This window comes from Phacochoerus africanus, chromosome 5 (assembly GCF_016906955.1).
Source record: "Phacochoerus africanus isolate WHEZ1 chromosome 5, ROS_Pafr_v1, whole genome shotgun sequence".
NCBI classification, from domain to species: domain Eukaryota; kingdom Metazoa; phylum Chordata; class Mammalia; order Artiodactyla; family Suidae; genus Phacochoerus; species Phacochoerus africanus.
In genome coordinates this window covers 130,395,331-130,539,509 of record NC_062548.1, presented here as the reverse complement: position 1 = coordinate 130,539,509, position 144,179 = coordinate 130,395,331, and the positions used below count along the sequence as shown (strand labels likewise).

Genomic DNA, 144,179 nt, shown 5'->3' with positions numbered 1-144,179 from the left:
AGAAAGAATTTGCTTTATCTCGTACAATTGAGAGTTTGCAAAATATGTTTAAAAACATTCCCTTTGCTATGTGTGTGTGTGGTTTGTTTTTGTTTTTGTTTTTGTCTTTTTGCCTTTTCTAGGGCCGCTTCTGCAGCATATGGAGGTTCCCAGGCTAGGGGTTGAATCGGAGCTGTAGCCACCGGCCTACGCCAGAGCCACAGCAACACGGGATCCGAGCCACGTCTGCAACCTACACCACAGCTCACCGACACGGTGGATCCTTAACCCACTGAGCAAGACCAGGGATCGAACCTGCAACCTCATGGTTCCTAGTCAGATTCATTAACCACTGCGCCACAACGGGAACTCCGTGTGTTTTTTTCATACCTAATGTATATGGAAGTTCCCAGGCCAGGGACTGAATTCGAGCCGCTGCTGTGACCTATGCCAAAGCTGTGGCAGCGCCGGGTCCTTTAACCCCCTGCACTGGGCCATGGAGGCAAATCTTGGCCTCTGCAGCAACCCAGCTGCCACAGCAGGATTCCTAATCCACTACACCACAGCAGAGTTTCAGTTTTTTAGGGGAACAACTGACAATCATGGCGTCGATAAAAAAAAAAAAAAAAACCTTCCAGGAGTTCCCGTTGTGGCTCTGCAGGTTAAGAACCTGACTAGTATACGTGAGGTTTCAGGTTCGATCCCTGGCCTCGCTCAATGGGTTAAGGATCTGGCGTGGCTGTGGGCTGTGGTGTTGGTCGCAGACGTGGCTTGGATCCTGCATGGCTGTGGCTGTGGTGTAGGCCAGCAGCTGCAGCTCTGATTCGACCCCTAGCCTGAGAATATCCATATGCCACCTAAAAAGCAAAAAGAAAAAAGAAAAAAGAAAAAGAAAAAAAGGCAGGCAGGCACTGTGGCTTTCTGGAGGCCATGGACAAGTATCTCACTCTTAAAGGTGTGATGCCCACAGTTGGGGAGGGACCCAGGCACCATCCTTGGCGAGGGCAGCCTCTCCTGAGCAAACTACCTGGGCTTCTTGCCAGACAGCTCACCCCACAGCTCTGACAGGTACCCCACTTAGTGGCCGCAGGACTAAACTGAGGGTGGAAAGAAAGAAAGAGATTCTGTGGAGCCCTTTCGCTAGGGACAGCCTCATAGCTCTTCCAGAGCTTTCCATGTGACCGTCAGAGACCCCACCACGGCCACATGGTTATTTCACAGGAAGCAAAGAATGGGAAACAAAACTGCGGGTGGGGCTGGGCTCCTGTTCAAGGCAGGGCAGGGGACCCGCCTGGCACCCAGAGGTCACGGCTCTTCCAGTCAGAGCCCGGGTTCCATTCTGACCTCCCCCCACAGCCAGCTTCTCGTAGCCACTGGAATTCCCAAAGATTTTCTCTCCCGTGACCCCGTCTGCTTGCCCCCAGGCTGGGAAACAAGTCCCATGGGCAGAGGAAGCTGTGGAGAGACAGTCCTGGGCTTTTGTCTTGAATTTTTCACGATTTCTAAGAATCCATTTTTTGTCCTTGGTTTTTAGGGCCGCGTCCGCAGCATATGGAGGTGCCCGGGCTAGGGGTCCAATCAGAGCTGCAGCTGCCCGCCTACACCACAGCCTCAGCCATGCGGGATCCGAGCCGCATCGGTGACCCACACCCCAGCTCACGGCAAGACTGGATCCTTAGCCCCTGAGCAAGGCCAGGAATCGAACTCAGCTCCTCACGGGTCCTAGTCAGATTCGTTTCCACTGAGCCATGATAGAAACGCCTAAGAATTGATTTTAAACATTTCCTTTTCAAGGACAGAAGAAGGCAAATAGGGTTTGAAGAACTAGACACAATACAAATGTGTGCAGAGGAAAATACAAGCCCCCCCGCCCCAAACCAAGAGGACACTGAGTGAGTGAGAAAAAGAGGCGCCACTTTTCCACCCAAAAGAAGCCAGCCTCTCGGCCCTGATGCTCCGGCCTCCTACACGATGCATGTTCTCCCCAGGCTGCTTTTGGGCAGGCAGCCTGGCCCTGCTCTCGCTTCTGCTGGGGGCCTGCTGGACCTGCCAGGGGCTGCCCGGCCTCGGCCAGCTGAGCGCAGCCCTTCCTTCCCGGAGGCCCTTCCTCTCCAGGACGCTGGCCACACGTGGCCTGGGCCCCTGGCAGGTCCCCAGGATGCTGGCCCACACGTGGCCAGGGCCCCTGCTGGAGGGAACTTCCCATCTGGAAAGACGGGAGCTGAGAAGTGATAGGATCCAGACCTGACATCTGAACGAGCTGGGTCAAGGGCGAGCTTGACACCTCTCAAAAAAAGGCCTGTCTGGAGCTTAAAATAGGTAGTTTTGCGAATGAAAAAAGAGAACTATTATTGCACACAGCAGGAAGTCCCTGTAGAGCTTTTGTTGCTCCCTGGGTAATAAGATTTTTAAAAGTTGGGTACTGTTTTTCTGGTTTTTTTTTTTTTTTTTTTTAGGTCTGCACATGCAGCATACGGAGGTTCCCAGGCTAGGGATCGAATCAGAGCTGCAGCTGCTGGCCTACACCACAGCCACAGCAACAAAGGATCCAAGCTGCATCTGCAACCTACACCACAGCTCATGGCAATGCTAGATCCTTAACCCACTGAGCGAGGCCAAGGATTGAACCCGAGTTCTCATGGATGCTAATGGGGTTCTTTCCCACTGAGCCACAATGGGAACTCCCCAAAAGTTGGATCAAATCAAGTGAAAACACTCAGCTGTGCTAGACGCTAAAAAGAATACAAAGAAACACAAACCCTCGTCTTTCCCTTCAGGGAAATTTCAAGTCACAGATACTGCTGGGTTTGGATAATTAGTCATTTGATTTGGCATCGTGAGGCCAGGATTCAAAGCCCAATACTCTCATGTCCCAGAAATTTAGCCTATAGCCTTCCTGGGGTTGTCACAGGAGCTCCACAAAATCACCAATATCTAGGCTTCTCTCAGCGGTTAGTGTCTCATGCTGGGGTGTGTGCCTGTTCTCATGGCCCAAAAAGGCTGCTGGAATGTGGTCGTTGTGCTGAAATCCAGCCATCCATGAGAGGCAGGGGATTTTAAGAGACATTCCTTCCTTAAGAAACATTGGCTCCCAGGGGTGGCCCTTATCCCTTCTGCCATATCCCTGTGTCTAGAACTTAGCGACATGGTCACGCCTAGCTCCAGGGAGGCTGGGAGTGGTCTTTATTCTAGAAGGGCGTGTGCTATCATTTGGGGTTTCTCCTGGCAGGCGGGAGGAGCGGTGTTGGGGAAGCTGTCACTCCTGCTCAATAAACAGGGAGGAACCGCTGGGGGTTGAGAGGCCAGAGGCCCTGTGTTCGCAGACCCTGGGGACTGTGTGCTCCTGTTAGCTACGCAGATGCTGAGAACCTCGGGCTGAAGGGCCTGGAGGACACCTGCTCCTCCTCCAAACCCCGCGGTGACATCCGTGGCCCTCTTCTCGCAGCTGCCCCTCGGCTATTAGAATAGACCCCTTGGCTCGCAGTCTTACCTCGGCTCCCAAGGCAGTTTTCGTTTCTTCAACTTAGATGGTCTTTCTGTAGCTTGAACTTACACCAGCTCATGCGAGTTTCCTGTTGTGGCTCAGTGGGTTAAGAATCCAGCTAGTGTCCATAAGGATGTGGGTTCGATCCCTGGCCTCCCTCAGGGGGTTAAGGATCTGGCGTTGCTGTGGGCTGTGGTGTAGGTCAGCAGCTGTAGCTCCCATTCGACGTGTAGCCTGAGGACTTCCGTATGCCACAGAGGTGGCCCTAAAAAACAAACAAACAAAAGAAAACAAAACCCCCAACCAGCTTTACCCAGGCTAAATTCAATGAAAACCCCAAGGAGTGTGGGTTCTGAGGCGGGTGGCAGGATGGGGGGACCACTGAGATGGGACTCTTCCCTGTGGGCACAGAGCCATGCTGGACCTCAGGATATCAGAGTGTACCCTGTGGGGGGCAAGGGGAGCCCCCCACCCTGGAAGTGAGAGCAGGGGAAGGTGGGGGCAGCCTCAGCCCTGAAGACAGAGACAGGTGCCTGGCTGGGCTGTATGCCCGGCCACTGGGTCTGCGGCACCTCTGGCAATAATAGCTTCCTATCCGCACCCCTGGGGGAGACTCGAGTGCAAACCCCAGGGGGCAGCTCCACTGAGGGGGGCTGGAAGGGCTGGGTGTCAGCCTCCCAGGCTCCCATCTTGCTGCAGGGAGTGGGGGGGGCCCCCCATCACCCCCTGAAATGAGGCTACAGGCCATCCTGGCAATATGGCCCTGGGGAGGGATGTCCCCAATATCACAGCCACCTTCCTGGGGGACCTGCCACCCCTCCAGGGTCAGGCACAGGCCGGCTTTTTCCATTTTTACCCCTGAGAGTTCCTTCAAACAATCGAGAGGAAATACTCTCAAGTGCAGCTGTCCAGGATACCCCTGTCTGCGGCCTTTTTCCAGGGAGGGGGCCGAGGCCCACAGGAAGGAAGCCCAGCGGGGGCGGGAAGCAGGCCCCAGGCAGCGCTGATTTCTCTCGGCCGCGGTCTCCAGGCTTGAAGGAGGCATCACACACATCCTTCCCCAAACGTCAGGTGGTCAGCGGTCCCCAAGGACTGCCACCGGGCTCCACCAGCAAACGATGCCACAGCCTTGCACGCCAGGCCACACCAGGCTCCCCTCGAGCACAGGCAGCCTTGCGCAAGCGCCACTTTAGAGGTTCGGGCTCCCTCTCGCCCGGGAACCCTACCTCCTGGCCTGATGTGGAAGGTAAGCCTCACTCGGCCACGCGTGACCTTGCCGTCCACTCTCCCCGAGGCCCACAGAAAAGATCGCCAATATGGTCCGTGCCTGCTGTGCCACCCTGCCCAGGCCCCGGGCCCAGGCTGCCAGAGGGAGACAGCCGAGGGCCTCCCAAGCCCTACTTTTGAAAACCAAGGGAGCTCTGCCGGCCGTTTGCTTTGCTAGGGCTGCCGACACAAAGCACCGCGGGCTGACTGCCTTCAACGGTAGGAAGCCACCGGCTCAGGGTTCCAGGCCTGGAAGCGAGATCGAGGTGTCAGAGGGTTGGCTCCTTCTGAAGCCAGCGAGGGAGAATCTGTCCACAGCTGCTGGGGGTTGGCTGGCAATTTCTGGGGCTCCTGGGCTGGTGGAAGCTGCACCCCCGTCTCCGCCTTCATCAGCGCCCAGCCTCCTTGTGTCTGAGTCTAGGTCCCAGTTTCTCTCCCTGTGAGAACAGTTAGATGAAGACCCCGTTTTAACTGGGTCATCAGATCAACCCTATTTCCAAATAAGGCCACACTCGTGGGTCCTGGAGGTTTGGATTACAACAGGAGACTTTGGGCGGGGGGGTACACAATGCAACGCGTAAAAACAGCAAAGAAACTCCAGGACCTGCGGTCATGTGTGAATATCAGTGTGACCCACACAGGAAGTAGGATACACTAAAACGTTACTGTTTATCTGAAAGCAGATTGATTGATTGATAGATTGATTGATTTAGGGCCACACCCACGGCCTACGGAGGTTCCCAGGCTAGGGGTCGAATTGGAGCTGCAGCTGTCGGCCTCCGCCACAGCAACGTGAGATCCAAGCCGCATCTGCAGCCTACACCACAGGTCACGGCAACGCCAGATGCTTAACCCACTGAGCGAGGCCAGGGATCGAACCTGCATCCTCATGGTTCCTAGTCGGATTCATCTCTGCTGAGCCACGACGCGAACTCCTAAAATTCAGATTTAACTAGGCCTTCAAGACTTCTTTTTGGCAACCCTACTTCAAGCAAACCCTATGCAGGAAAACTCATATTCTCAACAGAAAAATGGGATGATTCTTTGCTTTGTGAGAAGATTAATCAGAGGAGAAGATTAACCAGGGTAATTAATCTTACCCTGATGGAGGCAATCAGGGGAAGGAGCAACACCTGCGCAAAGACAGGACCCCGCCCCCGCCTGTCCTACGTCTAGGGCCGGGGGACAGAGGACGGAGGGTGGATCTGGGGAGGGGCCACATTGGAGCCCTTCTGGATCTGTGCCCCCAGATGTGTGAGGGCATCAGGGATAAGCTCGGTAGGGGACCCCCCTCCAGGCCTGGGGCCCAGGACTGTCGAGGGTCTGTGGTCCACGCTTAGAGTTCAGTCTCACCTGCACGCAGATCGCTTCTTCCCAGTCCCCCGACACCCACCCCCGCCCCACACACACACACACACGCCCACCTGGGCGCAGGGTGGCAGCCTCGGTCCTGGGCTTCAGACGGCCGGACGTCTGAGCTTCTCCAGGTGAGCAGGACGGGGCAACAAACCTGCCGAACCCTGCGGCCAGGTGATGATGGGGAGCCCAGGGGACACAGAGAGGCAGGTAAGTGAGGTTAGGGGGTTCAGAGCAGGGGCAGGTGCCCAGGTGCCCGAGTCGGGCTGGGGTCTGGGTTCTCTCGGGGAAGTGAGTTCCGTCCTTAAGGAGAGACGCTGGGAACCCGAGCCATCCACGCGAGGCCAGAGGCATCCTGGGCAGGAACACGCAAGGGGCCCTTGGCCTGCATGTGCCGGGCTGCTTGGGCCTCTGCATGCAGCCAGCTGCTCAGTCACAGGGACGCAGCCAGCCTGGCCGTGGGCCACCAGCACTCGGCGCTCCTGCCACTGAGAGACGGGCTAGGAAGCCAAAGCCGGTCACCCCACCCGTGTTCCCCAGATTTCCCACCGTGGCGAGCAGGCTCCGGGGAGAATGGCAGGAAAGCTACCCAAACAGACGGTGTCCGATGAGGTTAGAATTCCCCCCAAGGGAGTTCCCGTTGTGGTGCAGTGGTTAACAAATCTGACTAGGAACCATGAGGTTGCGGGATTGATCCCTGGCCTTGCTCAGTGGGTTAAGGATCTGGCATTGCTGTGAGCTGTGGTGTAGGTCGCAGATGTGGCTCGGATCCCACATTGCTGTGGCTGTGGTGTAGGCCGGCAGCTGCAGCTCCGATTGGACCCCTAGCCTGGGAACCTCCATATCTCGAGGGAGCAGCCCAAGAAATGGCAAAAAGACAAAAAAAAAAAAGAAAAGAAAAGAAAAAATAAAAGAATTCCCCCCAAGTTCTTTTGCGCCAAGGAGCCGAGGTCCACCGCAGACGAGCTGACAGTCAATCACGGTGTCGGCAGTGCGACTCAGCAGCAATTAGACAAGGGGCAATTAGCAGGGCCCAGCAGAAGCTTCGGGAGAACAGGGTTCTGGCATCGACGCCTAGTGGCTCAGGGCCGGCTCCACCCTGTCCAGCTAGCACAGCCCAGCTGAGCAGAGGGACAGAGTGGCATTTGCTCCTGGCAGCCACAGAGGCCCTATCATCCCCTCGAGCTGCCCTCAGCACCCCATTCCAGTCCAGGACCTGGATCCATCGCATTTGGCTTGCATCTTCCCTCTGACCTGCCGCTCACTACCTCTCCCCAGCTCCTGTGGTGTCTAAGGTGTTTATTCTTGGAAAAGCTCAAATCCAAGGCCCTAATCCTTGAAGCCTGACTGCGGGTGGCAAACCCACCCATTAGATGAGGAATTGGGCTGTTTGCACAATTTGAGGAATCTGACAAGTAGCTGGGGTGTGACTCAGATGGGTAAGTCTACCGTCTCCTTCGAAGGCACCACACCTGGTGTAATAATACCGGCGTGGCTTTGGTTCTCTTTTTCCATGACTATTTATTTAAGATCCACCCTCACTGCTTCCCTCAGTGATGAAACTGCATCCGCAGAGATCCATCAAGCACTGCAGACCAAATTCCTGCCCCCAGAGGGGATGGGTGCTGATGGGTGCAGGAAGGGGCTGAACAGGTGGGAGAGAGGGGGTGTGGGTGTGCAGGGTGGGGGCTGGGAGGGCTATGGGTGTGATGGGCGGAACCAGGCAGGAACAGAATGTCCTGGACAGGAGGGGCCAGGCTGCCCTCCCATCCCCACCCCGCCTCTGCAGTCACTCCACAGCTCCGGGATTGGGGCTCACGTGCATCCGTCAAGCCAAAGAGGAAAGACCAAGAACCCCAGTCCCCCGCCCCCCCAATGGGCTCCCAAGAGGTGGAGTGCTACTGCGACAAATAATTTAAAATGCCGAAGTGGCTTTGGAGGTGGCTGATGCGAGGAGGTTGCGGGAATTCCTAGGTGCTGGAAATGTGAAAGCTAAGGCTCTTTCTGGTGGGGACTCAGAAGGAAGAGGGGAGAGCTGGGAGGGAGTCCCCATCTTCTTAGGGAAGCCTTGAGCCGCTGTGAGCACAAGGCCAGCAGGCATATTGTCACGGCAAAGGCCTTTCTTTTTTCTTTTTTCTTTTCTAGGGCCACACCCGCGGCATATGGTGGTTCCCAGGCTAGGGGTCGAAGCAGAGCTGTAGCCGCCAGCCTACACCACAGCCACAGCCGTGCCAGATCCAAGCCGCATCTCCACCTTACACCACAGCTCACGGCAATGCCGGATCCTCAACCCACTGAATGAGGCCAGGGATTGAACCTGCATCCTCATGGATCCTAGTCGGGTTCGTTACCGCTGAGCCATGAAAGGAACTCCCGGGAAAGGCCTTTCTGATGAGGCTGTGGATGGGAATGAGCAACATGCTATCGGAACCTGGAGACGGGCAATCCTTGCGATGAAATGGCAAAGACCTTGGCTGAACGGTGTTCACGTTCTAACGGGAGGTGGAAAGCAGCGCTTGGGAGCCAGCAGACTCGCTCTTTAGCTCTGGCGATCTCAAAGCCAAGTGGAGGAGGAGCTGTCGTGCTCCTCCCGGCTGCTTCTGCTAAGATGCAAGAAGAGAGGAACGATTTGAACCCAGACTTGTCACGCAGAAAGGAACCAGAACAGAAAGATCTGGAAACTTCTCAGCCTACCCATATTGTGAAAAATGAAAAAAGGGCATTTGGAAGAGAATACTGAGGCTGTGGCCAACTGATGATGGGTGACCTAAGACAGAAATGGAGATAGATGAGGGAATTCTGGAATGTTCCTTGGGAATAGACGGAAGAGGGTCTTTTTTTTTTTTGGCCACACCCACGGCATGCGGAAGTTCCCAGGCCAGGGATCAAACCTGTCCCACAACAGTGACAGCACTTAGCCACTGGGCCACCAGGAAAATCCCAGAGAGGCTTCGTCAGAGTCTGCTTTTGCTATGTTTCATTTTCAAGCTTTTTTTTTTTTTGTCTTTTTGCCTTTTCTAGGGCCACGCCTGTGGCATATGGAGGTTCCCAGGCTAGGGGTCTAATCGGAGCTGTAGCCATCGGCCTACACCACAGCCACAGCAACTCGGAGATCTGAGCTTAGTCTGCAACCTACACCACAGCTCACAGCAACGTTGGATCCTTAGCCCACTGAGCAAAGCCAGGGATCGAACCCACAATCTCATGGTTCCTAGTCGGATTCGTTAACCACTGAGCCACGATGGGAATTCCTCATTTGCAAGCTTTTTTGTGGGGCTGCAAAGAAGGGCTTGCGTCGTTCCAATAGAGTGAGGTCAACTTCGAGTCAGCAGGGCCGAAGGACTCAGGACTTGCAGATACTCAGGATCTGGCTTCTGCTCTCCATTCTTGAGAGAAAATAGCCCAGAACAATGAGGAGAGCTCATGTTCAAAGGGCACCGTTCTGCCGTCAAAGCAGTGTCTCTGCAGGCTGGGCCCTGGAACCATCATTCTTCCTACCTACCCCGGGGCAGTGCCTCCTGCTGCCAGGCCTGGGGCTGGGCACCCCCTGGGGATTCCCTGCTGAGGAAGACCCAGGCTTGGCCCTCAGGACTGGGTTCCTGGAACAGAGGTTCCATGTAATCCCCCAGTGTGGCCCTCAGCCAACACGGGAGGGCAGTTCTGGGCACTGAGGGGGCCACGTCCTCAGTGTCCCCTGGAGTCCTCTCAGTGATGCCTGAGTTTCCGAACAAAGGACCAGCCATGCCCAGTCCGTTTCTGCACCAAGCAAAGGAATGCATAACTTTTCAGATTTTTTAATTTATTTAAAATTTTTTTTTTATTTTTTGTCTTTTGCCTTTTTCTAGGGCTGCATCCATGGCACATGGAGGTTCCCAGGCTAGGGGTCTAATCAGAGCTGAAGCCACCGGCCTCCACCATAGCCTCAGCAGCTCGGGATCTGAGACGCATCTGCAACCTACACCACAGCTCATGGTAACACCGGATCCTTAACCCACTGAGGGAGGCCAGGGACCGAACCTGGATTCATTAACCACTGCGCCACGAAGGGAATTCCCGGATTTTTTTTTTTTTTTTTTTTGGCCAAGCCCATGATACTTGGAATTTCCCGGTCAGGGGTCACACCTGAGCTGCAGCAGTGAAAATGCTGAATCCTTAACTGCTAGGCAGCCAGGGAACGCCAACTTTTCAGCTTTTGCTAGAAGGGGTAACTTTCCCCTTAGGGCTAGGGAACAGGTTGAACTGCCCAGGCGTGAGATTCTGCTGCCCTGACTCTTACGCTAACACGTCTAGAAGGAGCCCGGGGCTGGCAGGACATGGGCCTGGCGTGTCCTCTTTGGTGGTGCTACGGGGATGTCACCTGAGCCCTTCTACCCATTAGCGAGGCTTTGGGCCACACCCCGATGGTGGCCAGAAGTCTGGAGATGACAGTCGTTTGCGGAATGAGCCTTGTCTTTCCGTCATGAGATGGTCTGTAAGGAAGTGTCTGAGCTAAGATGGGGCCCCAGCTGCAAAGTCACCCAGGGCCCCAGATTCCCTCCGCCCTGTGGCTCGGCCACCTGCTTGTACGCATGGTCAGAAGTGCATTTGCGCTCCAGACCCCAGGAAGGGGACAAGGGAAGGCGAAGGCTGAAACATTGCCCTTCAATCTGGCTGCATGGAAGTGACACGTGTGGCTTCAGCACACTCACTCCCCTGGGGGTTCCAGGAAGCAGCCTTAGGGTGCATTGTGCGCCCAACTGAAACTAGGGGTGTCCCATGACTATAGGAGCCAGGGGGACAGTTAGCAGTCACCTCTACAGGCGGCAGTGACAGGCGGAGTAGAACAGGCCTGGAAGTCACTGCAGCCTGGGTGTCACCACAGCCTGGGTCGCTGCCCCAGCTCTGGCCCTGACAACGGGGACACAGGAGCAAGCAGCCTCTGAGTTTTCACTTCTGCAAAGCAGGGTGGACTCTGCCCCTCGGGAGTTCCACAAATGGAAAAGCACTGGCACGGTGTCTGGAATGTTCTAAGTGCCTACTAATGATAAGCCTGTTATCTATCAGTTACCCTGAATTAAGGTTTATTATTTTCACATTCGTGTGTGAAAACAGGTGCTCAGAATCTGAGGGCCATTTGCGGGCCTGAACCAGAGCTGGAAAGACAAGCTCTGTGGCAGCCGCCAGATAGCCTGGGCTTGCGTGCTTCCAGGCGCATGTACCCACGTTATCACTGGCCCCAGGTTATCCGCTCTGGGGAGGTGAGGAAACAGGCTCCCGGTGTGGTGTGACCTGCCCTGGGTCACAGAGCCGACATTTGACCCCCAGTCCAGGGCTCCTTCTCAAGCACGGCTGCCTCCTCCGCCCAAACTCAGATCCAGCCAAATGCTCCCCACCAACGGGACTCCCCAGCCTGAGGATCATGGGTCCCCTACTTAGTAGTCTTGGTCCTACGATGTGAAAACTGCCGTAGCCTCAGCCCTGCACACGGGCCTAAAGCCCCTCAGAGGCCACGGTGGGAGGGATGGGCTTCATGCTTCCGGGGTGACTTTCCTTCTTACAGTCAAGTCTTCCCAAATAAATCGGGTAACTTCCATATGAGCAGAGTTCCCACAGCTGCAGGGAAGGCTGTCAGATCAGATCGCCAAGGGTGTGTGGGTTTTACTGGACATGCGTTACCTTCAGCAGGACAGGGGGGCCCCGTGCTGAATGGGGTGCTCCAGGTAAGGCCCCATGAACTCACCTGAGACTGGATTTTTTTTTTTTTTTTTGCATTTTAGGGCTGCACCTGTGGCATAGGGAGGTTCCCAGGCTAGGGGTCCAATTGGAGCTGCAGCTGCTGGCCTACACCACAGTCACAGCAAAGCCAGATCCGAGCGGCGTCTGTGAGCTACACCACAGCTCACGGCAACACCAGATCCTTAACCCACTAAGCGTAGGCCAGGGGTTGAACCTGCAACCTCATGGTTCCGAGTCGGATTCGTTTCTGCTGTGCCACGACGGGAACTTCTGAACTCAGCTGAGTCTGAAGCATCCTCCAGCTATTGCTTTGCAGCGATCGGGGCTGGAGGGCAGGGCTGAAAGCCACCCTGGGTGAAGCTCTCCCCGCCGCTTATCTCTGATCTCCTCTCCTTCCCATCCACCCCCCATTGGGCCCCTTGAGACACCTGATTAACCCAGACAACCTTTCCTGGAGCATGAGCTGCCTAAGAATAGCTCTTCCTGGTCCACCCAGGTATGTGCACACCTTGAGTTTCTTCTCCCGGGTACATGTGCACGCACAGCTACAAGTCAAATACAACACAGGCTTGATGTCCAGTCAATATAAAGAACTCCTGCAACGCAACAACAAAACATCCCCAAACAACTCGATTTTTTAAAACAGGCAAAGTGCTTGGAGTTCCTGTCATGACAAAGTGGCAACAAATCCGAATAGGAACCGTGAGGTTGCAGGCTCGATCCCTGGCCTCGCTCAGGGGGCTAAGGATCCGGTGTTGCTGTGGCTGTAGCGTGTAGGTCAGCAGCTGTAGCTCCAATTCCACTCCTAGGAACCTCCATATGCTGCACCTGCAGCCCTAAAAAGCAAAAGAATAAAATCGAATAATAAAAAAATAAAATGGGCCAAGACTTAAACAGCTGTTTTTCCAAAGAAGGTATGCAAATAGCAAGAAGCACATGAAGAGATTGTCAGTCTCAGTAGTCAGCAGGGAAATGCAGATGGAAACCGCAACGAGAGACCACTTCTCATGCACTAGGATGGCTATGATAAAAAAATGCGGACGTTCCTGTCGTGGCACAGCAGTAACGAACCCAACCAGTGCCCAGGAGGATGCGGGTTCGATCCCTGGCCTTGCTCAGTGGGTTAAGGATCCAGCGTTGCCGTGAGCTGTGGTGTAGGTCGCAGACGCAGCTTGGATCCTGCGTTGCTGTGACTGTGACGTAGGCCAGCAGGTGTAACTCCCATTTGACCCCTGGCGATTTGACTTCTGGCCTGGGAACTTCCATATGTTTCAGGTGCTGCCCTAAAGCCCTAAAAAGATTAACACCAAAAAAAAAAAAAAAAAGAGGCATTTTTAAAAATAAGAAATAAAAACAGAAAATAAAGTGTTTGCAAGGATATGGAGAAATTGGAACCCTGGCACATTGCTGGTAAAAAGGTAAAATGGGGAGTTCCCTGGTGGCCTCGTGGGTTAAGGACCCAGCATTGTCCCTGATGTGGCTGGGGTCACTGTTGTGGCACAGGTTAGGTCCCTGGCCTGGGAGCTTCTGCAGGCACGTGCGCAGGCATAGCAAAAAATGTAAATAAAAAAGAATTCAACCTAGAATTATCATATGACTCAGCAATTTCACTCCAAGGTATATACCCAAAGGCACTGGAAGCAGACTCAAAAACTACTCGAACCCTGAAGTCCACAGCAACTTTATTCCCAGGGGCCAAACGGTAGAAGCAATCCTAGCATCCATCAAGCCATGGAGGATCAACCAGATGCGGTATATATGCCACAGTGGAGTATTATTCAGCCATGGAAAAGAGCCAACTGTGGATCCATGCTGCCGCCACACGGATGATTCTTAAAAACACGTGCTTCGTGACATAGGCCAGACACAAAAGGACCAGCTTTCGTGTGATTCCAAGGTAAGTTCATTAACTGCAAATTCACTGTGTAAATTATTCTATGACCTGTAAATTCTTTTTTTCTTTTTTACAACCATACCTATGGCATGTGGAAGTTCCTGGGCTAGGGGTTGAATCTAAGCTGCAGATGCCGGCCTACACCACAGCCACAGTCACTCCAGATCCAGGAGCCACATATGTGACCTACATGGCAGCTTGTGACAACACCAGATCCTTAACCGACTTGGCAAGCCCAGGGATCAAACCTGTGTCCTCATGGATACTATGTCAGGTTCTTAACCTGCTGAGCCACTGTAGGAACTCCTAAACTGTAAATTCTTAGAGATGAAAAGTAGAATTGAGGTGACCACATCAAAGGGTACAGAGTTTACTTTTTTTTTTTTTTTGGTCTTTTTGCCATTTCTTGGGCCGCTCCCATGGCATATGGAGGTTCCCAGGCTAGGGGTCGAATTGGAGCTGAAGCCACCGGCCTATGCGGGAGCCACAGCAACACAGGATCCGAGCCGCATCTGCGACCTACACCACAGCTCACGGCCACACCGGATCCTTAACCCACTGAGCGAGGCCAGAGAACCCGCAACTTCATGGTTCCTAGTCGGATTCGTTAACCACTGAGCCACGACAGGAACTCCAGTAAAGAGTTTCTGTTTGAATAAAAAAATTCTGGGAGTTCCCGTCGTGGCTTAGTGGTTAACGAATCCGACTAGGAACCATGAGGTTGCGGGTTCGATCCCTGGCCTCGTTCAGTCGGTTAAGGATCTGGCGTGGCCGTGAGCTGTGGTGTAGGTCACAGATGCGGCTTGGATCCTGCGTTGTTGTGGCTCTGGTGTAGGCCAGCAGCAACAGCTCCGATTAGACCCTTAGCCTGGGAACCTCCATATGCTGTGGGTGCAGCTGTAAAAAGACCCCCAAAAATTCTGGAGATAGATGGTGGTGATGAATACACAACAATATGCATATCCTTAATGCCACTGAACTGTTCTCTTAAAAATGGTTAAAATAGAAAAGTATTTCTCCCCCACGAAGAGAACAGGCCACTGCTACTTGTCTTAAGAAGGGCAGGTGCTTAGCAGAGGGAAGCTGGCTGGGCACGGGGGCCGGAGCCCGGCCCGGGGAAGAGCTGGCATTGTGACGGAGCCTGGGGCTGGCCCGGGCCCCTCTGCCGTGCCGCTGGCTCCTTCAGGTGCCGGCTCCCAGCGTGCACGCCGGGCCAGGGTGGCAGAACGGGGTCCGGGGCGGAGGTGGGGGGAGTTGCATTGTCTGCAGGATGCGCAGGGCCGGCAGGGCCTCCAAACTTGGCAACCTTGGAGGAAATGGTTTTACGTTTTTGAGACTCTCATGTAACCTAGACACTCAGCTGGGACTCTGTTTCCTCTTTCAAGACTTTTCCAAACAGTCTCGCTCGCAGAGACCTTCATAAACACACGTCCAAGGGAAGGAACCAGAAGGAAGCGGGCTTCTCAGGGCCTGCGGGTCAATTCCCTCGACCCCAATGAGCCTCAAGTGTTTGAACAGGAACGTGGCAACGGAGGCCAACAGCAGGGGACGGGAAGCTGAGGGATGCTCCAAGCCTCTTTCTGGACTGGATCTCCAGCAGAGAAACGACTGTAAACGGGAACGGGAGTCAGAAAGCTCGCTGAGCATGTATTTATCGGCAACCAGCGAGCCCCCCGCAAGGCTGGCAGGGGAGCCTGAACCAGAGCCGGAAGCCAGCCTCTGCCCTCCCCATACTGATACCGGGTCATTGTCCCCTTCTCGTGTGACATATCCAGGGCTCTGAGAGGGAGGGTGAGGACTGAGGTCCAGGTGGGGCCTCTGATGGCTTTTCTGGGAACATCCGACGGGCCTCCCTGACCCCCTGGGGCTGGGAGGTGGTCCCGGAGCGAGAGTCCCCGGTGCTTCCAGCCTGCAAGATAGTCTTGCGCTTCTTCCACCTCAATACACTGCGTGTTGTTTTCCCGATCTTACTCTCTTTTATTTATTTATTTTTCTTTTCCTTTTGAGGGCCGCACCTGCAGCATCTAGAGGTTCCCAGGCGAGGGGTTGAATCAGAGCTACAGCTACCAGTTTCTGCCACAGCCACAGCGACGCGGGAGCTGGGCAGCCTCTGCAACCTACCCCACAGCTCTTGGCAGCGCTGGATCCTTCACCCACTGAGCGAGGCCAGGGATCGAACCCATGTCCTCATGGACACCAGTCAGGTTCGTTACTGCTGAGCTGCAACGGGAACTCCCTATAAAGTTTAAGTCACTGTCAAACATCAGCATGTATTTCCGTTCTAATTAGGAAGAATAAGATAAAAGAAAGCCAAGAGTCGGGGCCTGATGGTTTAAGAACACGGCCCTGGCAGATCATCTCATTGTGAGGGGTGCCTGGACGTCACCCCCTCCATTCATGCTGCCCTGAGCTGCCTCCTGGGATGCCCAGGGGTTCAAGATGGGCCAGAGCCCGGTGTCCTGGCTCTTTTCAGGCCTTTTCCACCCAAGGTGCCGAGAGCTTCAAAGCCATTTGGAATAAATGAAATCAGATCCTCGCCCACGGCCCCCAGCTTCCCCTCAAGGCGTTTGGGGCACCCAGGCCCCGCCTCTGAATAAGACCCTTGTTGGAATGAGCAAGGCCGTGTGCTTATAGAGGAAGCAGGGGCTCCAGTCGGCCAAGTCACCCCTGGGCTCAAGAAGCCGCCTGGCCACCCAAGCTCCAGAATTGAGTGAGGCCCAGTCCCTCCAGCCCCCAGGGCTCCCAGCAAGCCTTCTGCACATCCTGGCACAATTGCTGGCGGTCACTCATTCCCCGGGTTGGCCCCGTGCCTGGGGTGTGTGACTCTAACCCCTCTCCCCGTTCCCTGCCTGGCATTGCTCTGCCCTGCCTGCTTTTCTTGGCTGAATTGTGTCCTCATGGAGGCAGGGACCGCATCTTATCTTCTCTTTTATGTCCCCTGCCTTCCATCCACTGTCTGAGACAATGGCAGGCACATCCTGGGGTTTCAGAACACATCTTGCTTGTAGAGTCCCAAGAGCAAACGATGCAACAGGTATTTTCAAGTAAAACGGACATAAACGCTGAAGCCTCAGGTCCTGTGCAGAGAGCATGTCCTGTAAGGGAAGCTGAGAATGGGGGCCTGGCTGCCCCCAGCTCTGGGGGTTTCTCCTCCAACCCATCACAACCACGCCTGCCTGGCCGCCGCCCGCCGTCAGCCCTGACCTTGCAGAGAAATGGATGCGCCATGAGGCTTTGCTGCCTGACATTCTGCAGCCTAGACATCATGAAAATATTTTCTAAACTACGGATCAGAGGCAGATTTCTGTACCGCGTGTTGTTATTTAAACCACAGGAGTTCCCACTGCGGTGCAACGGAATCTGCGGTGTGTCTGGAACACTGGGAACAGGTTCAATACCTGGCCCGGCCCCGTGGCTTAAGGAGCTGGCATTGCTGCAGCCGTGGCGTAGGTTACAACTGCAGCTTGGATATGACCCCTGGCCTGGGAACTCCTTATGCCATCAGGTAGCCAAAAAAGAAACAAAACCCAACACAGATTTGCTTTTGGAAAAAGCCACATATTTGACACCCAAGAGATCAAAAATTTGAAATCAGGAGTTTCCATTGTGGCTCAGTGGGGTCAGGACAGGACAGGACGTTGTCTCTGTGAGGATACAGGTTCAATCTCTGACCTCGCCCAGTGGGTTAAGGATCCAGCATTCCTGCAAGCTGTGGGCTATGTTTCCTATCTGGTGTTGCTGTGGCTGTGGTGTAGACCGGTAGCTGCACCTCCAGTTCCGCCCCCTGACCTGGGATCTTCTATGGGCTATAAAAAGGAAAACCATTCTGACATCAAAGGGAGAGGAAGCACGGGGTGCGTGGGTGCAGGGGAAGGCGAGAAGTTCACCAAAGCCTGGGGTTTATTCTCATTTCCCCCAGAAAACGGCAGAGAAAGACCAGGAGGGATTTTTCCACGAGGGGTCTTGGCGATATTGTGAGCAAGGGGAGGAGGCCAGCGACTGGCACGGGGAGGAGGGGGGAGAAGCAGGAGGTGGTCTCTCTCTGGTCTTTGTCCACCGCATCCTCGGGGAGGGCCCTTCAGAGATGGACGCTTCGGAGATCCCGTCGTGGCTCAGTGATTAACAAATCTGACCAGCATCCATGAGGACACAGGTTCGATCCCTGGCCTCACTCAGTGGGTTAAGGATCTAGTGTTGCCATGAGCTGTACTGTAGATTGCAGTTGCGACTTGGATCCTGCATGGCTGTGGCAGTGGTGTAGGCCGGAAGCTACTGCTCCGATTCAACCCCTAGCTTGGGAACCTCCCTGTGCTGTGGGTGCAGCCCTAAAAGCAAAAAAAAAAAAAAAAAGGAAGCCGCCGCCTGGTAGGTTGTATCAGGAAGAGGGAGTGACCATGTTGGAGGTTTGTCTCCCCTGGATGAAACTGGTGGTGCAAATGGGGCCAGGCAGTGGGGGCAGAGCCCGGGATGCCATCAGCTGTCTCCATGGCCACACAGCTTGTGACCCAAGTGTGGAGCCCGGTTTGCTGACACAGGGCCTGGGACCTCATTTGGGGCTGAGACTCCACCAAGGTGCCACCTGGTCACAGTCAGATGACGGTCCTATGGGCAGAACCCACCAGCAGGATATTCCTGCAGTGCTGCACCTGCACCCAAGCTGGGTCCACGCTGGGCCCAGTGTGTCAGCAAGACCAGGCAGCAGGGTTGGCGCGAGGGGGTGGGTATTGAACTTCCATGAGGAACCTACCGTGTTCTCGGCACTGCCTGGTTCTTTATACACCTTATCTCAATAAGTGCCCCCACAGCCTCGTGAGGTGGAAATCTGGCAGAGAGAGAAATCCAGAAAGTTTTGAAAGTTGCAACTTTCTAGCTAAAATAGGTGAATGGCAACCCCAGCTGTTTCCTCTGAGCCCGTGGTGCCTGGAGCCCTGCAGGTAGGAACCTGGGCAGTGGGTGTGGTCCACGGCGGAGGTGGTTGCTATGGTTACCGGTACAGGGAGGACTGCTCCATCCATACGCTTGATAACGTTCACAAAGGTGCAGGCCAGTCTCATGGCCTTTTTCTAAGGGCACTCTCGGCCCCACGTCCCTGGCCTTGCCCAAAGTCACTGCTGTCACCAGAGGGTGCGACAGGAGCCACAACATAGTAGAGCCGTGTAGCATATTCTATTCCAGCTCCCTCCCCGTTAACCAGCCTGGCTGAGCCGGGGCTGCATGCAGCCAGCCGCCTGTCTGCCTCCTGGGACCTGCCGGGGCTGGAAGCGTTAATTGATGGGTGAAGGGCAGAGAAGGAGGATGGCCCTGTGAACAGAATGTGAGATTTAGAAAGAAAGTCCCAGTAAGAGAGGAGGAAGAACACAAATTGAGGCGATGCGGTCCGAACCCTTAGATTCAGCCCCTGAGGGCTCCCCAGGCTGAGAGTGAGCTGGTGGGTCCCAGCCCCCAAATTGGAGTTTTTCATGCAGTGCCTGCTGCTCGGTTCTCCATGGAGAAAGCAGAACGGGCTGGTTCTCCTGCGTGTGAGGCCATATGCGACTGCATGAAAGACAAGGACCCTCCTTGCCAGGCCAAACCCGGAGGAAAAATAATTATTTTCCAGCAGACGTTTCTTAAATGCTTCTTCAAAGGTCCATGCACCATCTCCTTTCTGGCAGGAGGCACACCCTGGTGGGTGAGGAGAAGCCCACCGTTCTGGAAACATCTGCCATTAAGAGAGTTGCCATGTCTGCTGGTCCTGCCAACCAGAAGCTCTAATTAGGAGGAGGGGTCCTTCGGCTTGTCCGTCCCTTCCTCTCATAGCATCTTCTTGCTGCTTCTCATCTGCAAGAAGCTCTGCTGGGAAGCCATCAGCTGCCGTCAGTTCTGTCCCCCTGGCCCATCGGTTCGGCCCCACCAGCCCATCCCAGCCCCGGGGCTAAATCCCCAGTCCAGCCTTGGCAAGGTTAGCCTCCCGGCCATCAAGTCCTGGCTTTGCCTCTTAGCAGCCAGTCTTCCCACCACAGTCGCCCTCCAGGCTGGTGTCAGGACCCCATAAGGCCACCTGCCTGGATTTGAGCTCGGCACCCCCAGCTGTGTGATCCCGTGGGCTCCTCCGTCTGCTTCTGCCTTTTCTCCTTCAAAGTTTGATTCTCCTGAATCCACTCCTTTCTGACAATTTGTGGTGTGTCCCTAAGAGCTTGCGTTTTCCCAGGCAGCTTATTTGAAGTGTGGGTGGAAAGGCTTTGACCTCATTAGGATCTGTAGCTCCAAATTCTCTGCATTGTGTGTCTTTTTAGGGTCGAACCCGCGGCATATGGAGGTTCCCAGGATAGGGATCGAATCAGAGCTGCAGCTGCCGGCCTACACCACGGCCACGGCAACGCCAAATCTGAGCTGATTCTGTGACCTACACTATAGCTCATGACAACACTGGATCCCTAACCCACTGCGAGGCCAGGGATCAAACTCACATCCTCATGGTTCCTAGTCAGGTTCATTACCACTGAGCCACAGCAGGAACTCCTATGTATTAGAGTCTTAAACATACTTGGTCTCTTTCACCTTTCTCCATTTTCTGGATCCCCTCTCCGGGGAGATGGATGGGGTGGTGGGGGAGGTTAAGGGGCCATGCCTACCGACTCCTGCCAGCCCTGAGACCCAGCCAGCAGCCCCTCTCTGCCATTCAGAGAGGGTGGGTGCAAGGAATTCCCTCATGGCTCAGTGGGTTAAGGATCTGGCATTGTCCCTGCAGGGGCTCAGGCTGCTGCTGTAGTGCAGGTTCGATCCCTGGCCTAGGAACTACGGCATGTCACAGGCATGGCCAAAAAAAAAAAAAAAAAAGAGTTCCCTTGTGGTGCAGGGGGTTAAGGGCCTGGCATTAACCCTGCAGGGGCTCAGGTCTCTGGTCAGAGAAGCTGGGTGCAGGAGCAACAAACATGGCTTGGGTTGGGCTCTCTAAAGGGAATGGTTCTGTGTTGGCAGATCCAGAAACTCGAGACGTGCTGAATCTGGCCTTCTGGGTCTGGAGGGGATTTGCTGTTTCACGTGAAGTTCATGGACAGACAGCATATTTCCTGTTCAAAGAGAGAAGGAAAACCCAGCCAGCACCGATCGTGTTTCTTAGAGCTGGGATGCACGCGGGGCCTCTGTTCTCCTCAGACCCAAACTTCATTGTTTTGCTCATTATTCATGGATTAAGCACAATTCATCTTCCTTAGCCTTTTTAGTCTCATCTTCCAATCTGGATGTTTAGTATTTTATTATCATCTGCTCCCAAGACACGTGGCTGGTCCTGAACCTTTGCTGATGCCCTGAAATCAACCCAGCCTCTGTGCCGTGTTTGCCTGACCCCAGCGAGCTTCCCCGCGTCCGTCTGTTCCTTGATCCTTGATTCATTCAGCAAGGCTGGGCCAACGACTCAGTGAGTGTGGGCTTCCAAGCCTGGCGCATAAGGAGGGGGCAGTAAACATTGGTGTGACGGTTCATTTTATGCGGCAACTTGGCTGGGCGTTGGGGTGCCCTGCCGTGATCCCGGGTGTGCCTGTGAGGGTGCCTCTGGGCAGGATGGGCAAAGCAGAAGGCTTTTCTCAGGGTGGGTGGGCCTCACCTGATCAGGTGCAGACCCGACTAGAACAAGAAGGCACAGCTGGAGAGGACTCTGCCTGCCTGACCAGGAGCTGGGTCATCTGTCTTTTTCTGGGCTGTGGCCTCAGGCTCAGAAGTTGGTTCTTCTTGGTCTGCAGCCTGCTGGCTTCTGCCTGGAATGACACCATTGCTCTCTTGGTTCTCAGGCCTCCAGACTCAGAAGGGAGCTCCGCCTGATCCCCTAGGTCCCCAGCTCGATGGCTGCACATCTTGGGACCTTCAGCCTCCAAGGTCACGTGGGCCAATTTCTTATTGGAAATCTCTTGTGGGTATATATATTAACATAGATTATACTAAAATATAAATATATAAACTCTCTTTATCATATGAGGTCTCCTATTGGTTCTGTTCTCTGGGCAACCCTAACACAACCAGGGCTGTTAATAGCCTAACGATATGGCCATTCTAAGCAGCCAACAAGACACCCAGAGCCTCTGGAGTGCAAGGCACTGGGAGTTCATTCCTTCAATCCTTTATTAAATGCCTGCTATGTGCGCAGGATTATCATATGGTCCTTTTGCCACGGAAGGAGAGGCAGAAGCTAATAGTCCCAGCAACAGCTGGCTGTCCGTGGAAGGCCGTTGGTAGGGCGCTGTATGGTTCTTAATTACACTAGAAACTGGCAAAATAAAGTCTACTTATTATCGTGAGATTTACAGGCATGCCTTTTTTACATGTGTTTTTCAAACAAACCCGTTGTCATGGTAACCCTCTTAAAACAAGATGCGACCTGGTTTAAAGAACCTGAGAGCTAATTACAATCGGGCTTTTATATTTAGTTACACCTTTCTTCTGAGACGTTTAATGGACCTCATTCATTAAGCTCCTTCCTCTGAAGTCTTTAGGGGACAGAGACAATTAAACCCATTTTATAGATGTAGACACCGAGGCACGGATGGGTTAAGCGACTTGGCCACTGACGGGCGGCTTAACCACAAGCAAGTCAGGGCCGGACCTAGCTCTCCTCTTGTTTCCTTCGGTTTTCTCGACTCATCAGACTCCCTCCTGGGTTTTGAAAGCCCTTCATCATGAAAGGCTCAGAGGTTCCCACAGCGTGGTCGGGGGACCCCAGATTCCGCTGCCATCCCTGTGCAGAAAAAGCTGCCCACCAGGATGCTGGGGGGCGGCGGGGAGTGGAGGCGGGGCTGTTGGGGGTCTGGGGGCAGGAGGGGCTGCTTCACCCACCTGCACTACAGAGCCAACATCTACGGGGCCTAGGTGGCCCGCACACTTGGCCAGATGATCCCAGGGGTGGCGGGACCACAGGGGCACACAGCCGACACCAAGCCGCTCCCGCCTCCACCGTAAGAGTCTGACACTCCTTGACAGAAGCAGGATCTTCTCTCAATATCCAGGCAAAGCCTGCGCTGGGCACCTGCCCCAAGGCTCTCCAAGCGGGTCCAGCTCAGCTGCAGCTGTGAGGTCACAACCCCCCGTCCCTGGCCCCATTTCGGCCCCGCTGGATCCAAGGCTGTTTTATAAGCTCTCTGGGGCCTCTCCAGCCTCTGCCTAGAACGTTCCTCCCCCGGTATCCTGGGCAGCTTCCCTTCCCTTCTTCAAGCGTTTTCTCCAACCTCACCTTCTCAACCAGGCCTGTCCAGTCGGGTGAGCTCAGGAACAGGTCCATCCTGCCCTCCCGCCTCCCTCTGACCCGGGCCCCACTGCGCTGTCACCTATGTTTTCAAGACACTGTCTGTCCCCTAGGAAAATATAAGCTCCCTGAGGGCATGGCCTCCGCTTGTCACTTGCACAATGTGATTGATGGATACTGATATGAACCACTTTTTTTATTTTTGCTTTTTAGGGCTGTACTTGTGCCACATGGAGGTTCCCAGGCTAGGGGTCGAATTGGAGCTACAGCCTCCAGTCTACACCACAGCCACAACCACACCAGATCTGAGCCATGTCTGCGACCTACAGGACAGCTCACAGCAACACTGGATCCTTAACCCACTGAGCCAGGCCAGGGATGGAACCCGTGTCCTCCTGGTTCCCAATAGATTCATTTCTGCTGCGCCACAATGGGAACTCCTGGGTGGTTTCGTTTTGGGCGCACCTGTGGCATGGTTCCTGGACCAGGGCTCGAACCCACGTCACAGCAGAGACCCGAGCTGCTGCAGTGACGGACAACACTGGATTCTGAACATGTTGGGCATGTTGACTTGAGGCACCAGAGGGGCAGAGGTCTGCTGGTAGGAGAGGCGGTCCCGTGAGAGGAAGAGGAGATCCCTGCTGTGTCCGTCTGCGCCTGCGCAGGTGCATGAGGATAGGCCAAGGTCAGACAGCGCTCAACACACAAAGGAGTCAAGCCACAGAGAGACGTGGGTTTCAGATCCCGCAAAATCTGGAGGCAATCTTCCCTTGTGTACTGTGTGCAGGGTGCTGGGGCAGGGCCACTGGAAGACATTGAACTTGCCCTGCAGAAACCTGGGAGGCCAACTCAGCAGGGGAGGGAGGAAGAGGGGAGGAGCGGGGAGGGAGGTGTCCAGTCCCCCGATTTTAACTCCCAATCGGAGCATCTGAAAAAGGAGAAAGGCGGCTTGTCAGCCGGGGGCATCAGCAGAAACTGAGCAGTGCATTCAAAGGGACATGACGGGGAAATCCAGTTGAGCAGGGTTTGGGGACCAGCTCAACTTGAAGGTCCCGCCAAATCCGGAGAGTCTAGGATTCACGATGCTGCCCGGAATCTGCCCGAAACCCAGGGCCACTGGAAAAAATGCAGTGGGCCTCCCCCCACCCAACAGGAAAGGGCTTGGCGCTGCGACTTTGAAGTTCCAGCTGGCTTTACGCAAGAGTCGCAGAGTCTGGAACTCGGCACCATCAGAGAGTAACAACTTCCCCCTTCATTACAACGTGCGGCGTGGGGGGGCTCCGTGGGCAGGAAGACGGGGAGCGCAGGGCGGTTTCCAGCCCCTGCAGGAAGACTGGGCGGCAGGACGCTGCCCAAACACCTTGAGCTGTGTCCCTCCCGAAGCCGGGCTCTGGGCCATCACCTCTTCAAGGCCAAGGGCAGCATGTTTTCTAGTAAATCCGTTTGTCCGGGATGTGCTCATGATTTGAGTTGGAGGCAGCACCTAATTCGCAAAAGAATTCATGCAGCGGTAACCGCTGGACTTTGTTACTGCACAAATTTGGGGAAATCAACATGTGGATAAAAGCTAATTTCAAGAATAAAAATGATTAGGACTGGAATTTTCCCTCCATGTTCAAAAAGGCATGTAACATCCCAAATCAAGCTACCATGCAGCCTAAATATCAGGAAACCCCATGTATAAGGCAACTCCCTATCTTCCCAAGGAGAAGAAAAAAAAATTTATGGCAACTTGGATGGAAATGCTGACAAAATTGGACTTCCTGTCATGGCTCAGTGGTAATGAACCTGACTAGCATCCACGAGGATGCGGGTTCAGTCCCCGGCCTCACACAGTGGGTTAAGGATCCAGCGTTGCCGCGAGCTGTGGTGTAGGTCACAGAAGTGGCTCAGATCCTGTGTTTCTGTGGCTGGGGTGTAGGCCAGCGGCTACAGCTCCGATTCAACCCCTCGCCTGGGAACCTCCATATGCTGCGGGCGCGGCCCTAAAAAAAGCAAGAAAAAAAAAAGGTGCAGGCGCCAGCCTTCACCACAGCCACAGCAATGCGGGATCCAAGGCTCATCTCACAGCTCACGGTAACGCTGGATCCTTAACCCACTGAGCGAGGCCAGGGATCGAACCTGCTTCCTCATGGATACCAGTCGGGTTCATTACTGATGAGCCATGACAGGAACTCCCAACACTTTCGGCGTGTGTTCCAGTGTGCACCGCCAAAGGTACTTTGTACTGTGGGGCGAGGTTAAAAAAAAAAATTGAAAAAAATTGAAAAAATTGAAAAACACTGACGTAGAATTCTGGAAACTCAGAGAGGTCATAAAATCAGAGGAAAGGCCAAGGCGGCACCCAGGCTCCCCAGGGCCTTGTTTTATTGCTCTGAGGAGGCCAATCCCCATGCTCCAGAGATGCCTGTGGGGGGTGGAGAGGGAGGAAGGCGAGAAGGGACGGGGATGGACGGTGCCCGGGCATCATTATTAAGAGTTTCGACCAGAACAAGGCTGAGCTCGGTGTGCGAGGATGGGGCTTCCGTACAAGGGGGGGGTGTGGGGAGCAGCGCGCCTCGGCCCAAAAACCAGGCGGGGGGAAGCACCCCATCCTTGTGTGGGACAAACAATAAACAGCTAAAGTGCTATGGATATTTCCGGTAAAATGATGCGCTGTCTGGGGATTTCAACCAAAACAGGGCCAGTGGCTACAAGCAGAGAGAAGGAAGAGCTGCCTCTCCTCTTCATCACTGAAGCTGGAGGATCAGCGGGTACCTGGAAGCTCGCGAATCTGTCCTCGACTTTGGTTTGTGTCTGAGATTTTCCACGATAGGTTTTTCTCTGGGTTTTTTGTTTGGTTTAGTGTTGTTGCTTTTTTAGGGCTGCACGCACAGCACATGGAAGCTCCCAGGCTAGGGGTCGAAGTGGAGCCATAGTTGCCAGCCTACACCACAGCTCACGGCAACGCTGGATCCTTAACCCAAGGAGTGAGGCCAGGGATAGAACCTGCGTCCTCATGGACACTAGTCGGGTTCATTAACCGCTGAGCCATGAAGAAAACTCCATGACAGTTTTTTTATTTTTTATTTTTCTTTCTTTTTTTTTTTTTTTTTTTGTCTTTTTAGGGCCATACCTGCGGCAATACGGAAGTTCCCAGGCTAGGGGTTGAACTGGGGCTGCAGCTGCCGGCCTGCACCACAGCCACAGCAACACCAGCTCCAAGTGGCATCTGCCATCTACGCCACTGCTTGTGGCAACACCGGGTCCTGAAGCCACTGAGCGAGGCCAGGGATCGAAGCCACATCCTCATGGTTCCTAGTCAGATTCGTTAACCATTGAGCCACGATGGGAACTCCTTGACATGACGGGTTTTTAAAAAGCAGGTTGGGTTGGTTGGGTATCAGTTGCAATAAAGGCCTAGAAAGTCCTGGGGGGCGGATGTGTGGCAATTTTACGCAGGGTGGTCGGGACCTGAAGGGTGAGAGAGACCAGCTCTGAGCCAAGGAGGGAGTGTTGCAGGCAGAGGAAAGGCAGCTGCGAAGGCCCTGCTCAGGAGAACACCCGGAGTGTTCTAGAAACAGCAGTCAGCGAGGTGGTGAGGATTGAGGACCCAGACCCGCACATGCAGCGGAGGCTCTGCTGACTCTGGCTTTTGCTCTGGAAGTGGCCCCCGGAGTGTGTGCAGAGACGGGCCCTGCGCTGGGTTAGAGTTTAAACGCTCAGCGCTCAGCTCTGGTCGGAGTGGAGTCCCCCTCCTCGCCCACACCTGCCACCCCCCCCGATCAGCCAGTGACAGCCCCCTTAGCTGCGGCCAAACACTGCGGGGTTGCTGACCCCTCTCCCCGTCACACCTCACAGGCACTCCGGCCGCAAACGCTGTCCACACCCCTTCAGGTCAAATCAGGCCCTTCCACCACGGCCGCCCTGGCCAGGGCCCCGCTGGCCTGAGCTCCTTGGGGCTCGTGTCCTTGCCTCGTTCGGCCCGTGCTCCTCTTGGGAGCGACACGGGTCGTTCATGAGACGGAAAATCCGTACAATTGTCTTTTTTTTTGGCCACACCCACGGCACACAGAAGTTCCCAGGACAGGGATTGATCCTGTGCCGCAGTTGCAACCTGTGACACAGCAACGAGGCCAGATCCTTAATCCGCTGAGCTGCAAGTGAACTCCGCTGTCTTAGGACCTCGAGTGGTTTGGTTTCAGTTGCAGGCGTAATAAAACATCCATAACTGGTACCTGCACAGCACGTCACAGTACCGAGAACCTCACAAACCGTCCGACCCATCGCACCCTGGTGGACGTGGTGACAGCACAGCCACGCAAACAAAGGTGTAGTAGACACTTGTTCACAGAACAGAGAAGTATCTGGAGTTCCCGTCACGGCACAGAGGAAACGAATCTAAGGTCTCCGATCTCAGCCCTGAGGACAGCAGCGTGGGAACAGAAAAGCAAGCCACCAAAGCTAAAGGCCGCCGGTGAGCAGAGGAGGGGATGAGCTCAGAGAGAAGGGCCAGGGGCTCCAACAGGCGGAGGACCCTCTGGGACACGACACAGGCTGGGCCAAGTCTCTTTCTGGTGGCCATGTGTGTGCGCGCGCGCACGCACACACACACTTTTTCCTGGAAACACGTTCTCCCAGGCTTTCCCTGCCCGGGGAGCAGCCAGTCTGCCGGGGGAGGGGGACCGGCAGAGAAGGAACGATGCGGAAACAGGAGGGAGGACCTGCCTGGACGTGGGAGGCCTGCGCCGGGGCGGCCCAGGCAGTGAACGCACCTGCCCTTCCGCTCACTGCACTTCCAGTTAGGGCCTCGCATTCACCATCCAAGGTCACTCTCCCAGTTGTACATAAAGAAACGCACCTCCAAAATCTTATGCTTATCTTTAAAAACGAAGGAAACCAAAGTGTCTTTTGCTTTTCTTTTTTCTTTTTACAGCTGCACCCGCGGCACATGGAGGGTTTCCAGGCTAGGGGTTGAATCAGAGCTGCAGCTGCCGGCCTACACCACAGCCACAGCAACTCGGGATCTGAGCCACGTCTTCAAGCTACACCGCAGCTCACGGCAATGCCGGGTCCTTAACCCACTGAGCAAGGCCAGGGATTGAACCCGCATCCTCAGGGATACTAGTTGGGTTCCTAACCCACTGAGCCACAAGGGGAACTCCCTAAGGAAACCAAAGTTAATTTTCAAATTAACTAAAGGAATTGGTCTCTTTCCAAGAAGCTATTCGAATGAAAGCATTTATTTATATAAAACGTTTTCTTCAGCCAGAATATCTCTAATCGTACTTCAGGAACAGAAAAAAAAAAAAAAAATCTGTATTTAATCTTGTGCCAAGTTAAACGAATATCCAGGAGCTTCCACTTCTTATTATACCTTGTTATTACCATTCATTTATAATCTCTTGGTATAAAAATATGTTTTTAAAAATCCCAAACTAATACAGAAACAGGCATCAGGCCTCCAGCTTGTCCTTGTAAGCGCAGACACGGCTGATGCCCACAGGCAGGTGGGAGGGAGCGGCGTTTCCGGGCGGCGGCAGGCAGGGCAGAAAAGTCCGTTTCTGGGAGACCAGCGGCCCCGGTTTTCAGCCCAGGACGGTTCCTCACAGTGTGCAGCCGCCGCCTGGCTTCCTTGATTAAAACCAGGGAAGGCTGATGTGCTCCGGGGACCAAAGCACAGAAGCGCCCCCAGCCCCACAGTCAACCAGAGGCCGGGGACCTGCCGCCAGGCCCCCCCTCCGCATCACGGGAATCGGAAACGCACAGCCCCAGCCCCCACATACACCCGAGCGATGCCCACGTCGGGGAGACGCCCCCCCCTGCCTCGCGTGGGCCGGTTCCCAGACTCAGTGGAAGGGCCGCCCTCTCCTGGTCCGGGACTTGAGGTGCCCGGCTGAGCGACGGAGGCTCTTCCTCTCTTGCCGGTGCAGCTTCTCGGCCTCCTGCTGCTTCTTCTGCTGTTCAGACTGAAAGAGAAAATGACATAAGGACAGAGAAAGAGAACGGAAGGGCCATCCCAACGCCGGCAGCAGGAGCCCTGATCACAGCCCCGTTGTGGGGGATGCTCGGCCGCAGGCCCTGGCCAGGACCAGCAGGCCGAGGCCCAGCCTGCCCGGGAGCCGCGTTTCCTGTGCACCTGCAGACTCGCGTTGGTGCCGTATTGCTGTACAACTGAAGAGGCGTCTCCGTGTTCCCCTCTGGCTGCCATTTCCCCAGAGTTGAAAATGAAAGAGTTGGGCGGGGAGGGAGGCGTGAGAAAGGAAAGCAACGCGTGAGAAGGGACTCTTCAGTGAGAGTCCCCACGTGCAGCTCTCTTTCTCATCATCGCCATCTTCCCAAGGCCTTTCAAAAGCAATCCTGCCCCACGGGGGCCTCCTCACCTGCCCTGCGCTGCAGCCCGGCCCACGCCAGCCCGGGGCACCCACGGTCCTTCGCTGGCTGCCGCTCTACGGGCGGGGCTGCCTCCCCCATCCCTGGGCCAACACCGCCACGAGGAGGTTTTTTGGTTTTTTTGTTTTAAATAGTGTGTCAGGTGTTCCCGCTGTGGTGCACTGGGTTAAGAATCAGACTGCAGCTGCTCAGGTCGCTGTGGAGGCTCGGGTTCAAGCCTGGTGCAGTGGATCAAAGGAGCTGGTGTTGCCACAGCTGTGGTGTAGGTTGTAGCTGCAGCTCGGGTTCAATCCCTGGCCAGGGAAGTTCCATGTGCCATAGATGGGGGCATAAAAAAAAACCCCAGAAAACCCCGAGGGGACCGCAGAGCAAACAACGGGGTCATGGAGACCCTATAAAGTTAGTGAATGCTGCTTATTTAAGATTCTGTTTCATCACATTAGGAAGCGTCCCTAGAGTGTCCCCTGGGGGCCCAGGGGCTCGGATTCGGTGTTTTCTCCATTGTGGCCCAAGTTCTACCCCTGGTCAGGGAACAGAGATGCCACGTCAAGCTGCTGCGTGCTGTGGCCAAAAGAAAAAAGGTACCCTAATAAAGTGTTTCTTGCCCAAATAATTTTGGGACATGATGCACGAGATGAAGGTAAGCAGGGTGAGCTGCAGCGCCGCCGTCAGGTACGCCCGTGTCTCCAACTCGGGCATCGGCTGCAGAGCTCCCTTGTGTGTCTGGGGGCAGAGCAAGCTCGCAGGAGCCCCCACCTCCTGGAGCACATTCTGCGAGGCCCTGCGCGATGGTCCCCGGGAAGGCCAGAGCCCGCCCGGAGCTTGGAGGGAGCAGTGACGTTCCTGCAGACAAAACCCCTCCCTGCAAACACTCCCGGCCGCTCCGAAAAGCAGCTGCTCCTGGAAGATGCTGCCGTCGTGGGAGGGGCCCGTTATGATTTCAGGGCCAACCAGCTCATGTCTCGATTTTCCGTCCTTCCCCTCCTTGTGCCTGCGTCCACAGCAGCCCTGTCACAGACAGGGGAGGCCACCGCAAAGCCACACACTCATAGCAGCAGCGCCGGCCCAGGGCAGCGAAGGGACTGAGCTACGGGGCACTGGAAACAGGACTTGGGACCCGATCTCAGTTTTGCGGCTGCTCTACAATCGTGGTCGCTATCAAAGCCCAGGTTTTCTCCTTCGCTTTGACTCGCATTTTAGCAAGTACCTGTGAAAATACGGGGAGACCCTGAGGTTTTACCTGAATATATCGCACACCGAGTATAAAGAGATTTGCACGTAAAAAAAAAAAAAAAAGCCCTAAATCCTCTTAAATAAAACTGAGATTAATAGTTAAAATTTTCTCAGTCAAATGAGGAAAAAACAGGCGTAAGTCAAATATCAATTGATGCATTCCTCGAAAGTTTCAAAGCCTCTGCCAGACTTAACCATGAGGCTATTTTAAGTATTTTTTACTTGGTGCTTCTTTCGTTTTCAGCAAAAAAAAAAAAAAAAGAGAGAGAGAGAAGAAAAAGGCCAAAGCCATCTTTTGTCACCTGACCACAAACTGCAAACTGATACTCAGCTCAGTGCCTTCAGATGAAGGAAGAAGGTGGCCGGCGTGTGCTCACATCCCTACAGGCTCACTCCTCGAGGCGGAGGGGACGGTACGCTTGAAATATAAAACCACGCGGTTTCATTCATTAGTTAATTGCAAATATTTGAAGCGGCATATTCCGCCTTCACTGTGTGCCAAGCACTAGCAAAGCCAGCTAAGGAGAGGGCCCTTGTAAGTCAGTTCAGCTCAGGACCCGCTCCTGGCAGAGCGACTGCCCTCTGAGACCATCTGTCCCGGGAGGGCTGATGTCGCCATCTGACCGGATCAGACCTCGCCAGTTCCTGATCTTCCTGAACCGCATGGAAGCTCCGATGGGTCTTTTCTAGCTGTGGACAGGCAGGACTCCCGCTTTATAGGGCCACACCTCGGGGGGCCCAGAATCCGTGCCGGGGTTCCTCGCCAGCAGCACCAGCTCTGGGGTCGCTGGGGCCCGGCCTCCCCCAGGGACACCAGAGACACGGCTGGCTCAGCCCCGCCGCCCCCCCGGAGCGGCTCTGGCTGTCTGGGCAACGCTCTGCCGGAGCACAGCCTCCTCCAGGGAAAGCTCGGGAAGGCCGCTCTGCAGCCTCTCTCTCTCTCTCTCTCTCTCTCACATACACACACACACACACACACCTGGCTGCCTACTTTGGTGAACTAAAAAAGAACATTAAAAAGCAACCTACCTTCTTTAATGTAAACGTCAACTGTTTGCTGCCAACTGTGGTGTCGGACACACTCAAAGTCCCGTGTTTTGCTTCGAGTTTCAACCGATCTTCAAGGGTTTTACTGGAGGAAATGTGAGAGAAAGACACGCCAGTGAGCATTATGTTTCCATGTGCTCTTTGAAACAAGTGCTACTGAGAACTGATCACGTGAAGAAACACCTCTCACCCACGTGGCAAAGACAGCAAACGGCTTCTGCTTAAGACACTGGATGGGAAGAACCCTGGGCTCGGGCATCCCTCGGCTGAGCAGACGCGCGGCGGCAACAGCGGCTGCCCCCCGACACCCAGTCATTTAATACTTTAAGTGGTGGTTCCAGATATTTCAGTGGTTGCTACTTATCTTACTAAATCATAATTTCTGAAGCCTGTAATTTACCGTAATGGTCAGCGGCACTTAAGCTTCCAAAGCATTTTTATAGGTAAACCACGCACACGTTGGGTACGCGAGCATCTCGGCACCTCGTTCACCTTCACAGAGGCGGGGACGCGGCGGAGCCCTCCGGGCCGGGCCCAGAAAGTGCCGTGAGCATGCAGAGGTTTCCTCCGCTCGGCCGGCGCAGGCGGGTCACACGTGTCACCCACAGTGGTGAGCAACCTGGACCGTGAACCCGGCTGATGACACAGAGAGGAGAGAGGCAGTGACGCGGAGGGGAACTTCCGCCTGACTCAGCCCTGTTCGCTGCTGCTTCTCCGGCTGGCCGCCTTTTCCATTTCTTACTTGAATTACTCTTCCTGACACACTTTGGCCCGAATTTGAATTTCATTCCGTGTCTTGACCCTGTTTTCCAAACTTTTCTAAGGTCTCCTTCTGGAATCTGGGTCCCTGTCATAGTTTGCTCTGCCCTGCAATTCACTGCCGTCTGCAACAACCACGTGGTTAAATTTGAAATCTGCACGAGTTATGGAAACGTCACTGCATGTTCTTAGGATGTTTTATCATCAAATCGGATCACTGTTAACTTGGTTTAGAGGGGAGAAAACAGAATGGAGTCTAAAGACAGGTCCTTTTGGCAAGTTTTAAAGTTACCCCGAACCCTTTCAGAAAAGGCGAAAGCAACACCTCCTATCCCTGGGATGAAGCTGGGAGAGGAGAGGGAAGGAAAAAGGAACGTGGGTTTCTCTTCTACTGGGTTCCCTTCACCAAGGAAGTAAATGTACCTTCCTCCCCAACCTTCCTTGAAGCAACTTAAAACTGAATGTACCCTTTCAAAGTTAGTATCAAACACACTTGGCTGAATGTTTAAATGGGGGGCAGTGCATATATGAAAGGGCCTTTTTTCCCTCGGAATGTGGCCTTTGTAGCTAATTACTGAGTAGAACACAGCGCCCAAATGATCCATTAGACAGCGATGCTCCTTTGAAATGCGGAAGCCAATGTTTGATGTCCACACCTTGAGAGCCGTCTCCAGTTTACGACAACCAGTAAGTCCCAACCATACCTCCTTCATACAATTTGAGACATCAAGTGGCTGGCATCAAGGTGGCCCTCTTTTCTAGGCAATAATGTTATTAGGAAGCACTTTTAAAGTACTTTTCATCTTCAAAGCTCTTAACAGCCTAACTAATTAATCCCTTCAACATCCCTGAGACAGAAGTATTTATCCTTTATAGACGGCAAAAAGGGAGCTAAGATGGTCTATCACTTCCCCCAGGCTACACAAGGATTAAATCTAAAGCCAAAATTCCAATTTCAGAATTTTGGGTTTCCAGGCATGTGTCAGGCCATGCTTGATTTATAAAGGCTGGGTCAGGAAATATGTCCACTAAGTATTCTAAATGACAAGCTTCCACATGACAAACTGACTGAAATTAAGGTTTGGTTTCCGCCTTTTTTTACAAATTCAAAAGCGAAGTGTAAACGGACTCCGGCAGGCGTGTGACTCATGCACGCCTAAGCAAATTTCTGCAGCCATTCATTCCAATGTTGTTCTTTCCATTCAGAGCTATTACTCAGATTTGAAAGCTAAGAAGGATTCGGAATAACTATGGAGCCACCGAGACAAGGTGGCAGGCAGCAGACACTAATTTGGGGAGAAGAAGCCTCTCCAAGTCAATTGGGGGAAATTACTACCCTCTGCAGGATGACCTACTTCCTCCCTGAGCGGCACAGAAGCCCCGGGTCCCTGCAGCGCGCCTCGGTGCACTTGTGGGAACTTGCTCCGTCTGGGCTCCTTGGGGAGACAGCGGAGAGTGAGGAGGAGCCGTGGCAGAAGATCAGACACGGGGGCCACGTGCACTGGCTTCTACCTTAAAGCAAGTTCCACTTCCCTCCCTTGAGAGTCGGCTCCCGGAACACGGCTGCCACCTTGGGTGGAGTTCGGTCAGGTGATGGGAGTCGGGGTCAGACACCTGAAAAGGGGCTCTGGAGACCAAAGACCAAAACGCACCCTGCCTGTCCTTCCCGCCTTCCCCCGGGACAGCCCCCCAACCGCCACCCGCCCAGGCTGTGGGACAGCTGGCTTCTGGCGACTTTGTGATTGACAGTAATGTGAAGGCTTTTAGGAGTTCCTGTCAGGCCTCAGTGGTTAACGAACCCAACTAGTACCCATGAGGACGCAGGTTTGATCCCTGGTCCCACTCAGTTGGTAAAGGATCCGGCGTTGCTGTGAGCTGTGGTGTAGGTTGCAGACACGGCTCGGGTCTGGCGTGGCTGCGGCTGTGGTGCAGGCCGGTGGCTACAGCTCCGGTTAGCCCCCTAGCCTGGAAACCTCTATATGCTGCAGGTGCGGCCCTAAAAAGACAAAAGACAGAAAGAAAGAAAGAAAAAAAAAGACATTTAAGGAGAAAAACATCCCACTGTCACAAGATGAACAATTTTAAAAATCACTTTGGGAGGCAAAGGAGGGAGGGGAGTGGCAGACAAACACCGAGGCTGCGGTAGATGGGGCCCTGAGAGGAGTCACCTTGGGAAGCAGGGGTCGCCACGGTGGTCTGCAGCCGGCGGAGGGCGAGGAGGATGGAGACCCGGGATCCGGAGGTAAGCGGTGAACTTCAAGCATTTAAAACTTGCAAGAACTTTGTTTGAAATACCCGACGCCGACGCATACTCACAGGCATATTTGCACACCCCGTCACGGAAAACGACTGCGGTGCTTTCAGTTTGCACACGCTGCTTCCAAGCCTCTACCTCAGCGGGCGTAAACTCAAGCAACCATGAAATCTGTTCTCCCAACTTTCAGCTCAGTTAAAATCCTGAAGGATCCCTAATACCCACTGTTGTTGCGAGCGTGGGAGGCCAGGCACCCTGGCGAGAGGGCCACGGGGTCCTACACCCCTTTTGAGCTGGCAAATTCCATCACCAGGGAATAAATCTCAACAAGCTCCTGCACATGTGCACATATTTATAACTGCGAAAAGGGACGAAAGAACCTAAACACCCAAAATGAGACACTGGGTCCCATTCATCTTACGAGAACCGCATGCAGCGTAAAGAGGACCCTCACGCGCTTACAAAGAGAGGACGTTTCAAAACGTGTCCGGCGAAGAGCGTGAGAGTCCGCAGCGTGATGCGCGCCACCCATTCGCGTCGAAGGCGGAAAAGCTACAACTGCGTGTGAGTGTGCGCTCACGCGGGAGGGGCTGGCTTCCACGAGGCGCCCGGAGGTCCGCAGGGAGGAGCGGGCGGCCGGTGCTCCTCCGGGTCCCAGCGGCTGCCCGTGTCCCGGCGGCTGCGCGGCCGCTGTGCTCCTGGGGCACACGCTACTTGAGTAACCAAAGATTCGCGCGCGCACACGCTCTTTTTTAAGCCTAAGTTTTTGGATGAAATTGCTTTCAAAGTTAGACTTCGAAAATGCTCGTATTGAAGCAAGACTGCACCCCCTCGGTTCTTCAGTTCTTATCACCCACCATCAGTGCGAAACGGTAGCTCAGCAGTACAACTGGCCCTGAGCCAGTTAACTGCAGGTGGCTAAGGTTACAGATGTGACAAGCAGCTCGCCAAGGGCCACTAGAGTCGCTGGTGAGGAAGACGAGGCCCTCAGAGGCAGCAGCTGTCTCACAAATCTTGGCATCTCGGGGACCCCGCAGGGGAGGGGTTTCAGAGCAGGCTTCCATGACTCGGGCCGGACCCCCGTCCCCGCCAGGTCGTACTCATCGCCCCAGAAGAGGAGAGACCCTCGGCTACCGGAACTGAGAAAGTTACGCGGAGGACCCCTCCCCCGGGGTCGCCCACGGACGGACAGACGGCATCACACCCCGCAGACCGCGGCGGCCCAGATACAGAAGGGGCTGATGGGCCCAGACGCCCCGCCGAGGCCCCGCAGGCAGGCGAGCTTCCCGATCTTTCCCGCCACCCTGACAGCTTCCCGAGTCTCTGGAGTGGTAGTCTCTCTGTCCCTATCGCCCGGCCCATCCGCTCCCGGCCGCTCCCCCTCGGCTCCGTCCCTCCCTCTCCCCCGTCGGTGCTTATCCCCCTACGTACCAACAAGTCGGCTCTCAGGCCTGAAAAGACTTTCCTGTCAAGTTACGGGCCCGATCCCTTCCTTTCACGGCCACAGACCCACCTACGCTACCGGCCGACGGCATCTTCCCATCTCCTGCTCCTTCATCCATCCGCTGCCATCGGACATCGGGCTGGCTGCCTGAGAAACGGCCCCCAGCCAGCCAATCTCCCCGCAGCCTCTGTCCGGCCTCCACCCTGGGGCCTCCCTGCTCCATCCCACACCTGCCCCGTGTCCTGCTCCGGGACTTTTTCTCTGTGCTCGGCTCTTTGCAGGTTTCCGCCCACCTTTTGGGCGACCACTTGCTAGTATTTACTGCCCACCTCCTCCCCTACCTGTGCTCCGGATCAGAATTCTCAGCCCGAGGCTATCAGTGGATTTGTGATCCCTCTGTTTCCTGAATGTGTGCCTTTTTGGAGAGGTACATGGTTTTCCTCAGACGTTCTGCTGTCCCCAAGGGCTGCACGCTTAGCCTCGCCTCACTCTTCCGTCCCTCGGTTCACTCCCACAGCGAGGCTGCCCTCTCCTAATCCAGTACCGCTGGCCACCTCCGACGTCTCCACTGCCCCCTGAACGGTACCAGGAAGACACCTGCCTCCTACAGACCTATGGGCTGAATACCCAGCTCGGTGCGGTGAGCCTTGCACTTCTCCATTCTGTGTTCTTGATCTCAGCAGAGCATGGCTGGACACTTCCACACCACCCCTGACTCCTGTGATGTTAAATTAATACCCAAACACTGCTGCAGCCTATGTCTTATTCTTAGACAGTCTCAGGAATAATCCGGTTCTAAGTCTGTCTGCTCCTTCCCACCCTCGGTTCAGTGCCCCCACTTCCCGCGGGGCCACTGCACCGTCTGTTAGCTGGTCTCTAACTGGCTGTGCTGCTTCTCTCTGCATTTTCTCTTGCAAACTGCAGTATTTCACTAAGAGCTTCTGGGAAATAGGGACTTTTTTACGCCTATATATTTTAATTTTTCTACAACATGTACTGCTTTTATTGTGCAAGCATTTACACCACTGGGAGGAGGGACTGGACCAGACTTGATCACGTCAATCTCGGCTCAAAGCCCTTTGCTGGCTCGCGCCTGGGTCAGGGCTCGACACACCTTCCAGCCCACCGACCGCTGCTCCGGCTGCACGGAGGTCGTCCCCCTGGGTGTCCACACCGCGTGCCCTGCGCGCCCTGCTTCCTCGGCCCAGGTGCCCCCGTCCTGCCCTGCTTTCAGTGCTTGTCGTTTCTTTCGAGAGACAGAGTCAATGTCACCTCTGATGGAGACGTCCTTAAATCTCTGAGAATTCTCCTGCCTTCTTCCCTGTACGCCTTCCCCGGGCCTCTGGGCAGCTCAGAGAGCACCAGCCAGCACGGGGTGTGCAGGCACAGGAGCGTGCCTTTCCTTTCCGCGCCCCGGGCCTAGGACTTTGTTCACACAAGGTGGCCCACGAAAGTCTGACTGATGAATGGGTGGGTGGAGAGGCTGACAGGTGGATGAATGCTCTCACAGAGAGCGCAGCATCCTGCAGGGCTCGTAAACATGTGCGGACAGACACGCTATTTGTCTACGGCCGTGTCACGCTGCCAAGCGAAGACGAGGACTCACGCAGAGCACCGGCTTGGCAGCGTCACTCTTCTCTCTTCCCTTCAGAGAAAGGGCTTTAAAGCTGAGCAAGGCCAAGTGAAGTGGGAAACACAATACATTCGACTGTGATGTTGCGTGTCCCTGACTGCCTTGTGGTAACTTGCAGAATAAGCATAAGGAGTCACTCCGGCTCTCTGAAGGGTGATGGTAGGATGCTTCATTAAATAACGTTACAAATATTGCAAGTTCAGGATTTGCCAAAATGATCCAGTCAAGACTAGAATTCAATGAGCAGCTTGTGCCAAAATGCCAACCCCACTGCAGGCTATTCATACCAAAGGGTTATTTATCATTTTAAGCAACTGGATTTTTCTTTTAAGCTTGTGTAAGTATTATCACTTACACAGCTTCTCTTCTCAAAAAAATCGTTTAACTCAATGATGTTTAACTGAGTCAAATGTTTAATTGCAGGGTCTCCACTTATTTATCACTAAATGCTACACTTTCCTCCCTTTTGGTGTTTACATTAATATCCTACTACAGCCCACGGGCAAAACAAGAACGTCCGTGCGTTTAGACATGTCTCCCCCACCCCGACCCCAAATCACGGCTTCCTGTTACCATGGTTACACTAAAACCATCTGCTCCCAGGTTCTCCTGGCCAGTGGGTTTCAGGTAAGTGGGTTCTTTTTCAGCAGATCATTAAAGGGTAACTCCGAGTTGCCTGCCATGCGGCCAAGGCGTGGACGGTTCACCCTCACAAGGACTTAACCAGGGCCCAGCCGGGTCTAGCTCCCCATTCAGGAGTTGGCGCAAGACAGACACAGCAGGCGATCTAGCAGACACTGGCTCCACCGAGTCAGAGTCCCGCAAACAGGCGGTCCTCCCTCTGCGTGTGAGGGGGATGACAGGGGTACGAAGACGGAGGCGAGGCGGCGCACACCGCGGACCGGACTGTAAACGGAAGAAGCCTCTTTAGGAACACGGTCAGCAGGTTCTCAGGAGCTTAGACGTAACGCTGCCATGTCACCGGCAAGTCTGGTCCCACGTGGAAATGGAAACGCATGTCCACACAAACACATACACACATATTCATGGCAGCATTCTATGTAACAGCCGAGAAAACCGAAACAACACAATCACCCATCAACCGAGAAGTGGGTAAATAAAGCGGGGCATGGCCATACCCTGGAATAGGACTGGGCAGTAAAAACAAACGCAGCACCAACAGGCGCTTCCACATGGACGAACACTAACACTGTCACGCCGAGGAAGAGCAGTCGGAGGGAAGTGCCCGCTCTTGTACGACGGTCAGAAGAAAGCGACGAAACCCCCACAGGACAAGAGACAGCAGGGGCTCTTCTCCCCGCTCCCAGCAGCCCTGGGGGCTATCTGCTCCCCTGTAATAAAGACTTGGCTTGCTTCCCCCCCCACCCCCCCAAAGAGCAATGTCAGAAGAGGCAAAGCTAGAGATGGAGCCTGGATCAGCGGCTGCCGCCTGGGGGCGGGTTGGGGAGCTGGGCGTGAAGGCCGGCGGGGTGAGGCGTTCTGTGCGCGGCGGCGAAAACGCTCTAAAGCTCATCGCGGTGGGGGCTGGACCACTCGGAATCGACTGAAACCCAATGACCTCCATAATTTAAGAAGGTGAACTGTATGTTATACAAATTAAATTTCAAGAAAGTTGTTATTTTAAAAAGGGGGGTTGGTGAAGAAAATTTCTGCAAAAGAAATCAAGCCTCCTACTCGATTCTTTGCTTCCTTTGTTAGAGCCAGAATGTCTAGCCGCTCCTGGAGCTAAGCTGAAGGATTCACACAACATCTAGCTTCCCAGATAGGTGCCAGAAACCGCTGAGATAAAGATGAACAGGTGTATCTCTCGTCCAGAGACACTCCAGCCTGTCTCTCGGTGCCCTCCCCGCCTCTTCCCCCTCCCTCCCTCTGGAAAAACCACATTTTTCGAAGGGGAAGCTAGGAGCTAGAAAAGCGCCAGGTATGGACCAGCCTGACCGCGTCCTGGCCGCCTGGCCACTCCTCCTCCTCCCTCCCTTGGCTCCTCCCCAGCCCTCCCGGCTCTTCTTTCAAGATCACCTCCTCTGACATCCAATCCTCCGAATCAACCCTCGGCCCAGAAATGCTCAAAGCCGAGACTCACATGACTTAAAGCTTACACACATTTTGGGCTTAACTGCCTACCTAGTTCCTAACTTAGACACCTGAAAACTGAAACTGTTCAAATAATACTATCTTTAAGGTTTTTTTTTTTAATTTATAACAAAACTTTTTTTATTCAATTTATTCTTTTTTTTTTTTTGTCTTTTTAGGGCCGCACCTGCAGCATATGGAGGTTCCCAGGCTATGGGTTGAATCAGAGTTATAGCTGCCTGCCTACGCCACAGCCACAGCAATGCAGGATCCAGGCCGAGTCTGTGACCTGCACCACAGCTCATGGCAAAGCCAGATCCCTAACCTAGTGATCAAGGCCAGGGATCGAACCCATGTCGCCATGGATACTAGCTGGGTTTGATACTGAGCCACCACAGGAACTCCTGAAGCTTACTCTTTCAGAGTGAACAGTTCAGTGGTGGACATCCACGCTGTTGTGCAACCACTACCGCTGTCCATTTCCAGGACGTTCTCATCATTCCAAGTGAATCTCCGAACCTAATTCAGTGATGCCCATCCCCCACCCCTCGACCCCTGGCAGCCACCACCCCACTTTCTGTCTCTGTATTCAATTATTCTCGGACATCAGTCTGGCCTCTCCGTTCTCCTACAAGAGGCTTACCATTTCTGGCAACTTTTCCAAGGGACCATTTTATTTTTATTTCCTCTTTAGGGCTGCACCCGTGGCATATGGAAGTCCCCAGGCTAGAGGTGAGTCAGAGCCGCAGCTGCCGGCCTGCATCACAGCCACAGCGACGTGGGATCCGAGCTGCATCTGTGACCTACACCACAGCTTGTGGCAACGCCAGACCCTCAACCCACTGAGCGAGGCCAGGGATCGAACCTGAAGCCTCATGGATACTAGCTGGGTTCTTAACCTGCTGAGCCACAATGGGAACTCCTCCAAGTGACCGTTTTAATAATTAGGTAAACTAAGGTAAGAGTAAATGTAACTGAAATTCTCATTTTAAAATATAGCTTATTCAAGAAGTTGTTACCTTTTAACTGCCACTATAATTTAGGAGTGTGGCTTTTGCAGTAAAAAGCGAACTAATGCATATATTTACCAATACTCACGGGGCCACACCCTTAAGTACTGTATGTAAACTGTACCTCAAAAAGTTGTTAAAAATACTCCCAACAAAGACCAGTCGGTTTTTCCTCAGGCCTTGTGGCGCTTCCCTCACATTCACTCCAGAGATCAAAATGCCACCTCGAGGGCAAGGGCCCAGCCAGGAAGGGCAAGGCCGGCAGCTTGTCCAGCCACCACCGAGGGCAGCAGGGCGGCGCTACTCACTTCATCAGCTTCTGCTTTGTGGCGGAATCTTGGAAGCTTCTGAATTCTTCGCCTGCTTTGATCTCGTAGAACTGGGGTCTGAGGACCGTCTGCTGGTCCTCCCTGCGTCGCTCCTGCCGCTTCCGCTTTTCCTCCTGCTGCAGCAGCCGGCGCTGCTTCCTGACCTCTGCCACCCAGTCTTTTTCATCATCTGAGCTCTCAGAGCTTTCCGCATCGCTTGGCTTTCCTTCCGGCTCTTCCTCCTCTTCCTGCAAATGAAATGCGTAAGCGGCAGCTCCTTCCCCGGCCCCCCAGCACTGCCCCCCCCCCATTCTCTGTTAGCAGCACTCGCGCCTGGGGGCGTGGGACAGCGCGGGCATCAGAGGCGCCTGCAACTGAAGAATCGCCCAGGCTGAAGGTCAAGGACAGCTCGAGTTTGCTCGACGCCTCTTGCAACGGCCAGAAACCATTACGGCCCACAAACGGGAGCAGGTTCTATGTGACCAAGAGAGTGCATTACTTTTTCAGCAAGTTCCTGTTGCTCTAAGAGTCTGAGTTTCTTCTTCCTTTTTTCACTGATTTTGGAAACAAGTGGATTCAGAAGCCGAAATTCTTCGCTCTCTTCATCAACTTGGAAGTCAGGGTTCTCGAACATCACTTTAAATCGATCGTCAGTGAGAATGTTAGGAAGGCCCTGAAAGGAGAAGGATGCCAAAACTGAACACGAGTGCCACCATAAAATCTGACCAGAAAGGTGGCTTCAGAACAGTTCACCCAACACTAAATCAACAAGCTGCACAAGGCAAGACTTAGTAAATTCTTACGACACTGTTTTACGTTTCCAGAACTGCTAATTGCTTATCTCTTACCCACAGATTCTACTAATTTATTGCCCAGAAAACATGTATCACTTGGCTGTTACACAGAAAGAGCCAAGAGGGAGTCTTCTGAGCTGGCTTTATGCTTCAAACATTTGAAAGGACGTTCGCCAATGAACATTTTTCGATGCGAAACATTTTTCAAGGAAACAGATGTTTCTGAAATATGGCTTTTTAAGCAAAGCTACTACACCGAATGAAGATCAGTGAGTCTTTCGCGCCACATTTCGCCGCCTGGCGAGGAGGTACACACGGCTCACACGCCGAGCTTTGACGCGGTGGGGAGCTGGCGGGAGCTGACCCGACGGCCCCGAGGAGTCACTGGGAACGTCGGGGAGACGTCCTTCCCTTACAGGTCAGCCTCGGCGCTTCCCCCCACCCCCGGCCATTTCACTGTCCTCAAGGGATACCGATTTTGGCATCAAAAAACTTGACCTCAAAAAACTTGACACCTGAGCCCGACCTGAATAGCTCAGGACTGCACGCAGCTGCTTTTCATCTGTACCACTTCTGAACACGAAGTTTTCTAGAATGCACTATAAACTTTCCTCTTCACTAAAGAGAGGGTCATCTTACACCCTCGGGGCTCTCCTATTGCTCCTTATCTGCCATAGGCTTGGAACCCAGATAAGTCAACCTACCTCCCACGGACTGCAAAGGAAACAGCCCGAACACAGGCTGGAAAACCAAACCTGCTGGTGGTGGACTTGGCTACGTAACAGACTGGTTTCACTGCCTGTTCGGTACTATTTGCAGAGTAAATAAGGCTGCAAGTGGCTGAGGTCTGAATGCTGTACTTGGATACAGGGCTACCAACACCGAATCTGGTAAACCCTGGGACACCACGGAGCCCAGGCTGTTTATTACACACACGCCCTGAAAACCTGTCCAACCCCTACTAGAATTCTATGAGATACTGAACACATATTTGTGGGGTTTTTAGCTTCTTTTTTTTTTTTTTTACAAATGATTCTTCTTTTTTTCTTTTGGTCTGTTTTTTCCATTACAGTTGGTTGATAGTATTCTGAATGTTCAGAACATTTAGAGTGCGCTGTCAACTGAATATATCATTTGGAATCTACTGATGTCTTCCCTGATTAAATATCACTTCTAAGACAGATTCAGGTGCAAAGAAGAAACAGAGATATAATTTTTGATCCTAAGGCACTCACTCACCACCTAATGAGTAACAAACCAACCAACCTCTACGCACCTTATGAAGGAAGCTAAACAGAGCTACTAGAAACAGAGGGGCGAAACGTTAACTCCAGCAAGAGCCATCTCGGAACGGTTCACAGGGGTGTGCGTGGGGGAGGAGGCTGGCCACAGAGAAATTTGAGAGCATTTCCAGCCCACTGAGGAGTGGTGAGCAGCCCTATAGCAAGAAGAATGGCAACATGCGGAAAAGCAAGTTTGGGTGAGGCAAGACTCGAAAGGATTTTAAACACCCTGCTTCCGTTCTGCTCGAAGGGCAACTCTAGGGAAGAGGTGGATGCAGAGGAGGAGGATGAGAGGCAGGAGAGCGCGACAAGAACCTCGAGGACAGAAGAGAAGGCGGCTTTGGGAGTCGGCAGCGGTGTGGTGCATGACGGCTGTGGCGGGAGGAGCCAAGGTCATGAAGACGAAGCGGCCTCGGGAGGACCCCGGGGAAAGAGACAGGCCAATGGGGGCCGGAGGGGGTTTTAGGAGAGGATGGCTGTGAAATCCACCTCTACGTGAGAACTGGCAAGCCTCGCTCTGGAGGAGACAGCAGCCTGGAAAAGAGGGTAAGACATTTCTCTGAAGGGCCCAGCTCAAGGGACTAGAGAGCTGGCCGCACCCTGAGTCAGGATCCATCACTGGAGACCCTCAGCAAAAGAGGCGTAAGAAATACGGGCAAGACATCTCGCTCCGAGAAACGAAGACGCCCTCCGGTGGCTAAGGAGACGGAGCACTGTGTACACTCGACCCCGGATCCTACTGAGCTCCGAGAAGAGCCAGGGTATCGAGCCATGACCCACGGAGGAGCCCCGCACGCATGCGACTGAGCAGCAGGGGCTCATCTGAGAAGCTTGCACTCGACGAACCGCACGACACTGTCAAACAGGTCCAGAATGGAAACACCGGAAAGACCCGAGGTTCCCACGGGAGGGCTGACGTCCTGATAGGGGACACGCTCGCCCCAAACCACAGAAAGTGCGACACCCAGACGGAACCCTAATGTAACCTGCGGACCCTGCGTGATCACAGCATCTCAGTGTAACGATCGGCCCCTCTGGTGGGGACCCTGAGGGGAAGGTGATTAAGTGACAAATAAGTTGCACTGCTTAAAGACAACTGAGCCTTGGATGAAAAAACATAAAAGAAAAACTCCTCTCACCCAGCTATGAAACCATTTCCCCCAGAGACTTTTCCCAGTCTAACTGCTTATTTTCATATTTAAGAAAAAAAAAAAAAAAAAAGGCCGGCTGCGATGCCATCAGTCATGTTCCGCTGCAGGTGACAAGCGTCGGGCTAGCGCTTCACCCGCAAATACCCAGGTACCCACTAAACATGTGCCGCGGCCCCGCCTCCGAGAGGTAGAGGATGCGGAGGTCTGAGAAGGCTGCTTACATATTAGCAACACCGTGTCCCCATCTAGTGACCTACGTGAGATGCTTGTCATTTAAAACAGGCTACCTCCTGCAGTGCTGTGATATCTACGGAACCAGGGCGACGCAGCCTTCGGAGCACAGAAGCTCCTCCTTCCAATCGCTGCTAAAACCCCACTCAAACAACAGAGAGGGGCCTTTAAAAAGACACAAACCCTGAGAGACGAGGAGGCCAGGAAGGGAAAGACGAGCAGTGAGGTTCAGCAGCGAGAGAGGAAGGGCCAGCGCCTTCGTCCGCAGCGGGGGGGCCTCTGGGGGGCGAGGACATTCCTGGCACCAGGGCCGCAGCCCACCCCCCAGGCCCTCCTGACGCCAGCTCTCAGTCCTCGGAGGGCTGGCGGCCAGGCCGTCACCCTCGACGCAGGAGCATCCGACCAGCCAGGAGAAAGGCTGCAAGGCCACTGCCACCTGAGGCCCCCACAGGCGACAGCGGGGCCAGGTCAGCGCGCGGAGGAGGCTGGGGCCTGGGTCCACCTCAGAGCGTCCCCTCGGCTTCTTCAGTCTGAACAAATCGCCGTGGATCATAGCAGGAAAAACTACTTAAAGAAAGGTTTTTGTTGAGAAAATTCCCCAGCACTAAGAAGCCTCAGTCCCTGGACGGCCAGGGCCTCCCAGGTGGTCTCTGGAAGGAGGACGGTCCCCAGCGCCCCCCGCCCGGCGCCGAGCCGCGACGGACGCACCTCGGGCCCTTCCTCTTCCTCGCCTTCCTCTCTTATTTTGGAGGAGAAAGTCCTAGAGAACTTCCTGAGGAAAAGAGGCACGTGCGAACTTTGGTGTTTGAGACTCTCTTTCCTCGTCTGCACACGGACTGCCTGTCCGGGCTGGAAACAATTTTCCTTCAGAAAAGAGCAGGGGCCTGTGATTCTGTGTCCCACCCGCGGGAGGGGGAGACACGCGCCAGGGTGCTGGCGGAGAAGCAGGCGTCAGTGGCGGTCATTCCAGAAGCGACTGGGCCGAGGGAGGTCCAGAAAAGCAAGAGCCACGCGACACCTGATTTCCACATCGTTCTCTCGAGCTGAGGTTTAGACAACTGGCGAGGAACTGAGGGAAGACTCCATGGAGAACTCACAAAAAGTCAACGACTAGTCCAGAGAAGGCTAAAGCTGTGCAGGAGACTAACTGCCTGACAGAGACTCGGGCGTGAAGAGCGTTTGCAGGTCCTGACGCAGTAAACGCCGAACACCGACTCACCTGAGGTCATCAACAGACAACGCCTGACATGCAAAAGTCAAGAAGCAGTAGTGAGAGACGTAGAGTTTCACACCAACATTAGAGCTAAAAAGGCAAAAGTGTCAAGAAAGGTGAAAATGGGGATTTGGGGGGAAGAAGGACAGATGGATAGCCAACATTCCGAATCAACTTGGAGACATATTTAGTTTTTAAAACTCGAGGAGTTCCCTGGTGGCCCAGTGGCTAAGGATCTGGCTTTGTCTTTACCGGTGTGGTGGGGATTCGATGCCTGGCCCTAGAACTTCCACATGCCATGGGTGCAGCAAAAAACCAAACAAACCAAAGAATCCCTAAAACCTCTGTGTGTAGAAGTGTAATTAAAAAAAAAAAAAAGAAAGAAAGAACGAACTTCTAATTGGCACTAAAGGCTTTAAAAAATACCATGTTGGATGTTAAAAGTGATCTGCTCCACGCGAGTGTCTATTTTATCTTTTCCCCAGTGAGCTGAGTCTTTCCACACACATAAACCGTCACTGGCAGGGAGCAATCTCTGAGGCTGTGAGGACACCTGCCCCACGGTCTGCAGGCCACGGATGCCGTGGACCTGACCAAGGGGCTGCAGGATCTGCGAGAAGAACGTTCATACAAAGCCTTAAGGCAACAGTGAAAATGCGGCAGCAAAGGCCAACAGGTGAGATACGGCACCTGTAAGAAAGGCGGCTCTGGCCACAACTCGCATCCTTACAAATCAAATGGATCAGCGCCCACACGCCTCTTCAAGCTTCTTGTTCATGCTGGGAGCCTAATACATATTAGCTGAAAGAATAAATGGATTAATTCTTAGCCAGAATTAATACCACCACATGTCTAAGTTCGGGTGAGGTCCAGACAGCGCTTCTAGACGTGTGGTGGGTCATCTGCCACTGCAGATCCAACAGCAACCGAACGGTAAACACCGCGTTAGATCTTCATTACGCTATTGGTGGTACCGACATCTGGGAACATATGTCACCACCGGCCTCGTGAGTTTCAGCAGAACCGGAGCAGAGCCAGAACCGCACCCCCCTGACTTTCAAAGCAGAACTCGTGAGAGCTATTAAAGCTCCTGAGGGTTTGAAGAGCTGAGTTCAAAGACAAGACTAATGAACTGCGGATGGATTTAACAATGCTTTCAAGCGTTCTTTACAATTATGATGAAGGATTCTGTCCTTAACTCAGGAATGATGTTTAGGGGCATTTTAATTAGATTAAACTGTGAAACAAATCATACTGTCTGATCACTTTCAGGTTTTCAAATGATTACATTGAAGGATTTCTGGAAAGAAACTGAAGTCTGATAATGGGGCCTGACTTGGGTCCGCAAGCCACTAAAAAGCCAAGGAGGGGCCCATTTGACAAACCCCACTTTCTAGCAGGATTGTGTAGTTTACACGGCGACAAGCACGGTCCTTCAGCTCCCACAGTGGAAGGGAAACCACTGGGTGATGGGTGATACGGGCTTCTCAGGTTCCTCTGCCCGCACTGCAGTGGAAACAGCACCACGTCGGACGCTTCGTCACCGGAGGACCCCATTCACGTTCTGACTACAGCTGCTTTACAGGCGCAGACAACCGTGATGTGCCCACTGACTGCAGATCACCCGGCATGGTTCTGGCTCCCGCCGTCGCTCTTACCAGCCTGCACGACTGTCCACAGCCGTAGGGCACCTGTGTCCCCTACCTCCTCTGGTCGCACCTGATCTTAACCGAAGTCCGTGCAACGAGGGGGCGCCGTGAGAAAAGGGGGCTTTCGCCACACCTTCATACTCACGAGAGCTCTTACAAAGGCTCCTGAGCTGTGTTCACCACGCCGCACCAAGTATCGAAATTCAATTTTGATTGAAGTGTCCTACTCTCTCTAACGTTAAGTGGGGTAACGACCCACAAGCATGAAACACAGAGAGAAAAGAACACATCTGCAGCCTAAACTGCTCCTCTCCCTTCCTGCTGAGCCTTTAGGACATGTCAAGCCCAAGACGGCTTTCACTGTCTGAAGAGGGACTTGATACAGCTGAAAGGTCACCTGCCTGATCGTCCTCAGGCTGAGCCAGCGAGAGACTCCGAGTGAATATGCTGAGCACAGAGTCGAGGCACCTCACGGCACACACCTTCCCTTCCTACCCGGAGGAAGCTGGGAAGGAACTCCGCCTCAGCACATAGATACGTACATTTATATAAGTTTAAGGAACTGTTTCAACCTTGCTGTGTTATTCACACAGTGCAAATGGAAACATAAAGACCGCCTGTGTATCCATGAAATATTTACTTGGGTTTCTAAAAGTTAAGCTTGAAATACGTTAAAAGAACAGAACGCACAAGGAGGCAGAGGACGACAGGGAGCAGTGAGTGTGAACCCACTGAGTGGTCACAGCCCGCGGAGTTGCCGTTGGGGGGGGGGGTAGCGGAAACGAATCCGACTAGTGACCATGAGGTTGTGGGTTTGATCCCTGGACTCACTCTGTGGGTTAAGGATCCGGCGTTGCCGTGAGCTGTGGTGTAGGTCACAGACTCAGCTCGGATCCTGTGTTGCTGTGGCTGTGGTGTAGGCCGGCAGCTGTAGCTCTGATTCGACCCCTAGCGTGGGAACCTCCATATGCCTTGGGTGTGGCCCTAAAACAAACAAAACGAGAGAGAGAGAGAACAGAGCCAGCAGACTCCTCCTGAGAGCTCCAGACAGCCGGCCAGGTCTCAGTTCGGCCGTCCACCCAGGCGGGTCCTGCGGGCTCTCGAGAGAGAGCAGACCTTCCCGGCTCATTCCAGAGACCAGCCCGCTGGGTCACCGCCCGTCTGATCTCAGCAGAGGAGAGGACAGCACCGAGGAGGAAGGAGGAAGCCTTCCCACACGGGGGGAAATTCAAAAAATCCCCTTCTGTCCAGACGACACCAGCTAAACGACACAGTAACCCTTTGTCTACGACCAATCTCTGCCAATTTTCACATCAGTAAGAGAAGGCAGACGGCAGTTATTCCTCAGAGCACATGCTCCCAGTAACGCCACGTCTAAATGAAAGCGGGTTACTTCTGAAGCTCTAAACAAACCTAGGAAGTATAAACAATAAATACATAAACAACCTAAACACTGGACAGAAAAGCATCATTTAAAATACATCCACAAGCGAGAAGAAAACTATTCACAAAGAATTTTTAATAAAATGGGAAGCCATGTGTGTTACTTTATAGAACCAGGATAAACATCTTATTTACACAAGAGTATCCCGTAATTATAGTTCACAATTTTAAGAGAACTAAGACAGGAAGGAAATTCACTAAAATATTAATGAATGATGCCTTTCTCTGGATAGGATTATATGGGTGACTTTCTCTGTTATATTCTTTCCTATTTTGCAAGCTTCTTATATTGAGCATATGCTACCTTACAAGCAGAGAAAAGAAGAAAACTAAATGCATTTTTAAAGTAAAAAGACAAGTTACTAGCAAGGAAATGGAAAAACAATTTTATTACTATTTTCCCGGCCTTATAAAACCTTACCTTAACTTTCTTTTTCCATGTAGATTTTTGCTTCTCCTCCTCTTCTTCAATTAATTTAAGTGCCAGCTCTTTGTTAACTTTTGGCAATTTCTAGCAGAGGGGAAAAAGAAACTGTACTGAAATACCGACATTTTAGCTTTAAAGGTTAAAGCAAAGAGCGGGGACAAAAGTGCTCTGTGTCCTACCTGCCTGGCTAATTTGGACGCATTCATTGCCTTAAAAACTTAACAAGGAGTTCCCTGGTGGCCTTGTGGTTGGGGTCCAGTGTTGTCACTGCTGCGGCTCAGGTGTGATCCCTGGTCTGGGAACTTCTGCATGCTTTGGGTGTGGCCAAAACAATAACCCCCAAAACCCCCTTAATCTGGAGAAAGGGAGAAAGCTGACACTAGTCTTTTGTACGGAAACTGTGTGTGCACGTGTTTTAGACAACATTCAGTTACAAAGGACTCGACCACTGGTGGTTCACCCTGACCTAGACTGGAAGCAGCAGGAGACGGAGTCTACTCTTCTGGTCTCCCTGCTGCTGGGCGGGTGTCACGGGTCACAGTCTCCTGCCCTGGCAACAACAGGTGGCTCCAGCAGAGTGAAGGAGTCCAGTCTGCGGAGCCCCCACCCTCCCAGGAACGGCCTCCTTCGGCCTCAAGGACCCTCCTCAGCGGTCTGGGCCCCAGCCCCGGGCCCGTCTCTTGCCCGAGGCCCAGCCCTGGAATGCTAGCTGCTTCCTGCAGCCGCCGCCTCTTAGCGGCACCTTGGTGTTCTTGCCGATTCGGTTCTCTGCTACCAGAGTGACAATTCTTCACATCAAATTCTATTAGGAGGAGTTCCCATCGTGGCTCAGCGGTTAACCAACCCGACTAGCATTCACAAGGATGCGGCTTCGACCCCTGGCCTCACTCAGTGGCCAAGGATCTGGCGTTGCCGTGAGCTGTGGTGGCTCAGATCCTGTGTTGTTGTGGCTGTGGTGCAGGCCAGTGGCTACAGCTCCGATTCGACCCCTAGCCTGGGAACCTCCAAATGCCGCAAAAAACCCCCACCTCTCTATTAATATAACTAGTGTGGCCTGATTCCTGTCTTGACCCCGATGGTCTAAGGATCTTTTTCTAGGACCCAAGCAGCTAGCCTAAGACACTGCCAGGCGTCAGTAGGAAACGGATTGGCAAAGCCCCAACACTCTGAATCTAAATACCCACTTGAAAACAGAATCAGACTTTCTCGGTAGGGCTGCCAGTATCAGTTCCCCCAGCTTTAGAGCCACAATACCTTCACCACCGAGCCCATGATGATAAAGCTGCCAAGACTATCCACCCTCCTGACCAATAAGCTACACCAGGAACACGAGTAAACTAAGGAGGGAAACACGAAGACATGGACGGCGCGCTTCTTCGACTCGCAGACGAAGCGAAACCGAGGAGCCCGTCTCGAGGGCCTCCGGGGACGAGCATTTTACCTTTAACTGGACTCTCTGGGCTCGAGTTTCTTCTATCTTCTGCCGGATCTTATCCTTCCTATATTCTTCATAAGCAAATGGATTTACCATCAACTTCACCTTTTCGAAGTGAAAACAATTAGAAATAAGAGAACTGCACCGAGCAGCACATTTCACACACACCTGGACGGACACGCCAAAGAACAGATGGCTTACACATCTCGAGAATGTTTTCTAAAAATGCAGGTAAGTAGAGAAGAAGGGGCTATGGAGTGCTCCTCAGTCACCAAAAATAAACTGTGCTTACCTTGTGATAGAGTCTTATATCCATGAAAAATCCATGCATGTATGCGCGGAGAAACGGGGACCCAATGAGATGCGTGAGCCCTGTGGAAAGGTAATCAGAAGGGGGCAGGTCCCTGTGAAATCTTGATTAAAATGCAACTGGTTTTCATGGACAACGATTCGATTATAATTTTACTTCTGAGTAAAAATTTAAGGATTAGAATTACTCTTTTCTTTTCTTTCTTTTTTTTGTCTTTTTGCCTTTTTTCCTAGGTCCGCTCCTGCGGCATATGGAGGTTCCCAGGCTAGGGGTCTAATAAGAGGTGTTGCCACAGGTCTACACCACAGCCACAGCAACACAGGATCCAAGCCGTGTCTGTGACCTACACCACAGCTCACGGCAACGCCAGATCCTTAACTTACTGAGCAAGGCCAGGGATCGAACCCACAACGTCATGGTTCCCAGTCAGATTCGTTAACCACTGAGCCACGATGGGAACTCCAGAATTACTACTCTTCTTTAATAACTGTGAAGAAAGTTTTAATCTACTTCAGCAATATCCTTACGTATTTTTAATGTCATGCTAAGCATAAGAATGATTGGAAAGGTTTTATGAACGACGACAGACTGGGAAGGGACGGCGCCTACACTAGGGGTTCTCGGACTCTTGGATTCCATGAACCAGTTCAATTTTAAAAAACCACACTAAGCTCAAAACTGGGTGGTCAACTTTTTACTGCCAAGTAGGAGGGGTGGGGAGGCACCACCGGTATCGCCCATAATTTCCGAAAACGAAGGATACTGTCACAACAATAAAGGGCATGGTTTTCCCCCCAAAAAAGAACAGCTGGCGAATGTACACCAACATATATATTATATACACACCTACTCCATCATGGATGAATGACAAGGTCACTGCCCATCAGTGTTTGGGAAGCCTGCTTTAAACAATACCTTCCCTGGAGTTGGGTCGACTTCATTTAGAATTAACGTTAATTAACAAAAACACGTTAAAATTTAAAGAATGACTTTGTGGCAGCTGATAGAAAATAATTCTGTCTGGATTAACTGTGCTCTAAGACATAGGTTAAAAATAAAGTTTCATAACCTCCGTATTAATCTATTTGTTACACGTGGCTATCTTCTTTTAACACTCAACTACTGCTGAACATGTCTTTGTTCTAAAGTCAACTGTGTGGCCCAGACTTGCAGAGAACGCAGCATCATCTAAGTTTTCCCGTTTTCAACCATTTGCTATGGAGCCTCTTCCCAACCACAGAACAAGACCAGCAAAATCTACTCTCATTAGCCTCAAACCAGTGCTGGTCACCTAAGATGCTAAGTTCATCGGAGGCTCAGGAGGGCTGAGAGGAAGGGCACAGACACTAGGTTTAATTCGAACGCTCACAGTTACTGCTACGGAAGCCTTTGGTAAGCTCATCTTTCTGCGCCTGTTTCTTGACCTATAAAATGAAGTCGTGATAGTATCCACTGGAGTTCCCGCCGTGGCTCAGTGGTCAACGAATCCGACTAGGAACCATGAGACTGCGGGTTCGATCCCTGGCCTGGCTCAGTGGGTTAAGGATCCGGTGTTGCCGGGAGCTGTTGTGGTGTAGGTTGCAGATGTGGCTTGGATCTGGCCTTGCTGTGCCTGTGGTGTAGGCTGGCGGCTTCAGCTCCAATTAGACCCCTAGCCTGGGACCCTCCATATGCCGAGGATGCAGCCCTAGAAAAAGACCAAAAAAAAAAAAAAAAGTATCCACTCCACCGCTGTGAGGAGTAAGGAGCTGTACGGAAAACATTCAGAACACTGCCTGTTTCATGGAAGCCCTAAGGGTTGGCCATTATTAAGAAGCATTTCTTGGTTTGTGTTCTTTAAATCTAAGTTAACTGTTAAGGTTCTACATATTTGAGGATTCAATCTGTGGGTTCTAAGTTTTGGATGAGGTCTATTAATAAGCAAATCTACAAGGGGAGCCAAAAATCTCTTAGGTGCAGCCTCTGAGATTTCTCAAGACCTTATTACATTCAAACAGTGCTTGAAAGAGCATCCTTGACTGATCTTTCTCCTACACACGGGAGTGGGCTAAAAAATTCTTCCTCATGTGAGAGTAAAAGAGGCTTCAGTGGGCTGAATTTGTCGGAATCCTTTTCTAAGCAGACATTATACACACAATGTTGAGTGTCCGGTGTGTCAGAGGGAGAAGACCTGGAGCAGCAGGTAAATGCGACCCCCCCCCATCACCTGCAACGTTCAAAACTCCCAAACAAACAAAACCCAAACCGAGTCGAGAGACCTGTATAAACGTTTCATCATCATTATGTTTTCTTACCTAAATTTTCAAGGTCTTTCTTGGTGACAAATTTGTAGTCATCATAAACCGTGCTTTCTGGATTCTCTTCTAATTCTTCCGTCAAGTTGTCTAAGAAGGAGCACCATCTGGGAGCAGGACCCAGAACCTGCCGGCGTTGATAAGACGTGAGCAAGCGCACAGCTCACCACCTCGACTAAGAGTTAGGGATTTCACAGCCACTTTTCCTTCCATACGGTTTTTAATCCTTGATTCTATCAAAAGTACTTAAAAAAACCCAACTGCAACATGCCTAATCGAGTCTATAACAGAAGAGAATAAACAATGTAGGAAGGACTTAGGCTTATAAGGGGAAAATCTCAGTCTGGATACAATACTGATGAATATTCTTACAGGGGAACTACGAAATAACAACAAATAATTCCGGTACTGACAATAACATCCACCCAGAGCCCCATCACCTCTTTCACTCAGAACAGCACTCGAATCCACAAAAGCGCGCTTGTTACACCAACCAGGCTTGTTAAGCTCGCCACTCAGGACAAACAAACGTCTAAAATGAGAATTACCTTTAAGGGTTTTCAACTAATTACTTGATAACTACATTCCACCTTATATGGTCTAGCTTGTTTAAGTCATTAAACCTTAAAATTCGGTACACAGAATTCTTCAGATGGAACCTAAAATGGGTTGCCAGGATCCACGATTAGTCCCCCTATAAAATGCTGAGGAACAAAGGACTGAACAGAATTAATAACCAAACGGTAAACTACGCCTACTTCCATTTGTAACCCAATTACTGCCATAAAATACTGTGATTGCTTTTGACTTTTTTGCCTTGATACAAAGCTTTCCCAACAGATGCCTCACCCACTGAGGTCAACGCTTTTCCCAGAGGAAGCCACGCTCAGCGGGAAGCCATGCCACTGACTCGCCCTCTCCTGGTGGCGCTTTCAGAAGAGACCACGGGGCGCTTACGAAATGGAACTTCCATGACTACCTGCCTCTGTGTTTTGATAGCAATCAGTTACACAGGAAAAAAACCCCAAACGTAATGGAAGTCATCAAATCTCGCTTAAACTTTTGGGAGAAGGGAAGGAAGGAGGAAGAGAGGTATAACAAAGAAAATGGCCCCAGCATCCTCTTCATCATTAACAAAGAAAAGGAGCAGCTGTTAGATACGGCCCTGCTACTTGAGTTCTATTCTTCCGCCTGATCAAAGAGGGTGATCCCACACTCCCGCCGAAGGCGATGCGACTCAGGAACATGAGAAACAACTCCGGATGAGCACTGAAAAGTGCCATCGAGAAGTTTCTTATTAGCATAACCTATACACAATTTTAAAAAACTGAAGTAAAGATTTCAAGACACTAAGTGGTTTGACTATAACCATAAAAGACAAACCTTCAAGAAATGCAAGGCATTTAAAAAAAATTCAAGTGTAAATCACTTTAAAGAAACTACTGTGGGAGTTCCCTCTGTGGCTCAGCAGTTAATGAACCCGACTAGCATCCATGAGGATGAGCTTCAATCCCTGGCCTCGCTCAGTGGGTTAGGGATCCGGTGCTGCCATGAGCCGTGGTGTAGGTCACAGACGCAGCTCAGATCCCCTGTGGCTGTGGTGTAGGCCAGCAGCTGTAGCTCTGATTGGACCCCTAGCCTGGGAGCTTCTCCATGCCTCAGGTGTGGCCCTAAAAAGCAAAAAAAAAAAAAAAAAAAAAAAAGGGCGAAAGAAAGAAAAGAAAAGAAACTACTGTGATTTTAAGCAATTTTAGGACAGTAACTTGAGGTTGACAAATACTGATGCTAAACGCTACTACAGGAGTTCCTGTTGTGGCTCAGCGGTAACGAACCCAACTAGGATCCACGAGGACACGGGTTCGATCCCTGGCCTTGCTCAGTGGGTTAAGGATCTGGCACTGCGGTGAGCTGTGGTGTAGGTCACAGACGCAGCTCAGATCTGGCGTGACTGTGGCTGTGGTGTAGGCCGGCAGCTGCAGCTCCAATTCATTCAACCCCTAGCCTGGACTCTTCCACATGCTGCAGATGCAGCTCTAAAAAACCACAAAAACCAACCAAAAAAACTGCCACGATTACATAAAAAAGCCCTGTGCTAAACCAAAGTCCCCAACCATGCTCTTCTCCTCGAAGGAGTTAAAAGCAGAGCTGGTGCAGATGGCACAGGCACGGGTGTGCTCACACATGCACACACACACCTGGCTATTTAAAGCAGTGAGCGGAACTGGTACTGAGTCCACAGGGAAGACGGGTAAGGGCAGCATGAAACAGGCCGGGCTGGGACACTAGATAAGTATATTTGAAAGGATTCCAAGCTGGAACGAACATATGAGAAAGCCAGAAAAACTACGGCACCCCTTCTGAGAGTGAGAGCTTGAGCACCTGCAGCCACGAGGGTATCTGGTCCCCACCAGCCACAAACCCGCAAAAGCAAAGCTCTGCCATGCACTGGTGTAGGGCCTAGGATGACAACCTTCTCTTCTAAACGGGAAGAAAGGATGCTATTAGCACGTTTCTAAAACATACGATTGAAGATACTGTTCTCTTGGCCAGGGGGTGGGGGAGCCGGCGGGCTTCAACTTCATCTGATTTCCAGACCCTACAACACTGCCTGCCAAGTAATAGGTGTTGGCTAAATAAATTCATCAATAAATCAATTCATACATAATCCACATACAAATGCATTCATGAATGTCACTGCCCAAGGTATCAAGACTTAAAGGGTTCTGTTTGGCCAAAGTATTTTTTAAACTGTCTTTATTCAGATTAAAATACTCAAATATGTCACCATAAAACTACTGGATAGAGGGACATTTTTTTGGTAAAAGTCAGATCTATCCTGCCTCCTATGCCAGGGGGCACTGGTTGCCAGAGTGGTTTCACCTTTACACCTTAAACTGGTCATAAGCACGGTCTTCAGAGACAGTGAGTGAGGAGATGACACTGGGTTTACTAACTTCTCCTGGGGGCGGAGAGGGAGGGATACCAAAAGGCCAGACCAGATCCGAACTTACTTTTCCCCAGTCTTTTTCACAATGCTCCACAAGACTCTTTTGATTAGTTATCTGGATTCTAATGGAATTGTTTTCAATTGCCTCTCCAGGGATAGGTCGGGTGATGGTAAATAATCTCAGCGATCAAATTAATGGCCATTAACTTTTACAGAAGGAAACATTTCCATCAAAAACAAAATTAAATCTAATGGGTTGATTTTATTAATCACATTCCCCCACTTCCTATTCAGAGAAAAAACATCGGAATAACCATAACAGAGTTGAAATCACTGATGTAACTTGTCGTAACTGTGGGTTTTATCCACATGGGAGCTTTCTTCAAAGTCTACCATTAAACTGCAAACACGGTGGCTGGCTTAACCACACGCTCAGCTCTCAAGTACCCACAATGACCACAGTATTAACTAAGGTGTAGAAGTCCCTTGCTATCTTTATTCATAAAACATATTGATCCTTCAACTAATACTTTAAAGATAGATTTACTTATTCCTAAATTTCAGGCTTCACAACTTAAAACATCTTACTTATTTATTTATTTATTTGTCTTTTTAGGGCTGCACCCTTAGCACATGGAGGTTCCCAGGCTAGGGGTTGAATCTGAGCTGCAATCACTGGCCTACATCACAACCACAGCAATGCCAGATCCGAGCTGCGTCTGTCACCTACACCACAGCTCAGAGCAACGCCGGATCCTTAATCCACTAAGCGAGGCCGGGGACTGAGCCTGCATCCTCATGGATACCAGTCAGATTCGTTTCCGCTAAGTTACGACAGGAACGCCCCAAAATATCCTTTTAAATGACTGGTGTTTAATAGCACTGCTACATCAAAAGTTTCCAGGTTTTCTGTCTTGTCATTATTTTGCTGTAATCTACACTGCAGTCCAACCTGACTACTCCTTGATCATCTACATTTTTATGCACCCTAACAGTTTTTTTCAGGACTTGGTGAACACTCTTCTATTTTAAACTTCTAATACCTGTTGATGTCCTTCCACTTTTTACTTATAAGAATTTCCAAAAAAAAAAGGAAGAATTTCCTAAAGTCACTTAGCAACTTTAAAGACAACCCTATCAGCTAATCTAAATAGAAATACACTGTCCTGGAAAATAGGAAGGAATCTTTACGAGTGTGCTAGGGGAAGGCCTTGTATCTGCTTGCTCCAATCCGTCTGGGCACAAGAGTCACTTTTTAAAGTACAGGAAAATACACGCCACGTACCCAAGCTCAGCGCTCTGTGATTACAGTCTACCTGGAAGATGCTGATCATACATATGCTTAATTTAAAAACTCGCAATTCTGGAGTTCCCGTGTGGCTCAGCGGAAACAAATATGACTAGCACCCCTGAGGATGCAGGTTCAATCCCTGGCCTTGCTCATCGGGTTAAGGATCTGGCGTTGCTGTGAGCTGTTAGTGCAGGTTGCAGACCTGGCTCGGATCCTGCGCTGCTGTGGCTGTGGTGTAGGCCGGGCAGCTACAGCTTGGATTTGACCCCTAGCTTGGAAACTCCATGTGCTGAGGGTTCCAGGCATTAAAAAAAAAAAGATTAAAAAAACCAAAAAACCCCCTCAACATTCTCATATATTCTGGTGGTAGACAAAAATGATTAAGGATGTGGAGAAAAAACAATGAAAATTAAAATTCTTAGGGAGATGACAGAGTGAGTACCCACCCCCACTCTTTTTCTGAAAAACCACTGTGCCTCATCCCAAAGCTGGGTGAAGGCAGAAATAAGGACGCAGGACTACTGGATGGATGGCTTCAACAGATCAAGGGGGATTAAAATAACAACCAAGCATTATTAACGCTATTAGAAACAAAGAACTAAACTGAACTAATTCAGGATAAATACCATAATTTATCCTACTTACTTAAATGCCGCTGAGTATTTCTACTATCGATATGAAAATCACTGATAATTAAATATGAATAGCAATTAAATATGAAATTGTTATCTTGAGGATTTTTTTTTTTGTCTTTTGTCCTTTATTTAGGGCCGCACCAGTGGCACATGGAGGCTCCCAGGCTAGGGGTCCCATCAGATCTGTTGCTGGCGACCTATGCCACAGTCACAGTAATGCCAGATCCAAGCCGCATCTGCCACCTACACCACAGCTCACGACAACGCCGGTTCCTTAACCCACTGAGCAAGGCCAGGGATCGAACCCGCAATCTCATGGTTCCTAGTTGGATTCGTTTCCGCTGCACCACAACCAGAACTCCGTTATCTGGAGTTTTTCACTGATGATTTCAAAAATAATTCAAAAACTTACTCAACACACATTAAATAACTTTGTTCTATTTTGTTTCTTCTGCAATAACTTTGAAGCACAATAAGCGCGCGCACGGGAAACTCTGACACAGAACATCATTAGAACACACAAAAGTATACAGCACATCCAAGTACAGGCAGCTGGTTTTTCAAAGTATTCTTTTGTGCAATTTTTAGCACACACTGTGGCACACACAGTGTCAGCCCTCTGAGTGACAACTGGAGAGAGAACGGGGATGGCGTGAGAGGGGAAAACATCACGTGGAAAAAGAATTTAAGTGTGTTCTTCAAATAACACTGGGGCCCCCCCGGGAGGAGGCGGATTTCAATTCAGTTTTCATTTATCACATATGTGAGGTGCACAGCTACTACGTCCTAGGTGCAGTATATACCCTATATGAATTAGGAGGCAGAATGAAATTTTTCCCTGAGGAAAAGTTAATTCATACACAGCAACACTTGGGTCAAAGGACTAGGTGATTCTCAATTCCTCAACTTCATTCACTTATTCTGAAGGTTAACTGGGCGCTGAAGAACAGCTGAGTGCTGTTCGGTACATATAAGGCAAAGTCTGGAAAACAATCGAGTACAATATAATGTGATTAGCGTCACAGAAGAGAAATTTCAGAATGGTTCTAGGGAACCTTTTATCTGCTGAGGCAGGAGATCAAAATAAGCAGCTCTGAAGGAGGTATTTGATCTAGGCCTTGAAAAACTCTTAAGACGTCATGATCTCACATTCAGTACATAGAATTTAATGCAGCAAATAGCATTTAGTGCTATATAAATCTAATTTTGCTCTTATTAGTTATACGGAAGATGTTTAGTTGGAGGAACTGTCAATTTTACCTCTTAGTGACCTTTTACTCCTATTATCCTAGAAACTCAAGTGAAACATTATTTATAAGGACACCATTGAACAGATAAGAACTACTCTTACTGATAAGCAACAATGGACGGAGTTCCCGTCGTGGCGCAGTGGTTAACGAATCTAGGAACCATGAGGTTGCGGGTTCGGTCCCTGCCCTTGCTCAGTGGGTTAACGATCCGGCGTTGCCGTGAGCTGTGGTGTAGGTGGCAGACGCGGCTCGGATCCCGCGTTGCTGTGGCTCTGGCATAAGCCGGTGGCTACAGCTCCGATTAGACCCCTAGCCTGGGAACCTCCACATGCTGCGGGAGTGGCCCAAGAAATAGCAAAAAGACAAAAAAAAAAAAAAGATAAGCAACAATGGAGAATGTGAATATAAAGTAACTTTACCACCAGCCACCATGTAACTTATCTAATAATTTTATTATAGAACTGTTTTCAGGACATTCTAAATGTAAATATAAATATCAGTTTCTAGAATTAGAGCAATAATGAAAGCAATAAGAAAAGCAAAAATAATAATGGCAGTAGCAACCCACACTCTTAAGAGGTAGGGAGTTTTCTCTCCCATTAGAATTTTAACCCACATCTAACCTCAAATCTGTTGCTTTTACTCTAAGGCCATAAATATTTATCAGAAACTACTGGGGCCCAAAAGCATTTGAATCTGATTTTTCTGCATCTTCAAAGGGAACGCTGCATGTATACTGATTTACGTAACATCTTAAGTGGGGTCCGGTCAGTGGTCCATAATGAAACACATTACTAATTCTCTGAGTAAAATCCACACATTTTCACATACATATTTAGATAAAGAGACTAGAAAGAGCCCTGTCATTACATGTCAGGTTTGAGTTCTAACGAAGCAGGTCAGGTTTTGCCACCAATGAGTTATTAAAAAAAAAAAAAAAAAAAATCAGGGGTTTTGGGGTTTCAGAATCGCAGAGACAAAGGAGGCATACTATACTATAAATACTATCAGCCAAAACTGTGATGAATGGTGATTTTTCTAAATGTACAGCCTGCATCTCTGGAAAGAGAATGAGGTTTGGCCAACTATGACAACCAGCTCTACACTACATAAACTCAAAGGCAAATTTCCTTTTCAAACTTTTCCTCCATTATTAGCTGAAAGGCACCACTAGCACCAGCATGTATTTTCAAATTCTGACAGCTGGGGTTTAATAATAACTGATCATAAGCCTAAGACCGGAGAGACAGCTGGGTGAGCCAAGGGAGTGGCCATGAATGTAAGCATATAATTTCATTTGCAACATAATGAGCTGCCTAATTGCAAGCCCAAGTTTACATGCACTTGCGTGAGTAAGGATGAGTCATCTCAAGGTACTCTACTTGTGGTCCTTTGTCCTTTCATTCCTACAAACCAGATTAGCAGAAGAGCAATTGAATTTTGACATTTAAAAATATTTATTTCAAAAAGGAGAAAAACTATTAGCAGCCATGATTTCAATTTGGATTCCGTTTTCAAAAAGTAGTTTAGGCGCTGAAATAAAATGATAATAAAATATGGCCAAGAGGGGAAAAAGGTAAGAGAGCTTATGTCACTGGGTCACTATCAGCCAATCAAACTGAGAGTTAATCTAGGCACCCCCCTGTGAGGACAACACGCATGAGATGGAGGGGCCGCTACGCTAGGCAAGAGCTGGGGAGGCAGGACACCCCAAGCGAACACTCAGAGGGCACGCTTGCTCTGTATTTCCATGGCCTCTCCCTCCAAGCCTAGTTAAAGTGACAGTAAGCCAAAAGAACAAAAGAAGAAAACAGAGCGGTTGAGGGATTTAACCCGGTCTAACTGGTGGGTGTTGCAGACGTGTAGCAACGAAGAAAAGGAGCGAAGTCCTTCCTTACAGCCCTTGAGAGCCAGCACCTGGAGGCTCCGTGAAGCTGGGAGGCAGGGGACAGAGGTGAAGGTTACCCAACGTCCCTCCACGCTGCAGGGACCCAGAGGACAATCCTCTGGAGAAAAGGAAGGAAAGCTGCCCTGTGAGAGTGGATGCCAGGCGTGGGTGACTTGAATCACCAGCTGAAACGAGCAAAGGAAACGGTAGCCTACATATTGAACTGTGCGCCCCCCGGGTCCTGTCTCAGCCCCGGAAGGCCAAGTATATGCTGCGGTGCACCCACTCCTGCCAGCCTAACCCCCTAGCATTCCTGGTAAGAGACTGGAGGATCCTCTTAGAAAATGAAAGATTCCCCTAAGACAGACTTCCAGAAGCTGTACCTGGGAACCCTCCAATACAAGCATAGCCGCCTCTTATCATGCTTTGCAGACGCTGTGTTCTTCACAAGCTGCAGGGAGATGGCAACCCTGTGCTGTCTGATGACAGCTGGCATTTTGTAGCAGTATTTTGAAATTAAGATAGGTACACCGTCTTTTAGACATTATACTACCGCACACTTAACAGGCTACATACAGTACAATGTCAACCTAACTTTTATATCCACCTGGGAAACAAAAAAATTCATGTGACTCACTTTACAGCAATATTTGCTTCACTGTGTGGTTTGGAGCCAAACCTGTGATTTATCTAAGGCAGGCCTTTGGTCATGAGCCAAAGCGTTAGCATGAAAACTACCAGCAGGCAAGGCGGCCACAAGGAGCTGCCAATCGGCACTTGGCGCCTCCTTCTCAAGTAAGGACAGATCACCAAGACCATCGCTCAGCAAAGCGCCACTGCCAAGCGTGTCTCTCCTCACGGTAGATTCAGCAGTGAAGCAGACGAACGAGAACCTCTACTTTTTTTTTTTTTGTCTTTTGTCTGTTGTTGTTGTTGTTGCTATTTCTTGGGCCGCTCCCGCGGCATATGGAGGTTCCCAGGCTAGGGGTCGAATCGGAGCTGTAGCCACCGGCCTACGCCAGAGCCACAGCAACGTGGGATCCGAGCCGCGTCTGTGACCTACACCACAGCTCAAGGCAACGCCGGATCCTCAACCCACTGAGCAAGGGCAGGGACCGAACCCGCAACCTCATGGTTCCTAGTCGGATTCGTTAACCACTGCGCCACGACGGGAACTCCGAGAACCTCTACTTTTTAAAGGGCTCACCTTCCAGAATGGGGCACAGTAAACAAAGGAAGGACAGTATAGAGTAAACAGCAACAAGAGCTAAAGGGAAAATAAAGCAGTGATGGGCGAGGGAGAGGGGCGTGGAGAGGGAAGCCCACATTGAAGTGATAACTGAACATGGACTAAGAGGAGAAGTGGGAATAAACGAAGAGAATATGTGGCACATGCAAAGGTCCTGAGGTCAGAAGTGCTTGGCACGTTTGGGAATCAGCAAAAGACCAAGCCGATATGGCCTGAACAGAGGGAGCGAGGGAGGCAGGAGGCGGCCCGATCAGGTGGGGTCTTGCAGGTCACTGCAGGACTTTACCTCTTCCTCTGCGTGAGACGGAAGCCACTCCTGAACTCAGACAGACATCAACAGTAACAACGAACTCAGGGTAAGGGTGACCTGCGTTCCATTAACTCCCAAATTATATGATCTCAAACATCTAGTTTTCAACAAAAAATTGTAAGACATGCAAAGAGAAGCATGGCCTATACACAGGGGAAAAAAAGCAGTCAACAGAATCTATTTTCTTGAAGAAGATCATACATTGGACTTAACAGACAAAGACCTTAAACCAACTATTACAGATATGCACAAAGAACCAAAAAACAACAACAAAAACCCCACGTCTAAAGAACTAATGAGGGAGCTCCCATTGTGGCTCAGTGTTAACAAACCCAACTAGTATCCATGAGGATTCGGGTTTGATCCCTGGCTTTGCTCAGTGGGTTAAGGATCTGGCGTTGCCATGAGCTGTGGCGTACGTTGCAGATGAGGCTCAGATTCTGCATTGCTATGGCTGTGGTGCAGGCTGGCAGCCACAGCTCCGATTCGACCCCTAGTCGGGAAACTTCCATATGCAATGGGTGCAGCCCTAAAAAGACATAAAAGACAAAAAACAAAACAAAACGAAAACTAATGAAGCATATGAGAACAAACGTCTCATGAAATAGAGACTATCAACAGATAGAAATTACAAAAAGAACTAAGTAAAAGTTCTGGAAATAAAAACAAAAACAATCAATTGGGACCAAATTAAACAGCTTTTGCACAGCAAAGGAAACCATTAACAGAAAAGAAAACCTAAGACCTGGGAGAAAATATCTGCAAAAGACGTTACCAACAAGGGATTCGTTTCGAAATACTCAAGCTCATACAGCTTAATATTTAAAAAGACAAACAATCCAATCGAAAAATGGGCACAAGACCTACACAGACATTTCTCCAAAGAGGGCATACAGATGGCCAAAAGGCACGTGAAAAGCTGCTCAACGTTGCTCATTATTCGAGAAAGGCAAATCAAAACCACAATGAGGTATGAGCTCGCATCAGTCAGAATGTCACCATTAAACAGTCTACAAATAATAAATGCTGGAGAAAGTGTGGAGGGGAACGACCCCTCCCACACTGCTGCTACAACCACTATGGAAAACAGTATGGAGTTTTCTTAAAAACCTAAAAATAGAGTTACCATATAATCCTGCAATCCCACTTTCGGGCATGTATCTGGAGAAAACTAATCTGAAAAGATACATCCACCTCAATGTTCACGGCGGCACTATTTACAACAGACAGGACCTGGAAAACAACCTAAATGTCCACTGACAGATGAGTGGATAAAGACGTGGTATATCTACACACACACACACACACACACGAATACTATTCAGCCATAAAAAAGAAGAAATGCCATTTGCAGCAACATGGATGGATCTAGGGATTATTTTATCAAGTGAAATAAATCAAAGACAAATATCACGTGATACCACTTTCATGAGCAATCTGAAAAAAAGAAAGACATGAACTCTATGCATACATGCGTATATCTGAATCATTTTGTTACACATTTGAAACTAATACAACATTGCAAATCGACTAACTTCCATAAGAAAAAAAGTTCTGGAGTTGAGAGACACAATAAGTGAAATAAAAAACTTCCTAGTAGGGCTCAACAAACCTCAATTGGCCGAAGAAAGAATCAGCAAACCTGAGGATGGGTCAATGAGATTATCCAGTCTGAGCAAGAGAACACCGGACAGAGCTCAGGGACATGGAGGGTGTCATCAGTGTAACCAACACACACCCAATGGGCGTCCCAGAAGGAGAGGAGAAGCACAGGGGCAGAAAGAGTATCTGAAGAACTAAAGGGCCAAAACGTCTCAAATTTGATTGAAAAAACCCCCCACTAATCTGCACACCCAAGAGGCTCAACTCCACTTAGGACAAATTCAAAGGACACATCACAACGGTAAAGAGACCAAGAGAGTTCTCGGAAAACAGATACACCCTCTTGTTTGTTATTTCGCCGCGCAGAGAAACCCAGACAGTCACACCGCTCCTTTCCTTGCTTAAACTTCTGAATGGATGCGAGGAGCTGGGATGTCAAGGTGCTTCTGGGAAACCAACGTAACGGTGCCCTGAAAACGAAAGGCAGCCAGCCACTGGCGGTGCAGTGACCCTGAGCTTGGCAACTCAGGGACACCACAGGGTCCTACGAAACGGAGGAGGAGGGGAGAGAGCACTCCTCTCCAGGGAGCCACTGCAATGTGAGAGAGAAGGAAATCTTCCTCCAAGCCAGGACACTCCCCCATTAACCAGAGCCCTTCAGGTTCTCTCTTAGGCATTCAGCACTGCAGTATCTTTAATCTCAGTCACTCTAATTTGAGTTAGAATGAAAAGCTTTACATTTCTGTCTGCTTTTCATGAAAATTGCAAACAGTCACGAAAGAGCAGCTTCTACCTTCCTTCAAAGCTCAGGAAAAGGAAGACCTCCTTACTACGGTCCCTGCCTTTCTCAGAGTCCACTGTTCGTCACACAGGACATATACGTTTCTTTTAACGTCTGCCCCGGATTCTTTCCTCAAGAGCCTGGCCCGGCACCCCTGCTGCACATCACCATTTGCTGCTTATCATCAGCTCACACCTGAAATCCCCCGCAGCCCCTCAAGTTCACATCCAGAGTTGGCAGAGACAATGACTCCAAGCAATGTCAAAGTCCTCTACCTCCAGCCTTCTCCTGCCCCAACCTCCTAACGACGCTCAAAATGCTCAACGTTGACGGCCACGGCCACGCACATGGGTGCACACAACAGCCCCACGGGTGCGAATGGCACTGGGCCCATTTTATCATTTGGAAATGGATTTATCTTTTTGATCACACACCTGGTAATGCACACGCTCCAAGATCTTGTTTTGTCATTTTATTGCTGCCAAGAGTTACACAGATGGTGTTACTGTGCTATCCTGGTTACCACATCAGCAGTTTCCTGGCCCTATCCTACTTCCTTACAAGCAAAGGAATTTATTTATACTTTTCCGGCATACCCCTAGGCTTTCCAACTCTTCATTCTATGTAGAAATCAGGGTGCTCTCACGTCTAGGGATGGAAACGTGGCAGAGATGAAGAGCAAAGTGTCTTAAAACCGAGGTCACACACCTTAGCAGTGCTCTCGAGGAGGCCTGGCACAGGTTTTACCACCACTTGGCAGTTAATGCCCGGCTACAAGGTGTCACACGTGGAACTAGGAGATCCTGAAGAATGCATTTTAAATTCAAGCAAAATAAGGTTTCCCTTATGTTCCCAAAGAAAGCCAAAGCGCAGCATCACACTGGCAGGGCAAAAGAAGAGAAGGGAGAAGAATCCGATTTTGACTCAGATCAGAATCAAATGTAACCATAAGGTTCTTAGGTAATTTCCTTAACCCCAGGTAGAAGGTCTATTTCGGAGTTTAAATATGTATGTTTCCCACTGTGATGACAACAGGACTCCCCCACATGACAGCATCGAAGCCCCGTTAAGGTGTATGATGTGTGTGTGTGTGGGGGGGGGGAGTAGCATATATAATGTAGTCTCCTTTTTTTAGTGACGTCTTAGGATAGATTCCAAAAACTTCATGTAAATAGAATCATTTTTAAAAAGAAGTGCTTTACAAGGAAAACCATACACATAATGAAATCTTTAAACTCAGAATGACAGGAAAGCTCTGCAGCTTGTGGGGGCCCAGGGCCGGGAGTAGAGAGGTGATGAGAGGTAAAAAAAAACACATGCTGTAGCTGAACCAAAAATTTCCCTTTGGATTCCATGGCAACCAAGGCAAAAAGAGAGGCATAATAAAGCAGACTGATAGGATTTACTCGATACAGGGAAGTGAACTGATGGCTGGAAAAAGAAACTCTCCTGAACCAAACTCAGGAAGCATTTCACCGAACCTGAAGGCACTCTAACACTGAAGAACACTTCTGTGAGGAACTATATGACTGTGAAACATCAACGAAACATCAAACCGTAACTTAAGAAGGTCTGGGTAACGGGATCAAAGCAAGCGGCTTGATGACCTAAGCTGACCCTCAAAGAGTTGAGAGTCGTGTGGTCCCACGCAGTAGCCACGAGTCACGTGCTGCTACTTGCACTTGCACTAAGATGGGTGAAACTGCCAGCACTCCGCGATGGCACACGGCTAGTGGCTGCCAGCTGGACGAAGCAGATCTCGAACATTCTCACCAGAGAAAGTTCTATTAAACAGCACTGGCTTAGGGAGCTCAGAGGAACAAGCGGTCAATACCCGTTAATAGGAGACTAGGTAAATAAACTATGACATATCTGTATAAGGAAACACTACACATCTATCAAGAAGAATGGAAAAAATAATTTAAAAAGGAGAATGGGCTTACTCTACATTGATCTGATCTGATTAGAAGGCTATATTAAATGACCCCAAAACCCTTTCAGGACAGCATGCACCAAGGGGTATAGCATACACGCATGCGTGTAGGGCCGGGGGGGGGGGGGGAGGCGCAGACAGAGGGGGAGCTGACTCGCTCGGCAAAGAACGCGCACCATCTCCTTACTAGCAGGAGCGGGAGGGGTGGCTGTGACCTGGTATTTGTGACAGTGAGTGAAGAGAGACCTTTAAGAAAGATAAAAGATCTTTTTTCTCTCCAGAAAACTCAAGAGCCTAACTCATTCACAGCTTTCAAGCCCTTCCATGGAGATGAACTAAAAAACCAAAGGATGAACACCGCCTCCGAGAGGAAGCAGGCTGGCGCCATCTGAAGCTTCGGCGTTTGAAACCACGCACACGGGAGAGAACATTTCAGGACCCGTCAACATTTCCCACACCTGGCTTGGCATCGCTGCATCTCCGGCCTCTGTGAACGGCCCCATCATTCACTCAGTTCCCAGGGCCCCTGGGTCTCCACTCCCACCCATCGCCAGGCCCTAAGGACGCATCACCTCTCTTCCATCTGTCTCTTCCCGCACCAGCCGCGGCCCCTGCACGAGAGGGAGCCTCAGGAATTCTCCTCGTCACCTGCAATCTGTCTTTCAGCCCCCGCTTCCAAAGCCGCCCCGCCGCCCACAGGCAGAATAATCAGACGCACACCCCTGACCCCACTCCCCTGAATGAAACCCTTCAGAGGCATATACGCCACTCCACTTTACATCAAAGCAGAACTGTAACACAGCGAAGGTTTACATTTGCGCCCCTTAGTTCTTCTCGACTTTATTTATCGCCTCCCCCCATCCCCCAAGCCCCAGCCCCAGCCCCTCGGAAAACCGGAGCACCCTCCAGGCACACTGAACAGACGCAGGCTTCAGTGTCTGAGGTCGGCTCCCCCCGTGGAGACAGGTCTCCGCAATCCCAGCCCCTCCCTTCTACATCTTCCCTGGTTAACTCCGACATGCCCTGCAAAATTCACCTCAAAGGTCAGGACTCCCTCTGATCCTCCTGCCCTGGGAAGGTGACTTTCCATCGAGCTCCCGTACGAGCTGGAATACACAGGCCCTTTACCTACGGCCTGGCCTGCTCCTTTACAAAACTGGAAGCTCCAAGGCAACAAATAAGACGTCTTTGGCATCCTCGGCCTTAGTGTAGGCCCATGAAAGGTGCCTGCGAAGTATTGTCAACGATCCTAGCTCCTGAAAATACTCCAACTAGAACCAGTCCCACAGACTCTCTGCTCAAGCCCATGGAGGCCAAAAACAAAGGGTGGGGTTCCCGTCAGTGACCCATATAAAAATAAATGATACCTACAGAGTGAAACAATGAGATACGACTATTCGCCCAAGGGAATGGCTAAAACCCCAAACGGTGAGAGCACCAGCAGCGGAACAGGAATCCTCATTTGTTGCTGGTGGGAATGCAGCCACTCTGGAAGAGCCTGGCAGCTTCTTACAAAACTAAACACACTTTTATCGGAGAACTCAGAGGTCACGCTCCTTGCTATTTACCCAAGAGAGCTGAAAACTCATGTCCACACCAAAACATGCACAGGAACGCTTGGAGCAGCTTTATTCATCAAGGCCACAATTTGCAGCAGTAAGAAAAACTGGTGGAGTTCCCATCGTGGTGCAGTGGTTAACGAATCCAACTAGGAACCATGAGGTTGCGGGTTCGGTCCCTGCCCTTGCTCAGTGGGTTAACGATCCGGATCCAGCGTTGCCGTGAGCTATGGTGTAGGTTGCAGACGCGGCTCGGATCCCGCGTTGCTGTGGCTCTGGCGTAGGCTGGTGGCTACAGCTCCGATTCGACCCCTGGCCTGGGAACCTCCATATGCCGCGGGAGCGGCCCAAGAAATAGCAAAAAGACAAAAAAAAAAAAAGAAAAAGAAAAACAGGTGACTGACTCAACCCAACGTGGTATATCCACACAATGGCAGGGTGTTCCACAAAAACGAGAAATGAGCTCTCAGGCCACAGAGAGACCTGGAGGGATCTTAAAGGCACGTTACAAGACGCCAACTGGAAAAGGCTCACCTCTGGCTGCTTCCAACCACGTGACATCTAGGAAAGACAGAACACTGCAGCCGGTGCGAGAGCAGTGGTTGGCAGGGGTCAGGGGAGGAGGGAGTACTCAGCGGAGAGCCAGAGGGCTGCTGGGCAGGGAAGCTCTTCCAACCGGTGTATCTGTCAACGCCCACAACGTACGACACCCTGACGTGGTACGTTGGGTGCACCCTGACGGCTGGGCGCCGGGGATGGGCCAAGGCGGGCTCATCAAGCGCAGCCAATGCACCCTCTGCTGCAGGATGCTGGTGGTGGGGGAGCCTGTGTGCACTGTGTGGCTGTGGCTGTGGCTGTGTATGAGGGGGTAGGCGGAAAACCTTCTACACAACTTCGCTGGGACTCTCTTAAAAACCGGTCTAAAAAAATAGTCATACAAACAAACGACCGACTGACTGATACACCCACGCACAGTTACAAAAGAAACACAAACAGATCCCACCTGTCCTCCCTGTGGGCGCTGTTCTCATGGACACAGTACTCGTTTCCAACCCAGACGAATGCTGCGTTCCTCAGGAAGGAAAACATACGACCCAACCACAGGTCTGTGCCAACGCGAAGGTCATTTATTCGTCTCCATCAAACAATCTTCAGTAACGACCTTCTAGAGCAATTTAAACTGCTAGTAACACAAGCCAATCCTACTACCACCACCCCCAAAAAAGCATGGAGGGAGGGAGTTCCCCTTGTGGCCCAGTGGAAACAAACCCGACTAGTATCCATAGGGATGCGGGTTCGATCCCCAGCCTTGCGCAGTGGGTCAGGGATCCGGTGTGGCTGTGAGCTGTGGTGCAGACCAGCAGCTGTAGCTGGGATTTGACCCCTAGCCTGGGGATTTCCATGTGGCACAGGTGTGGCTCTACAAAGCAAAAAAAAAGGGGGGGGGCTCATTTCTTTTTACTTTCATGTATATTTGAAGTTTCTCTACAGTACAAATTTTTAAATGCAGTGTCAACAGTATTTATTCCTTCAAATCAGCATGCACTCAGCGAGAGCCCATGAAGCGCAAGGCACCGCTCTAGACACAGCAAAGAGGGTAACACCCACAAGTCCTGCCAGTGGGGCTGACAGCCGAGCACGCGTGTCTTCTAAGACAAGCCTGCTTGGGATTTGAGAAAACACGGAATCCCAGTAAAGAAAGTCCAAGTCCCAGAAGGTTCCTGTGTTCTGTAACAGTCGGGCCTCTCAAAGGAAGGCAGCCCTAACTTCTTGTCTATCTGTATCACCTGACTTCTATTTTTAAGGAAAGAAAACAAAACATTGCCCCAAACCAGGGCAGGTAGTGGGTATTTTAATCAAAGAAAACACAGCCCGACGCAGGTAGGCAGGCCGGCAAACTCCGAAACTAAAACCAAGCCCTGCTGTCGCTGTGTTTGCTCACCTCCAGCTACGTAACCACAGCAGCACGACACAGGAATACTAGCTTTTCTTCCAACTCCACGTTGTCCCAAACCAGAACGGTAAAGAGGCCAACGTGGCGAGCGCCAAGGGGGAAGTAACTTGCGCAGAGGAGGACGATCTTTGGTCAAGATTTGATTCAAAATTTGAAAGATCAGCACCTGACCAGGAAGTTGTCCTTTACTTTCAAGAAAAGGGGCGTGTCAGATGTGCGACCGTTTACGCAAAACTATCACCTGATAGAGCCACATGCTAAAATTGCCCCACGTGCATCCAGCATTTCCACACGGCAATCACAGTCATGTTTACCTCGCCGGAACCGCAATTAACTTCTGAAAATGTGACAGGATGCTCAGAAAATTACTTCCTGAGTGTCACACATTAATGCTTTCTGTGTGTCTGCTATTCTCGTGACCTAATAAATTGTGATGGGAAGCGGAGAGGATTTCCTCTGTTGAGAATAATGCCACAGACACGATGTTACTGCCTGCAAGTGTTTAGATTAAGGTAGGAAGTCCACATTTCCCCTTCGTAGAGACACAAACAACTTGTTTGTATTGGAACAGAACACTTTATTAGCCACCTGACATTTATGGCTTACTTCCCATTTCACAGTTATGAGTATATAACTGAAAAATCACAAACAGAACACAACACCTTATAAAGAAAGCTATTTCATGCAGAAGGTAAAATTCAGTTATAACAGATCTGCTGTGAGCTTGGGTTGGAAAGGAAGCTCACTAAAAAGAAATGCCTTGCTTCTCATCCCCCCTTTTTCCTGTAATTAGGAAAAGGTAATAAAAATGCGTAAACTTGGGAATCTAACGCTTCCTGCCTAATCTACAGCTTGTTAAGTGCTGCACATTTTTTTTCTTCATAAAATTAGGTCTATTACCTTCCATATATGTCTTATTCCTCCAGATCTTTCTTAATGGCTTGGCTTTATCTTTAAGGAAATTAAGCATATGTCCCGTTTGCATTATGATGAATAGAGACGGCTAACAATGCGCATCTTATGGAAGTTGAGGTCAGTCCTTCACTTCCCGCTGTATTCTTCTTTTTTTTTTTTTGCATTTAAACAGGATTTATTAATTGCTTGAGATTTTCACAGAAATATATATATACATTTGCTCTTGAATGATTTTTTTTCCATTATAGCTGGTTTAAGGTGTTGTCAATTTCCCACTGGACAGCAAAGTGACCCAGTCACACATACATGTATACATTCTTTTTCTCACATTATTCTGCTCCATCATAAGGGACTGGATATAGTTCCCAGCGCTGCGCAGCAGGATCTCACCGCTTACCCATTCCAAAGGCAACAGTTTGCTCCCCAAAGCCCAGATTCCCATCCACCCCACTCCCACACCCCCCGCTGTATTCTGACCACTCTTCCCACACCTGCGATAATGAAAAGTCTCTTCCTTAGTCTAATATCCCATCATTTTCTTTACCTCACATGGGGTGACTTTCTCTTAGGAACTTTCTTCCTGACTCCCAAAAACATGCCTCCGCTAGGATGACACCTGATAACACAACTCCTGAACTCTTCTCTGAGCTTCTCCCTCTAACTCTCGATCTAAGAAGTATTTCTCAGTGAGCAGTCAAGATCGCCCCTTCACTGCACCCCGTGCCCCCCCTCACATGAGGAAGCACTGCCAACATTCTGCTTGACCTTTACGCCTTTGACCGACAGCTGAACAAAACCCCAGACCTTTTTCACAGAGCTGCTAAGCCCCGTCGCACTCACTCTGAACTTGCCAACTGTATTTTTGAAGTCTTCTCCGACCCTGTCCACTGCATTTAATATTTCTGAATTGTAACTGCACTGGTTTAACCTCTTACACAGAGACCAGGTTCTAAAGTCAAGCAGGTAAGACTGAGTAGAAGAGAACCGAGGTCAAAGGTGAAAATCCCTTTGGGAGGTTTTCAGCAGGGCTAAAGAGCACCGAGTCCTCAGACGCTGGACCGGGATCAGACACAGTGGGCGACCTGCAGCGGGGACCTTACTCCAAAAAGCCCTTTATCCTTAATGACCCGAGTCGCGCTCAGTGTGGCAATGCTGAGAGGCACTGGGAACAAAAACCCTTTGAAGACAACCTTCAAGCAGCCCTTCTGAACAGCATTTCTCATCTCAACTACGAAACACAGAAAATAACTGACTATTTTCTCAGGTCTCCCAAGAACGATACATATAACTGCGCCTTCCTAGATGCCCAGAAGACAAAGCGGCTGCCTGCATTCAGTGGGTGCTTTAGAGAATCAGGACCAAATTCTCTTCGCTGAGAAAAGACCTCCTGCCTTGAGTTCAATGGAGAACTCAGGCCCACGGGGTGGGCTGGGCAGGGCTGCACCCGCTCCCCAGCCCCAATACCTCGAAAGACTTCTACTTAAATGTACACAAGCCAAGTGAGCGTAACATAGGAATTAAGTGAAAGTCTAATCAACAGCCACTAAGATATTCCAAACATAAACAAAATGTAACATTAGCAAGAATGTCTCTGACGAGTTCCCATCGTGGCTCAGCAGAAATGAATGTGACTAGCATCCATGAGGACACAGGTTTGATCCCTGGCCTCGCTCAGTAGCTTAAGGACCTAGAGTTGCCGTGAGCTGTGGTGCAGGTGGCAGATGCAGCTCGGATCTGGTGTTGCTGTGGCTCTGGCATAGGCTGGCAGCTAAAAGCTCAGATTCCACCCCCAGCCTGGGAACCTCCATGTGCCCTGGGTGGGGTCCTAAAAGACCAAACAAAAAAAAAAGAAGAAGAAGAAAAGAAGGAAGGAATGCCTCTGAGTGAGACTATAGTTGGTGTTTTCACCTTTCCTTCTGATATTTAAACATTTTTTTCAAATTACATGTTATTTTTACATTCGCCCACAAAACCCACTTTTTAATGCTCTCCAAGAGTTTATGACAACATAGGGAAACATTAATTAAGTGGGGAAAGAAGCAAGATATGAACCCATATCAACAATATTGAAGATGAAAACAATGGAAAAAAATACGGCGAAATGTTAAAGTGTGTTTGCCTTTGGATGATGGAAGACTGACGTTTTCTTCTGCTTGTCTTTATTTGCCATTTTCTACAAAGTGTGTGTTTTGACAATAGAACATGGGGAAATGGATCTCACTTTTTTTTTTTCTGGCTCCCCCTACCCGGGTATGTACGCTTCCCGGGCCAAGGATCAGATCAAAGCCACAGCTGTGACCTAAGCCACCGCTGGGTCTACACTGGATCCTTACCCCGCCACGCCGGGCTGGAGATGGAACCTGCGTTCCGGCGTTCACGAGATCCTGCCCATCGCACTGCATCACAGCGGGAACTCCTGGACTTCACTTTTAAAAGTCAGATTTTTAATATCAGTAACCAGGTTTCATCGCTGCTTTCTGTTTCAATAACGACAAAACCAATGGCGTTCAATGGTTCTTCCTCAACCTCTATTTTACATAATGTGTAACAGACTAAACGATCCCAAATCACATGTCTGAAGCCATTTTCCTCACTCATAGCTATGATTTTGTCACCGCCTTTTCAATACAGTTTTATTTTGCTCAATATCCCGTTCCTCCTATAAGCTACATAAAAGCTCATGTCCATTTAATGCTAAATATGCCCTCTGCTACTGGGCCCATTAAATTCTGCTCATTTCAAGAAAGCGAAACAGTAACGACCAGCTGAGCGCGCCTCTCCTCCCAGGATTAAGTACCTCTGCACACAGCTGCCTTAGGGTACCACTCTTCCTTCATAGCTCAAGACACCACGGCTCAGACGGCAAAGTGACTGATTCAAGGTCACAAAATCTGCAAGTGGCAAAGGTAGTATTCGAACTCGGGTCAGACTAATCTCAACCTTCTCTGCTGGCCCAAATTCTCTCTGCTGTTTGTGTCATTTCTCGAAAAGGTGGGACAAACTGTCATTCACTATTTCACCTCCAGGTATGTGCTCTGATCAAAAGACGAAAAGAAGACCAAGTCCCTGACCCTAAACTGTAAAACTAAGACGGGCAAGATAAAGTCTATATAAAAAGGAGACACAGGGAGCTCCCTTAGGGGCTCAGTGGTTAACGAACCCAGCTAGAAACCGTGGGGATGGGGGTTTGATCCCTGGCCTCCTCGGCGGGTTAGGGATCTGGAGTTGCTGTGAGTTGTAGGTCGCAGACGTGGCATGGATCCTGCGTGGCTGTGGCTGTGGCTGTGGCCGGCAGCTGTAGCTCTGAAGCTCTGATCCAACCCCTGGCCTGGGAACTTCAGCATGCCTCAGGTGCGGCCCTAAACTCCCCCCCCGCCCCAAAAAAAAGAGAAAAAGGAGGCATAAACTATCCACATGCAAAGGAGCCGGGTAATCGGGTAATCGCTGCCTGATCCTGCAGCTGCCCTCAGCACTCCCTGTCCCGCGACCTGCCCCTGCCTCTCGGCCTATCTGGTCATCACCTCCCCAGCCCAGGCCCCCCACCACCCCCCCAGCGGCAAACTCCCAGCAGGGGGTGCCTGGCTCCTGGCACAATGCCCGCGGCATCCTCCTGAAGAAAGGAAAGTACCGGCTGGTCTCCTACATTCGCTTTTCTAACACAGGAAAAGACGAAAATATACCCTCCTGAGATTTTTAGACACTCATTTTTAAAACACCATGAAATCTAATGTTAAGCTACACGAACATATTTACAATTTGGAAGGCTGATAAAAATACGTTATCTTCCTCAGAGGGGCCGGTGAGGAGGAACTGCTAGAAAGCTGTGCTTGTGTTCATAGGCTTTCTGGAAAATTAAGCCAGAACAGATCCAAGCAGTAATACTTGAAATACTGGCCTTGGAAAAAGATGCCAGGAGTTCCCATCATAGCACAGCAGAAAAAAATCTGACCAGGAACCATGAAGTTGCAGGTTCAATCCCTGGCCTCACTCAGTGGGTTAAGAAGGCTCTGGTGTTGCCATGAGCTGTGGTGTAGGCTGCAGACTCGGCCTGGATCCTGTGTTGCTGTGGCTATGGTGTAGGCCCGCAGCTACAGCTCTGATTTGACCCCTAGTCTGGGAACCTCCATTTGCCGCAGGTGCAGCCCCAAAAAAGCAAAAAAAAAAAACAAAAACAAACAAACAAAAAAAAACAGATGCCATCTCTGAGGGAGGTGACATAGTGGAAAGATCAAAAAGTAGACAGAAAATACCTCAATCATAGACACTCTTAACAGACCAGTGAAGCATTAGACTCACAATTTCAATTCACCACAGACTGAGCAGTCAAAATTGTGCAAATCAAAAATCTCTTTGTTTTAGTCCCAAAAACTCACAGAGGAAAAAATACTGATGAAAAGACTGTGATACCCATTTTTAACTCTCTATTGAGTGACAATACCAAACTCTGCCCAAATGCAAATACCCACTTATTTACCACAACACTGTTCATGCCACTTCACAAAAACTGACTTCCGAATGCGACAAGTGTATTTCAAAAGCATCTCCTCTGACCACCCCCCAAACGAGGCAGCACTCACTGACCTCCTGTCTCCCTTGTGAGACTAAGCCCTGCGGAGAGGAGCAAGTGACCCTGGCGAGGGTGCCTGAAGACCGGGGCTCTTCTGCAGGCCTTCGGCCTTGGTGAGCCCCAACTCACTGACGTCAAGAGACGTCAGGACATTCATTAGACTGAATCTCCTGTTACATCAAGTGTGGCTACATTTCACTTGTCTTTTGCACCCCCTTAGGCTCTCTGTGCCTTTGTGAAGACAGGCGGGTGTGTGTTACAATTGAATGAAGCAAGTATCCTTGAGGTTTTATGCCTAATACATCTCACTCGGCAAAAACAAGAGTTTAGCAGGTTTTATGTGTTATGCTGGATCAGTTCAAGTGCCATTTCCCAATAGAAACAGAAGCACTAGTGCAGGTTAAATATAGTCCTTTATGTTTTTAACTCTGCCCTATGGGCGCCAAAAGTACTTTTTAAATTTAAAATATAGTTTTAAATTGAATAGCAAATGTTAAAATATTTCACAAATATATTTTGTGGATTCATTATAAAGGATATGAATCAATGCAAACAGTATGAGTATTTTTTCCCTAAGAAAAGGTTTTAAAATAAAATACCTATCTGCCAATATTGAAAGTTGGGTTCACCTCTAGCCAGCAAGGCTTTCTTTCAGATTTGAAGGTGAAATCAAAACCCCTACAGACAAGCAAAAGCTAGGAGAAACCAGTGCCATCAAACCAGCTTTATAACAAATACTAAAGGAACTTCTCTAGGTGGAAAGAAAAGGCCACAACTAGAAAGAGGGAAATTACAAATGAGGAGGCTCCCCAGTAACAGTAAAGGCAAACATTAGCAAAGGTAGGAGATCATCCACACACACGTGCCACCAGAGCAGCCACTGTGAGCAGAGGAGGGACAAACGCAGGACCCTGGAAATGCATTTGCAATGAAGAGACCAGCAACTTAAAGCAATCTTGTGTGTATATACAGACGCCTACATCAAAACCTCATGGCTACCACCAACCAAAAATCGACAATAGATGCAATTCGAACACAGCACTCAAGATAGTCATCAAACCACAAGAAAAGAGAACAAAAGGGGGAAAAAAAGGCCAAGGGATAAAGGGCCAGAGAAGATCAACAAAACCAAATCCAAAACCATTCACAAAAGGGCAATAAGAACATACCTATCAATAACGACCTTAAATGTCAATGGACTAAATGCTCCAACCAAAAGGCACAGACTGCCTGAATCGATACAAAAACAAGACCCACATATATGCTGTATAAAGAAGATACACATACACACACCCAGGAATATTACTCAGGCATAAAAAGGAATAAAATAATACCATTTGCGGCAACATGGATGGGATCTAGGGAGATACTAAGCAAAGTTAGTGAAAAACAAACATCATATGATATCACATACGTGGAATCTAAAAAAAAAGATTAAAAAAAAGATACAAATGAAGTTATTGCAGAACAGAAGGAGACTCACAGACTTTGTCAACAAACTTAGGGTTACCAAAGGAGACCTCTGGGGGGGGGGGGGCGGACTGGGGATGTGCAATTGGCACATGCGCACTGTATACTGAGTGCCTGGCCAGTGGGGACCTGCTGTGCAGCACGGGGAACTCGACCCTATCAATAGTCTGTGATCATCTGTGTGGGAAAAGAATCTGAAGGGGAATGGATGTGTGTCTATGTGTAACTGAATCCCTTTGTTGTACAGCAGAGATGATCACACCTTGTCAATCAACTCTACGTTTTTTAAAATGGGGGAAAAAAAGAAAGCTGGGTTCAGTGACACCGCATATAATCTCTATGGTGGCTTAGTTTACATGTTTTAAGAAAAACAGACAAAAAGACAAAACAGAACCTATATCCTCAATCCACTTTCATTCTAATTCAAATAGCTCCCTAAACAAATAATTATTCTCTTCTCCTCCAGCTTACACACCCACACAGACCATCAGGCAAGCACGCGGTCCAGTCTCCCGTAAGGAGCAGTTTCAGGTGCCCAGGGCCCCCGGGGGCCCAGGCGCTCAGGAGCCTTTCCAACTGCAGTACCGAGCACATGGGCAGCAGGTTTCAGGCTGGGTCACAGGACTTGGATTCAGTCTGGAGCCTATACAGCTGCCGAAGGTGTTAATTAGGAAGAACTAAGCTCCGACTAAATTACATTTCAGAGGAAACCCAACTTGAAACACTATCTCTGGCATTAGTCCTGAAAGCTGCCGTTGAATTATGCCCTGGAATTTAAAAAGCAAACAAACAAACAAAATAACAGAGAGCATATAAATCAGGGACTGCGTTTAATCTAAAAGATGTCAAGTATTCAAGAAAGATGGGATCCGAGAGAAAGGCAAACATTAACAAGCTGAAAGAACATCAGGCGGTCTTCATTTCTCGCACAGCCCCAGAGCAGGGAAAAGTAAGTTTTCATACCTGATCTCTAAGATGGCAAAATACAAACCACGGTCCAGATCGCCTATGTCTGGCATGAGTTACGTATTACACACATGCTTCCCTGGTTCTACAGGCCTCAAATAAAGCTTTATGCCAAACAGCTTGGCAAGGCTGATAAAATCTTATGAAGAAGGGCAGGCTTTCAGGCCCCCGGGCTCTCTTCGCTTTGAAGAGCGTCACGAAGCACAGGTTCCAAGTACAGACGGGTGGCACTCTAAGAGGTCCCTCCGGGCCAGGCAGCGGGGCAGAAAGGCCGGCCAGGAAGGACCACCTCCGCGCACGCCGCTGCGCCGCGCTTAGCTGGGCGAGAGCAGCTCCGCTCTGACCCACGCGCTCCGTGGCCCGGGAGCGGCTCTGGACTGCTCCCGACAGCCCCGGGTTGAATCTGAGTTAGAGCTGAAACTAAAAAGGTCTTACAAGAGGAGCCAACATGGGTCAAGAAAGCAGCTTCTCGCCGCCCGGCCAGCCTGCGGCCCCGCTCCCTCGTGCTCGCTACCAAGTTCCCGGGACTTGGACGAGAAGAGCGCCCTCTGAGGAGCGGCCAGAGAAGGGCTCCTCTGGCTCTAAGCCGCCATCAGGGAGATAACGAAAACTGTCCGAGGCAATTTTAGTACCTTGGAATCAGTATTTCTAGGGTTAACCGAAGAAACCAGAATGCAAACTCGTGTATAAAACCTTCATATACGTAACATCATGGGCGCAATGAAAGGACACGCAGATAAATATCAGCAGTGCTTCTACGATGGTCAAGGCGCGACAGGGTGGCTTCCATTTTCTCCGACCGCCTAACCCCTGGAGAAACGGGAACACGCGTGCACGGTCTGCAGAAGCAAAAAGGCTGCGCGCCCGTTCCTTTTCAAGGTCGTCTTATAAGAGGCTGAACACGGCACCAAAGAGAAGGCCAGTTCAACACTCCCCCAGGGAGTGACATCTGCAGCCTCCACGCTCTACCTCCGAGCACCTTCTTCCCACAGGTGAGTCTACACCCTTGGGACACTGGGAAAGGCTCCTGGATTCAAGACGCCACCACCTTAGAGGCGGCTGCTGAAGATCAAGACCGAGGAAGTGCTCCTAGGAGGAAGCGAAGAGTCCTGAGCCGGGAGCTGCAAAGGCCGGGGGCAAGCGGGCCTAGCCCCCTTTCCTGACGCTCCCCAAGGGGCTGAGGCTGGGAGGCGGCCATCCCTGCTGGGCGGAGGGAAGGCACCGCCTGAGCCCTGCACACAGCTGCGTCGAGGACACCCCGGACACGCCACCTGGCCATTCGAGGATAGCAAACTTCTGAAGTGACTGCCTCTAAAACATCCCAGAACCCCCAGAACTCCAAGCGCTAAAAAGGGAGGCCTGGCAAAGGTAACCCAGGCACCAGCTCTCCTGTAGATTACCACAGCCTGTTCCTGCAGCTCCTGGACTAGATCCCACTGAATCCACTCTCCAGGCAGCAGCCAAAACAATCCTCCAAAGCTGCAAGTCTGATCCCACCACTCTCCCGCCGAGAACGGCTATGGGGCTGCCAGCCCACATCTGCCCTGGTCCCCTAAGGGCATCTCCCCAGCCTGAGCCCCCATCCCTCCGGCTGAAAGCTCGCTCTCGTGGATTCCCTTCTCCCTGATCCTGGCACATGATGTGCCCTCTACTCCCAAGACCCTCTCCCATTCTGTGCCCCGCCCTCTTCATCCACACACAGAGCCATCCTCCTGGTCTCCCCTTGGAAATCACCTCCCCTGGGAAGGTTTCTCCGAGCATCCCCGACACGCCCCACCAGTTCCCAGCCCCACTGTGGGTTCAGTGCTCCTCCTCCGAAGTGCTCTGCAGTACCTTTCCTTACTTCCGTTACAGCAGGCATCACACTGGCCTGAAATTGCCTACTTTTTGTCTTATTCCCTAATAATGAACTCCTTAAAGAAAGGGGCAGTGCCCTATACACTGTAATATCACCAGCCTCTGGCACTGTGCCTGATACACAGTTGGTCCATAAATATTTACTGACAAGGAAAGATACATAAACTGATAGAAAGTGATATCTAAACTAATGGAGCAGGATCTGAGAGTCCAGGGGTGGGGGAGAAGGAACAAAACACAACTTAGAAAAATGGAAAGGCTGCTGTTTGAATGGCCTTTATTTCATCATCAACCAAAAGAAACATCTCAAAGTGCTTTCAGTAACATGTCAGGTTCCTAAAAGCCCAGCAAAGCAACATCAAACACAATACTCTTTCTTTTTGGAAAGACGCACATGGTTGAGCTATTTCAAAAGAACTATCACAGGAGTTCTCCTGTGGCACAGTGGGTTAAGAACCTGGTGTTGTCCCTGCACTGGCTTGGGTCACTGCTATGGCACAGGTTAGATCCCTGGCCCGGGAACTTCCACATGCCACAGGTGTGGCCAAAAAAGAAGAGAACTATCACAAAACAAATAAATGGCACCTAATCAAACTTACAAGCTTTTCACAGCAAAGAAAACCATAAACAAATAAAAAGAGGGAATGGGAGAACATATTTGTAAGGGCTCAACCTCCAAGATACATAAACAGCTCAACAACCAAAAAAACCCAAACAACCCAATTGAAAAATAGGCAGAAGAACTAAACAGACATTTCACCAAAGAGGACATACAGACGGCCAACTGGCACATGAAAAGATGCTCAGTCACTAATTATTAGAGAAATGCAAATCAAAACTAATCACACAGGTCAGAACGACCATCAGTAAAAAGGCTACAAGTAACAAACACTGGAGAGGGTGTGGAGAAAAGGGAAGCCTCCTACACTGTTGGTGGGAATAGAAGTTGGTGCAACCACTATGGAACACAGTATGGAGGTACATGCACCCCTATGTTCATAGCCAAAACTTGGAAACAACCTAAATGTCCCTCAACAGATGAAGAGATTAAGAAGATGTGAGAGATACACATGTACACAATGGAATACTACTCAGCCATAAAAAAGAACAAAATAATGCCATCTGCAGCAACATGGATGCAACCAGAGATTCTCATACTAAGTGAAGTTAGAGAAGGACAAGTACCACGTGGTCTCACTAACCTGTGGAATCTAAAATACGGCACAAATGAAGCTACTACAAAATAGAAACAGACTCACAGACATAAAGAACAGACTTGGGGTTGCCAAGGAGTGGTGGGGAGGGAGGAGGATGGACTGGGAGTTTGTGGTTAGTTGACGTGAACTACTGTATTTAGAAGGGAGAGACAACAAGGTCTTACTGCGTACAGCGCAGGGAACTCTAGCCAGTATCTCGGGATGATCCGTGACGGAAAAGAATGCAAAAAGAGTGTATATGAGCATGTAACTCTGTCACTTTGCTATGCAGCAGAAATTAGTACCACACTGTGTATCAACTACGCTTCAATAAATGAATAAGTAGTAAAGTCAACAGCCCCGTTAGCCTCTCGAAAAAAGGAAGCATCATCAAAATGAAGAATTTCCCCGTCTGCAGTCCGTCCCCCGAGGTCTGACCCTTAACACCCTCACCCTCTTCTCCCCAAATCCCAGAAAAGGAAGACGTTTGCCGACCGTAACCTAATGCTCATTTTGTACTCCACGCTTCTCATCTTAGGTAAACGCAGGGAAGCTTCTGGCATATGTCAGAGAAGAATTCTTCAAGGAAGGAAAAAGGGACAAGACGGCGAACCGCATGTCCTCACTGACCACGGCCGTCTACGAGACGGCCTCTTACTTGCAACTTATTTTTAAAAGAAACTAACTACAGTGAGATGATGGCAGGCATATGAGGCTTGTGCTTTAGAGGATTAGATCTCCTGATCTCTAGGAGTTGAAAGCTGAAGATTCTGAAACACTTGGAAACAAAAAACAAATGTCCATCTGAACAAAGATGAGTGTCTACTATCTATTTTGATGGGACAGTAAGTAGTTTCCCATAAAAGAGTGGTTCAGCATCATGTTACTGGCTCCAGGAAGCAAAGCGAATTTACAAGTGAGCCACTGTGAATAATTTACACAGCCACATGCAGACTCGAGGTCCCTTAACACAGCCAGTTTAAAAACACAGTATCTCTGCTGGTCCTATTTTTAGCGTAACTCCTTTCTGTATTACTTACCGGAATGTAATAGATGCCCATCTTGGGAGATTCGTTGGCAGTGAGAAGCATCCCTAAAAAGAAACACAATGAAAAAGGTAAACACACGGGGAAAAGAAACGTTCCCTTTTCTGTTTCACATGTGGCAGTGTGGGCGATGCTCGGAACAGGGCGTAGAGAAGAGCCGGGCCGGCAGCCAGGCACCGTCGGAGTCAGGTCCCTGACCCTCTGAGACAGGGTACCTTAAGTATCAGGAAGACCAGCTTCCCCATCTGCAAAGTGCCCAGGCCAGACTGGTTAGTGACCAGCTGGTTCCCACCATAAAGTGCTCAGGTCTGTATAAAGTTTGCCGTCATTTTTAAGAGGGCACGTTTTAAGCTTCAGGCATACAGATAAAATGTAGTTTTGATGTACTACATTTGATTATGATAATAACAAGGAAGTTAAGAAACAGCTTCTGGGAGTTCCTGTTGTGGCGCAGCAGAAATGAATCAGACTAGTATCCATGAGGATGCGGGTTCGATCCCTGGCCTCACTCAGTGAGTGAAGGATCCGGCATTGCCGTGAGCGGTGGTATAGACTGAAGATGCGGCTCGGATCCCATGCTGCCATGCTGCTGTGGCTGTTGTGTAGGCCAGTGGATATAGTTCCAACTCAACCCCTAGCCTGGGAACTTCTATATGCCCCGAGTGCAGTACTAAAAAGCAAAAAAAAAAAAAAAAAAAAAAGGCTTCTGTTAATCAGGAATCAAAGAACCAAGGTAAAAGTATTTCCCAAAAAATGTCACAGCAGAGTAGTACGTTTCCATTCAACTTTACACCCGAAGAGAAAACAAAATGACTTAAGGGGAAATGCTATGTGTAGCTACACTGGAAAAGACCTGTAAGCATCTAACAGCCCTGGAGTTCCCACCGTGGCTCAGCGCAAATGAATCTGACTTGTATCCATGAGGACGCAGGCTCCATCCCTGGCCTTGCTCAGTGGGTTAAGGATCCGGTGTTGCCGTGAACTCTGGTGTAGGTCGCATATGTGGCTAGGATCTGGCGTCGCTGCGGCTGTGGTGTAGGCCAGTGGCCTCAGCTCTGATTAGACCCCTAGCCTGGGAACCTCCACGTGCCACAGGTGCAGCCCTAAAAAGCAAAAAAACCAAAAACCAAAACAAACAAAAAACGCATCTAACACCCTTACTATCCAGAGATGATTCACTCACAAGCAATTTTTAACAGACTCATCAACCAGACAAGTGGTTAATAATTTCATCTGGGGATTAGTATTTTAAGAAAGTAAAAATGAAATAAAAGACAACTTTGTGGCATTCAATAATGATTTCCCTGTGACCCTGGCAGCAACGGTAACGTATCCACATCATTCTTTGCTACAGACCAGAGTGCTCAGATTATCTCAGTCTTGTTCTCAGTTCTCAGCCACAAATGCAACCCACTCCTCCCTCCACCCCAGGCCCCTTATGGGCCCTCAGTCCTTGCAGCCCCTGTTCCAGAATGATGCACTTTCAAAAAAACTGAAATCAGCAACCATGCGGGGAGTCCTTTACAATTTACAGAACTTTTATCTTTGTAACATTTTGTGTTAGTGAACATGCAACAACTCTCAAAACAAATACCATCCTTATTTGACATATCATTAAAAAATAAAGCTCAAAGTACTGTCTCATCACAAGCTAGAGAATTTTGGAGCCAAAATTCACACTTAAGAGCCCTCGTTTATAAATACTTTGACAGATCAAATTACAGTCATTAAATAAATCTATTTATAAAATATAATAGAAGAATCCACAGAGGAAAGACGTCTGAAATATCAGACTACATGGTCATAATTAAAGATACCAAATGCTAAGAACAGTGATTTGATTCCGTGATTTTAAATGCACTTTTCGTTGCTCTTCTGTTAATGCAAGAGCTTGTCAAAGGGATGATATTTAATGCTGTTAAGTGCAATAAAATGCTGAGATGGACGAGGTCCACTAACAGCCAGAAACAGGGACTTGGCGCTCCCTGAGCAGAACCCCGGCGTGTGCAGAGACTCGGGGCGGGGGGGACAAGCCCTGAACCGGGACCAGGCTCCACGAGGTACACACATGCACCACGAAGACACGCAAAGGAACAGACCGGGGCGGAGGAAAGCAAGAACATGCATCTAAATTAAAGCAAATCAAGAAGCAGAGACGTCCTCAATGCGGGTGGCCTCTGTAAAGTCTTTCATCTGAACATTTTTCTCGCCCTGGAAACAAATGCTCACTGAGGTCGTTTCAGGAGAAACCACCTCGACGGACTGCTGCTTCCCAAGCCTCTCGAACAGCACTGCAAAGCCTCTCCTAAACCGCTGGACGTGACCGGAGGAGAAGGTCTGGGGACTTGGGAGACATGTTACAACCAAAGAGCAGGTTCCTGCCAGAGACATCCCCTAAGCCTGGCTTCACGGGCGCAACCCTGGACGTTCGGCACGGAATGTTCTACGGGGAGACACCCACACCTACCAAACCACCGAAGAGGCGCTCATCTGATACGCGAAGAATTCCGACTGACTGCAGCCGATGGTTTCCTACGATGCAGCAGGACCTCACGTGGCCACATACAGACCATGACGCAAGCTGACCCACCACCAAACTAAAGCGGGAAAGGTCAGGATGGACACCAGCTATAAAGGAGAAAAATAACTTCACAAAGCCCAAAGAATATTAGACGCTTCTAACAAGAAAGAAGCAGGAAAACCACGCCAGGGAAAGAGTTGGTTCCGCAGAAACTAAGATGATCACAGGCAAGAGGGAAGCCAGCGGGCTACATCCACAGCTAAGAAAGTAGCCTCCAAGTCAGGAAATTTACTCAAGGTCCCCAAAAAGCTAGTAGGAGGAGCAGCTGATATTCTACTGACGTTAAAACCCATGGCACGTGGGCCCTAAAACTCCAATAACAGCTAAGAGAGAATGGAGAGGCTCCCCGCACGAGCAAATGAACCATGAAAAAGCAGACACAGCAACAGGAAAACATTTTCAATAGAATGTCGAATTGAAAGGCAAAAGACAATTACATATGTAGTGTGAGGACAATTTGAAAACATGAATGTCTGATTAACGTGACAAGAATTTCTCTAATGAGGAGTTCCCGTCGTGGTGCAGTGGTTAACGAATCCGATTAGGAACCATGAGGTTGCGGGTTCGGTCCCTGGCCTTGCTCAGTGGGTTAATGATCCGGCGTTGCCGTGAGCTGTGGTGTAGGTTGCAGACGCGGCTCGGATCCCGCGTTGCTGTGGCTCTGGTGTAGGCTGGGGCTATAGCTCCGATTCGACCCCTAGCCTGGGAACCTCCATATGCCGCGGGAGTGGCCCAAGAAATAGCAAAAAGCCAAAAAAAAAAAAATTTCTCTAATGAAAATGATACTCATGAAGAGATTGTAAATTTTCCCTTTAAATTTCCCTTATATTGATGTTTATTAGGGTTTCAACAGGAGCAGTATGAATTTTGAGAGGGAAGGCAGGCGTTCCTGTTGTGGCTCAGTGGAAAGGAACCCAACTGGTATCCATGAGGACGCGGGTTTGATCCTGGCCTCGCTCATAGGGTTAAGGATCCAGCGTCACCATGAGCTATGGTGTAGGCTGGCAGCTGTAGCTCCAATCTGACCCCTAGCCTGGGAACTACCATATGCCTCGGGTGTGGCCCTAAATAAATAGCAGTTCCCATCATGGCTCAGTGGTGAGTGAACCCGACTAGGAACCATGAGGTTTGGGGTTCGGTCCCTGGCCTCGCTCAGTGGGTTGAGGATCCGGCGTTGCCGTGAGCTGTGGTGTAGGTTGCAGACGAGGCTCGGATCCCGTGTGGCTGTGACTGCCTTAGGCCGGCGGCTACAGCTCTGATTAGACCCCTGGCCTGGGACCTCCATATGCCACAGGAGTGGCCCGAGAAAAGGCAAATAAATAAATAAATAATAATAAAAAAATAAATGAAAGCGAAGGCAAAGGTCATCAGCACCTGGAGTCAGGAGAACACGGCTGCGGGGGGAAGTAGTGGCGCAGAGGCCACGGCGCGCTGTGCGGGCCGCAGCGCTGTTCCCAGAGACAGAAGCGCGCACAGCTCTCCTCTGCCTGTGCTTCGAGGGCTCGAGGACTCACTGACGGTCACAGCTCAGAATCCAACAGCGCCTTAGGCCGCGACTAGTGCCCATGGGCTCCAGGGCCAGTGTGTGGACGGTGACTGAGCTGGGAGGTGCGGCAGCCGAGGGGAAGGACCTCCAAACCTACAGCCAGCCGACGCTGCAGCGAGATGCAACGTGCGACCCTTTCTCTACTAATGCCTTTTTATGGGATTTTACTCACATATTCGCCAGCAATGGCTTGGAAATTTGAAAGCCAAGCCCTGGTCCTGCACCAGACCCTTCTAAGCAGCACTGCAGCAGCTCTGTGCAGACAGGCCGGGAGCTGCCTGCGCCCAAGGGCGAAGGCCAGGCGCTCCCGCCGCCGCCGCCGCCCCACGGTCACCACTCCGGGCAGAGCGTGTGATCCACCGACCCGGGCACCCAGGGTCAGGCGGCTGACAGAACAGCTTTTCTCTCTCTGTACCCAGAGGCTGCCGACAGAGAAGAAAAGGCCCTTCACGGCGAACAGGACAGGCCGTCTGCAACAGCCCTGGAAGGCAGGTGAGACAAGAGGCGGGCTCATGTATATAATTACGAGGCCTGAATTAGGTCTCTTGGCGAGGAAATCGCCTTTCCTCCCCACCAGGGCTTCGGGGACTCGCCATCCCGACTCCCCAGGGCGGGGCAGGGGCCTCTCGGGCCCCGACCTGCCGAGCGGCTGTCCCAGCAGCCAGAGCAGGTGCGCGGAGCCAGGAGGCGGGTCCGTTTCTGCGCGTCCTGAGCAGCCTTCGTACTAGAAACACATGACGAAACAGCACCCGTGATTCGGCGTTCATCACTCCCACATGAGTAAGTGAAAAGGTAAAGAAGGCAGGCCCCGGCTTTCCCCAACTGTGACTGAGCGCGCTGTGAGTAAGCAAAACCCTCAAGAGCAGCGTTACAGGGAAAAGAGCGGAAAGCCGGGGACGCCAGCCAGGCCTGGGAGCCAAGCGTGCCCGCCACAAACCCCAACGGAGCAGCGGAGGCCCCGCCTTCCCGGGCGTGCCAGCTCGTGCCATCGCCTCTTTGGCTGGGTTTCCTGTCTGATTAACCTCTTACAAGTTATCTGACAGTAAAGTCTTTCCTCTGTCCAAACCTTCACTCTTAAAATTTCTCCCTCCAGAAAAGGGTACTTTGTAATGGGGAGATGGGGTGGCCACACAAAGGCAGCCTCTGGCTCTGGGATGGCAGGTGGGATGGGATGCGATCCACACGGAGGACCCAGCCGCCCCGTGCAGCACCCTTGTCCGAAAGATTTAACCTACGGTGCATGAAGCCATCAGAGTTAACGTCCATTTTGGGAAAAAACCATCGGGGCCAGAGGAACAAGCTGAAGCACACCAGGATGGCCTAGCGGTTTCAGATGCAGCGTCGTCACTGCCATGGCTCGGGTTCCACCCGTGGCCCGGATGCAGCCCCCCAAAAAAGGACATCATAAAAAACAATCACAGGAATCCAGGACACAGGACCTCCTAAAAGACTACAGACCTGGTCATCATTGCAAAACTCATGGAGGAGGCGAAAAAAGGATGGGAGATCACTCTGGTTTGAAAGAAACAAAAGGCCCAACAACTAAATGCAATTCACAACCTCGATTAAATCCTAGTTCCAAAAAATGACCTGAAAAAAGGCACGTGGAGAACAATCAAGGAGACGGTAAATGGACTGAAGAAGGGGTTATCAGGAAGTGACCGTTCCCTTCGCAGGTGGGACAACGGCATCTTTGATGCTAGGAGAAACCTCTAGCGTCAAGGCAGAGATCAAGGCTGCACCTGGTGCCCACAGCCTAGATGCCTTGCACCTGCCCAGCATCCTAAACTGTCAAAGCTTTCTGCGTCCAGGCCAGCGCTGCCCAACAGAAATCTCGTGCGAGCCACATCTGTGACTTGCATTTTTCTGGGAGACACCTGTAAAAAATCTTTGGAGTTCCTGGTGGTTCAGCAGGTTAAGGATCTGGCACTGTCAATACTGTGGCTTGGGCCACTGCTGGGGCACAGGGTTTAATCCCCAGCCTGGATGTGCCCCCAAAATCTTTTTAAACAGGTGAAGTTAATTTATATATATTGACCAAAACGTGTTTACTTCAGCATGCAATCAATATAAAAAATTTAGGATTTACTTCACATTCTTTTTTTTTCTAATAAAATGTCTTTGAAGCCTGGTGTATATCTCACATGTAGAGCATGGCTCAATTCAGCTCAGTCACTCCGCAAGTGCTCGGTGGCCACACGTGGCTCCTGGCTCCCCAGCTGGTCGGCACAGGTCGAGAACTTCTCTCTCTCTCATCCCTGTCTGTCCTTGTCAAACCCCCACTCCCCCAGTCCAGCTAAACTCTTGTTCCAACTTTAGTTTCACCGGGTTTTACTCCTGTTGGTGCTTACAGCCCAGACCCCGTTTCAGATCATTCGATATCCTCGCACTCGGACCCCGGCATCGAAGGCAGCAACTCCACGCATCACAATGCCACTCACCTTCACGACTATGAGACCCCGTCCCAACTCTGGCCGATGAAAGGCCAACTACAAGGATGCAGAAGGCCACCTCTCCCTTGGGAGTGGACCATGTCGCCAAGACAGAGCCTGGGCTCCAGAGTCAGGAACGGCCGCCTCTCATTGAGATGCCGCAACACACCAGCTAGGTGACCAGCCCTGGGCAAAAAACCGCAGCTTTCTCTTCTCCAAAGATTTAAGAGAAGGGAAGGGGGGTGTGGGTGATATGCGCCACCGACTACAAAGGGGTCTTAGAAAGATGACATAATACTGCCGCGTCCATCACTGAGACTGGCAGTGCAGCACCGCCCAGCGCCGAGTCTGCTCCTGCCTCCGCTTCTGTGCCACTTCGTACCTGCTAAGCGATGCCCTCGGCATCCCTTCCCTCTCGGCTTCTCTACTTCAGCCGCCGCTGGTTCTTTCATTGTCCCTGTCCGCTCCTAGGAGCTGCCGGGCTGGCTCTTCCTTCTCGTTTCCCTCTAAAGGTCCTGCTCATGTCGGGTCTCCCCATTGTCCCCAACGGTCTCGTCTCCTTCATTCCCTGCTTCTCTGGGATGTGACCTCTGTGGACCAAACCGTGTGTGCAGACCTGCTTTTCTACTGTCGCTGGACGTGGCTCCCAGGGGGAGGCTTCACAACCACTTTGGAAGCATGTTCCAAATAACACTTCTGGGCTCTCCCCCGAGACACCCAGGGCCAGTACCCCTGGTAGGAGGCCAAGGACCCCGTCCTTTGTAAAAAGCTCCCAGGTCATACTGGTGGGCAGCCAGCTCTGAGACCCTCTGTGAGCCACTGCCACCGTCCCACTGCCTCCTCATATTCAAATGCTCCAAGAAAACAACCTTTCTCTCCAAAAGTGCTCCCAATCGCAGCCCAGAATATCGCCTCCTGCTCAGTTTAGTTCAGAACTGACCTGCTTTTACAAGATGGACAGAACAGCCTTCTGAAAGCAGGGTCGGAAGAGATCTCGACCACAAACAACGCCCGGCCATTCGGCATCTCCTTCCTGGACCCCGCCCACCCCCACGGCCCGGGCCCCACCTGCCTCCCGCCTCACTCCTCCCAGAAGCCACGGCAGCTCCACCGTGTATCCTGCTGGGTCCCAGGCCATCCCTGCCCTCCTGACACTGTCCCCTCGTGTGGAGCTCCTCACCTCCAACTCTGCCCATCACATCTCACCAGCCCTGCAAACCCGGTACAAATAAAAACCTCACTGTCTCAGCTGACACCATCGCCCCCCATGCAGTCCCAGTGCTGTTTACACAGACAACAGAACTTCTCCCGCTCTGCCTTGCATCCCGCCATCAGAATTATCTGTGTACAACCCTGCTTGAGAATGGGAAGTATTCTCGTTTTCGCTCGTTCCCCAAAATTCTTGGAATTTGCCTGGAAGGTGTTGTTAAATCCCGAAACCTACCATGTAATTTACTGAGCAGCAGGCACCAGCGAATGTACCAAACCCATGGCCTCATGAGCCTGGTGGATCATCAGGCAAATCCCTAACCTCAATTTCCACACACGATTACTAATCACATAAAAGGCTAAAAAGCACACACGAAAATAGCACCTCACCTGCCACCGACCTATAGACTGTTACCAGTTTCTACTAATAGCTGGGCTGGCTGAGAACTGAGTCACCGGCAGTGTCATTTTCTGAGTCATCCACACCACTTCCTGCTCTTAATTTTTTAAGAAAATATAATATCCAAGAATTGTCCCAACCAAGCCAAACCCTGTCTTAAGAAATAAAATGAGTCTGAAACCCAATAAGGCCTAGCCCAGATTTATTTCATGGAAGAGCCCACTGCTGGGCAATGCATACCTGAGTTGGGATAGAGGCAGACATCATTAATGTCATGTTCTGGCTCCAAGGAAGTAAATATTTTTCCCTAAAAGAGTAAGCAAAAAGGAATGATTAAAACAGTCCACAAGGAAAACAACTTTTGGCAACGTGATACACAGGAAAGAAGCTGAAGACCTCACCTAGCTCCCCTGCACCTCCTGACGTGAACAGAGAAAACCACCTCATTAGCCATGACAGCAGTGAATGGGCGCTCCCACTGCGGGGCCGTGGTTTAAGGATACGGTGTGGCTGCAGCTGTGGCTTAGGTCGCAGCTGCAGCTCAGATTCAACCCCTGGCCCAGGAACTACCATATCCTGCAGGTGTGGCCCATAAAATAAATAGATAGACAGATAGACAAGTAAATAAAACCACAGAATTTAAGCACCAAAAAAATCTTAGAGAATTTCTTTTATCGACTTCTCAAATCCTCTCATTTTACAGACAAAGAAACAGAGGCCTGGAGGGAGAAGTGATTTATCTAAGAAAATGCAAACTTTTAAAGATAATGCCTACGCAACAGGAAAGGGTAAGTTTTAAAATAAAGTTGTACATCAACTTACAAAAAAAATTCTTGTAAGCTTAGAATTCCCACTGTGGCTCAGCGGGTTAAGAACCCGACTAGTATCCATGAGGATGCAGGTTCGATCCCTGGCCTCGCTCAAGGGATTAAGGATCCAGTGTTGCCGAAAGCTGTAGTGTAGCGTGGATTTGGCGCTGCTGTGGCTATGGCACAGGCCAATAGCTGCAGCTCTGATTCAGTCCCTAGCCTAGGAACTTCCATATGCCACAGGCGTAGCCCTATTAAGAAAAAAAGAAAAAAAGATTCCCATAATCTGGAAAATACCTCTGAGTTACACCTGTCCTCAACGAAACCAAAGAGATGATCAACACGGGAAAATGAGGGCACCAGGTGCCATGCCTGGGTCTCATGGGGACTTGAGGGGTCCAATAGGACAGCATGAAATGACTTACAAATCCTCTAGGTACACAAAGGATTAGTCACTACATAGTGAAGGCCAAAGTATTTTTAGTTTACATGTAGGAGAAACATGCTATATTTTTAAAAATTAAGAGAAGTTAAGGAAAAGAAGAAAGACGAGACGAAGATGGAAGTGGAGAGAGGTGACGAGAAAGATGAACAAGGAAAGCCAGTCCAGCACAACGCGGCATCGGGGTCTAGGGAAGAAGGTGGGTTTCGTCATTTCTACATCAAACCTACAGCAACAACTGCAACGCGGTTTTCGGAACCGACGCTCAAGGCCTCCGCCAGCTCTCGTCTTGCATTTACTAGCTCATTAGGGCAGGCTCCCTGACAAAGCGGGGGAACAATTAAGACATTGATTTCTGGAGTTCCCGTCGTGGCTCAGTGGTTAACGAATCCGACTAGGAGCCATGAAGTTGCGGCTTTGATCCCTGGCCTCGTTCAGTGGATTCAGGATTTGGCACTGCTATGAGCTGTGGTGGAGGTCGCAGATGCGGCTCGGATCTGGCATTGCTGTGTCTGTGGTGTAGGCGGGCGGCTACAGCTTCGATTAGACCCCTAGCCTGGGAACCTCCATATGCCTCAAGTGCAGCCCTAGAAAAGACAAAAAGACAAAAAGACATAAAAAAAAAACAAAAAAAAACCCCACTGATTTTGTCCACAATGAAAAACACTAGCCGGGTTCCATCAAGACAATGAAACTCACACAGCTGCCTCCCTTTCGTCTCACATTCCTGCTGAAACAAAAAGTGGCTGCCCACCCCCCGCCTCTCGGAAAATGAATTAAAAAGAAAAAAGGGACACTTTTGGAATAAAGATGCTAAGTTTGTAATCCATAAATGCGAAGACTCGTAAAAGCAATTGCTCCGCTGAATGACTCTCCTCCTATAGATGATGAGCTCATCTCCTACTGTCCTCGCAAAATACTCAGGATTTAAAAGGAAAAAGGAAAAGCCCAAGGAAGGTCAAAGCCGGCAGCAGAGGGTTTTGTTACTTTGTAAATGACACTGAGAAGGGGAGGAAACACCAAATATTTTTAAGGAAATACTACTTGTAAGAAAAACACTGTAAGAAGTGATTGTAAAGGTGTCATACCTAAAATTCAATGGTGTGAGATGGGGAAAAGAGAAATTTGAGACATCATAATACTGAGGTGGAACGAGCGGGAGTACGGCTCATAAAACTTTCCTAAGGTTGTAAGAGAGCCTCAAGATCTAGGGGTTTTTTTCACAAATCAATTTTTTTTTCCTTTCTTTTTAGGGCTGTACCTGCAGCATATGGAAGTTCCTGGACTAGGGGTTGAACTGGAGCTGCAGCTTCAGGCCTACACCACAGCCACAGCAACATGGGATCTGAGCCGCACCTGTGACCTATGCCGCAGCTCACAGCAGTGCTGGATCCTCAGTCTACTGAGCAAGGTCAGGGATCAAACCCACATCCTCATGGACACTGTCGGGTCCTTAACCCTCGGAGCTGCAACAGGAATTCCAAGGTCAATTTCTTTAAACAATGGTTTACTCTCTACCTAATATGTAAAAATGCATGCTAATTCTGGCAAATGAGGACAATTTCTTAACAGGAAGGAGACCCTCCTGACTGCTCTGAATATGCGTATTACCTGTATCTCTCCTGAAGTACCTGACTTCCAAAGAAGTTTCCAAATAGTTAGTACTTCTTTCTCAAGAACTCACATAACTCAAGAAAGGCCACAGAAAAAAAAGGAACGTTAGGAAAATGGGCAAATAAGTCATTTTAATAAGAAAAAAAATACATACTGAGTTCTTATTCCACATTTTGATAATCCGTGAGTCGGCAGACAAAATCAAATCTAATGAATCCTGGAAATGAACTGATTTAATGGGCAGCCCATATTGGTGATCCTTAACTAGCAATGGTTTATCAGATCGAAGATCATACAACAAAACCTGAAAGGGAAAGAAAAATGTTATTTTTGTTTCAACAGATTATAAACATTTATTTAAAAAAAAAAAAAAAAACACCTTGGAGTTCCCGTCATGGCGCAGTGGTTAACGAAGCTGACTAGGAACCATGGGGTTGCAGGTTCCATCCCTGGCCTTGCTCAGTGGGTGAAGGATCCGGCCTTGCCATGAGCTGTGGTGTGGGTCGCAGACTCGGCTCGGATCCCGAGGTGCTGTGGCTGTGGCGTAGGCCACAGCTCCAATTCGACCCCTAGCCTGGGAACCTCCATATGCTGTGGGAGCAGCCCTAGAAAAGGTAAAAAGACAAAAAACAAAACAAAACAAAACAAAAAACCAAAACCTCTTAGAACTTAGAATGATGGCTGCCATTTGTTTCATCACCTTTTTTTGTCACCACAATGAATACCCTCACTCAAGACTCTAAAATCAGCCGGCAAAAATACTGCAGAAAAATCTCCTCGATTCCCCTTCCAGTACATAGCTTCGTGAATGCAATCCTGAGAGTAATTTTCAGGCACGCTGGGCGTGAGAACCGCTCAGACACAGCCAGCAAGGAGCCCAGAGGAAAGGAAAGCACACGCCAAGTCGTGTCACTCGGGAAGGAAGTCAAGAGGGCCATTCCGCACCAGGCACTGTCACAGCAAACTGACGGGACCAAGAACGAGAGGCAGGATGCAGACAGGCCTGGGAGATTCAGGACAGTGGAGCTCCCGCCCTGCCGGCCGCCCAGTCTCGGAGGCGGAGGCTCGGGTGGGCTCGAGACTCGGCTCCACCTGTAACCCGCCCCCCCCCACGGCCCAGGAAGGCCCCACTGCTGGGGGGGTACTGGCCATGATACTGCTGTGTAAGAGGTGCCGAGGCCCGCCCTCACCCACGACGGACGGCCCAGCACGTGCACTTCGCGAAGCTGCCAGAGCCTGAGACCCTCGCCGAGCCCGTCTTTGCGCGCTGGCCCCCAGCTGTGAGGGTCGAGGCTCGTCCAGCTGGGGGGCCCTTTGCGCTGAGCAGCAGATCCACCTAATTAAGGTCCGTGACGACAAGAAACGAGGGGAGCGGGTCGGCCTCTGCAAAGCCGACAGCTGGGGGAAGCCCGGCCAAGTGGCTGGTTGCCACTGCGCGGTGGTGGCGAAGGACCCCGGCAAAGGGTCTCAGGCCAAGGATGCCATCGAGGAGTACTTCAGACGCAAGGAACGACCAAACAGAAGAACTGGCTCTTAAAGAAATCAGAAAAAGACAGATGGTGGAGGCAGGACTTTTGGGGGAGGGCAGGGGTCTCTCTGAGCCGGGTCAGGACAGGCAAGGGTCCCGGAGAGCGGGACCTCAGCCCCAGGTGGCGGATCCCCTCTAGACCAGGGCGGCCGAGGGAGAACCTCTACTGGCAACCGAGTTCAGCCCGGCACTGAGGTCAGAACAAACTCACGAGCGTGGGCTCTGCCCTGAAGGAAGAGAGGAAAGACAACATCCAACCCCGGGGCTCCTGCAGTCCAAGTCCTCAGACGCGCGCCTGCTGAGGGAGCTCCATTGAGGGTGCTGCGCGTAACAGCACCGGGTCAAAAAAGAGGCTCCTTGAGCAAATATTTTTTGGATGCTTACTTACGGAACACGCTTTTCACCTACAGGAATTTTCAGAGCCTTCAACATATATTGAAATACAGTATAAATCTCGCAGAGTAGGAAGGCATCTGGAGAATTCTAAACTTCTCTGACCACAGAACTCGGTTCCACACACTCTGAAAAGCACTGTTCTAACCACAGGCAAGAGAACGTCGGGGGCATGTCCCACCGCAGCTTTAGCTCGAGAGACTCTCAGACCAACCATTAAGGCCAGAACTAGAATTTCTCAAGAAACTGAAAGAACACAGCCTGCCGGACAACCCTCTTCTCTGGCCAAAACAATAAGGCCTTATTTTCTGCTGCCTTAGCAACAGATATGTGAACGTTTCCCATGATACAAACCCGCCTCTGAAACAGTAACTGAAGGAGTTCCTGTCATGGCTCAGGGGAAACCAATCTGACTAGTATCCATGAGGATGAAGGTTCGATCCCTGGCCTCGCTCAGGGGGTTAAGGATGTGACGTTGCCATGAGCTGTGGTGTAGGTCGAAGATGCAGCTTGGATCCTGTGTTGCTGTGGCTGTGGTGTAGGCCAGCAGCTGCAGCTCTGATTCGACCCCTAGCCTGGGAACTTCCACATGCTGCAAGTGCAGCCCTAAAAAAAAAAAAACAAAAAAACAACAACAACAACAACAACACACACACACACAATAATGTAACATAACACAGCATAAAATAAGACAGTAACTTGAGTGTGAAGTTTCTGACTTAAACATATTTACCTGCCCCGTGGAGGTTCCAACTGCCATGGTCAAGGCACCATTGAATTTCAGAGCAGAGATTGTTGGTAAACTGTTTATCCTAAAAGGCAAAATATTCACGTTCCATGCATTTATGACCAAACTTGCTTCCAAGTAACAAATTCGTTTTTACTCGACACTTCAATTCTCATGGGAAAAGCACATTTCTAGTCTTCCGTTTAAAAGTTATCTTCTTTAAAAGCTCTTAAATATCCTCAAAGTAGGTACAAACAAAAAAATGTTTCTGAAAATATAAAACCAATTGAAAGCATCAGTACGCCAACACCTTTCACTCTGATTAAACCAGGACGGTATTTACAGAAACATCACCATTTTTGCTTAAGAGGAAATAATTTTCTAATTGGACATGAGCATAACCATTTTCCTTCGGGGGGGGGGCCCTCACCCACTGGATGTGGAAGTTCCCAGGCCAGGGAATGAACTCTCGCCACAGCCGTAATCAGAGTCCCAGCAGTAACAATACCAGATCCTTAACCTGCTGAGCCACCAGGGAACTCCCACCAATTTCATTTTTCAAGTTAGCAATGTCAAGCTAAAACAACAGACCAGTCCCCAGATGGGGACCTAGTACCTCTAAAAGTGATAGCATGATGGAAGTTCATGGCTATGACTCTGGAATAGGCTTCTCACTCAGTAAGCAAGAGTAATGCTCCGTGGTGGAGAGGGCCCTGGGTGACAAGTCAGAAGTGGGCAGTAGTCCTGATTTCAATACATATTGTCTGTGTCCTTGGACCAGGACCTACGGCCCAGGCCGCCACCTGCCGGCATCCACGAGTCTCTTACGCCACCTAAAGCCTTGGCCTGCACCCACAGGGAAGCATCAGCGGGAGCCTGGAGGCCTCTCGGCCACATCACTTTCAGTCGATTCCTCTTCATTCATTTCTTGGTGCTCTAATTCCTACCAAGCTCTATTTTTACTTGATAGATATCCTTGGGCTCCTTCTGACATTTTAATCTCACTGACATGGGACGGCCGCCTGAGGCTCTGGAGGGCGGGAGAAGGTGCATCTGCACGTGCGGCGACTGTTCAACTGCTGTTCCTTTCCCGTCAGGCAATGCAGCAACGGGTGCCCCAAGCCTTAAGAACACATGCGCTGTTTCATCCAGAAATCCAAACTCTTGATATTTTTTCTCAGGAAATAATCACAGATGTGACCGTGTGATTAAGGTGGAGCAAGAGAAAACCCTAAGTTTCCTTCGGGCACCAAGAGTGGCCTGTTTCTTAAAACAGACCTGTCTGTGTACACGCAAAAGTCATTTTTACTTCCTTTTGTGTATTTGTGAAACCGCTTAGTATCTTTTTACACTAAGTACAAATCATTTTTACAAAATAACTTTTTAAAACTTTTAAGAAATAAAATAACCTCCATGAGTTCCCGTTGTAGCTGAGCAGGTTGAGAACCCGACTAGTAACCATGAGGATATAGGTTTGATCCCTGGCCTCGCTCAGCAGGATCTCCAATTCAGCCCCTAGCCTGGGACCTTCCATATGCCCCAGGAGGGGCCCTAAAGAAACAAAAAAAAACCTCCCCCATGACATCATGACAGCTGAAAAATGCCCTATTCCCAAGGGCAAGAGGCCACTGAAAACTTTTATACATCAATATTCAATTTTAAAAAGCAAAAGACCACAGAAAAGAAACTCATGGACTTGGAGAATAGATGTGTGGCTGCCAAGGGGGAGTGGGAGGGAGTGGGATGGACTGGGAGCCTGGGGTTAAGAGATGCAGACTATTTATTGCCTTGGGAATGGATTAGCAATGAGATCCTGCTGTGCAGCAGTGGGAACTATGTCCAGTCACTCATGATGGAGCCTGATAATGGGAGAAAACAGAATGGGTACATGTACAAGTAACTGGGTCACCATGCTGTACAGGAGAAAAAAAAACTGTACTGGTGAAATAACAATTACAAAAAATTAATAAAAACAAACTACAACAAAAGAAAAAAACAAAAATAAAAACGCAAAAGAATAAATACGCCTATGTTTCAAGACCACACTTTTTTATTTTTCCTTCCTTAATTTCTATGTTACTTCTACTGCAGTCATTAAACTTAAAATAGAAATAGCCTTAGGACATACTGCAAATAACTCCTGCTGGCCTGCTTTCTTTTTTATTATTTTTGTCTTTTTAGGGCCAAATCCACGGCATATGGAGGTTCCCAGGCCAAGGGTCTAATCGGACCTGTAGCCGCCGGCCTCCACCACAGCCACAGCAACGCCAGATCCGAGCCACATCTTCCACCTACACCACAGCTCATGGCAACGCCAGATCCTTAACCCACTGATAGAGGCCAGGGATCGAACCCACAACCTCTTGGTTCCTAGTCGGCGCCACGGCAGGACCTCCCCTGGCCTGCTTTCTTAAATGACTTTTTCAAGATGAAACAATTATTGACAGAGCCTGTATTAGAACACGAGTCTCTTTATTCTAATTCAAAGACAAACTGGGGAGTTCCCGTTGTGGCGCAGTGGAAATGAACTCGACTAGGAACCATGAGGCTGCGGGTTCGATCCCTGGCCTTACTCAGTGGGTTAAGGATCCGGCACTGCCATGAGCTGTATAGGTCAAAGACTCCGCTCGGATCTTGCGTTGCTGTGGCTGTGGTGTAGGCTGGCAGCTACAGCTCCAATTCAACCCCTAGCCTGGGAACCCCCATATACCTCGGGTGTGGCCCTAAAAAGCAAAAATAAGTAAATAAATAATTAAATTAAATTTAAAGAAAAACAAAGACAAGCTGATATTTAAGAGAGAGAGAAAACTAAGCGCTCTGCTTCCTAGGGAGTGGGTCAATATCTTCCAGTTAAAACTGATTTCCTCCTTTCTAAAAATAAGGACGTTTCTGATTCATTTGCTCTCACACCTATAAGATGAAATACGACCAAGCATTTTCCACTGGTTTATTCTACTAACAGAGAAGCTCATAAAATTCAGTAATCTGCATATTTATGTTTTATGAGTTTTTGTCTGTGTACATTTCACAATAAAAATGTCTAATTAGTTCTGAAAAGGAAAAGCAAATGTAGAAAGATGGAACTTTGCATTTTAAACTAGTATGGCATATGTTCTACACCATGATTAACGCAGCTGTTCCTTAGCATTACTTTAATAACACTTGGTAATAACAATCAGGAAGGAAATTTTCCTATACTCCATTTATTTATTTGTTATCTTTTTAGGGCAATGCCCACGGCATGTGGAAGTTCCCCATGAAGGGCTGAGTCGGAGCTGCAGCCGCCGGCCTGCACCACGGCCACGGCAATGCCAGATCCGAGCTGCATCTGCCACCTACACCACAGCTCACAGCCACGCCCGATCCTTAACCCACCAAGGGAGGCCAGGGATCAGACTCGAGTCCTTATGGATGCTAGTTGAGTTCATTACTGCTGAGCCACAGTGGGAACTCCTTCCTATACTCACTTTAAGCGTCATAATTAAAAGATGGAAAAAATGAACTTTACTTGCCACAGAGGAAAAAAATGTACATGTTAGAAAGAGACATCTTTCCACTTAAGTGGTTCTTATTTTTTTTCTAGGTCAAGGATGCTTTTTACAAACACTCCACCTCCCATGTGATACAGCTCTAGATAACTGTCTGACCAACTCCAAGAGTACACGCTGGTAAAATGACATCTCCAGGAATCTCAAGACCCAAAAGGATGTTTCTGAACCAATTACAGCAACTAATCCCATGTCAAGGATCTGACAATGAGAGTGATTAAGTCTGCATGTGTGCCAACAGGAGCATAGAGAAATATCTGAAAACATAGGTAATGTGCAATAATTACTCTGGTGAGTGGGGTAAGAACAGGGGCTTATACCTCTTACTTAATTCAAGCTTCTAGAAGTTTTATCCTCTAAGCGTACATTATTTTTCAAAAAAAAAAAAAAAAAAGGCAGGAAATCAGCAAACAGGAATAAGAAAATACCAAAAACATTGGTTCTCTCCACCTTAGAGTTCAAAGAACACATCTTTGCTTGTTAACTGGAGCAGTAGACTCCTGGTTCCCTCACCAGATCCCACGGAACTGGAAATATCAATTCCGTCAGTGTATTTGTTTTAACAAAAGTCCGTGGCAGCTAAATAAACAGGCACTCTATTTCCTCAGAAAGGAATTCTGTATTCCCTACCCACTTTCATAAGAAAAGATTTTTACATAAAAAAAATCACAAAACACAACCTCAGACAGACGGTATGTCTAAAAATTTCATCCTTTAGCAACTGATTTCTGGCTTTTTTTGGCTGTGACCATGACATACAAAAGTTCTCGGGCCAGGGACTGAACCCAAGCCACAGCAGTGACAATGCCAAGTCTTTAACTACTAGGCCACCAGGGAACTCCTTTCAGCAACTGATCTTAATTTCATATTGATATGTTTGTTTAAATCAGAAGCTGATGAAAATCTTAACTGCAAATTCATTTCTACTTACTCTGAATCAGCCATGACGCTACTTAAGGCACAATCCAACAGGCCAACTCTGCCTCGAGTCCTCGGGTCCCAGCACTCGACTCGGCCCTGAACAAACACACACAGTCATTTACAAATAACAGCGGCTACTAGAAATTTCTACAAACAAATACATAGAAAAAAAGAGGAAAAAAAGGCTTATTAACACTATCTCATGGGGAATAAGAATTTACCTTCTTTTTACTTATACTCTTTTTAGTTTAGTTACATGTTTTATCATGAGCTGCATTTCTTTCATAATTAAAAGAAAAGAGAAGTACCCGTTGTGGCGCAGTGGAAATGAATCCAACTAGTATCCATGAGGATGCAGGTTCGATCCCTGGCCTCATTCAGTGGGTTAAGGATCTGGCATTGCCGTGAACTGTGTAGTCACAGACGTGGCTTGGATCCAAAGTTGCTGTGGCTGTGGCGTAGGCCGGCGGCTACAGCTCCAATTAGACCCCTAGCCTGGGAACTCCCATATGCCACAAGTGCGGCCCTAAAAAGAAAAAAAAAGACAAAAAATTGATAATAATTTGACTAAAGAAACCTAAACTTCATCCATAAGGTTGGTTTAATAAAATAATAAACTGCAGCACACTCGAGCAACAGCATCTTAAGCATCAGTTTATTTTATTTATTTATCGTCTTTTTTTGCCTTTTCTAGGGCTGCTCCCACGGCATATGGAGGTTCCCAGGCTAGGGGTCTAATCAGAGCTGTAGCTGCCAGCCTATGCCACAGCCACAGCCACGCCAGATCCAAGCCGCGTCTGCAACCTACACCACAGCTCACAGCCACGTCGGATCCTTAACCCACTGAGCGAGGTCAGGGATCGAACCCACAACCTCATGGTTCCTAGTCAGATTTGTTAACCACTGTGCCACGATGGGAACTCCATTAAGCATCAATTTAAAAAAACTAGTTTAGCTCTATAATTGTAAGCACCAATATATAAAGATGTACATTATATACCATTACTTTTTTTTTTTTTGCTTTTATAGAGCCACACCTGCAGTATATGGTAATTCCCAGGCTAGGGGTCTAATTGGAGCTACAGCTGCCAGCCTACACCACAGCCACAGCAACTTGGGATCCAAGCTGCATCTGCAACCTACATCACAGCTCAAGGCAACACTGGATCCCTGACCCACTAAGGGAGGCCAGGGACTAAACCTGTATCCTCACGTATACTAGTCGAATTAGTTTCCGCCACCGCCACCAGGGGACCATGTACCATTACAATTTTTAAAGAGACAAATGAAAATCTATGATATAATTTCAATTGTGGGAAAAACTTTAAAAAAACCTATGACTACCACATATGCATACCTGCCAATACATAAACAAACAAAACTGAACGGGGAATATGGGAAACCCGAAAGAGCCACCACGCGTGGAGAATGAGGTGCCTGCAAGGCACAGAGGGGCACTTTTTAAAAAAATGTTTTTAACATATTTGTCTTTTTTTGGACTATGAATATTTAACAACATCGTAATTAAAATGCAAATGTAGGAGTTCTCTGGTGGTGCAATGGGTTAAGGATCCAGCATTGTCACTGCAGAGGCTGAGGCTGCTGCTGTGGCGTGGGTTCAATCTCTGGCCGAGCAACTTCCACAAGCTGCAGGTGTGACCACAAAAATAAACCAAAAAAACCGTGCAAATCTAGAAAAACTCCTGACAAGTATTAAGGACACTGCTTCAAAGATACTGCAGTTTAAAAAGAAAGTGTGCATTTGCTGAATGCTACTCTACAGGACATACAAACGGCAACTCTTCACACTTTGACAGCTGAGTATTTTCCAATAGTTGTTGCACGGGATTCTCACCAGCACCTCTATAAAGGGGGCAAGGTGATAAGTAGTATCATCTCCATTTCACCGATGAGATAAACAAGCCTCCGGGAAAGCAATTCACTTACAAAACGAATAAGCAGCAGAGTCGGGACTCCATGACATACTGCCCCCTGTTGAGAACAAAAGTGGCCGTCGCCCTGCTCCCCTGGAGCTGGCAATACAGCAGCGACGTTGCTCCAGCTCCCGGTGATGACTGCCAATGCACGGCAAACCTGACGTGCGAGGGACAGTCTACAGCCAGAGGACGGCTGAATCTGCGTGGCCGTGACGCACCATCCACGCGCAAAGCACACCAGCGGCTTGTCGCTTCCTCGGCACCTGCCCTTAGGAACCAAGCAAGCCTGTCTGCCAACGAAACTCCATTCGTTACCAAATGCAGAGCAAAGATCTTAAAACAAAGTCAACGGGTGCTTACCTCTATTGTTCCTGTGGCAAACAAGCCGTGCGCTGAATTTATGTCGCAAACATTGTTCTCCCTAAAACAGCGAGGTCACAAGGGAGAGAGTATTAGCAACTACTTAAGAGGGAGGGCTCCCAATTAGCTTCTACATAAACAGCCAACCCGGAGTTCCGATTGTGGCTCAGTGGAAAGGAATCTGACCAGCATTCATGAGGACACGGGTTCGATCCCTGGCCTCACTCAGTGGGTTAAGGATTTGGCGTTGCCATGAGCTGTGGTATAGGTCACAGACTCAGCTCAGATCTGGTGTTGCCGTGGCTGTGCTGTAGCCAGCAGCTCCAATTCCCCAGCCTGGGAACCTCCATATGCCTCAAGTGCGGCCCTAAAAAGACAAAAAAAAAAAAATAGAAAATAAACAGCCAACCCAATTCTGTGGACAAAAGACAGCAGAGTCCCTCACTAACTGCATATGAAAAGCAAGCCATCAAAGGGTTAAGCGCTCAGCGCACAGACCCCAGGACTTCAGATCCCTGGGGCATCACTCTAGGGACTGAAACAAGGAAAGGCTTTCTTCAAAATTACTATTCCGCCACCACAGGGATCAATTTCTCAACATATTTTTCTCCCAAAGCAAAAAGAATACAGGCTATCACTGCACCAATCCTGAGATGTGACCAGCTTGAGTTGAGTACACTGATCTAAGCTCATTTCTTCCCCCTGCAAAATGGTTATTTCACCAACGGCATGTGACTACTGTGAGGATTAAATAAAAAAATCTACAAAATGATTATTAGCACAGTGCCTGGAATTTACAAGACACTCAATAAATAAAAGCTGTCATTACAAACAGAAGATTCTGCAGCTAAAGAGCAAATAACTTTGTACTATTCTATGATGCACCATGAAGTTACCATAGTTTTTTGGGGATTTTTTTTTTCCGCTTTTTAGGGCCGCACCCACGGCATATGGAAGTTCCCAGACTTGGCTCGAATCGGAGCTGCAGCCGTCGGCCTACACCACAGCCACAACAACGCAGGATCCAAGCCACATCTGCAACCTACACCACAGCTCATGGCAATACGGGATCCTTGACCTCCTGAGCGAGGCCAGGGATCGAACCCCCATCCTCATGGACACTAGTCAGGTTCATTACCACTGAGCCACAGTGGAACCTCCTTTCTTTCTTTTTTTTGAAAGAAAACAAGCGTATTCTAAGCCAATGTGAAAAAAATACCAGGAGTTTGCCTGGTTTCTATCACTATATGTTCTTTCAACACTTAAAAATCCCTTCCCGGAGTTCCCTGGTGACCAAGTTGTTAAGGATTCAGTGTTGTTGCCGTCACTGTTGGCTCAGGTTCAATCCCTGGCCCAGGAATTTCTGTAAGCCATGGGCACGGAAAAAAATAATAATAAAAAATTTTTAAATAAAAAATAAAAATAAAAATCCCTTTCAAAGCAATAAGGAAAACCCAAGTCCTTTATCTACAGATGAGAAGGAATCCAACTCCCACTCTGCTAGCTGTGTGACCGTGAACAAGCTTCTTACCCTCTGAGTCTCAGCTGCCCTATCTGCTAAATGGAGATAATAATAGTACCTACTGCAAAAGTTTAAGTTTAAAATGAGTGAATATATATATAAAAAATGCTGAATGCCTGGCACACAGTAGGTGCTTTCGCTATTGTTATTGCTATTACTCAGTATTACTAATACTATGACAGACTCATTCCTGAAGTATTTCTCTTTGAACAAAAGCATAAACCGTAATATAGAAAAAGAAAACCTGAAAAAACCTTAAGTACCTGCTAACGAAGACATTAAAAATAAAAACTAAAAAACGGCACTCCAAACAAGTTAAATCAAAATTTCTCCGCAAGAAAAAACAGCACAAAACTAAACCGTGAATAAAAATGTAAAGAGTACTGCAAAAAAATAACACACTGAATTTTTGGGATGCGTATGAAATTTTTTACGTACATTTAAAAAACCTTTTTTTCCCTAATTTTAAGATATCACCAGGTCTCGTAGTACATTTTTTGTATAAGAAAAAATTTCACGTTAATCTTACCTAAGTTGCCCTGAGCTCTGCAACTAAACGCAACATGTTATCTGACAATAGCCTGGGCATCCAGCTCCACCTGCTGGCCAAAAGAATTACAGCACCAATCTTAAAATACTCACGCAGCATCAGTCTGCAGAGGATTCAGGTACCGTCCCTGCTCCAAGTTTAATCTATAAACTTCAGAGCTGCAAAACAAGGAATAAAGTTATAAATCCAATAAACTATAATGAACTTCTCAAGTCAGTAAAATTTTTAGAAATATGTACCTATCATAAAGCATCATTTCCGTCTGCAAAACTGATACAAAAATGTATTCAAAACCTAAAAAATGATTATCTTATTTGTGAGTTTGTTTCCACATAAAACTGACGTAAACCACCCAGGTGCCAAGGAAACATTATGAAGTCATCAAGTAGAATATTATTTACAAATAACAGGGGAATACAAGATACAAAATGTATCTGTAAGTGTATATACAAAAAGGCTACAGGGAATTCCTGCCCTGGCTCAGTGTAAACAAATCTGACTAGCATCCATGAGGATGCAGGTTCAATCCCTGGCCTCACTCCGTGAGTTAAGGATCCGGCATTGCTGTGGCTGTGGTGTAGGCTGGAGGCTGTAGCTGCGATTCAATCCCTATCCTGGGAACCTCCAAATGCCATGGGTGTGGCCCTAAAAATACACACAGACACACACACACACACACACAAGACTACAAAGGGAGTTCCCTGGTGGCTCAGTGGGCTAAGAATCCGGTGTTGTCACTGCTGTGGTTAGAGTTGGTGCTGCATCTCAGGTTTGATCCCTGGCCCTAGAATTTCTATATGCTGCAGGCGCAGCCAAAAACAGGAAAAAAGACTACAGGGGAATAAGGAATCAATACTATTAATAAAGGTTTCCTCTGGATAGCATAATTATGGGATTTTTTTCTTTATACTTTTTTACATTTTCCCAATTTTCTAAAATGTGTACATATTATTTTTGTAATCATAAAGAAGGCAGCATTTAGGAATAAAAAGTTTTAAGATGCATGCAACGGGGCTAGGATACTGACTTCACGCCTGCTGGGTTACCCGCATGTCTCCGGCTTTAGAGCACCATGCTTATAAAAGCCAGGGGCGCAACTCCTCAGTGGGCCAGTCCCTCGGGAACTCCGCCCTCCGAGCAAATGCGAGGCAGGGATGACATCTTCTTCTCCTAATCCCTCTCCTCCGCGTTAAGACCACAGGTGGCTTAGGGAGGTGGGAAGAAAACAAAGGAGGATCAGACGCAATAAATACCTTGCACCGACAAAGTACAGGTCGCAGGATGGATAATGGTACGAGAAATCGCGCCCAAACTTTGGTATTCTGGTTTTGTAGTAGAAACCTGATTGGGAATGAAATTCAATGTATCTATCGTTATGTAGGAAGACAATCTGAAAACAAAACAGGAAAATGAGTTTGCTGAGGTTTCCAGGTGAAGTGTTTTATTTCAGCATCATCACCGAAACTGGCAAAGCAAGAACACTGATTTCTCTCACCCTCCTTCTGCCTCTCTGTAAACTCATGTGTACACACAACCTGTCACCACGGTTAAGACCTGTGTTTAAGACTCAAACCTCTCCATTAGGTACTGAAGGCCTTCCTGCATCCTAGCTAGCTGTGTGTGGTTTTTTGATTTTCGCAAACCTCACCTTCTAACGCAAAGGCGCCCCGCAGCTCTCCTTCTCGGACCTGGCACCAGCACGCACTTCCTAATGCTGAACACTGCTCAGTGACCTCGACAGGTGATTTCCTAGTTTCCCTAAGAACACACTGTAATCATCTCACGATTCTCACACGGGGTTTGATATACTCCTCACATAAACTTAACTTTAATGTACTAAAAAAGGCATCTTAAAAATCTGATTTTAAATGGTATTCGAAAGCAAATTTATCAATTTCTAGAGAAAATACCTTAAAAAATCACATGTTCCAAAACATACGCTACATGGCCACCATGGGCAAAAGGATGCGTCACGGCCTGCAGGACGCAGGAGCCCCGTCAGCTCTGGCCATTCTACTTTCCTTCAAGACGGCATCTGACATCCCTTGGAACTTTTCATTTCAGTAGGACTGGGTCACTTGGTTGTTCAGCACAAATGACCACAACCTTGTAGATTAACTATACTTCAATAAAACTTAAAATTGGAAAAAAAAATAAAATTAGGAGTTCCCAACAGCAGAAACGACTCCAATTAGGAACGAGGAGGTGGCGGGTTCGATCCCTGGCCTCACTCAGTGGGTTAAGGATCCGGCGTTGCCGTGAGCTGTGGTGTAGGTCGTAGACGCGGCTCTGATCCTGCGTTGCTGCAACTGTGGTGTAGGCTGGCAGCTACAGCTCCAATTCGACCCCTAGCCTGGGAACCTCCATATGCTGTGGGTGTGGCCCTAAAAAACAAAAATAAAATAAAATCATGGTAAACTATAAAAAATTTTTTAAAAATAAAAATGATGTTTGTAAATGCTCAAAAAAATAAATCTGAGGTTTGAATTGTCAAAAAAATAAACTGAATAAGGCACTTTACTGGCAATCTTATAACTGTTAAAAATTACCACAAGGTTGAACGATGCACTAATGGTACCGAAGAGGAAAAAAAGAAAACATATATATATACACACACACGTTTATATATGCATGTGTGTGTGTATATTAGCTGTGTCTTAAACTGTTTCACTATATACTACAACCACTTGCAGGATTAAGAAAATTAAACATACAACACTGCTATTTTACTTTTTATATGAATAACAAAATGAAAGCAACCTGGCAAATAAAACCAGTTTAAATGCAACAATGAAAAGCACACATCCAGAATATAAGACAGTCTAAAAAGATGACTCCTACCAACTCTCTTTCCTTGATTGAAGTATCGGGGCTCTACACTATCGCATAAGGTGTACGTGTGACTATGCTGCACTCCCCACTGCTAAAGGTGACACTCCGTCTACAGTTACTATACAACACTGGCTGTAGCCCCCGCATTGTCCACTATACCCTTGCAGCTCGCTTTACACCTAAGGGCTTGTCCCTCTTAATCCCCTGCCTCCCCACGGCCCGTTCCCCACCCCGATCCCACGAGTCCGGTCTCCGTATTTGTGTCTGCCTTTTTTTTGCTATATTCACTAATGTGTCGTAGTTTTAAGATCCAAATATAAGTAATATTTGTCTTTCTGTCTGACTTGTCTTTCTTTTTGTATTTTCTTTTGTATTTGTCTTCCTTTGTCTGACTTATTTCACTTAATATAATGCCCCTCCAAGTCCATCAATGCTGCTGCAAATGGCAAAATTTTATTCTTTTCTATGAGTGAATAGCTACCAATTCTTAAAAATATAGATAAGGTTTAATTCATGTGTGATACGGAAAACCTGTTTCGTAATTAGACTGGCCAAAGGCTGTCTCTATCACCACTCTTACGTAATGGGACAAACTGAACTATACTAACAGAAAACAATAGGCTTTATTTTACTACACGGTCGTTTTTTTAAAGGTCGCACCCATGGCATTTGGGAGTTCCCAGGCTACTGGTCAAACTGGAGCTACAGCTGCCAGCCTACGCTACAGCCACGGATTTGTTTCTGCTGCGCCCCAATGGGAACTCCCACTCAGCCTTTTTTTTTTTTTTTACCTTTTTGTCTTTTTAGGGCCACACCCACGGCATATGGAGGTCCCCAGGCTAGGGGTCTAACCGGAGCTGAAGCTGCCAGCCTGCACCACAGCCACAGCAACACAGGATCCCAGCCGCATCTGCGACCTACACCACCGCTCACGGCAAAGCCAGATCCTCAACCCACTGGGCGAGGCCAGGGATCGAACCTGCAACCTCATGGTTCTTGGATGGATTCGTTAACCACTGAGCCACAACGGGAACTCTAGCCCACACAGCCATTTTTAATTTAACAATGGGATCATAAAAATACTTATAAAACTAAATGCCACTCATTCATTTCTTGAGCAAAGGCAGTACAAACCATTGCTATAAAGCATACCTTTGAATAGTCATCAGACAAAGTTTCAAAGGTGACAACTGAAAAATAAGAAATAGTAGGGAAAAATTACCAATTGATGTTTTTAATAAAAATAAAATCTTGATGCAAAGATTCTAATTCTACACAAACATTATATACAAATGCAGAGTTCTTCTTTCTTGTTTGCCCCACATAAAACAAGAACTGAGTTGTCATGCTATACTGCCGCCAAAACACCACATGCAAAATAAAGCTTTAGTTTCTTAATAAAGATCAACTAGATTTTTCTAGAGAACTGAAGCAAATTAAATAATAAATTCACAAAACACAAACTCGCCAGTTCTTCTGAGATGGTCAAAGTAAAATAACATTAAAAACACAAACACATTCGCTTAAAAAGGTAACAGTAACTTTCTACTCATTCATAATATACCTGCTAAACAAAAATAAAGATTGAAAAGTTATTAGCGGGACATGGAGTTTGGCTTTTTTGGTTTTTGTGTTTTTTTTGCCTTTTTTAGGGCCGCAACCTCAGCTAATGGGAGTTCCCAGGCTACAGGTCGAACTGGAGCTGTAGCTGCTGGCCTGTGTCATAGCCACAGCAATGCGAGATCCAAGCCACATCTGCAACCTACGCCACAGCTCATGGCAATGCCGGATCCTTAACCCACTGAGCGAGGCCAGGGATCGAACCCATATCCTCATGGATACTAGTAGAGCTTGTTACCACTGAGCCACAACAGGGACTCCTGGTTTGTTTTGGGTTTTTTGTCTGTTTGTTTTTTAAGAAGAGTGAAATAAGTTAGGAGAATACCCATCTCATTAACTTCTTTTCCCTCATTCTCAAGTATGAGGCCACCTGATAAAAAAATACCTGAGCTTGGAGCTCCCGATGCAGTTCAGCAGGTTAAGAATCCGACCAGTATCCATGAGGATGCAGGTTCGATCCTTGGCCTTGCTAGTGGGTAGGTTGAAAATGAGCTGTGGCATAGGTCAAAGATGTGGCTCGGATCTCACGCTGCTGTGGCTGTGGTGTAGGCAGGTATCTGCAGCTGCAATGCAGCCCTGAGCCTGGGTACTTCCATGTACCGAGAGTGCGGCCCTAAAAAGAAGAAGAAAAAAAAAACACTCTGAGCTTTCCCTCAAACCGCCCTCTGTGCAGGGAGAATGCTAAGACACATCCCCGTCCTTCTGCCTCGTACAGGCCCCTCCTCTGGAGAGTGCAGGCGGCCCTGGGGAAGTGATGAGACACTACCCTTGAGATTATGTCACATTAAACAGCAAAGGAGAGATTTATAATCACATGAGCCCTTTAAAAGTAGAGTTTTCTGCAGTTCCCGTCGTGGCTCAGGGAAAACAAATCTGACCAGTGTCCATGAGGAGACAGGATCGATCCCTGGCCTTGCTCAGTGGGTTAAGGATCTGGCGTTGCCGTGAGCTGTGCTGTAGGTCGCAGACGCGGCTGGGATCCTGCAGTGCTGTGGCTGTGGTGTAGGCCGGCAGCTGCAGCTCCAATTAGATCCCTAGCCTGGAAACCTCCATGTGCCTCGGGTCTGGCCCTAAAAAGATAAAAATAAATAAATAAATGTAGAGTTTTCTTCAGTTCCCTTGTGGGGCAGTGGGTTAAGTATCTGGCGCTGTCACTGCAGTGGCTTGGGTCACAGCTTTGGTGCAGGTTCAGTTCCTGGCCCGGGAACTTCTGCATGCCGTCAGTGCAGCCAAAAAAAAAAAAAAAAAAAAAGGCAGTTTTCTCCAGCTGACGGCTGAAGGGAAAGTCAGAGAGCCTCGGAGCACAAGGCTCCAGTGGGCGGTTGCTGGCCTGAGGAAGGAGGGGGCCGGGGAGGAGGAACGCAGGCAGCCTCCGACGCCGAGAGCGGCCAACAGCACACAGGACCCTCGGCTACGACCGCAACGAAGCGCACTCTGCCAACGCAGAGTGAAAAAGGATTTTGCCCGGGGCCTCGGGCAGGGTCCCGCCTGGCTGACACCCCGAGTTCAGTGCTGAACAAAGACTTCAGCAAAGCCTGGACAGACTTCACCCACAGATTTTTTAATTTGCTACATTTACAGTAATTTGTTACACAGCAAAGAAAACTAACGCAAAACTCATGAACGTTTGGTTTTTAGTTTTTGGTTTTTTCTCTTTTTTTTTTTTTCTTTTCCCCATGTGCATTTTGAAAGGCAAAAAAGCAGCCAAATATAAAAGCTACTTTTATGAATTCAAATTTAACCTCTTACTTACCCTCTGAATCTAAACATCTTTCGAACTTCAAGGATAACTGATAGGTGTCATAACATCGAACTCGAGGTTTATATGTTCCTGTAAAAAAAAAGGAACGTGACGGTAAAACCTAAAGGACATACTTTTTAATTATCAATATCCTGCAGACGTGCTGAACACACTTTCTGTTTTGATTCCTTATAAGCCTATCAAACAAAATGGTTTCAAAAGCAGCCTTCCCCACAGGCCAAAGAGAAAAGAAATAAAGGAGAGACGCAAATGAGACAGAGAAAACAAAACACAAGTAACTAATATACGTCACAAATACTCTAACAAGGTAGACTAAAACACTCAATGGCAAAATGAAAGATGGTCAATATCTGCATTAGGACGTTCAAAAAAGTTCTGCTTTTAGGAGCTCCCTGGTGGTTCAGGAGGCTAAAGACCTGGCATTGTCACTGCTGTGGCGTGGGGTCAAGCCCTGGCCTGGGAACTTCTGCATGCCATGGGTGCCCCCCCCCCCAAAATTCTACTCTCATACTTTGATGATTAGTATAAATTGTTAAAAATTCATTGGAGGTCTGAGAATACCTGCAAAATATGTGATGTTCATACACCTTAAGTCTGTGTTTCAACTTAACATAAATTTATTCTACAGAAACACATCCACAAGGGTACCAAAGCCAAAAAGAATGTCCACTGCGGCATTTTTTATAAATGACCAAAGACTGAAAGCAGACGGGATGCCCACTGAAAGGGACGCAGGTCAACAGATGACGGTAAATCACTGCACAGCTCATGCAGAGGACGACGCAGACCTGAAACCACGGACACGGGAAGCTTCCGGACACAGTACAAAGGGAAAGGGGGTGAGGGCGGCAGCAGAGTGAGCGCTGCGGAGTGCCGCCTATGATACGATCCAGCGTCTCTAACACTCAGTGCTGGCAATGCCAGCGCTCCATGCAGGAAAGGGAGGGAGGAATAACCGCTGCGATTTTTTTTTTAATCTCAGTGAAGTACAATCTCAGGGGCTTTCACATCTTAGGTAATCTTATAATGTTCACATTTTTTTATAAGTGTATCATGTTTGCCATCAGGAAAAGAAAAAGGCTGCTTTTTAAAACCAACAAGGGTACTTTAAGAAGAAAGGAATGAAGTAGTCCCATGTTTGCTGGCATAGATCAAAGCCCAAGAGCTCATTTAAAAACAGTATAGGGAGTTCCTGTCGTGGCTCAGTGGTAATGAACCCAACTAGTATCCATGAGGATGCGGGTTCGATCCCTGGCCTCGATCAGTGGGTTTAAGGACCCATGTTGCCGTGAGCTGTGGTGTAGGTCGCAGACTCGGCTCAGATCCTGTGTAGACTGGCAGCTACAGCTCCCATTTGACCCCTAGCTTGGGAACTTCCATATGCTGTTGGTGCGGCCCTAAAAAGAACAAAAATACCCACAAAAATGGCATAGAGTATATATATATACACACACACATACTCTCTCTATAATATATATATATATATATAACCTATGGTCTATATTCTAAACATAAAACTGAAGGCTGAGAGATATGGCTAAGGTCAGTGCTGAATAACCACTGACACAAGACAAGAGAGACTGGGACACGGTGTAGAAAGTTCTGCCAAAGAAAGCGGTTGTGCAAGTGATACAGATGGACGATGTTAAGCCAGCAAAAACAGTAGGTGGACAATACACAGATTCACGCACCAAGATCACCACCAAAAAAGGGTACGCAAGGCTCTTCGAAATTATAATACATTGAAAGTTCCCTCTCTCCCCCGGCTTTTTGATACCGATGAGCACTGTCAACGTAAAATCTTAGTGACAGAAAAAATTCCTAGTACATGATAGAGAAAGTCATTATGACAAGAGGGACCTTTCCCGGAACTCCCATTCATTGCTGGTGGCGTAGAAAATGATCTGACCACTCTGGAAAAACATCTGGCAGTTTCTTATCAAACTAAATCATCACCTATCCTGTGACCCCAAAAATGTCCTCAAAACAGACTCGCACAAGTTCATGCATGTTTTATCAATAACAGCCAAAGAATGAACACAGCCCAGGCGTCCAGCAGATGAGAATAAAGAGGGGCGTATTCCTGCAAGGAATAATTCCACTTGCTAATGAAAAAGGAGCAATCTACTGACGCACATGATGACGTGAACGATCTCAACTACGAAGTCCTAAGTGAGATAAAGGCTACACAAAAAGAATACATGGTGTGCGACTGCACTTGCATAAAGTTCTGAAACAGGTTATACGTGTCCGTGGCGAAAATATCAATCGCAGTGGTGGCTGGCTATGCACGGATGGCAGGCAGGACCGCCGGCGAGGGCCATGAAGTTAGTTCCTGGGCGAAAGGAATCTTCTGGGCTGAACAGGTGTATGCATTTGCCCCAACTTACCAGACTTAAAATCAGTGTATTCCACTGTATATAAATTTATCTTAAAAAAAAAAAAAAAAAGCCATAAGCAAACACTGACTTCTAGCACCAACGTACGTGCTCAAGTATTTAAGAGTGACGTATACTAATATCTCCAACGTACTCTGAAAATGCATCAAAAACAGGATAGGTTGATGGACGGCAGAAGGACAGATAGATACGTGATAAAGCAAACTGAGCAAGCTACAGAAGAATCTAAATGGTAGGTCCAACTTCTTCACATTTCTATTAAGTTTAATAATAAAATGTTAGGGTAATTTCTTGAAAGTGACCTTTCCCACCATAGCATTTCTTGCTGTGAAATCTCTGTAAATCGTAACTGAAAAGGCGCTTACCAGTTGCTAAAATATACTGTCCGTCTTTTGACACCTTAATAGTGGTACAAACAGTAGGCATTTCAAAATCTTGAATGAGTTCGATCCTCCTACGGACATCTAGAGAGAGAGAGAAAAAAACGGGGAACTGGTTTAACGACCCTGTGCTCATCCTGTGTCAGAGGAAGACCAAGAACTGAGAGCAGTCCCCGCAGACCAGCGGACAACGGCGCCCTGCTTCCCAGCCGTGGGAAGGCACACGACACAGCACCACCCATGACACTGCAACGTTTCCTCTTAGCTCATACCTTATTTTGCTAAACGAAGTATTTTATTTTACTTTTCAAAGAGGAAAAAGTACCATCATTAAATTGTTTTTTTTTTTTTCATGTCCACAAGATGCATCAAACCTCCAACTTTAAGCCCTGGATAGCAGGGGAACATAAGAAACATTAAAAGGGAGTTCCCTCCTGGCTCAGCGGGTTAAGGATCTGGCATTATCACTGCTGTGGCTCTGGTTACAGCTGTGGTGCAGGTTCGATCCCTGGGCCCCGGAACTTCCGAATGCCACAGGCACAGCCAAAATAAAAAGAAGAGACATTTAATCACTATTGTTATTTAACCATGGCGAATACAAAAATCTTACCATCTTCTCCTCAAGAGTAACAAGTTTAAATCTTTAAAATCTTAAGTTTATGTAAGAAACTGCTACCAAGATGACTTTGGCCTCTTTCTGGCAGTGCTGCTCTGCAGCCAATAGGATCCAGGCTGGAGTGGGACCGAGTGCAACCTCTCCAGGTCAGGACGCTGAAATGCGCTCATACCCAAACTGGCTCCCTGCCTCGGCCCCGTCAAGGCTCAGTGGGCACAAACCCGATTAGTATCCATGAGGACTTGGGTTTGATCCCTGGCCTCGCTCAGTGGGTTAAGGATCTGGCATTGCCAGGAGCTGCGGTGTAGGTCGTAGACGTGGCTGGGATCTGGCATTGCTGTGGCTGTGGTATAGGCCAGTGGCTACAGCTCCGATTTGACTCCTAGCCTGGGAATTTCCATATGCCGTGGGTGTGGCCCTAAAAAAGACAAAAAAAAACCACCAAAAAACAACTGATCTTACAAGCCTATCTTCCCCACTGCCATAACCTAAAAAACCAAAACCTCCTACAATGATCTTTCATTGTTCATGTTTACATGTCTTCTATGTAAAATTACTTCATTCAGAAAGAAAATTCATTGTCTATCTCAAAAACTAACAAGTGGATTTACGGAGTGGAAAAGTTTTTGATACACTGGAAAACAAAGCAATTAGGGAACCGTGCAGAGAGCGAGTCAGGACCTCCTGCACCCCTGCACGTGACTGCAAGGCCCTGGCCCCTCCCCTACCTGAGCCATTTCTCGGCTTTATGCATGCGGCTGGGAACCTCGACAGGTGAGTCGCCACTAGACAACATTCTTGCTTACTGCCGGCCATAAAAGCAGCGGCCTGCCCAAGTTCAGTGTTCCTCAGCTGCAACACAGACCCACTCCGTGCAGAGCCACCCACGTGGGCCACACTGAATGTCCCTGGGGAACTTCAGGCCAGGGGGCTGACAGAAGAACGCAAGGGCCCATACACACTACCTGCTGTGTCACGTGAGTAACAGAGTCCCTGTCTCTGATCCGGGAGTCCTAGTCTTCTGCTGTCATCCATGAAACTGCTACAGGCTTCATGTCCTCCCAGGAAACTGTTAGAGGTTAACTTCCTAGTGTGTAAGCAGGTAAGTCCAGCCCCGTACCCATAGACTCTATCAACCACAACAAAAGATGTCTTCAGAAGGATGGAGCTCCCATTGTGGTGCAGCGGAAATGAATCCAACCGGGAACCATGAGGTTCCAGGTTCGATCCCTGGCCTTGCTCAGCGGGTTAAGGATCTGGCGTTGCCGCGAGCTGTGGTGCAGGCTGGCAGCAACAACAGCTCCAATTAGACCCCTAGCCTGGGAACCTCCATATGCCACAGGTGTGGCCCTAAAAAGACCAAGACAAAAAAAAGAAAAAAGGTATCTTAAGAAGGAAAAGAGCAAAAAGTTTATTTTCCACTGCATTAACTCCACTGCATTTTTGTAAACCTTCCCTTAAATATGATAATAATATGTGAGCAAGAGCATTATAATAGGAATCAGAAATGAAAAATAGTACTCACCAACATCTTTCTTCTGTAGGGCTCTCTTCTTCCTGTCAGAAAGCCACTAAAGAAAATGAAGAGACTTTATTTTAAAACCTATTTACTTGAATTGTTTTTCTGCTTACAAAAATAATACATGCTCACACCAAAAAATATAACATGGAAAATGAAAATATTCTGTAATCCTAATTGTACTGTTAACATATCCCAGTATAAGGATTTTTTCCTGGTATGTATTTTTAAAAATTAGACAACACATTTTCACTACTGTGATTTACGCAAAAGAAAACTAATCCACCTGATCAACCTACGGGAAAGCAGTGAGCTTCAAGCGTCATGGGTTATAACTAATATGTGGAACAACTTTAAGTGAAATTTTAAAAAGCAAAACATTAAATGGAGAGAGTTTCTTAAAGATTTTAAAATCTATTTTTACAAAAGGTAAAATAGATAACTGAGCAAATACATGACACATGATAATAAAAATAACACTCTTAAAAGTCATATTCACTGCTACCAGAGTTTGCCCATTTCAGCGAGCCGCCTCAGTCCGCTGCGTGGAAGCGCTAATCAATTATGATTCCTTTAGAGCAGGGGTTCTCACCTAGGGGCAATTTTGTCCCCAAAGGGCACCTGGCCATTATTTATTGATTTGTTTATTTTTGGCTGTGCCCATGGCATGCAGCAGCTCTTGGGCCAGGAATCAAACCTGTGCCACCACAGCGAGCCAAGCCACAGCAGTGACCACGCCAGACCCTTAACCTGCTGCGCCCGAGAACTCCCCCTGGCAGTTGTTAAAGAAGTAGCTCCTGACACCTACTGGGCAGAGGTCAGGGATGCCGCCACGGCTCCTACAACGCGCAGGACAGCCTGTACAATGCACCGTCCAGCCCCAAATCTCAATAACGATGAGGGTGAGACACTCTACCCTCGAGAAATGAAAGAACAGCAAGAGAAAAATTAGCAGATGTCATTTCTAAAGCACAAACCCAATGTACAGCCGGTGTCAGACCCGGGACATTACAGTCCTCAGGACTCTCTGGTCACAGCGACTCTCTCCTGAAGGCCCTCGTGTGACGCCGAGGCAGGGCTACCTTTGAGCCTGCGCCCCTCCGATGGGCCTGGGTCCGAGCCACAGCTCTCCACCTGCCTGTGTATTTAGTGCGCTGATTTACACGTCGGGGCTGGTCTGTGTTCCTGTTCCTCTGACCTCAGCTTAGGCAACAATGCTTCGATTAACAGTGACGTTAAACGGTACTTCTGGCCCTCTCTCGCGCGTGGGCTCTCTCGCTCTGTCTCTCTCTCTGTCTATTTTCTTTACATCAACCCGATACAAGCAAAACACAGGTATCTGACCAGGGCTGCTCCTTAACAGGGGATTCAATTTCCTCTTCTCAGAAAGTTATGCATGGCGAGGGCAGTTCACTCAATAACTGGGTTCGCACATCGTGAGCTTGGGGCAAAGAGCAGGGGACTAAAATTTCCTTTTCAATGGAAGCCTGGGCCCCTAAAGGGCCTGAAATTCCGCACCGCAGTGATGAAGGGAAGGAAAGAAAGTTCACTCCAGTTTCTGTACAAACCAACAGCACGTAACAGGACAGCACAGAAGACAGGGAGCTGGCAGGGACTGGAACAGGAAGTCCCCATTTTAAACGTCCACTAAAGAACTGAAAGTTGTCACTGATTTCAGGCATCCCCTCTGGGCTCTGTAAAATTACAGCTAGTAAAGAATGGCACTTTACCAATGACAATGACAAGTGGTTTAACCAGAAACCTCGAAAAAGAGCTCTGGAAATGCTGCTGACCTCATTCTCTCACTGGAAAGGCACCTCCCCACATTGTAAAGAAAAAGGAAAAAAGCCCCTACTTGACCTTACATTCGAAGAAGGCAAAGCCAAAGTGGAAATACGTTGATTAGTCAGAATTCCTTTAAAAGAAGATTCAGGGGGAGTTCCCTTTGTGGCTCAGGAGTTAACGAACCCAACTAGTATCCATGAGGATGCGGGTTCAATCCCTGGCTTCGCTCAGTGTGGGTTAAGGATCCAGCGTTGCCGTGAGCTGTGGTGTAGGGCACAGATGCAGCTCAGATCCTGCATTGCTGTGGCTGTGGTGTCAGCCAGCAGCTGTAGCTGCGATTCGACCCCTAGCCTGGGAACCTCCATATGCCACAGGTGCGGCCCTAAAAAGACAAAAGACAAAATAAGAAAAAGAAGATTCAGGGACGGGGAGGGAATAGGATGGATGGGGAGTTTGGGGTTAGCAGAGGTAAACCAGTCCATTTAGAATGGATGAGCAATGAGGTCCTGCTGTACAGTAGAGAGCTGTATTCACTTTCTCTGGATAGAACATCACGGAAGATAATATGAGAAAAAAATGCATATATATATATATATATATACACACACACACATATGTATGACTGGGTCACTTTGCTGTACAGCAGAAATTGGCACAACATTGTAAATCAACTATATTTTAATTTTCAAAAATAATAAATTAATTTTTTAAAAAAAAAGCAGATTCAGAGAGATCCTCACACTAGGACACACACACCTGTTTACTCAGCATTTCTACCTAATGTTTATTAGAACATCAAACCTTCAGTATCAAAAATAAAACGTTTGGAGTTCCCATTGTGGTGCAGCAGAAACAAATCTGACTAGGAACCATGAGGTTGTGGGTTCGATCTCTGGCCTCGCTCGCTCAGTGGGTTAAGGATCCAGCATTGCTGTGAACTGTGGTGTAGGTCGCAGACACGGCTCAGATCTGGCGTTGCTGTGGCTGTGGTATAGGCCGGCAGCTGCAGCTCCAATTAGACCCCTAGCCTGGGAATTTTCACATGCCGCAGGTGCGGCCCTAAAAAGCAAAAAAAAAAAAAAAAAAAAAAGGGAACTTTTGATCCTTTTTGTTCACGACCTTCCTCCTGGCCTCTAAAGTACCAATGCTCCACTTTCATTCTCAGCAACACCAGGTACCCAGTGGTTTGGATTCAAAGCCTAAAGAGTTCTCTCTTTTTCTGGCTGCATCCATGCATGGCATGCAGAAGTTCCCAGGCTGGGGATCAAACTCACACCACAGCAGTGACCCACCACAGCTGTGACAACACCAGATCCTTAACTCACTAGATACCAGCAACTCCCAAGTTCTCTCTCTCTCTCTCCTTTTTTTTTGGGGGGGGGGTCTTTTTAGGGCCGCACCTGTGGCATATGAAAGTTCCCAGGTCAGGGAACGAATCAGAGCTGCAGCTGCCGGCCTACACCACAGCCACAGCAATGCCAGATCCGAGCTGTGTCTGCGACCTACACCACAGCTCACGGCAACGCCAGATCCTTAACCCACTGAGTGAAGCCACGGATCAAACCTGCATCTCATGGATACTAGTTGGGGTTGTTAACCAATGAGCCGTGATGGGAACTCCATCCAAGCTCTCTCTTGATTCTTTCCTTCACCTCAATTGCTGTCTCCCCATCACTCTCAGCCCACCTCCGAGACAGCTCCATTACTGGCATCTTCTTGCTACCACCCCAGCCCAAGCCACCAGCCTCCAGTGGACCACCTAACGCATCCCCACTTACACCCTCCCCAGCTGCAGGACTCTGCCACACAGCAGCCAGTTAAAAACCCAACAAAAGGAGTTCCCTTGTGGCACAGCAGGGTAAGGACCTGGCCTTGTCACTGCAACACTCAGATTGCTGCTATGGCGCAAGTTCAATCCCTGGCCTGGGAACTACCACATGCCAGAGGCGTGGCAAAAAAAAATAATTAATTAAAAATTTAAAAATAAATAATTTTTAAAAATAGCATCCAACAGCACAAAGAATAAACCCCTAAACTTCCTACCTTGGCCTACAAGGCCCCCTCTGCAGCCTCACCTGCCCAACTCTCTCCCCTCACTGAGCCTCCCGCAGCCACAACCACGCCTCTGCTGTTCCTTCAACGTGCCAAGCATGCTCCCACTGTCCAAGTTTCTGCTTCAGTGTCACCTCCTGCACAGAGGCCGTCCCTGAGGGTTGAGTAAAAAGCACTTTCTCTGAACACTTCACCCACAAGAGCCCTCTCCTAGACACTCAGCACTCAGAGCACTTCAGGACGTGAAGCCGTTCTGTTTGCTTACTTGTTATCCTTCTCCCCAGCCGGAAGCGAATTTGACACGTTCATCACGTATCCCAACACTCAGAACAGTGCTGCCTGCACGTACTCACTTCTCAGCAAATACGCAGGATGAAAGAACAAAATGAGACAGATCATATTATATGACAAACAACTGGAGCATAAGGAGTTACCTGCCTGGATTCCTTTTTTTTTTTTGTCTTTTTTCTTTTTAGGGCCGCACCCTCGGCACATGGAGGTTCCCAGGCTAGGAGTCTAATCGGAGCTGTAGCCACCGGCCTACACCACACAGCCAAAGCCACGCCAGATCTGAGCCACATCTAGGACCTACACCACAGCTCACGACAACACCAGATCCTTAACCCACTGAGCGATGCCAGGGATCAAACCCACAATGTCATGGTTCCTAGTCGGATTTGTTAACCACCGAGCCACGACAGGAACCCCTGACCCAAATTCTGAGAAAAATCTTCTGCGGCTCACAGAAATTCCAAGCTAGGAGTCAAATCAGAGCTGCAGCTGCTGGTCTACACCACACAGCCACAGCAATTCGGGGATCCGAGCTTTGTCTTCGATCTAGACCACAGCTTGTGGCAACGCTGGATCCTTAACCCACTGAGCAGGGCCAGGGATCGAACCCGCATCATCATGGATACTAGTCAGGGTCGTTTCCACTGAGCCACAACAGAGACTCCCATCTGAGAAGAACCTAATCACTGGCTCCAAATCTTTTCGGGTCAGACACAAGGACAAGTTACATTTATTCTGATTCTGAAGGGCAAGACTCAGACCAACAGCAGCACCCCAGAAAGTGGTATGTTTTAAAACAACAAGTAGTCTCAAAACGGAAAAGAGCTTCTACAAAAAGTGCTTTGACAGTGGCTTGACCCTGACTTTTAAGAAATAACATCCCAGCTTCAGAGTCTAGGTGTGTGACTCGGACAAAGTTACCGTTCCCCTCACTGGATCTTTTGCATATTTTAAACACGAGACACTGGAAGAGAATCACTGACTTTCCAAGCCCCTTCCAATTCTCAGGTCCCAAGACTCAAAGAAATCAAGACAAGCTTCAGAAACACTGCCGTCTGCACCATAAATGCTGCAGATGCAAAGTCTGCCTTTCTCGTCACTGCTGTATTCTCGAACTTGCCATATAACAGGAATTCAATCAGCAGCTGTTGGGCGGGCATTAATATGGGAAGAAATAATCAACCGGTCCACGTTTTCCTCCTCGGTGTAGCAGCCACTGTGAACATCCTTAAAAGCCCAAAGGGACACTTCCTCTGTTCTAGAGAACTTTACCCCAAAAAAGTGAAGGCAAAGCTCATTGATCCTGATCTCCTCTGGGCCCAGCTTCTGGCGCGGTGATAGCTAGTCCTCGTCCCCCAGCACGGACTAGCTCCCCCGGGGCACCGTCACTCGCCACTGGCCCTCCCTGAGTCTGGGGCTGACCCGGGCCCCGCTGAAACAGGTAGAATCGGCCAGGGACAGGGCCAAGGAGAGGGGCGGCTGCTCGGCGAGGAGCAGGACCCGGCGGGACTCACCTCGGGAAGGGACTTGCCACAGCTGAGGCTGTAAATCTTCACCTCGTTGAGGCTGGAGACCTGCATGGCGACGCCGAAAAGCTGCGGCCCGAGTTCTTGTCCAGGACCCGCTCCCTACAGGGCTCACGAGCATCAGAACCTTAGGTCCTCCTGGGGCGCCGGGGGAGCGTGGAGGCCCTACGCAGCGTGGGGCGCCGGCGCGGGCGCTGAGTGATGACGCACTTCCGGGCGCTGGGGGTGGTGGACGCGTTCATCCCGGAAGCGGGAAGCTGTGACGTTAGAGAAGGGGAATTAGCGAGGCGGGGGGGGGGTCTCTGGGCGACCTTAACATAGGGAGAGCCAGGAGCCGCTCTCCCTCTTCTCAGCTAGGAGGGGAGGAAGCCTTTAGGGTCGCTGCTCTGGCCGAAGTGTCGAGGTCCCAAGGAGGGCGGTGCTGACCTGGCTGACCGAAGCCTTGAGGGGCGGGGCGGTCAGGGATCCCAGGGAGAGAATGCAGCCTGTGAGCAAATTCAGAATGGAAGTGGTCCTTTCTCAGCAGTGTTTCTACAACATTACATTAAAAATAAATGCTTTTAAATGTCGATGTATTGGAGTTCCCATCCTGGCTCAGCAGTAACAAATCCAACTAGTATCCATGAAGATGTGGGTTCCATCCCTGGCCTTGCTCAGTGGGTTAAGGATCCCCTGTTGCTGTGAAACTCAGGTGTAGGTCACAGACGCCTCTTGGGTCCCACGTTGCTGTGTCTGGCTGTGGTGTAGGCCGGCAGCTGCACTCCGATTTGACCCCTAGCCTGGGAACTTTCATATGCCCTGGGTGCACCCTTAAAAAAACAAAAAATTAAAAATCAAAAAGATTTGATGTATTAAAAGATAGTTGGGGAGTTCCCATCGTGGCTCAGTGGTTAACGAATCCTACTAGGAACCATGAGGTTGCGGGTTTGATCCCTGGCCTTGTTCAGTGGGTTAAGGATCCGGCATTGCCTTGAGCTGTGGTATGGGTCACAGACAAGGCTTGGATCCCCGTGTTGCTGTGTCTGTGGTGTAGGCTGGTGGCCGTGGCTCCAGTTGGACCCCTAGCCTGGGAACCTCCATATGCCGTGGGAGCGGCCCTAGAAAAGGCAAAAAAATATATATATACATAAAGTAAAATAAAATAAAAGATAGTTATTTTCAGGAGTTCCCACTGTGGCACAGTGGGTTAAGAATCTGACTGCAGCAGCTCTGGTTATTGTGGAGGCAGGGAATGGAGGCTTGGGTTTGATCCCCAGCCTAGGACAGTGGGTTAAAGGCTCTGAGGCAGTTGTGGCATAGGCTGTCTGGGACTCAATCCTTGGCCCAGGAACTTCATATGCCTTGGGTTTGGCCATTTAAAAGAAAAAAAAAAAAAGGTTATTTTCATCTCCATTCATTTAACATCCATCCTGTAGGGGAGCAAAATTTGCCCCCAAAATGTCCCTTTGGCATGCTGATTTCAGCTGAAAACAATCAAAGCCCAAAATAATGAAGAAAGGAAGAAATTTTGACCTTCTCCTGGACTGCTTCAAAGAATGTAAATAGAGGACCTGGGAGCTGTGACCTAGACAACTCTAGTAAGACCTGTGTGGAAGGGGAAGACCCTAGCAAGTCTGTTAAAATTTCTTTCTGTGTTGCATTGTCTCTGCCTCGCCAGGCCAGCATTTGTTTACCAAACATTTGCTTTTTAATCTCCCTGTGATTTGCCTTCCTTGCCTTTGAAGCCCCAAACATCTCTTTTTGTCTTTAGCCAAAGATGGTATTTAAGGTGAGGTTGACAGTCAGGGGACTTAGTTTTCTGAGGCTTTCCCATGTACACATGCTATTAAACTTCTGTTGGATTTTCTCATATTAATCAATATGATATCAATTTAGTTCTTAGGCCAGTCAAAAGAACCTAGAAGGGTAAGGAAAAATTTCTTCCTGGCAATCTCACTAAGTAAGGAAATAAAGGAAAAAGCATACTAAGAAAAGAAAAGAAAAAAAATTGACACAGCGTTGTAAATGAACTACACTTGAATTTTTTTTGATAGGGATTTCCCATCGTGGCTCAGTGGTTAATGAACCCGACTAGTATTCATGAGGATGTGTCTCTGGCCTCGCTCAGCGGGTTAAGGATCCAGTATCACCGGGTACTGTCGCTGTGGTATAGGCTGGCAGTTGCATTTCTGATTCAACCCCTGGCCTGGGAAATTCCATATGCCATCAGTACGGCCCTAAAATTAAAAAAAAAAAAAAAAAAGCATAAAGCTTCCTTTTTTTGTTAAACTAGGGATGGGCTCCTTTTTATTTTATTTTATTTCATTTATTTATTTTTAATTTTTATTTTTTTGTCTTTTTGCCATTTCTTGGGCCGCTTCCGTGGCATGTGGAGGTTCCCAGGCTAGGGGTCCAATCGGAGCTGTAGCCGCCAGCCTATGCCAGAGCCACAGCCACGCGGGATCCGAGCCGAGTCTGCCACCTACACCACTGCTCACGGCAACGGCGGATCCTTAACCCACTGAGCAAGGCCAGGGATCGAACCCGCAACCTCATGGTTCTTAGTTGGATTCGTTAACCACTGAGCCACGACGGGAACTCCGGATGGGCTCCTTTTTAAAAGTTTTTTTATTATTATTTTATTTTATACAATTTTTTAAAAAAAGTTTTTTTGAAAGGCCACATCCATGGCATATAGAAGTTCCCAGGCTAGGCGCTGAATGGGAGCTGCAGCTGCTGGCCTCCATCACAGCCACAAGCAATGCCAGATCCAAGCCGTCTCTGCAGCCTTCACCACAGCTCGGAGCAACACCAGATCCTTAACCTACGGAGCGAGGCCAGAGATTGAGTAGCTACTAACCCACCGAACCACAGTGGGAACACCCTCCTCTCCCAATTCTTTACCTCCATTGCCAATCCATCTCCAAATTTTTTAAAATAAATTTTATTGGAGTATAGTTGATTTACAAGTAGTGTTAGTTTCAGGTGCAGAGCAAAGTAAATCGTTCCTTCTCACATTCTTTTCCCATTTAGGCTATTGAGTAGATTACACTCTGCTAAACAGTTAGGTCTTTGTTACCTACCTATTTTATATATAGTAGTGTATATCTAACCCCCCTAAATTATCCCTACCCCCCTTTTCCCCTTTAGTAAAACCATAAATTTGGTTTCAAGATCTTTGTGTCTGTTTCTATTTTGTTAGTTCTTTTGTACCCTTTTAAATTAGATTCCACATATTAGTGATATCATACGATATTTGTCTTTCTCTGACTGACTTCACTCAGTCTGATAATCTCTAGGTCCATCCATGTTTCTGAAAATGGCCATTCTTTTTTTTTTTTTTTGTCTTTTTGCCATTTCTTGGGCTGCTCCCTCGGCATATGGAGATTCCTACAATCGGAGCTGTAGCTGCCAGCCTACACCATGGCCACAGCAACGCAGGATCCGAGCCGCGTCTGCAACCTACACCATAGCTCACGGCAACGCCGGATGGTTAACCCACTGAGCAAGGGCAGGGGTCGAACCCGAAACCTCATGGTTCCTAGCCGGATTCATTTACCACTGCACCACGACAAGAACTCCCCATTCATTTTTTATGGCCGAGTAATATTCCATTGTATTTCTGCACCACATCTTCTTCATCCACTCCTCTGTCCATGGACATGTAGGCTGCTTCCATGTCTTGGCTATTGTCAGTAGTTCTGCGATGGACAGGGGGGTGCATGTGTCTTCAAATGATGGTTTTCTCCAGACAGGTGCTCAGGAGTGGGATTGCTGGATCATATGATAGTTCTGCTTTTAGTTTTTCAAGGAAGCTCCATACTATTCTCCATAGTGGTTGCATCCATTTCCAAATCTTTCTAACTTTCAGATGTCAAATGTAGTCTTCTTGGTTCCTACAGAGGAGTTCAAATCCTATCCCCTCTCACCTGGCCCATTGCAATCCTTCTATTCCAGTCTTCCTGCCTCAAATCTGTCATCTCTCTAACTGATTTGACAAAGTCATCTCTCTAACCCTTAGTTCTCCCCAAACCTAGAAGAACACATCTGAACACCCTCGCTGGCCCCTTCTGCCTTTCCCAGCCATGCTCCTTGAGGCTGCCCCCTCCCCATCTCTTCTCTCACCCGCTATCCTCACTTCCTGGACTCCCCATGCTAAATTACTTCCAGCTTGAAAAATTCAGACCTCCTTGGAGTCTTTGCACCTTCGCTTTCAACTACTTTTAACACTTACCTCTTTGTACCTCAGTAACTCCCAGGCCTCCTTCCTCTTTTCCATGAGGCCTTAGCTGTCTAAATTCTCATCATCCATTACATATAATCTCATTGCAGTGTTTCTTAAACTGGGGCTTACACTTGTAATTGCAAAACATTTCAAGGGTTTGTTTGGTTTCTGCCTACATCGATTTAACAATTGCTATAAGCATATCGGATTATCTGGTTGGCATCTTCTGAAAAGTCCTACTGCTCCTATCAGTGCCAAGTTTGAATTTAAGTTTACAGTTGGCCGGTGCCATGTGCCACTACTTTCATTGTCTTGGTTCAGTGATTGGAAGTAGAAGGGGATGGTATGAAGTAATATGATAGGAACTAGTGGGCATCAGGTGAGAGCCCAATGACGTCAGGGCCCATTGTGTGAAAGAAGGTTTTGTAATTGATCAAACAGAGGACAGTGGGAGGAAGAAGTAAATCAGGTAGGGCTAGAGAACACAAAAGAACGCATGCCATAGTAGTGTTATGTATTCATCAAGCCAAGCGGCAACTCGTTTTCCTCAAAACAGTATCAATCTTCCTAGTAAATTAATTTGAATTATATTGGTTTGGAGTTTTAAAGTTTTGCATGGAAATGAGGTATAAATGTATTCTGGGGTATAGGAATCCAAGAGCTAAAAGCGTAATAAACGTAGCTAGGTTTACATTTGTACTTATGTAAGTGAAACACTAAAAAGAATAAATGCAACATGGTATCCTAGATTGGATCCTGGACCAGAAAGAGGACAGTAGTGGAAAAAATGGTAAAAATCTGAATAAAACCTGTAGTTTAGCTAATAGTACTGCATCAATGATAATTTCTTAGGTTTTTTTTGTCTTTATTTTTGTTTTTGTTTTGGGTTTCTTTTGGGTGCACCTGTGCAGAAGTCCCAGGCTAGGGATTGAATCTGTGCCACGAGGGTAACCAAAGCCACTGCAGTGACAACACTGGATCCTTAACCTGCCCAGCTACTGTGGAAATCCAATTTCTTAGATTTGATAAATGTGCCAGGGGTAAGATGAGACGAATAGAGGGAGCTGGGTGAAGTATATATGGACATTTTTTTGTAGTATACTTACAAATTTTCTGAACCTCCAAAAATATTTCGAAATAAAAGAGTTTTCCTGCTTCCATTTCATCAGGTGTGTTTGTCCAGTAGACACAGCTATCCAGACAGAGAATATAGTTTTTGTGCAGGGAAGGGGCAGACTTTCTCTGAGTGGTAGTTGAGTGGGGGGTCAGAGGACCTGACTCTGGTTGGGTTAGAAGTCCCCTTCTTGGTTGGTGGAAATTTCATTGCTTAGAGGGTTAGAACCAACTTTCTATTAAGGGTGAGAATTAGGGGAGAAGGAAGGGTGGGAAATGAGGCAGGAAAATGCCCTGGATTTGGGGTGGTACTTCCCTTGCCTGGGGCTAAATGCCCTGATAAGTTCAGCGGCAGTGGATGGCTAACCCTACCTTAAAAGAACAAGTTCTGTTTGGTCCTCCATTTATAACACAAAGAAGAGTAGTATTTTTATATTTAAATGTAAAAACAAAAAAAATTATATATATGGGTATGCGGATAAATGTGTTTTTTTGTTTTGTTTTGTTTTGTTTTACCCCAAGAGAGAAAAAACCATTCTGGTCCCTGGGAGCCAAATCTGAGAAGGTAGTCTGAGCAGAAAGAAGGACCCACTGTGGCACAGTGGGTGAAGAATCCCACTGCAGCGGCTTGCGCCGCTATGGAGGTGCAGGTTCAATCCCCACCCAGGTGCAGGGGGGTTAAAGGATCTAGAGTTGCTGCAACTGTGGCTTGGGATTCAGTCCCGGCCCGGGGAACTTCCATATGCCATGGGTGTGGCCATAAAAAAAATAAAAAAGGATGTCCTTCCGAGTGGGGTGGCGGTGGGGTGCATGAAAAGTTAGCTATTTGGGGCTGTTCTTCCCTCACGACCACTTCAGGGCTTCTCTGTGCTCAGCCCACCCTTCTTGGGGGGGAGGGGGGCAACACTGGCTGGTTAACAGGTGACAGCGAGAGCTGTCCCCTGATCCCTGGGGCTCTGGTTTAAAAAGATACACATGTACTTATACACGCAGGGGTTTGGAAATCTGAGTTGGCTGGTCAACTTGAGCATGTTACTGACGAGGGGGTATTGGGGTTATTTTCTGGTGGCACCAGCATGTCCCTAAAGCAGGTCTTTTGATATATTAAAAAAAAATGTTTTTAAAGCAAAACAGAAGTTTAGATTTTAATCATATTTGTAGGGTTTCTAAGTCTTTGTTTTACAGAATGGCTTGTTTGCTCCAGCCGTCTCCTTCCTCTCCGCTCTTGGGGGAAGTGGGTCTTGAAGAGAGGCCACACACTTGTAATTTTGTATCCTGGTGTCTATTCTCTTTGAGTGTGAAGTACCCCCTTCCTTTGCTAAGATTCCTGAGGAGTTGGGGTTTTTTTCCTTTTATGCTAAAACCCCCACCGTTGGTGCCTATATTTTCACTGCTGTTTCTGCCTGTTTTGTGTTGGCTGCGGCAGGTGGGCTGTGGTTTTCTCTTAACTGCGACGACTTTTAATTGCCAGACTTCTGGTTGCCACATTCGGTGTGTTCAGAGTTAGATAACTCCTCATTGTACACAAACTGTGTTAACTGCCTGGAGCTGCTCTTATAAATCAACCTAACATTTAAAAATAAATAAATAAATACAAGAGCCCCCTTTTTTTTTTTTAAAGATTAAGCCAGCATTGAGTCTGTGATTTCTTTTCCATTTTCATGGCTGAACAGTATTCAATGCTCAAGAACACTGTCTATTATTGTAACGTTTTATGTACTTACCCATTTGTCCATAGATTCCCAAATTGCAAGATATCATATCAAATCCCCGATGCCTTGAAAGTAGAAAGTATCTCATCCTCAAAAAAAAAAAAAGGAAAGGAAAAAAAAAAAGGGAGTTCCTGTTGTGGTGCAGGGAAATGAATCCGACTAGTATCCATGAGGATGTGGGTTCAATCCCTGGCGTCACTCAGTGGGTTAAAGGATGCGGCATTTTCATGAGCTGTGGTGTAGGTCGCAGATGCGGCTTGCATCCCTCCTTGCCGTGGCTGTGGTGTAGGCTGGCAGCTGTAGCTCTGATTCAATGCCTCGCCTAGGAACTTCCCTATGTGCAGCTCTAAAAAGACAAAAAAAAAAAGAAAGAAAGTATCTCATCCTATGTCAATGCTCCAGAAGTGTATGTTGGGAGAATTAGTAAAAACAAACCCACCAAAGTTCACTGAATGCACTGCAAGCATTCTAAGTTAAATTATTATTATTATTGTTATCGTTATTATTGCTTTTTAGAGCTGCACCTGTGGCCTATGGAAGTTCCCAGGCTAGGGGTCAAATCAGAGCTACAGCTGTCGGCCTACACCACAGCCACAGCAACTCAGGATCCGAGCCGCGTCTGCGACCTACACCACAGCTCATGGCAGCAATGGATCCTTAACCCACTGAGCGAGGCCAGGGATCGAACCCATGTCCTCATGGAGACTAGTCAGGTTTGTTACCACTGAGCCACAACGGGAACTCCCTCTAGGCTAAATTTTTTTCCATGCGTTACCCCTTTTAATCTTCACCAAAACTTTATGATGGAGTTAGTGTTAATTCATTAATTAATTCATTACAAATGAAGAAAATGAAACTGAGGGTCACAAAACAAGAAACTTGCAGAGATGTTAATTGTCCAATCTATGTAAGGGGCGTGGGAGTTGTTGAAAATATAGGTCTCTCAACTTTTCCGTAGTTTCGAAAGTTTAAAAAGAAAAGCAAACAAACTTGTCCCAGGATGAGAGTTCCCATGGTGGCACAGCAGAGACGAATCTGACTAGTATCCCTATCAATCCCTGGCCTCGCTCCGTAGGTTTAGGATCCAGCGTTGTGGTGAGCTGTGCGTGGTGTAGGTTGCAAACCCGGCTCAGAGCCACCGTTGCTGTGCAGCTACAACTCTGACTTGACTCCCAGCCTGGAAACCTCCATATGCTGTGGGTTCCGCCCTAAAAAGACCAAAAAGAAAAAAGAAAAAATTTGCCCCAGGATGCATGAGAGGGGCAGGCTGCAAACCCTACCACTTCCTCTTACTCCTCCTTCCCCCTCCCCTTTTCCCCTCCTCCTCTTCCCCCTCCTTCTCTCTCTCTCCCCCTCCTTCTCCCCCCTCCTCTCCCCCCACCCCAGTCTTCATCCCTTTGCTTTTTCCCTTGTTCTGTGGTTTCATCTCATGTCTGTCAGGGTTCTCAGTTGCAAACAACTGTCACAGATTCGCACCAATTTTTTTCTCTTTGGGGCTCACCCGTGGCACATGGAAGTTCCTGAGACTGAATCCCAGCCACAGCTGCAGCAACACCAGGTCGTTAACCCACTGCACCAGGCTGGGGATCGAACCTGTGCCACTGCAGAGACAATGCCCCATCTTTACTGCTCTACTCCCCACCCCCGCTAGGCCACAGCAGGAACACCAAAAAGAAAGGGCATTTATAGGGAGCAGTAGAGAGACACAGAGTCCTCTAGAACCAAGGAATCCAACCCAGAAACCACGCAGGAATAAGGGAAGCTGGACCTTCCCTCGTGAGGACACTGCTGTCACTGCCAGTGAAACTCCATAATGTGCACCCCCTGAAACCTCAACATTTCTGCTGCCACACAGCCACCAGCTCAAGGAGGGGTGCTGCCCGTCTTCCTCCTCCTCTTCCCTCTCCTCCTTCTTCCTCTTTTTCTTCTTTTAGATTTTAGGACCATACCCACGGCATATGGAAGTTCCCAGGCTAGGGGCTGAATAGGAGCTGCAGGGCCGGCTTACACCACAGCTCACAGCCACGCCAGATCTTTAGTCCATGGAGCGAGGCCAGGGATCGAACCTGCATCTTCATGGATCCTAGTCGAGTTCTTACTGCGGAGCCACAATGGGAACTCCTCATTCTTTCGTCCTGACACCACTTCCTCCCATTTCAGACCCCATCTACATCTGACCAGAACACCTAGGTCCTGGTCCATGCTCAAGGTCAATGCGAGGCTGAAAGGAGATACCTCGTGTTCTCAGCTTCTGCACCAAGGTGGATTCTGCTTACCTTGGAAAGTAGGTCAAATGCTGGGCAGTCAATGATGACATGTGTCCATCACGCGTGCATTCCAGGCCTCTGGTCAACGTGAATTCTCTTAACACATTTCCCCTAGATGAGTCCATTGTAGGCCTTCCTAGTTCAGCTGACCGACCTGGGGGTCCATTGGCTGGGAGTCCATGGATGGGTTTCAGGGGTTCTAAGACCCCCAAACAGATGCAGAGAAGATCTGTAGGTGTGCGCTTCCCTATGGAACAGGCACGTCTCATCAGATTCCTAGAGGGCTTGGGCCTGAAGAAGGCTGGGAACAGCTGTCTGGTCTGGGCCTTGAGAAGGACTCGCCAGAGCCGCACACCTGACCGATCGTGCTCTCCACAGGGAAGCCAGCTAGGTGTCCGGTGGCTCTGCTGCCAGGCCTCTGGAGGTCTCTGTTTCTTCTACAAGCTGCTTCCTTGTCTTCCTTCCATGAAGACTCACAGAAGGCTCGTGAATAGCCCCAGCTTCACCTGGAAAACCAGAACCCTTGACGCCCCTCACCCACGGCCACGCCCCTCTCAAGAACAGGCTTATAGGCACCAAATTGTTCACTGTCCAAATCAGAGCCACCAGAAAGTCCCATCTGCTTTGTCTCCAAAGAAGGCTTTTTGGATTTCTCCATTGCCACTGTCACCCGCTAGCCCAAACCACTGCCACCTACTGCCTGGTTGCCCAGAGCCATCGGTGGGTCTCGAAGCTCTCATCCTCCCCTGACCCTCAGCCCCAGAGCGATCTTTTGAAAGTTTCGCTCCCCTGCTTAGGACCCAATGCACTCACGTCTTCCAAACTCCTTCCTGAGCCGACAAGATGCTCCAGCCTACCTCCCTCTCACCAGTGACTTGAGCAACACTGTTTTCTGGGTTTTCTGGCCTCAGGCTCTTTGGACTTGCTGTCCTCTCTGTCCAGAATGTTCTGACCTCAGCATTGTCAGAGCTGGCTGCTTTGCACCGTCCAGGTCTCACTTGAAATGCCACCCCCACCCCCCACCCCCACCTCCACCCAGATGGCTTCTCGAAGCCACAGCAGCCCCGCCCCCACCCGGCAGCCTCCATCGCATCCTTGGGCTTCCTCGTCTTTCTCGCATTTACGACCTCAAGTGACTTTTCTCTTTCACACTTCAAGTGTCCCCTCCTCTGGTTCTTCTGTGTGCGCCAGGCCAGGATGCGAGCCCTGTGAGGACTTTATCAGTCTGACTGCTAGCGGTATATGGAATTATATGCAACACGGAGAACAGGGCAAATGTGAGTATTTGTTGCATGAGGGAAAGAGGAAGATGCTGCTGAAAGTGACGCCCAGAGATCAGGTTTCTGTCTTCCAGGCTTTTGCACACCTCGGGGTCTTCCTCTCGCCCGTCGGGCCCCACATCAGAACATCCAGATGCCTGTCAAGGAGCCGCTCCCTTTCCAGCCCAGGATACCAAGCCCACCCATTTCCACAAGTCTCTGAATCATCGCTCGGGTTTCCCCGCAAAGTTTCCGCACCTTAAAAATGCGATAAACAACCGGATTAGTTTTCTTTTTCTATATAGCAAATTACCAGGCACTTCCTGGCTTAAGACAACGTAACTATTGGCCCGCGGTTCTGCAGGTCAGAATTCTGGCATGGCATGGCTGGCTTCTCTGGCAGAAATCAAGGTGTCGTCGGGCAAGCTGGCTGCTCTGGAGGCTCTGGGGAGAGGTTTCCAGATCATTCTTGTCATCGGCAGAATTCCCAGTCTTCTGCAGTTGTTAGACTGAGATCCCTTGTTTCTTTGCTGGCTGTCACCCGGGGCCACTCCCAGCTCCTGAAGCCATTCTCAGGTCCTTCCTTCGTGACCTCATGGAAAGCCCACAGCGTGGATGCCTGGGTCCTTTCAGGCCTGTCTGGGTGTGTGTCTCTGACTGCCCTTCTTTATCCAGCAGAGATTTTTTTTTTTTTTAGGGCCACACCCACAGCCTATGGAAGTTCCCAGGCTGAACTGCAGCTGCGGCTGCCAGTGTATGCCACAGCCACGGCAATGCCGGATCCCAGCCACATCTGCAACCTGTACCACAGTTTATGGCAACATCAGATCCTGAACACATTGATCGAGGCCAGGGATCAAACCCACATTCTCGTGGGTGGATGATTTTGGAACCTCATAGTCAGGTTCTTAACTGCTGAGCCACAATGGGACCAAAGGGTTCACGTGAGTAGGTGGACCTGACCTTGAGATCGAGTGGTTAGTAACCTTAATTATTATTATTATTATTATTATTATTATTATTATTTTGTCTTTTTAGGGCCACACCCTCAGCATATGGAGGTTCCCAGGCTAGGGGTCAAACCAGAGCTCTAGCCACTGGCCTACACCACAGCCGCACAATGCAGGATCCAAGCCACATCTGCAACCTACACCACAGCTCACGGCAACACAGATCCTTAACCTACTGAGCGAGGCCAGGGATCGAACCCGCATCCTTGTGGATCCTAGTCGGGGTCGTTAACTGCTGAGCCACGAAGGGAGCTCCTGTTTTGGAATATTTTAATACAGCTTTACTCTCACATGTCCTGTAACCATATTCATTCATACCCTCAGTCCACGAATAGCTACTGAGTTACTACTACAGGTAGTTCAGACATTTGTCAATATGTCTGCCTTAAGTTAAGTTTCTAGAAGGCAGGTTTCAAGTGAGATGACACGTAAAAAAAGCTTTGCAGATGACATTGTTGTAGAAAAATAAGACCTTACCTGGAAGTCTTTCTCTTGGGCTGAGCTGGCACACAGGTTGCAGGGCATATATTGGATAATTTTAACATTTGCAGGGATGCACCTGCAGTTTGCACACTGGTGCTGTCCTCTATTTTTTTTTTTTTTTTTAATTTTATGGCCATCCCCTAGCTTATGGAGGTCACGGGCCAGGGATCAGATTCAAGCCAGTTTCGACCTATGCCACAGCTGCGGCAATACTAGATCCTTTAAATCCTGGGCTGAGGACCAAAACCCGTGACCTGGAGCTGTTGATCCTGTTGTACCACAGCAGGAACTCCTGCCTTTTTTTCTTTTTCTTTTTTTTTTTTTTTGCTTTTTAGAGCTGTGGCATATGGAATTTCCCAAGCTAAGTGTTGAATCAGAGCTACAGCAGCCGGCCTACACCACTGCTATAGCTGCTGTCCTACACCACAGCCACAGCAAGGCCAGAGCCATATCTTCAACCTACACCACACCTTGGCAACAACAATTCTTAACCCACTGAGTGAGGCCAGGGATCAAACCCGCATCCTCATGGATACTAGTGGAGTTTGTTACCGCTCAGCCACAATAGGAACTCCCCCCTGCCCTCTACTTTTGCATGGCCTTACGTTATGCCTTTTGTCCATTTTATGTGACTTGGGTAAGAAAGAGAAAGAAATAGTTAATATTTTCACTGTTTACAAATGGCCAATAGCAAAATAAACTATAGAATTTTGGGGGGTGGGGGGTGGGTGGGGCCTGGCATGTAACAGCTTGATGTAGGATCTCTGTTCCGAGACCAGGGATTGAATTCTGGCCACAGTGGTGAAAGCACCAAATCCTAACCACTAGGCCACCAGGGAACTCCCAACCATGGAATGCTTGGTCATAGAAATCTCTCCCTCATTACGATACATGATAGCACTCAGTGTCTGTTGAATAAATAAATAAGTGAATAATTAAATTAAAAATGATTAGGAGTTCCCATTGTGGCTCAGCGGGTTAAGAACATGATTAGTATCCATGAGGACGTGGGTTCAATCCCCGGCCTTGCTCAGTGGGTTAAGGATCCGGCATTGCTGTGAGCCATTGCGCAGGTCACAAATGTGGCTCAGATCTGGCGTTGCTGTGGCTGTGGTGTATCCTGGCAGGTGCAGCTCCAATTCAACCCCTAGCCTAAGAACTTCCATATGCAGCAGATATAGCCCTAAAAAGCAAAAAAAAAAAAAAAAAAAGCTATTTGTATGTTATTAAGAAAATAGCATTGCATCACTGTTACTGTGTTATTGATAGAAATTTATTATTGTTTTATTATTAATATGGGCATTTAAGTGTTTTAAACGAACTAGAATGAGTTATTATCTATATTAGGGACAAAGTTAAGCTGAACTCCAGAAGAAGTAAGGCTGGTTTGGTTTGCTTGCCTATTCTAGGCTGTGGGGGGCGGGAGATAATATGAGTTATCTTAATTCCACAAAATAATATCATCCAACCCTGAAATTTCCCTTTGTTTCCTTCCCTCTTTTTTTCTCCCTTTGTCTTCCGTTCATCAGCCAAACATTTATAGGACCTATCGCCAGACCTTGCCCATCTCAGGAATAAGGGCTACGGGGGAAGAATTCACACCGCCCAAGAGCTCTGGGCGGCAGCGATCAAGCCAGGAGAGCTGACGGGAAGGCAGACTGCAAGGCTTCTTAGGCTTGACCGTGAAGGTCCCCACCAGACCTGGGTCCCAAGCCGGATCGCAGTCAAGACCCCACACCTTCTCCAGGCAGTGCGACACTGCACCATTCCCCCTGTAATCACATACTTACGTACACACCGTATAAATAACACCAAAGACACCTGGGCATGCATTTCTGGTCTACTCGAAGGAGCTATTCTGGAGCGTTTAATGCATGGAATCTTTTGAATAAGAACAGCTGTTCACTGAGAATGACCACAGGCTAATTATACCCCCCAGAAACTGGGGACTCCCTTGCTGGGAATGGGATTGCGGGCTGACCTGTGCACCCCAAGCAAGTTCATTCCATCAGAGCTCGTCATACCCTGATCACCGTGAGCCTCCCTGAATGTCAGCGTTTAGTGACTCCGTTTTCAGAACTAAGCAGCTGGACTGTAATAGGAGTCAATGCGCTACCTTCTAAGAGCTTTCAGAATGATCAGGTTATAACAAAAGACAAAAGCCATCGATTTTGGAAGAAAGCAACTCACTTCATGGATGACTGACGAGGGCCCTTTAAAATGCCGGGGCTCCCTGCTCCGTGGAAACAGGGACAGTGACAAGTGCGGGGTGTGCAAAGGCAGCCACACAGGGTCTCGTGCACAGAAGACCCACACGCCTGCTTCACGAATCTACTGGTACCACCTTGACATTCTTTTTTTTTTGGGGGGGGGGCGCTGGACCTGAGGCAGGTGGAAGTTCCCAGGCCAGGGATCCAACCTGTGCCACAGGAGCGACCAGAGCCACAGCAGTGACAATGCTGGACCCTTAACCTGCTGGGCCACAAGGGAGCTCCACTAGCTTGACATGCTTAATCATTTTTGAGCAAAGGCCCCTGTGTTAGGTACCCAGTCCTGTGTACAGGGCCTGATGGGTGCGTCTAGGTGGGGCTTCAACTCATCGAGGAAGGAGGGAGGCTTTCAGAAAGAAGAAGGGATAACAAATGACAGGAAGCACAGCTGAAAAGGCAAGAAGGACAGACCATGCACTGGCGCATTTCAAGTTCAGGCCTCTGAACTTCATCCTGGAGCTCACAGGGTTCAAGCCAGGGTGGCAAAGTCAGATTTGCAAAAGCGTTCTTTCTTAGGCTGGTGTGTGATCTATATTTTCAGGGTCCAGCTGGTGAAGTAGCAATGGCCATTTTCCAGGTGATGGCTGAGGAAGGCCTGCCCTAGCATGGTAGGACTAGAGACAAGGAGGAGAAAATCCAGCAGGCCTTAATGATTGCTCTGAGGGCTAAGGGAGAGGGCAGAGGGAAGGGCGCCCCCCAGCTTCAGGGTCAGGCATGACAGCAGAGAGCATAGGAGCAGGTCTTGGAGGGGGAGGGGGAGAATGGGGCGATAAAGACGTAAGGCAACGAGTTCCCGTTGTGGCTCAGGGGAAACGCATCTGACTAGGAGCCCTGAGGACGCAAGTCCATCCCTGGCCTCATCAGTGGGTTAAGGATCCAGTGTTGCCGAGGCTGTGGCGGAGCCCAGCTGCTATAGCTTTTGACCCCTAGCGTGGGAACCTCCATATGCTGCAGGTGCAGCCCTAAAAAGACCAAAAAAAAAAAAAAAAAAGAAAACCCCCAAAACCAAAAAACAAAGCACCATGAGCTGTCCTTATGCAAATCTACGTGGCAAAACTTAAAAATTCCGACAACAGCAAGTGTTGAGGAGGATGGGGAAAGGCAGGAATGTTGGCACATTGCTGGTGGGGGTGTGACTCATGCCACCTCTTTGGAAAACTGCAATTATCTACATAAGGTAAATATATGAAAGTCCCAGGCCCTAGCAATTTCCCTCCTAGATACAGAGTCAACAGCAGTGTGTACCCCGTGTTCACCCAAAGACACATGCAAGGATGTTCGCAGCAGCGTTATCCCTAAAAACGCCCAAATTGAAACCGAAGCCCGCCAAACTACCCTGGGGTATGCACACCAATGAGAACGAACGAAACATCGCTCCGCCCCAGAATCTGGACTCTCACGAGCATAATGCAGGACCTGAGAAGCCAGACCTGAAAGCATAGGTAGCATGATTCTCTTTACAACAGGAAAAGCTAGTCACTGGTGCTGGAGGCGAGGCTGGTAGTTTCATTTGGGAAGGGGAGGGATCCCGAATGGAGAGGGCAAAGGGGGCTTCTGGTACAGTTCTTTCCTTTCCTTTTCTTTTTTCTTTTGCTTTCTTTTTTTAGGGCCGCCCCTGCGGCATGTGGAGGTTCCCAGACTAGGGGTCGAATCAGAGCTACAGCTGCCGGCCTCCACCAAAGCCACAGCATCACAGGATCCGAGCCACGTCTGCGACCTACAGCACAGCTCACGGCAACTCCAGATCCCCGACCCAGGGATCAAACCTGCATCCTCATGGATACTCGTCGGACTCGTTTCTGCTGGGCCACAACAGGAACTCCCGTTTGGCACCTTCTAATAACCCCTTGGAGTCACCCAGCGTCTTTCTCCAACGGCCCAAAGTACTTTGACCACAAGGACAGTGTTCTGATGATGGTCATTTTTTGCTGGGTTTTTTTTTTTTTTTTTTTTTGAGAAAGTAAGGCCGGGGAATTCTCAAAATTCATTCGCTCAAGTTTACAGAGATGAGAAGTCTTCTCTGTTCATTTCATGTGACAAGTTCGTGTGTGAGGGGGGGTGAGTTCCCGGGTGGTCTAGTGGTTAGGACTTAGCACTTTCACCACTGAGGCCTGGGGTCAATCCCTGGTCTGGGAACTGACATTCCATATCACAGACCAGAAAAAAAAAAAAAAAGCTGGTGTCTGTTTTTTTGTTTTTTTTTTCCAGTGTCTGCAAGCCACTATGAGGTTTGCAAAAATAAATCAGTTTTCGGACCCGTGGTAGAGCCAAGCAAGCACTGTAAACAGAATTTTGAGAAGGCCTAATGCCCTAAGGTACAAATACAAAACACTGAGCAGGAAGTGATTCCTGCATAAAAATGAGCTATGAACATTCAAGAAATGCCATGATCCTCATTTCACAGATGAGGAAACAGGCCCGAGGAGATTAAGGGAGCTGATCAAGAGCAGAGTGAATGGTAGGTCTGGGGTTTGAACTTCATTCTTCTGCATATTGCACAACAATATCTAACCCACTCTTCTGCCACCGGGTCCAAAGAACCAGCTACCAGCCCATGATCTGCTGAAATTCCTGGCTCTTCCACCCATTAGCAGAACTCACCCAGTTACTTCTTGAGTTCAGCAGGTTTTAACATGGGGAAGATAACAGTTCCTGTCTTAGAAGGTTTTTCTGGACATTTAATGATATGACCCAGCGACTGGTCCCTACAAGTCATCCGTCAAGGTCTGCCCTGAGTATCAGCCACCTTAGAAATGCTCCATTCCTCTCTTGTTTTTCTCCTTTGGTCCCTCATGTCCAAGTTCATTTCCCCTCCCAGGATTCTTCTGGAAGATACTGATTCTGCCCTGTTATAAAACATGACCTGTCCGTCACTCATGCGTTCAGTCTCTTCAAACTTGTCTTCGACGTAGCTCACCTGGGAGGAAGGAGAGGGTAATGGCACTTGGAGGAGAGTCTTTGGGCTCCAGCAAGACCCCCACAGGGAGGTCCCATCGTGGCTCAGCACTAAGAAACCCGACTAGGATCCATGAGGAGGCAGGTTCCATTTCTGGCCTCGCTCAGTGGGTTAAGGAGCCAGCATTGCCCTGAGCTGTGCTGTAGGTCACAGATGTGGCTCAGATCCCACGTTGCTGTGGCTGTGGCGTAGACCCGTTGTGGCTCAGCTCTGATTTGACCCCTCACCTGGGAACCTCCCTGGACTGTGGATGTGACCCTAAAAAGCAAAAAAAAAAAACCCACAAAAATTTAGATATTGAGTTAAGCAAATATTTGCTGCAATCAAAAAGGGCTCTCGTAGCTTTATCACACTCCGTTAAGAGCGTGGAGTAGAAGGTTCCCGTTCTTCAGTCCTTCGTCGCAGTAGCTTCCTGGTAGCCCATCCAGAGTATATGCCCCACAGATTCTTCCCACAGAGGGTATTTTGAACCTGCCCCCTCTTCCTTTTTTTGTTTTCTCTTATGACCACCTCGCTACCAGTGATTAGATCCGGGCTGCAGTTGCCGAGTGCTGGATCCTTGAACCCACGGGGCCAGGCCTGGGGCTGGAATCTGTGAACTGACCCTGCAGAGACGCTGCGCATCCCCTCGCGCCACAGCAGGGACTCCGCTTCTTTCTTTTGACTCTTTTAAGCTATTATCTTCTTTCCTCTCATCTCCTGTGATGAATGGAATAGTATTTTCCTGGGGTCGATCCAGGACCCCAAACAGATCTTATTTGGAAAAAGGGTCTTTGCAGCTATAGTTAGCTAAGGGTGCTGAGGTCGTGTCACGCTGGATTTATCAGGAGAGGAGAAGTGACAGAGACACACGTGACGATCAGGTGGAGACAGGCAGAGACGGGGCCATGCAGCTGCAAGATGAGACACGTGGAGGATGCTGGGAGCCATGGCAAGCGAGGACGAGGCCAGGAAGGATTCCTTGCTAGCATTTTCTGGGGCGCGTGGCCCCGCTGATACCTTGCTTTTGAACTTCTAGGTTCCAGAGCTGTGAGAGAGCAGACCCAGGTGGAAGCCTCCCAGTCTGTGTAGCTGACTAACGCAGCCCTAGATGTAACACGGAGGTCGCTGCTCCACCTCAGACCCTGCAGGCCCTTCCCATTGCTCTTAACAGAAGCCCCAAAGCCCACATCCTGGCCTGCAGATGGCTGCGACTGTTCCTAACTTCAATCAGCTCAGGCACACCCCCCACTGCCCGGCTCTTTAGAATGACCTACAGACCCCGAGCCACACCCTCTCATTCCTCAAAGGGGTTTTTTGGTGTGTTTTTGTTTGTTTGTTTCAGAGCTGCCCCTGTGGCATACGGAAGTTCCCAGGTTAGGGGTTAAATCAGAGCCACGGCTGCCAGCCAGAGCCACAGCCACAGCAATGCCAGGTCCCTAACCCAATGAAGCGGGGCTAGGGATTGAACCCACATCCTCATGGGTACTAGTCGGGTTCATCACCACCGAACCACAACGGGAGCTCGATCGCAGAGATTTTAGTTCCTCACTCACTCACTGTCACTCTCTCCATCCCTACTCACGACTTTTTTCTTGTTTTGGCTGCACTTGCAGCCTATGGACGTTCCAGAGCCAGGGACTGAACCCGAGCTACAGCTGATACCCAAGATGATGCAGTGACAACATCAGATCTTTAACCCACAGCACTGCAAGAGAACTCCCCTATTCGTGTCCTAATGCTTGGTGACATTGCCATCTACCAAAATGATTCTGGCCACCCACTGGGCTCTCATTTCCTGGAACCCTTCTTCTTTGGTGATGGTGTCTATCTGCCCTTTACTCCCCGGTTTCACCTGGACCCTGTCGTGACCACTGACTGTGACCCCTCGCTGGTCCCCACGCCCTGCAGCCCACCCTTGGACCACTGTAAGGGTAAATAATAAAAAGATTTGGAGTTCCCGTTGTGGCTCGGGGTTATGAATCCAACTGGTATCCATGTGGACGCAGGTTCAGTCTCTGGCCTCGCTCAGTGTGGGTTAAGGATCCGGTGTTGCCGTGAGCTGTGGTGTAGGTCGCAGATGCAGCTCAGATCCTGCATTGCTGTGGCTGGGGGGTAGGCCAGCAGCTGCAGCTCCAAATCGACCCCTAGCCTGGGAACTTCCATATGCCAGGGGTGTGGCCCTAAAAAGACAAATAATATTAAAAAGATTGAACTTTCCCTGTTGCCCAAAGAGAAAGAGACCTTTCTCTCCTTCCTTTTCTTTTGTATTTTTGTTTGTTTGTTTGTTTGTTTTCTTTTGGAGGTTCTCAGGCGAGGGGGCTAATTGAAGCTACAGCTGCCGGCCTACACCACCGCCATAGCCACTCGGGATCCGAGCTGCATCTGCAGGCTACATCACAGCTTGTGGCAACGCCAGATCCTTAAGCCACTGAGCAAGGCCAGGGAGCAAACCCGCGTTCTCATGGATACTAGTCGGTTCATTAAGCACTGAGCCATGGCGGGAACTCTGCTCCCTTCCCTTTTATTAGAGCATTTGCTAGAGAGAAGAATACGTGTAAACCCTCCTTCTGTTCCTCTGATACGCAAGTAAATCTTTTAAAGAGCTCTGGCAAACATTACAAGCTGGAGATGTTTTTCTTAAAGGCCTAGGAGCCTTTGAAATGTAAACTTCGAGGAAGGTGCCTTCCTGTTACTACTCGTCATAGACATTTGAGCGGTTTTCTTTTTTCCTCTCGATAAAGGCAGGTTACCAACGCAGGAGGCTACCCCAATGTCTAGGTGAATTATTTTTCCCCAGCATGGCTACTCCCATTTTTCCACCTTATTTCCCTGGTCCCCACCTGTCTACACCACCAGGACCAAAATCCACTGATTCTGCCAGTGTCTGTCTGGCCGTCACCCTGCCGTGCCCTCACTTCTCTCCTTAAATGCCATGGCCCGTCATTCTGTCCACTTCTTTGCCCGGTTTGGACCTCTGGTCCTTTCCTTGCTTCCTTTTATTTATTTTTTATTTTATTTTTTATTCTTTGTCTTTTTGCCATTTCTAGGGCCGCTCCCGCAGCATATGGAGGTTCCCAGGCTAGGGGTCCAATCGGAGCTGTAGCCACCAGCCTACGCCAGAGCCACAGCAACACGGGATCGGAGCTGCGTCTGCAACCTATACCACAGTTCACGGCAACGCCGGATCCTTCACCCACTGAGCAAGGCCAGGGATGGAACCTGCAACCTCATGGTTCCTAGTCGGACTCGTTAACCACTGCGCCACGACGGGAACTCCTATACTGATTATTTGGGGCTTGTTTTCATTTTTTAAAATCTGATGGAAGGATAGCTGACTTACAGTATCGTGATCACTGCTGCTGTGCAGCAGAGGGATGCAGTGATACGTGTGCACACATCCATCCTCTTTCAGATGCTTTGCCCACGGAAGTTTATCAGAGAACTTTGGGCAGAATCCCCTGTGGTATACAGCAGGTCCCCGTGGACCATCCATTCCGTGTACAAGAGTGTGCCTTTGCCATCCCCAACCCCCAATCCATCTCTCCCTGCCAGCTTTGTTGTTTGCTTGGGGTTTTTATGTCTTTGCCTTTTTTTTTTTTTTTTTAAGGGCCACACCCACGGCATATGGAGGTTCCCAAGCTTGGGTTCAAATTGGAGCCGTAGCCGCCGGCCTACACCACAGCCACTGCAACTCAGGATCCAAGTCGCCTCTGCAACCTACATGGCGGCTCAGCAATGCTGGATCCTTAACCCACTGAGTGGGGCCAGGGATGGAACCTGAATCCTCATGGAGACTAGTCAGGTTCATTACCACCAAGCCACAACGGGAACTCCCACCAGTATCACTTTTTCGGATTCCACCTATAAGAGATATCACATGATGTTTGTCTTTATCTGACTTCCTTCACCTAGTATGAGGCTCTCCAGGCCCATGCATGCCGCGGCAGAAGGCATTCATTCATCCTTCTTTAAGGCTGAGGGACATGGGTTATTTGAATGACAGACACTCGAGGAAGATCAGCAGCAAGAAGGACACTGACTCCGTTTTTCTTCCTGAAAGCAGATGAAGCTGCCCTGTGAAAGCCGCCCTCCCTGTACCGGGAGGAAGGAAGACCCTTCCTCACCAGCGACGGGGGCAGGGGGCTGAGAAATCTGAACCCACAGCCTCATTAAACTAACCCCTGTCTTCCCAGTTATTTTGTCACCATTTACTACCCTTCTTCCAAACCCCTTTGTCTTGTCAATTTATCACACATTTACTGTGCGTCTTTATCTGGAAGATATAAAGCCTTCCTGCTCTGGTCAAAAAACAGTACGCTTTTCTCCTGTCCTTTGTCACTTTATTATCTTTTTTCTTTTTAGGGCCGCACCTGCGTCATATGGAGGTTCCCAGGCTAGGGGACGAATTGGAGCTGCAGCTGCCGGCCTCCACCACAGCCACAGCAACGTGGGATCCGAGCCACAACTTTGACCTACACCACAGCTCATGGCAGTACTGGATCCTTAACCCACTGAGTGAGGCCAGGGATAGAACCCGTATCCTCATGGATACTAGACGGGTTTGTTACCACTGAGCCACCACAGGAACTCCTGTCGGTTTAACTCTTAAGCCCAGCTAGACACAGAAACAGCGTGGGAGTTCCCGTCATGGGCGTGGCACAGTGGTTAACGAATCCGACTAGAAACCATGAGGCTGCAAGTTCCATCCCTGGCCTTGCTCAGTGAGTTAAGGATCTGGCGTTGTCGTGAGCTGTGGTGTAGGTCACAAGCTTGGCTTGGATCCTGCATTGCTGTGGCTGTGGTGTAGGCTGGCAGCTACAGCTCCGATTTGACCCCTAGCCTGGGAACCTCCATAGGCTTCGGGTGCTGCCCTAGAAAAGGCAAAAAGACAAAAAAAGAAAAAAGAAAAAGAAA

The 144,179-nt window shown here is 49.1% G+C and overlaps 1 protein-coding gene across 1 annotated transcript; it reads right to left on the bottom strand.

Moving 5' to 3' along the window:
- Nucleotides 1-28,114: 28,114 nt before the first annotated feature.
- Nucleotides 28,115-122,208, bottom strand: NOL10 (nucleolar protein 10). The gene is made up of 21 exons (XM_047782655.1): nt 121,998-122,208; nt 116,362-116,407; nt 114,206-114,304; nt 111,433-111,510; nt 109,212-109,249; nt 106,481-106,617; nt 105,320-105,385; nt 103,156-103,216; nt 100,869-100,954; nt 96,396-96,474; nt 93,896-94,045; nt 91,117-91,183; nt 82,703-82,755; nt 53,293-53,419; nt 50,981-51,060; nt 50,695-50,793; nt 49,248-49,337; nt 41,562-41,735; nt 41,063-41,310; nt 31,543-31,645; nt 28,115-28,856 (listed from the first exon to the last, which is right to left on the bottom strand). Exons 1-21 carry the CDS (start codon nt 122,061-122,063, stop codon nt 28,737-28,739), a joined length of 2,067 nt encoding a protein of 688 aa, XP_047638611.1. The 5' UTR covers nt 122,064-122,208; the 3' UTR covers nt 28,115-28,736.
- Nucleotides 122,209-144,179: the final 21,971 nt, after the last annotated feature.

Coding starts and splice junctions, on each gene's coding strand:
- NOL10 (XM_047782655.1), bottom strand. CDS start 122,063: ATGCAGGTCTCCAGCCTCAACGAGGTGAAGATTTACAGCCTCAGCTGT. Junction 111,511..114,205: donor ACAGTATATTTTAGCAACTG/GTAAGCGCCTTT, acceptor TTTTTTTTACAG/GAACATATAAACCTCGAGTT. Junction 94,046..96,395: donor TTGGAACCTCCACGGGGCAG/GTAAATATGTTT, acceptor TTTCCCTTTCAG/GTTTTGTTGTATGATCTTCG.